Source organism: Tasmannia lanceolata, unplaced genomic scaffold (assembly GCF_043159265.1).
Source record: "Tasmannia lanceolata isolate RefF3 unplaced genomic scaffold, GAP_Taslan_0.1 ptg000012l, whole genome shotgun sequence".
Taxonomy (NCBI): Eukaryota; Viridiplantae; Streptophyta; class Magnoliopsida; order Canellales; family Winteraceae; genus Tasmannia; species Tasmannia lanceolata.
In genome coordinates, this window is record NW_027518689.1 from 21,372,871 (window position 1) to 21,517,049 (window position 144,179).

General features: G+C 39.0%; 6 protein-coding genes and 1 pseudogene across 8 annotated transcripts; 5 read left to right on the top strand and 2 right to left on the bottom strand.

Moving 5' to 3' along the window:
* The first annotated feature begins 7,934 nt into the window (after positions 1-7,934).
* On the top strand, positions 7,935-23,401 carry LOC143887709 (equilibrative nucleotide transporter 1-like). Its single transcript, XM_077391859.1, has 2 exons — positions 7,935-8,577; positions 22,346-23,401. Exons 1-2 carry the CDS (start codon positions 7,980-7,982, stop codon positions 23,074-23,076), a joined length of 1,329 nt encoding a protein of 442 aa, XP_077247974.1. The 5' UTR covers positions 7,935-7,979; the 3' UTR covers positions 23,077-23,401.
* LOC143887708 (endoribonuclease Dicer homolog 2-like) lies at positions 23,313-31,968 on the top strand. Of its 2 annotated transcripts, XM_077391858.1 has the most exons (8): positions 23,313-23,447; positions 23,643-23,843; positions 23,962-24,086; positions 26,245-26,441; positions 26,868-27,077; positions 29,222-29,635; positions 30,930-31,208; positions 31,313-31,968. In XM_077391858.1, exons 4-8 carry the CDS (start codon positions 26,295-26,297, stop codon positions 31,658-31,660), a joined length of 1,398 nt encoding a protein of 465 aa, XP_077247973.1. In that variant the 5' UTR covers positions 23,313-23,447; positions 23,643-23,843; positions 23,962-24,086; positions 26,245-26,294; the 3' UTR covers positions 31,661-31,968. The 2 variants fall into 2 exon arrangements, with proteins under 2 accessions (XP_077247973.1, XP_077247972.1); XM_077391857.1 differs by lacking the exon at positions 23,313-23,447 and having other exon boundaries at positions 23,545-23,843.
* A 2,238-nt stretch (positions 31,969-34,206) lies between these two features.
* LOC143887110 (FRIGIDA-like protein 1) lies at positions 34,207-38,209 on the top strand. Of its 2 annotated transcripts, none has more exons than XM_077391219.1 (3): positions 34,207-35,743; positions 37,100-37,275; positions 37,369-38,209. In XM_077391219.1, the coding sequence occupies exons 2-3, from the start codon at positions 37,129-37,131 to the stop codon at positions 37,879-37,881; spliced, it is 660 nt and encodes a 219-aa protein (XP_077247334.1). In that variant the 5' UTR covers positions 34,207-35,743; positions 37,100-37,128; the 3' UTR covers positions 37,882-38,209. The 2 variants fall into 2 exon arrangements, with proteins under 2 accessions (XP_077247334.1, XP_077247333.1); XM_077391218.1 differs by having other exon boundaries at positions 34,207-34,903.
* A 1,928-nt stretch (positions 38,210-40,137) lies between these two features.
* Positions 40,138-67,180, top strand: LOC143887710 (protein FRIGIDA-like). The gene is made up of 3 exons (XM_077391860.1): positions 40,138-41,078; positions 65,735-65,910; positions 66,021-67,180. The coding sequence occupies exons 1-3, from the start codon at positions 40,193-40,195 to the stop codon at positions 66,771-66,773; spliced, it is 1,815 nt and encodes a 604-aa protein (XP_077247975.1). The 5' UTR covers positions 40,138-40,192; the 3' UTR covers positions 66,774-67,180.
* A 1,025-nt stretch (positions 67,181-68,205) lies between these two features.
* Positions 68,206-69,148, bottom strand: LOC143888622 (C-type lectin receptor-like tyrosine-protein kinase At1g52310 pseudogene; annotated as a pseudogene).
* Positions 69,149-72,541: 3,393 nt separating this feature from the next.
* On the bottom strand, positions 72,542-109,703 carry LOC143888623 (uncharacterized). Its single transcript, XM_077393062.1, has 8 exons — positions 109,024-109,703; positions 106,622-108,981; positions 106,317-106,525; positions 104,817-105,029; positions 104,464-104,696; positions 104,077-104,235; positions 72,790-72,865; positions 72,542-72,697 (listed from the first exon to the last, which is right to left on the bottom strand). The coding sequence occupies exons 1-8, from the start codon at positions 109,701-109,703 to the stop codon at positions 72,542-72,544; spliced, it is 4,086 nt and encodes a 1,361-aa protein (XP_077249177.1).
* An 11,057-nt stretch (positions 109,704-120,760) lies between these two features.
* On the top strand, positions 120,761-121,324 carry LOC143888624 (uncharacterized). Its single transcript, XM_077393063.1, has one exon. The coding sequence runs from the start codon at positions 120,761-120,763 to the stop codon at positions 121,322-121,324; it is 564 nt and encodes a 187-aa protein (XP_077249178.1).
* The last annotated feature ends 22,855 nt before the right edge of the window (positions 121,325-144,179 follow it).

A 144,179-nucleotide genomic window follows, 5' to 3' on the forward strand; every position in this document is an offset into this window, starting at 1 on the left:
TGGATCAGCGGCGGCTGCTAGACCGGCGCCTACTGTGTGACTGACGCCTGCCTCTGGGTTCGTCGGGCGGGTGTTGGGCCTCGCGCGAGTTTTTGCCAGGGCTCCTGAGATATTGATTTAGGTGTCCTTCCTCGGCCAGCTTTTCTAGCTGGAGGCGGAGGTGGAAACAATGGTCAGTTTTGTGGCCGTGGTCCCCGTGGAATTCGCAGAACTTTCTTGCGGACCGCTTCTTCGGGTCCGTGGCCATTCTCTTGGGGGGTCAGGAGACCCTGATCTCTGATAGCTAGTAGGACATGGGAGAGGGGAACCTTCAGTGGGGCGCTTCCCAGTCTTTTGAAGACGGGGACGAGGTTCTAGCTCGGCTGTTTTTCCTCGGCCCGTGGCCCCATGGCCCTTCGGCCGTCGTTGCTTTTTCTTTCATCGGGGCCTGCCTGGCCCTGCTCTCGGGTGCAGGCTTCTTCTGCTCGTACAAAGTTGTCAGCCTTGGATTCAAGTTCCTGCAGGTCCCGTGGTGGCTTGAGGGTAAGATGCAGCTTGAGATTTGGGTCGGTGGTGGCATGCTTCAGTGTTGCGACCGCTATTTGGACGTCCATGTTAGAAAGCTGGGCCAATTCGGCGTTGAATTTTAACATGAAGTCTCTTAGGGTCTCGTTTCTCACTTGTCGAAGGGTTAGGAGGGCGTCCGTTGGATCGTGGCGGAGGCGGTTGTTGGCGAACCTTGCGCTGAACTTCCTTCCGAATTCGTGGAAGGATGCGATGGAGTCGGGCTCCAATCTCATGTACCAGTCGTTAGCGGTTTTTCTTAACAGGGAGGCGAAGGCTCTGCACATAAATCCATCCGACGCACCTCGGAACTTCATTACCCTTTTGAAAGTTTGGAGGAACTCGAGGGGATCTGTACTTCCATCGTACAGACCGAAACGGGAGAGGTCTATTCCTGCTTCTATTGGGGTCTTTAAGACCTCCGAGGTGAACGGGGATGACGTTTCCCTCTCCCATTCGTCGAGGATGCCGTGGGCGTAGGGCTTTTTCATTTTCAGTTTTACTTCTCGGATTTGCCTTTCCAGGTCGGCTATGGGATCCATACTGGGGGGTTGCGCTGAGGTTGCTACCTCCTCCGCCCGAGCTGGGGGCGGTTCCTGGAAACGAGCAGTCCGGGCAGGGGGAGCGCGGCTTAGCATAGCTTGCTTCCCGCTGTCTCGCTGGTGTCCCCTAGCTGTGGGGGGCAAAGGGCTATTTGTCGATGGGGACGGCGTCCGGCGGGTTGGTGCTTGCCTTCGCCGGGGATGATGCTCCCCCGGCTGCTCCTCGTCACCTTCGTCATAGGCTTCCGTCTGGTCCTGCGTTGTCAAGGGCCTCCCCGGGGCCGGAGGTTCCGGCGGAGGCAAGCGTTGGAGTAGTTCTCGGCGGAGTTCGTTGAACATTTTCATGGTGGGGACCATCTGCGGTGTGCTGGAGGAGGGCTGGTGTCGGCCCGAGAGCGGTGAGTTAGGCTCCCGGGAGCTTGAGGTGTGGGTTTGTGCGCGTTGAGCCTGGCTCCTGGTCATTACCCCTATTTCTTGCTGTTGGGTGTGGTTTCTCATCGCCATAAGGCATTCAGTACTCGACGAGTCCCACGGATGGCGCCAATATGATGGCGTCTGAATCCGGGTCTGCGATCGCACGGTCGGTAGAGGGCCTCCGCGGGGTCTGCAATCACAAACAAAGGGGGTCAGGGGGTCCAGGGTGGGTCCCGGACGACCACTTCGACACCCAAGTCAGATCCTTCGACCAATCAATATAAAGGACAGCGAGAAGAGGAGGGGGTTTGATCAGGGTTACCAGGACCAAGGCGCGGGTTCTTTTCTGGGTGTGCGGATGAGTGGGTCGAAGGGGACTAACAAGGAGAGTAGGATTAAGTTCCTAGTCTCCTCTGTTGTTGCCTCGCCTCTTTTTCTGGTTGTTGTGCGGGAGCTGAGAAAAGGAGAAGTCTTTCCCCTCTAAAAACCTTTCTCTCTTCTTCCCTTCCCTCCCTTTTAAAGGGAGGCGCGCGGACATTTTTCATCATTATGGAGAGAAAACCTTCTTTTGCAGGATTGGGCCGTTCTCCTGCTCCGCCGGCGTGCGTGGCTTTGCCGGATAATTCCTTCCATAACTTGTGATGATGAGGCCTAGACGGCGAGAGAGCGACACATGTCATGATCGTATGGTCTTGCCGTTTCCCCACGCCTTTCTTCATGATGGTTAGGCTTTATTGGTGCATGGATGACACGTGACGAGATCTGGGAGTAGCGCCGTATTTATGTCCCATCACTTTCCATTTTTAACTTTCTCCTTCAAGGGCAATTCGGTTTGAGGGCATTTTGGTCACTTTTTTATATGTGTTGATCAAACGAGGTCATTTGGGCAAAAATGATTTTTCCAAGGGGTGAATGAGGTTAGGCCATGTGTGTAGGACCCACCATGTGCATCACATGGTGTGGGCCCACCATGCGCATCACATGGTGTGGGCCCACCATTATAAATTTCGAATTATTCTTTGAAATGGGTTTGATTTCATAAAAAATGAGAAAGAGAAAAGGGCTAATATGATTAGGTTACTAAAATGGCCATAACTTTTTAACCACTCGTCCAAAAAATTCATGCTTTTACTTGTTAGAAACGTCTCAAAAAGCGCTATAATTTTCTAGTTTACAACTTCTCGTGATTATTCCACGAAATAAGTAAAAAACGAGCTTTAAAATCAGGCAGTTTCATTTGGATAGAAATTCTAGCCCACTAAAATTGTCATAACTCTTCAATCAATCTGCCAAATTTAAAGTGTAAATATGCGTTAGAAAGGTCTTTCAAAGGGTTACAACTTTGTAGTTTACGATTTGTCCTAATTCTGCCTCTAAATAGGTGAACAATGAGCTCCAACTTTGGATAATCCTTTTTAGACGGAAATATTTCATAAAAGGGTGTGTTTCCCATATGTGAAAGCTTCTAAAATAATCTTGAAAAATCTCTTTTGGTATAATCACAACTTTGAAAGCTTATAGAAAAAATGAGCTCCACAATGGAATTCTTGCTTAACAAGGAATCGTAATTAGAAAGCAACTCTATTTTAGAAACTAAAGGAAAGAAAGAAAGATGAAAATATTGAAAACTTACTAAATATGTAGTCCTGACAAAGGAAACTTCATATTCAATTCAAACTCTTGATTTTCTATATAAATAACACATCAAACCATAGATGGGGAGGAGGCAAAAACGTCCACCTTTGCTCCCTACCTTGAAAAATCGTCCCACCTTGGTTGGTCACTTTGGATCATCTTCCACACTTCATCTTCTCAAAAGTTCCATCATATTTCTTCTTTTCTTCTATATTCATCATATTGGAGATTATTGGATCGATCTTCGGAGTTTTTCTAGCGTTAATAAGGGTGTGTCAAAGCGTATATTTCGGATATACACACCCTAGAGACAAGGAAAGCTATCAACGGTCAGTATTCGTCTCTCATGTAAACTAGGAACTAGAAAAGCATGCTATATTAGATTTTTGGTTTTCTTTGGTTTCATGATGCATATGGATGTGTTTCTAATTGAATTTTTGATAAGATCTAATATTAATTATATTCTTTTTAAATCCAAATTATTGCTGGAAAATTAGTTTTTCTTGATTTAAAATCAATTTTCTTTCAAATCTCTTACGATATGGGTTTAAACTCGATTTTCATATAAAGTGGTATGAATCAATGGTTTTCTTCAAACCTAATTTTTTCTGAGATTAAAACAAATTAAAAACTTCTGAAAACCTAAATTTCCAGTCAAGTTTGATTCGTTTTGACGCTGATTTTGCTCTTCGAGCAACTACCTAGAAAATGAGGATTTTTCGAAGAGAAAAATATATAGCAAAACAAGTTGGAATTGGCTGAAATTTTGACTCCAGTAGATTTTTAATAATTTTAGATCACTCAGAAATTTTTGAGATTTTTCAATTTAATTTAATACCTTTAAAAATTATTTTAAAATTGAGTAAATTATTAAAAATACCAAACGAATTTGAAAAGAGACGAAACTTTCCAGATCAATATCTTAAAATATTTGGAGGTTTTTATGAAAAATCATTTCAAAAAATCACTTTTCTTCATGGTTTTTTATTCGAAGCATCATTCTACGTGCGGTTAGGGTTTTCCATGTAAAACTAAGATTTTTCAAAAAAATTCTTTTCAAACCAGTTACTTATGTTACTGGAATAATGTAGAATAATTTTAATTAATTTTCAAAAAGTTTTGATTTAAATTTTAAATTTTTATGGTGTTTTGAGTTTAAAGTCTCTAGGAAATAATTGATTTTTCATTGAAAATTGTGTTTTTGATTTTCAAAGGTTGAAATTTAGAGAAAAAATAATATGATTCATATTTGATCATCTGTAAATGTTTCATGATTTTAAGATTACATTAATTATTTGTTTTTGTTTTTTCTTTTAAAACAGCCAGATTTTGTTAGATTTTAAATTGGTATCAAATCATAGTAAAATTTGATGAAATGTTTATAGTAGGATTTTGATATTATTATTAAGTTACTATAAAATTTTGAACTAATTTTGTGCACGTTTGCCATGTGATGTTTTCTAATGTTAACAACCTGGCCTGATTTTGATTAAATCATTAAAAATTGAATTTAATTCCAAAAATCGTAAAAAAAATTTAAATATCTTAACTTTCCAGTATATATGTAATCCTTAAGCTATTTGAACAGAATTCATAAAAATCAATAACTTCCTTCACAAAGTGCTAATCTGGCCTAAATTTTTAGAAAATCATTTAAAATTGAATTTAATGCTAAATACCATGAAAATTTTCAGAATATCATAATTTTCCAGAAAGCATGGAATTCTTAAGTGGCTGAAATAGAAACCTTAGGAATCATTAGTCTCATTTGTAAACTTGATATTCTAGATGCAAAGATTGTATTCATAATCGTATCCTAATTGTAATCAATCCTTAACAGTTTAAGCATTTAAATTATAATATGTTGTTGGCTCCGAGGTCGTTGCCCACGAAAATTCTGAGAATATGGCAGGTAATAATATATTATAACTTATGTGCCAAATTGTACAAGGATGAAAAACACGATTCTCTTCCATGAATGCAATCTAAGCACGGATCTTGTCAACCCTTAGAGCCTTAGATGTTTTCCAAATTCTATGTATTAGGAACCCTTAAAGAACTGAAAAATTAGCAACTTAATGAATTGAGTTGAATTAATCCATGCTCAAGTTGTTTTTGGAACCGTTGGATTGCGGTATCACCTCGTATGAACCCTTAGAGCTGATTAGGAACACTTACGTCGTGTTATGTTCTAAGTTTTAGAGTGTCCTAGAGTTAGGAGTACAGCCTCATCACGGCCGGTTGCTATTGATAGCAACTGAGTTTTAGAGTAGTTTCACTACTTATAGGACAAGCCTACTTAACCTAGGACGTAGGGCCTACCTGCATTAGTCTAAGGAATGTTTGCACTTAGATAAGACCATATAACATCTTAGATGGAGTCATGCGATAATAAAATATAATCAACTTGAATTAAATAATTTCTCTAAAACCGTTGAAACAGTCTGTCCAGTCTAGATCGGTGTCCTAGATGAGTTAGGCATGTAGCTTAGTTTAGGCCATCGAACTACGTCGACTCTGATCTCAATGAGGCTTGGGTGCGTAGGCAGCTTGGATGTTTGGATGGCATTCCTTGCACGAGCCGACCCTACACACATTTTTGTAGGGTTTTAGGATTTTATTTTGTTTATATCTTTAGCATTATAAAACCCTAAATTAAATTGATTAAATTAAGTACGATTTTTCCCAAGATTAGATTTTACGAGAACTTTCACATAAATCGAATCAAATCAATTTAAGAGAATCAAATCAATTTAAGAGAATCAAAAAGCATATCTAGGAACCACATCAAGATTAGATTTTTAGGGTGCATGTCACATAGATCACATCGAGGGAGTTTAAACGAGCCTTCTAAAAGAAATTTAAATGAGTTATTCATTGGAATACAATGTTGCAACCAGTATTGATATCATTTCAACCAGTAATTACACAGCTTCAACCACAGTTCTAACAATCATCAACCACTAGTGGATGGAAGCCAATCCAATTACTCAACATGAAGTAGATGGAATCCAATCAATTAAATTTTTTTGGACAACCTTGCACCACTGCGGGAACAACACAACTCCTTAATGACATTGAGCAATATTGACAATGTTGCAACCACAATAGATACCATTTTAACCACTAATTACACAGCTTCAACCACCATTCCAACAATCCTCAACCACTAGTGGAGTGGATGGAATCCAATCCAATGAACAAATTCGACAACCCTACACCACTGCGGGACAGAGTTTGCACAACTCCTTAATGACATTGACCACTATTCACAATGTTGCAACCACTGATGATACCATTCCAACAATCCACAATCACTAGTGGAGTGGATGGAATCCAATCCAATCCAATTGAATGAACAAATTTGGACAACCAGTGTGGGTAGAGTTTCGACAACTCCTTCTGCACACTAATGACTACTCGCAGTGTTCCAACCACTATTGATACCATTTGAACAAGTAATTGCATAACTATTTCAACAATCCTCAACCACTAGTGGAGTAGATGGAATCCAATCTAATCACTTTATATGAACTAGATAGAATCCAAAGAGTTTGAACAAAATTTGGACAACCCTGAAAAAATTTCAACAAGAAAATTTGAAACATTTACCGGTATTGACAGTGTTGACACCTCTATATAAATACCCTACACACAGTTTCATCGCCACTATTAAAGTAGCTCAAATCCAACCCAATGACACAATCCAATCCAATTCAATCAAATCCAATCCAATGACACAATACACATTCCAATCCAATCCAATCCAATCCAATCCAACCCAATCCAATCCAACAATAACATTCGAACAACCCCGAACCAGTGTGGGAACAATTTGAACAACTACTAACACAGTTATCCACCACTATTCCAATAATCCTCAAAGACTATTAAATGATGGAATCCAATCCAATGAGACAATATCTACTACATGGAATCCAATCCAATGAACGACATTTTAAGAACTTTAATAGCATTTAACGATTGACTTTAACACATGTTTCAGGATTGAGTATTATAACATAAATCAAAACTCCATACACTCTACAAAAAACAAACCACAAAATTACACACTCTACAAAACTACATACACAATATACAAAACTAAATACACAATTTACCTATAGAGATTTACCTAGCTTCCAAACTCCAAACATAGCTTTAATGGGCCCCGCCCCGCATTAATGTCATTTTTTTGTATTTTTTTAAGTGTTTTTTTTTGTTGGGAAAACTACTAGAAACCCCTTGGATCGTAACATATATACAAGATTCCCCCAAAATTTTCATAATTACCATTAGTACAGTTTTGTCCCTGACATAACATTTTATATTTTCTTTTACCCATAACTCATTGGGCATTGGCCCTCATTATATTAGTATATTACTAGAAATCCCTAAAATCTCTCCATCGAACCATCACTGAAAGGTAACATTAAATCCTTTGAAAATCTCCTTCCCTCAAATAAAGGCAACATCTCTCTGATGAGTGATGAGATTTTTTATGGTGTACGCTCGTATAGTCCATTATTTTTCAAAAAGTAATGTTTGGGCTATGCCATAGGATGATCCAAACCGCAGTGGGGAGGGGAAGGGGAGGGAATGGGGATTAGATATTCCCCACGGGGAGGGGAGGGGGATTCCCCACCATCCCCGCAGTGGGGAGGGGAAGGGGAGGGGGGGAAATTCCCTGCAGAGGGGAAGGGGTAGCGGACCCCAACATCCTGCCCCGACCCGCCCCGTTGCCGGCCCTAAAAAAATCTATCAATATTCAAGAGTCGGTGGAAGGAGTTAGGGGGGCGACAACGTGCGAAAACGGCTATTATGGATGGTATAGCCGTATAAGTGATGTCAACGTCTCTACAGGTGGGAAAGATTCTCAACAACAACAACAGAATAACATCGGGAGAGATAATGGGGAGTTCAAGAGAAGGAGGAGGAAGAGGAGCAGAGGAAGACGAATTCCTCCTGCAAATACCAGAAGCTTCTGCGAAGGTCCCAAAAGACGCCTTCCATCTGGCCTACATCTTCTATTTCACCTTGGGCGCCGGTTTCCTCCTCCCATGGAACGCTTTCATCACAGCCGTCGATTACTTCACCTACCTCTACCCGGAAGTCAGCGTCGACCGCGTCTTTGCCGTCACTTATATGCTCGTCTGCTTGCTATTTCTCCTCTTCATCATTGGATGGGCTCACAAATCCAGCGCTTACCTCCGGATTAACATCGGCCTCGCTCTCTTCGTCCTCTCCCTCCTCATCGTCCCCCTCACCGATTTGCTCTATGTCAAGGGGACAAGGGGTTTGTATTCTGGGTATTACATCACCGTGGCTGCCGTCGCCCTCTCAGGTGTGGCTGACGCCTTGGTTCAGGGCGGAGTCATCGGCAGCGCCGGTGAGCTTCCAAAGAGATACATGCAGGCCACTGTTGCCGGAACGGCGGCTTCCGGTAATCGAATTTTCTTGTAATTTTTTTATTGCTTTCTTCACTTGTAGCAATTCAGTGTTTGGCTTCCTGGAAATGTTAGGATTTTTTGTTACTAAACTCATTTCACATCTTTCAAACAAAAGTTGAAATTTGGTTGTTCGATGCATGTTGCGGTTCAATCTGTTCACTCAATTTTGACCTAAATCACCAAACCAACTGTGCGATAGCTGACAGCCAAGGTTCGTCAGCTTGTCCTGATTACAGAGGTTTGGGGGTTTTCTTCCGATGGGCTGGCCTCCCTCCGGAGTACAGCTGCGTGCTCGAAGAGAGTGGATAGGTGGAGCACACTGTAATGTGCACAGAGGAATTTGCCAATTAGAGGTGACAATAACTCTTGTCAATTAGAGGAGACAATGACTCTTGATAACACGTTTCCTTGGGTTTATAATCAGATACTTTCTTTATTCAATTAATCTCCTTAAATGGGGATAATAAGCAACAACTAATCATAAAGTTACAGCTACAAACTTGGACTTATCTAATCCTAAGATCATGGAGATAAAGTAGCTAACAAGAGTCATGCTAACGGTACATGACTTATTCAAATACATGGCTTATTTAAATACTTAAAGTATTAATTCCTAACAAATAGGATCGGCAACATAATCCAATCAAATAGGATCAGCAACATATCATCCACCGCACACAACATTTCCCCTTCCTTCAAGCAACCTTGTCCACAAGGTTGAAGTTGGGATATTCCTTGCTCATGGTCCACTCATTGAGCCAAGTAGCTTCTGCAGGTGTGGTGCCTTCAAACTGGACCAGATATTTCTTGTAGAACCGTCTGCCACTCTTCCTTTTACGAACTTGAAGTACTGCTAGTGGCCTTGGTTGAAGCTGGCCTTGGTCATCTTCTTCAGGGAGCTCGATAAGGGCCACATTTCCATCTCCTAATCGTTTCTTAAGAAGAGATATGTGGAATACCGGGTGCACTTTAGAATGAATGGGAAGATCAAGTTTGTAAGCAACCAGCCCAATTCGTTCAAGAATTTTGTAAGGACCATAAAACCGGGGAGAAATTTTGGTGACCTTCTTAAGATGAACAGAACTTTGCCGATACGGTTGAAGTCGAAGATAGACCATATCGCCTACCACAAATTCCTTGTCAGTCCTCCCTTGGTCTGCTAATCGTTTCATTCGTTCTTGAGCCACTTGTAAGTTTTCCTTTAGCAATTGGAGAACTTCATCCCGAGAGAGCAAAGCTTCTTCTACATCCAAGTCTGAACTTGTACCTTTGACATAGGAGAGCAATCTTGGAGGATCAATACCATAGAAAACCCGAAAGGGAGTGAAGCCGGTTGATGAATGTGTGTTGGTGTTGTGCCAAAACTCGGCTAAGGAAAGCCAAAGAACCCAATTTCGCAGTTTAAGTCCAGCAAAACAACGCAAATAATTTTCAAAGCATTTGTTGACAATCTCGGTTTGACCGTCCGATTGTGGATGGTAAGCCGATGATAACTGTAAATGCACACCTTGAAGGTCAAATAACTCTTGCCAAAAGCAACTGATAAAGACTTTATCACGATCCGAAACGATTGATTTTGGTAGCCCATGAAGCTTAATAAAACTGTCAGCAAATGCTCTTGCGACTGAGGGAGCCGTGAAGGGGTGTTTGAGAGCTACAAAATGTGAATATTTAGATAATCTATCCACGATGACCATAATAGTATCCTTACCTTGGGATTTCGGCAGACCGTCATTAAAATCCATGCTAATGTCCTCAAAGATAACCTTAGGAATTGGCAATGGTTGCAAAGTCCCATATGGTTTGACATTTTGCGCCTTAACTCGCTGACATACGTCACATTTTCTGATAATATCTCGAACATATGAACGTTGTCCAGGCCATGAAAAATCTTTAGCAATCCTCCGGAATGTTTGGTGGAAGCCGGAATGGCCCCCCATCGAGCCCTCATGCATGGCTCGGGTAATGTCTTCCCTTGCTGCATTAGTCGCTGAAACTAGTATCCTGCCTTTGTGATACAAAATCCCATCACGAATAGTATAATAGTAATGATCAAGTGTACCTTCACTATATTGCTGGAGAAGGTCCTGTAAGTCTTGGTCCGATTGATAAGCAGCCTTCAAGGTTTGATACCACTGAGGAACAATGGTGGAAATGCCGAAGAGATCTTGTCGAGATAGTGCATCAGCCACTCGGTTGAGGGTCCCCTTTTTATATTCTACGACAAAATCATAACCAAACAATTTAGAGACCCATTCTTGTTGTTTTGGAGTACCAATTCTTTGTTCTAACAAGAATTTGAGGGACTTCTGATCTGTCCGAATGATAAACCGATTGTTGAGTAGATACGGTCTCCATTTTTTAATGGCCATCACCAAAGCCAATAGCTCCTTCTCATATGTGGATAAGTTGAGTTGTTTAGCTCCCAAAGCATGGCTTAAGAAAGCCAAAGGGTGTTGAGATTGCATTAGAACAGCCCCCACGCCTCTCTCACTAGCATCACATTCAATTATAAACGAGTTTGTGAGATCTGGAAGAGCTAGGACCGGCGGAGAAGACATAGCTTGCTTCAAATTATTGAAAGCCTCCTTGGATTCGGTTGTCCACACAAACTGATTTTTCTTCAACATTTGAGTGAGAGGTGCTGCTACTGTACCAAAGTCTCGTACAAACTTCCGATAATACCCGGCAAGTCTCAAGAAGCCTCGTAGTGCTTTCACAGTTTGTGGCAGTGGCCAATCAATTATGCACTTAATTTTCTCCTGGTCTACGGACACTCCCTGTTTGGAAATAACATGGCCAAGATAGTCTATGGCTTCACAAGCAAATCGGCATTTAGATTCCCTGGCATGTAAGTGATGATGCTCTAGAAGTGATAGTGTAACCTGTAAATGCTTCAAATGGTCATCAAGGTTATGACTATAAATCAAAATATCATCGAAAAAAACAAGAATGAATTTTCGTAAATATGGACGGAAAATTTCATTCATCACCGATTGGAAGGTTGAGGGAGCATTCGTGAGTCCAAACGGCATTACTAAAAATTCATAGTGTCCGTCATGAGTTCGGAAAGCCGTTTTATGGACATCATCCGTGGCCACTCGTATTTGGTGATAGCCGGAGCGAAGATCTATCTTTGAAAAAATTGTGGCTCCATGTAATTCGTCAAATAAATCATCTATCACCGGAATAGGATATCGGTCCTTCACCGTGATAGAATTTAGGACCCGATAATCCACACAAAGCCTCCATGAACCATCACTTTTTTTTACTAACAAGATAGGAGAGGAATACGGGCTGTGACTATGCCGAATGATACCATCCTTTAACATCTGTGTAACCTGAAGCTCAATCTCCGATTTTTGAAAATGGGCATACCTATAAGGACGAACACTTACAGGTTTATCATCGATTAAGGGAATTTGATGGTCCTGAGCCCGAGATGGAGGCAAGCCCTTGGGCTCACTAAATATATCCTTGTAACGCTGCAATAGCTTATGAACAGGATCTGATGAGCTGGAATTAATCGGTCCTAAACCTGCTGGAGTGATTTGGGTTGCACAAATGTGAAATAGAAGCCCACGTTGTGGAATTGGCTCCATTAGGTTTAGTACAACAACATCTTTTTGGCGATCTCCATAAAGAACACATGAACGACCTTCGTGCTTGAACTTCTTGAAGTCCCAAATGATTGGACCGAGTGTACATAACCAAAGAGCACCCAACACAGCATTGCACCCTGCTAGAGGAAGTAAGTGAAATTCGGTGGAGATAGAGGTACCTTGGAGGTTAAGCCGTACATCGGTGCACCGTCCTTCGCTATGTAGAGTCTCCCCATTGGCAACCATGACACTGACTGCTTGATTTTCTTGCCGCTGGATCCCAGTTTTCATTGCCACACTTAGGTCAAGGAAGTTATGGGTACTTCCTGAGTCTATTAAAACGCCAATGGTTTTGTGGCCAAGGTTTGCGGTGATTCTCATGGTATTAGGAGTTTGTGTGCCAGAGATGGCATGGAAAGATATGGTTAAGGGTGTTTCGTCATCCCCATCAGATAACTCCATATCAATAGAATTTGGGTTGTCTTCAGTGGCTTCTAAGAGAAAGAGGGTTTGGGTTTTACATCGATGGCCCGGGACGAATTTTTCGTCACAATTATAACATAGACCGCGCTCCCTACGGTCCTTCATCTCGGCATGGCTTATAGTTCGAACAGCTGGGTTTTTGTTCAGGCTAGGGTGTTTGGGGTGGTAAGTGTTTGGCACGGATTTGGAAGATATGAAGGAAGTCTTCTTCTTTTTTTTGTCTTTTATGCGGGCAAGGGCTATGGCTTCATCAATGGTGGATGGTCTAAGGAGTTGCACAATGTCCCTTATTTCTTCTTTGAGCCCACTTATGAAGTTTTTAAGACGGAAGCTCTCTGGTAATCCTTCCACACGATCTGACATTATCTCATATTCGTCAACATATGCAGCAACAGTAGTAGTTTGGTGTAGTTTGGCCAATGCACCTTCTGGATCTTCGTATTTCGTAGGTCCAAAGCGGCGGTCCAAAGCCTTGGTGAATGAGGCCCAATCCGAGATGAGACCTGCATTTTGAAGATACTTATAATATTGTAAGGCTTTGCCTTTAAGGGAGAAGGAAGCATACAATATTTTTTGGAGCGGAGGGATGTTGTATAGCAAGAAATATTGATCAGCTTGCATAATCCAACCGGTTGGATCCTCAGTTCCATCATATTTTAGGAGTTCAACTTTTGGCAGGTGAGGAAGGGGTGCAGGAGCCGTTTCTCCATTACCGGAAGAAGAAGCAGGGGGTGATCCACGAGGTCGGGTTGAAGGAGCGGTTGTTTGGGATAGGGACAGTTCACGCAAGTGCTGAATCTCTTTCTGCAATTCGTGAACCAATTGCTCAAGGGATGTTGTTCTCTGGTTTTGCTGCTCCTTTTACTGTTGCATCATCTCTGCAACCTCTCTAACTCTCATGTTAGCAGGAGGGTTGTCGGTCATGGTGTAGGAACGTAGGCTCTGATAACAGTTGTAATGTGCACAGAGGAATTTGCCAATTAGAGGTGACAATAACTCTTGTCAATTAGAGGAGACAATGACTCTAGATGGAAATGTGGCTCTTGTCGAGCTCCCTGAAGAAGATGACCAAGGCCAGCTTCAACCAAGGCCACTAGCAGTACTTCAAGTTCGTAAAAGGAAGCGTGGCAGACGGTTCTACAAGGAATATCTGGTCCAGTTTGAAGGCACCACACCTGCAGAAGCTACTTGGCTCAATGAGTGGACCATGCGCAAGGAATATCCCAACTTCAACCTTGTGGACAAGGTTGCTTGAAGGAAGGGGAAATGTTGTGTGCGGTGGATGATATATTGCTGATCCTATTTGATTGGATTATGTTGCCGGTCCTATTTGTTAGGAATTAATACTTTAAGTATTTGAATAAGCCATGTATTTGAATAAGTCATGTACCGTTAGCATGACTCTTGTTAGCTACTTTATCTCCATGATCTTAGGATTAGATAAGTCTAAGTTTGTAGCTGTAACTTTCTGATTAGTTGTTGCTTATTATCCCTATTTAAGGAGATTAATTGAATAAAGAAAGTATTTGATTATAAACCCAAGGAAACGTGTTATCAAGAGTCATTGTCTCCTCTAATTGACAAGAGTTATTGTCACCTCTAATTGGCAAATTCCTCTGTGCACATTACACACACCCGGCAGTGTATTCGGTCGGTCACCAAATACAGGTCCACTAGGCGGAGCGAGGCTATAGCTGAGAGGGAAAATGCAACAAAAATGAATTGCATTAAATGATTAGTGGCGGACAAGATACGTGGATACCTTGAATGCTCCAACTATAGCTACAGCTAAAATCTCCAGAGCTGCGGAGGCGTACAAGTAAAGATAAAAATAAAGATGATGATGTGTTTGGCGAAGGGCCAACCATTACCCACCTTTCAAGTTAAAGATCAAGGAATGGCAGAAAGCTTATGAAGAGGAAAAGAAATATAGGAAAGAAGAGACCATCCAATATATATATATATATGAGGAAACTGTTGGTGAGCTTAAGCTCACCAAACTTATGGTGAGCTAGCTTGCCCAATCACATGGGTCCCACATTTTGGGGAGTGATCCAAACCATTCATTTGCAAGGCCTTCTCATAGATAGGGGGTGTACCAAAAATCAGCTCCATAGGATCATCCTAACCCCTCCATTTGTGGAGGACAAAAATGGGCCCATCTATGTAAGGGACTTTCAAATGAATGCTTTGGATCATCCTAACAAAGTGGGCCCTCATGTGATTGGGCAAGCTAGCTCACCATAACTTTGGTGAGCTTAAGCTCACCAACAGTTTCCTCTATATATATATATATATATATGAGGAAACTGTTGGTGAGCTTAAGCTCACCAAACTTATGGTGAGCTAGCTTGCCCAATCACATGGGTCCCACATTTTGGGGAGTGATCCAAACCATTCATTTGCAAGGCCTTATCATAGATAGGGGGTGTACCAAAAATCAGCTCCATAGGATCATCCTAACCCCTCCATTTGTGGAGGACAAAAATGGGGCAGATTTGTGTCTGTTCATTTTTGTCCTCCACAAATGGAGGGGTTAGGATGATCCCATGGAGCTGATTTTTGGTACACCCCCCATCTATGTAAGGGACTTGCAAATGAATGGTTTGGATCATCCTAACAAAGTGGGCCCCCATGTGATTGGGCAAGCTAGCTCACCATAAGTTTGGTGAGCTTAAGCTCACCAACAGTTTCCTCTATATATATATATATATATATATATATATATATATATATATATATATATATATATACATATATAGGAAAGAAGAGGTCTCGCAGACGATTGAACTTTTTGACAGAAAGGAAGAGGAATCTTGTTTGGTGGATGAAGAAAAGAAGGAGAGAATATCTTCAAAGGTGGATTACGAGGAAATCCTAAGAAGGGAGGAAATAAGTTGGTGTCAAAAGTCTAGGGCCACTTGGCGTTCCGCTGATGCGGACCGGTTGGCTAGAATCGGAGTCGACTTATCAGAGATGAAGATTTTTGGATTTCTTCCTCCCAAACTTTGCTGCTTCTTTTGTATTTAATGTCCGATTTTGCGCTTTTGTATTTGACCATCTCGGCCCTCAGGTTTCATCCTTTTCAATTGAATAAATACTTTTAATCTTTCCAAAAAAAAAAAAAGGTCTAGGGCCACTTGGCTCAAAGAAGGGTACTAGAATTCCAAATTCTTTAGGGCTGAGAATGCAAGAATGATCAATGCTCTCAATTGCCTAGTAGAAGGGAAGGACCTGCTTGAAGAGAAAGATCACATCAAGAACCTAATTGTCCAGTATTTTTCAATCTTATAGTTGAAGGAATATGATTGGAGACCCTTGCTCAAGGGATTAACATTCAAGCAGCTCACTCAGGATTAAAGCAGCTGAAAGGGATTTCTTGGAAAAATCAGATCTTCAATCTTTAGCATGAAAAAAGACACCCCATGTGCCGATGGTTTTCCTATGGTGTTCTACCAGCCGTATTGGGAGGTGATTAAAGAGGCTGCTATGTGGCCTTCATATCAACATTTCACAAAAGAGGTAAGTTGGGCAAAGAATCGAATATTGTGTTTATAATTCTCATCCTGAAGAAAGAATGGGCCATCGAGCTAAAAGACTTTAGGCCTATCAGCTTAGTGCATAATGTGTATAAAATATTGGCTAAAGTTTTAGCTAGACGAGTAAAAGAACTGGGGAGAATTATATCGCAGTTTCAAGGGGCATTTGTAAATTACAGACTGATCCTGGATGGATATGGAATACCCATCGCAAATGAGGTAATTGATACCGGGAAAATGGGAGGCAAGAAAGGGATCATATACAGGTTAGATAGGACTGGAACACTGCACACTTCATCCAAGAAAAGATGGGCTTTGGGCTAAAATGAAGTTGGATAAAATGCATGTCCTCGCCTACATTCTCTATTATATAGTTAATGGGTTCCTAACTGGTTTCTTTGGCTGTTCGAGAGGCATAAGCAAGGTGTTCTCCTATCTCCATAAAGGACCACTCTCATAAAGGCGGCTGTGGAAAATCAGCCGGTTTTCATGACTCTCTATAAAATCCCAACGAAGGTGGCAAAGAGAATAGAAAAGTTACGAAGGAATTTTTTTATAGGGAGGGGAGACCAATAAAAAGTGTGAAATTGCCGTTTACTCCAAAAGCTTAAGCTGATGGAGAAGGTGTTATTTAATCTTTTATACTTACAAAAAGTTTAACCAACTTATGAAATGAGTGGAGGTTTTAAGCTGAAGAAACATCTTAGAACTGGAATTAACAAAATAAGAATGCTAATAAAGGCATAATTGGGAAATGGCTTTGGAGATATGGTGAAGAGAAAGATGTCTTGTGCCATAAATTTATTGGGGACCAATATGGACGGTGTTGCCGTCAATTATTGGTGAAGATTAAAACTGATGTTGCAGTCAGTTATCTCGGGTAGCCAGAGTACTTTTGCTAGTGAGTCAAATTCTTGATTGCCCTTTGGTATCCAACGAAGTGGTGGACTTGTATCACAAGCTAGGTAGAAGTGGGATAGTGTGCAAATTGGACATGGAGAAAGCCTATGACAGGGTGGAATGGAGTTGCTTGGATTACATCATGGAAAGGATGGGATTTGGCCGTAGATGGAGGGACTGGATCAGTAGATGTGTTTCCTCAGCCTAGTTCTCTGTCCTTATAAATGATCGCCAAAAGGTCTTTTCAAGTCGTCGAGGGGCCTAAGACAAGGAGATCTATTATCCCCTTTCTTCTTTGTCATGGTAGTGGAAATTCTTAGCAGGCTTATTGCCAAAGGCAAAAGCATGGGCTTAACTAAAGGTTTTCTTTATTGGGGAGGGTGGTTTGGAAGTATCACATATACAGTTTGTGGATGACACTCTCCTTTTTAGCTTGCCAGATGTTATTAGAATGATGAATTTGAGAGCTATCCTTAGATGCTATGAAGCGATCACTGGTCGGAGAAAGTCTGTATGTCCTTTAAAGGTGGATGTTTAAGAATTGGAAGGATTAAGGAGACTAATATAGCTTTGCTCGGTAAATGGTTGTGGAGGTTTGGTAAAGAGGAATCCCATTTATGGGTGAAAGTTATTGAAGGAAAATATGGGTCCGCCCTTGGGCGTTAGACATCCCTGGATTCCTTTAAGCATAAATGCCTCACACTGTGGAGAGAAATCCTAGGGTTTGGCACTTTGTTTGAAGGAGTGAGATTCCGAGTGTATACGTGTCATAGAATTCGCTTCTGACTTGATCTATGTTGTGGGGATCGCACTCTTATGCTCCGTTTGTTGTCAGTAAAATTTTTAGGGAGTTTTTAATCCAAACAGTGAAGTCAACGGGATTTGCTAGGTTTTTTTTTTCTACAATTCCTAAAATTCCTGCCAAAATTTAGGGGTGTCATTACCAAATATGGGAAGGGAGGAGAGAAAGAGAGAGGACATCATTCCCTAGGAAAGAAAAGGAGGGGACAAGGAGTCCATGTCACCACAGAAGCAATCATTACAAGAGTGGGATTAAAAAATTTCTAGTGCTAAAAGGCAACCAAACATGGAATGGGACGAAAATTTTACTAAAAACTTCCTAGGACAAAATTTTTACTGGCAACCAAACGGAGCATTAAAGATTTTTTACCTGATCTGTATGTGATTGCATCAATGAAAGATGGCTTGGTTAGTGACAACTTTGAGCGTAGAGATGTGAGTATTATTTGGAGCCTTCGCTTCAGGAGAAATTTGTTCGACTGTGAATTGGATTCTATTAGAAGGTTGTTGGAAATGTTTGATCATATGTATATAAAACGTGACGGGGTTGATAAAAGGTCTGGATATGGAACACACATGGTGATTTTTCTGTCAAATCCTATTATAGTCATCTTGTGACTAGCCCGGTGTCCTCCAAAACTGCATGAGTGTGGAAATTTCACTTTCCACCTCCGTTTACTACCTTTGAATGGGTGGCTCTGAGAAATCGCATTCAAACGGTGGATTTCCTACGGAAAAGGATGATTTTGATTGTCAATCATTGTTCTATGTGTATGGAGGATGATGATTCAGTGGACCATCTTCTAATCCATTGCAAATTAGCAAGGGGGATTTGGTGCAAGGTGATCTAAAGGTTTGGTATTTGTTGGGTTTTTCTGCAAAATTTACTGGATTTGTTTTTAGCGTGTTCCAAGGCACCTTGGAAAAGCATGGGTAGAATCCTGTGGAAGATGTGTTTCTTAGCAATCATTTGGGTAATATGGAAGGAAAGAAATGCAAGGATCTTTAAAGGAAGCGCCAAGAATGCACATTTCCTTTTCTTGAAAGTCATTGCTTTGGTGATTTCTTGGGCTAAGTTGCTTCCCACTTTCGCTTTTCTCCCCTCTTTCGACCTCTGGGAAAGATGGCGAGAGGTTTGTGGTGGTGGGGAGATCAAGCAGAAAGTGGTTCAAAGTGGATTCCTCCATTACCGGGTTTTGTAAAATTAAACTTTGATGGATCTATAGTTTTGGGAATCCGAGTCCTGCCAGTATTGGGGGTGTTCTTAGAGATGATGAGGGAAAGGTATTGTGGGCTTTTGGCAACCCGTTTGGCATAACCGATCCCACGGAAGCCGAGGTACGAGCTGGTGTATCAAGGCTTGAGTCTTGTAGCTCGAGATGATCGAGATAAGGTTGTAGACTTGTAGTAGAGGGAGATTCTTCCAATGTTAGTCGGTGGGTAAACAGACCGCAAAAGCCTCCATGGAGATTTGACAATTTTTTTGATGAAATGTTCGACATAGCTAAGTGTAGGTGGATTGAATTTCACTATGTTCCGCGTTCAACAAATGAGGTGGCGGATGGCTTGGCTAGAGCGGGTGTTGAGGCATTGGCTCTTTATGATGAACTCCCTCCTCGAGTTTCTTTATGCTTGTATTTTTTTTTCTCTTGTTTTTGTATCTTGGCGAGCCTTGGCGCAACGGTATGGTTGTTCCATTGTGACCTGGTGGTCATGGGTTCAAGTAACGGAAACAGTTTCTTTGCAAAGCAGGGGTAAGGCTGCGTACATCTAGCCCTCCCCAGACCCCGCAATGGCGGGAGCCTCGTGCACTGGGCCGCACTTTTTTTTCTTGTCTCTTGTTCGAACCATCTCGATCGTCTTCTTTATTCTTTAATAACATTTGGCTACCTTGTTAAAAAAAATCAATATGGGCAGCGTTGTGGCATTTGAGAGTAGGAGTTTTCTTTAGGAAAATGTTTGAGTGCATCGAAATTCATTTGTGTTTCTAGACCCCTGTAGGAGTCATTAGTTAGATTTAGAGGGGGAAAGGGAGAGGAGACAAGATTATAGGTAGATCTCTGAACAAGTGACTCTCAGGCAAGGTTTTAAATTTCGGTGTCTGTTTTGGTCACCACTGAAACCGAAACGTTTCGGTTTCGGGCCGAAATTTTGGCCGAAATCATGTAAAAATATGATTATGATTTCATTTTTTTTTAATTTCAACCGAAATGTCTAAAATTTTGTAGTAAATTTTGGCGATTTCAATGGAATTTTGGCTATTTCAGTGAATATTTCATAAATTTCGGTGGGAATTACAACATTTCAGTGGACTTTTTAAAATTTTCAGTGGATCTATTTAAAATTTCGGTGGAAATTTTGTAAAAAAGCTAAAAATGAAATGAAATTTCGATTAGGTGAAATTTTGCCGAAATCTTGTAAAGAAACGACTTCATGTAAATTTTGTTTCGGCCAAAATTTAAAACCATGCTCTCAAGTGTGCGATAGATTTTCAAACCTATGCTTGTTAGCGACTGGTTGAGGGACTAGAGTTTGTGACCATATGGAAAGGAGGAGGGTTGAGTCTGGATTGGGTTATTAGGCTTAGGTGAAACATTATGGAGAGTGAAATAGACTGCTTTTCCTCTTTATTAGGTCTCCTTAGCTCCTATTATTGCTCTCCCATCATGCCTGATCGTAGAGTGTGGACCCTGATGCTCAAGGTTCTTTTTCCGTCTGCTCTCTTTGCCACATATTGATCTCAGTGAACAAGAAGGCTCTTGTTTGGTAAGGATTTGGAAATCCGTTGCTCCTCCACAGGTAATGGTTTTTACTTGGACGGTTGCAAATAAAAAAATCAACACATGTGAGCGCCTTAGAAGAAGCTCCCCCTTGCCAGCTGGTGTGTTTTATGCAAGGAGGAGGCGTCTTTGGATCATCTAAAGGTGCATTGCTACTCTCACCGACCATGACAGGCTACTATCAAATGCTTCGGTATCTCATGGGTGCTCCAAAGATCAATCGAGAATATCATTATGCATTGGAGTAGTTATCCTTTTGGAGCAGCTGGATAGGTTCTTTGGAGGATGGTACAATATGCATTGATCTGACATATGGAAGGAGAGGAATTATCACATTTTCAAAGGAAAAAAAAGAGGCAGTTGGGGAAGGATATTATTAGAAGTCAAAATTGATCTCATTTCATTGGGAAGAAATAATAAGTTCTCTAACTACAGTCTGAGAGATATCCTTGGAAAGTGCAGAATGATCATTAATGAAATTGGAAAGGTACTCCTAGCGACGTCTTTTGTCCCTTGTTTGTACGCTGTAGTATTTTTCGTGATAAAATTGTTACCTTCCAAAAAAACAGGGTCCGTGCTCTCCTTACGGGACTTTGGTCGTTTATCACCCATCATTACGGTTGCCCACTCTTGTTGAGCGGAACTCCTTAGACGTAATCTCGTGGGCGAGGAATGAGTCCCTTGTTCCATGGAGATTTTCTAACTACGTACGTATGTGTGTTCGTACATGCTTGTGTAGGCAGTTGGGGAAGGATATTATTAGAAGTCAAAATTGATCTCATTTCATGGGGAAGAAAGAACAACATGAGAGATATCTTCAGAAAGTGCAAAATGATCATTAATGAAATTGGAATGGAGATTAAATTACTCCTAGGAACATCTTTTGTCCCTTGTTTGTACGTTGTAGTATGTTCCGTGCGCTTCTTACGGGACTTTGGTCGTTTATCACCCTTTATTGCAGTTGCCCACTCTCGCTGTTTTTTTTTTTTCAAATTGCAGTTGCCCACTCTTGTTGAGGGCAACTCCTTAAACGTAATCTTGTGGGCAAGGAATGAGTCCCTTGGTCCATGGAGATTTTCTAATATCATCGATGAGATTAGGGCTTATTTTTTTAATTTTTGAATGGTCAGGGTGATTTGCTTATTAATTTATATTCATTTTCTTTTTTTCACACCCCCTGTAATGGTAATGAGATGGCTGGTCTTTTTGCCAAAGGGGTGTTTCTAGATCTTTGTTGTGTATGGAGCAATCTCTGCCCCTGCTGTATTTTCTTTTTCTGTTCTCTTTTTTCTTAATAAAGTTTTGTTACCATTTCCAAAAAAAAAAATAAGAGAGCTAGAAAAAGAAAACTCTTGACAGAATTCCACTCAAGCTCGTGATGTACTTGTTTGCAGTTTAAATGATATTTTACTATCATTACTCATGGAAAGAAATTGCACAACATGCATGCGCAGCCCTTCCTGTAATTTCTTGTTCTGTTCTCTTTTTTCTTAACAAAGTTTTATTACCATTTAAAAAACAGACAATAAAAAGAAAACTCTTGACAGAATCCACTCAAGCTCTTGATGTACTTGTTTTTAGTTTAAATGACATGAAAAAAAATTGCACAACATGCATGTGCACTGTCCTTTTTGAACTTTGAATCTGTGGGTGCAGGGGTTCTTGTTTCGGTGATGAGGATTATAACCAAAGCTATCTACCCACAAACTGCCAATGGTTTAAGAAGCAGTGCAAACCTCTACTTCAGTGTCAGTATCGTAGTTATGGTCATATGCCTTGTTTGCTACAACATGGCAGACAGGCTTCCTGTTATTCAATACTACAGAGATTTGAAAATGCAGGCCATGAATGAGGAATCAAAAGAGAAAGGCCCCCTTAGTGGATCTGCATGGAGATCGACCTTGTGGGACATCGTAGGAAGAGTCAAATGGTTTGGCTTTGGAATCTTCCTCATCTATGTTGTAACGCTTTCCATATTTCCAGGATATATTACGGAAGATGTGCAGTCTCTGCTATTGAAGGACTGGTATCCTATTCTTCTCATTGCTGGATACAATGTGTTCGATCTGGTGGGTAAGTCTTTAACTGCGATTTATCTTGTCGATAATGCAAATGTTGCTGTTGCTGCCTGCATTGCGAGGCTGTTGTTCTATCCTCTCTTTCTCGGTTGCTTGCATGGTCCTACATTCTTCCGAACAGAGATTCCAGTCACAGTGCTGACATGTCTTCTCGGGTTAACCAATGGCTACCTTACAAGTGTGTTAATGATACTTGCTCCAAAAGTCGTTCCATTACAGTGTGCTGAGACTGCCGGGATTGTGATTGTCCTTTTTCTGATTCTTGGGTTGGCAGTTGGTTCAGTAGTAGCTTGGTTCTGGGTCATCTGATTCATCAGCCTATGGTTATTTGAGATGTTTGCATTTGTGCTGTCTGACAACCCTGGACTAAGGATTGGGTTGCTAAGTTGTTTCTGGCTGTAAAATTGTATAAGACCATGGTAATGTATTCCATTTGCATATGCTGGTGAAGCAACAGGGCAAACTAGGGGAAATGATTTGTGGTATGCCAGTAAATGTAACTTAAAATAAGTACTACTTCTCTCGTTTTTCTACAAGTAATACTGCTCTCATCTTTAACAAATTTGTTCCTACTCCCAATGAGCTCCAAGCTGATTTATTACACTAATGGAAAGTTTCAGCTATTTCTCTATTAGTTTTAGTGGTAATATCACAAACTTGGTCCAAGATGAATGGTACATGTAAGTATATATGGCATTTCTTTTTTCTTCTTATTCACATGTGGAGATCATGTATGTATTAATTATTCATTTTGTATATACTTAGAAGAATAGAAATGTCGGACAAAGATTCTGTCTACGTTTAAATTTTTTATATTATTAATGTCATTGTTTGGTTGGGAATAAATTGAGACATATTTGACTCGTTTGTTACAGGGAAGTTGTTTGCCATAAGTTTTCCTTTTCGTCGGCAGGAGTTCTATATGATCTAAGTTCATCGGCAGGGTCAAGGGACTGGCATTCGGTCATAGACAACGAAGAAAGTGCTCCAGATGAGCCTTTGCATCTGGATGGAGACACCGTTACATTACTTGTAAATGATGTCTGGAATTTCATATGCCTTCTATTTCCTTCTGGGTACTTTCCCATTGAATTTGTTCATCCCGATTCCCGACTGTCAATTTCTTCATTTACGTCTACCATTGCTTCTTGTTAGTTTGGCTGGTTCTGATGCAATGTGTGGTTGTTATTACAGGACACTTGCAGCCCCAGTGCTTCCAGGGTTTGGTGATGCGTTTTTGGTACTGAGAAGTCTTGGTGGGCTTGCAGGTCAACTGGAGATATTTATGCAGGCGCTAGTTTCTGGAATTTCGCTGTGAGGTATTTACTATTTATATGAATCCAATGCTTTGTACAGATTGAAATAAAGCAAAGGGAAGAAATGGGAGAGCAAGCTGATTAGAAAAGAAGTCTAAAAAGTTTGTACAAAAACTGTTCTTTTATGCTTCTACAAAAGTTTCTACAAAAACTTTCAACCGTTCAAAACCATTCTTTTAAGTTCTACAATACATATGCACCAGTCCTGGAGTATTTCAGTTTCAGCTGGCAGATCAATCTGTAGCAATGAAATCTAGTTTCTGTTTTGTGGATGATTTCAGAAAATTTACATTAGATGGACGGGTTTTTGTATTCATGAGATGTAATTTGAAGTTAAGAGGAATTCACCCAGGTCGGAAAAGATCAGAGGATTCTTAATTTCTCAATTAGCTCTGTTTTGCTCATAATAGGTACACAAAAAGTACATCAGACAAATGGATTTCTACGTCCCTTACACCCGACCTTTATCCTCTTTGAAATCTATCAGCTAACCTTGCGAGACTGTCGCAAATTTACTCCATCAGCCAACCATTTGTGACTGTCGCAGATTTACTCCATCATCTAACCATTTGTGACTGTCACATATTTACTGCACCCGTTATCTGTCACCCTCTGCCCTGAAATAACCTGAAGCAGTTCTAAAGAAACCTTAGCTATTCTCCCTTAATATCAGTCCATCTCAACCCCACCCCTCCTCCCCCCTTCTGCCAAATTGTCAACCCAGCAATCCACTCTTTGCACTATTCATTAGACCCTCCCTGCAAATTTACAGTTAAATTTCCCAACAATCTGACCTTATCCATGAACAAGAACCATGAACTTTGTTTCCTTCTAGACCTGTCATAAATCCTAGACTTTACCCTACACTTGTAACTCCCAGATCTCTCCTCAACCTGGCCTTGAAACCCATCCTATTCTGACTGCTCAGAAATTACAGACCTATTCGGTTATCTGGAAAAAAGTCCTATCTACCTTAAGCTGTTTTGTTTTTTCCCATTTTCCCTGCCCAAAATACCCATCCATTAGACACTGTGTAATAGGCTACCATTTCGAGCGGTTCGGGGGGCACTTGAGTCAGCCGCCGGCACCCGGCTGCGTCTTGACCCCTATCCCATTTTTGGGCCAATTCTCCCTTCGTACTACCAAAAAATGAGATTCTTGTCGAATCCGAGTTTGCTGCTCCAACCATTACAAAACTAATACCTATTCTATTTAGTACTTCTGGAAAAAAGTCCTATCTACCCTAAGCTGTTTTGTTTTTTCCCATTTTCCCTGCCCGAAATACCCATCCATTAGACACCGTGTAATAGGCTACATTTCGTGCGGTTCGTGGGGCACTTGAGTCAGCCGCAGGCGCCCGTCTGCGTCTTGACCCCTATCCCATATTTGGGCCAATTCCCCCTTCGTACTACCAAAAAATGAGATTCTTGCCGAATCCGAGTTTGCTGCTCCAACCATTACAAAACTAATACCTATTCTATTTAGTACTTCTGGTGCTTCTTCATACCTAGTGCTTTGTGCAATCAATCCTACATCAGTTGGTATTAGAGGTAGACTTATTAGTTGTCTTGTCTTTACGTCTTCCATCTCTCCACTTGCATGCATGTGGATGAGTAAATAAACATTTACACACAGAATTTGTGTAAATGTTTCTGTGCATAGTGTGGCTGTGGTTAGCATTGGTGTGTCAGTGTTTGCGTGCATGTGTTGGTTGGATATTGGGGTGGGGGTGGGGGTGCCTTCTCCTGAAAGAAAGAAAGTCTGTATCATGCCATAGAATATGGGGGCATGTCTTTACCTGGACCAAAGAAAGTGTATCATGCCATAGAATATGGGGGCATGTCTTTTTCTGGACCAAAGAATTTGTATGCATGCAGCAAATTTTTCTTACCACTATCTCCGCCTCTTAAAACTGATTATCTGTACAACTTCTTCCTTTCATGTTTATTTTGATGCATTTCCGTGATTTCTTATGTATATGCCTTGTAATATGTTGAAATAGTATTTAGTTATCATTTTGAATGTCAATTTAATAAATATTGCATTTTCATGCAGTGTTGTCCTAATTTTCATCTTTCTAGTTTTTCTGAAATACACTCGCATTTTAATATTTATCGTCTTCTTTACAATTTATAATTCTATTTTCCCTTCCATGTTGCAGCATTGAGCAATGCTGATGTCGAATTGCCACCTAAGCTTTGTGTGGTGCTTATGTGTCCCATCACCATTAGTACATTGCACTCTTTCTCATTTGTTCCATCTGTCATGCATCGCATCGAGTCTATGCTTCTCGCTGTCAGTTTGAAACAAATGCAAATGAATCACTGCACGCAAAATGTTGTTGTTCGAGCCATCAAGGTATGTCACTATTTTATCAGCTTCTGAAATGATGTTGGTGATATTGTAACATTGTCAAGGTTAATTTGAAGCAGTCATCTCACAGATTCCATTTTTTTTTGTTTGGTTTGCGTTACTTCAGCAAGGACTACAAGGTTTAAATTTTACATTTTTTTAATAGGTCCTATCGAATCTCCCTAGTGGGAGCCTTGCTACAATCTTTTTTTCTTCATTCTCTAGTATTGAAATACAGTCTTCTGTTGACTTTTTTGAATCTTCTCAACATTTGAGTTGCCATAAGTAATTCATGTTATAACATGAATGGATTTGTACTAAATATGCAAATAATTTTGTTTACACTTATCCCAAAATTGGAATATTAAAGATTCCAATGAAGACGGGGAAATTGTTCTTTCAGGTTTGCTGACTTCTATTTTTTCATAATAGGTTTTGGAAGCAATTACCACAAAGAAATGCCAGGAGGAATTTTCGTTGGAGTCATTGGAGACACTTGGAGACTCTTTTCTCAAATATGCGGCTTGTCAACAGCTATTCAGAGATAATAAGTATCATCATGAAGGTCTTCTTAGTTCGAAGAAGGATAGAATGATATCTAATACTGCACTTTACAGTCTTTGGTGTAAGCGCGAACTGCCGGTATTATATTAACCTATAATTACAATTTATTGTGCTGTGTTGGTGACGTGTGGCATCGTTATGGATAGATAGGAAAATGTGGCCAGGGAAGTGCAGTATTCGATATATAATTGATAGGATCATGCATGAAGAGAAATCTGGTAGTCCAATAAATGATACCAAGGAGAACCTCTTGAATTAGGCAGTTTCTCTTCTTGGATAGCTCTGTAATAGATGCTTGACATGGTTGAAAGATTGTGCACAAATTAGTTGTTTTACCTTTCGAATGCCATTTAAGTGAAGAGGTCAAATTTGTATGTGGTTCACCTTGAGGTCAACATTTTAAGTATGTGGTTCACCTTATTTTACCTTTCAAATGGTTGAAGCACACTGAGTATGTATGTGGTTCACCTTGAGGCTGAACAGAAGAGTGTGATTTTCGTGTTAGGATCAAAATAAGAAGCCTAGGTCACGTTGTTGACCAAGATATGTCTGACATCGAGACTTACAATCTTCATATGACATGTTTGAGTCCTTGACTTGTCTCTTGAGTTCTGCACTCGCAAATTGGGTTTTAAACTTGTTTGATTTGTTAGCATTTTTCTACTTGGTAGTTTCTAACCTTAAACTAATAATCAAATATTATGATTCGTTATCACCTTTTGAAAAGCCTAGTTTTTTACTTAATAGTTGGTCTCTTTGAGATTCATTCTTTAAAGAAATGGATTCACGTCATACTTTAATCTTTGTAAATTGTTTTTTTTTTCGACTTTTATCTTTTTTTTTCTCATGCTTATCTCTTTTTTAATAATTACCAAAACACATGCTCCTATTTGCCTCAAGTCTTACTCTTTGTTAATTGTTTTTTCCCAACTTTTATCCTTTTTTTATAATCATCTATTTTTTAATAATTATCAAAACATACGCTTCTATTTGCCTCAAGTCTTACTCTTTAGTCTTTACAATACGCCCAAACCAAACCATGTTTTTTATTCTCACAACTGGTTATTTTATCAGCCGAATTCCATCATTTATTCTTGCTGGTAAATCTCCGTACTCGATTATGTTTCCTGATATTTCCCCTTTTCTTTGCCTTGAGTTTTGAGGTGTACGCTTTGTACAATGTCTCAGTGTTGGTTTGGATAAAGTTCATCCTATAGTTATATAATATATTTTCTTAGGATATTCTTATACTCAAAATGGTTATCGATGGTAATTTTCACTCCTAAGTAACTTGTGTGTCTCGATGTTACTTTTTTTAACATACATCTACTTGAACTTTCCTACTAAACCACCCTACTTACCTTCAACTTTCCTAGTAAACAAATCAAAGGTCAACTCCACAGTTTGCTGTACCACAGCCATAATATGAGAAACGCACAACAATCTCCACCTTGGCTTGTATTCTACAAACACCTGAAGGTTAACTCCAATGTGTACTCTCTAGAACACAGCTCCACATATCGTGCACATGAGGTGCCCACCCCACTCCATGGGTTGCTTCGTCAATCATCAACAACTGTTGTTATTCGTCTAGTCCAAGCAATGCTTGATCTTGGTCCCTGTAACCGATTTTGTCAATATATCAATTGCATTGTCATCTGTATATATCGTTTTCAAGTCGATGCTTCCATCTGCCACCCACTCTCTTATCTTGTGATGTCTCACATGTATATGTTTCGTCCTGGCATTAAATACTTGATTCTTCTCCAAATGTATGACAGTTCGACTTTCACGGTGCAACAAGTCTTCTCTCTGCTTCAGCCCTATATCTTGAACCAATACAGCTAACTAAATAGTGTCCTTGGCATCACCTACTTCCACGTAATCTGTCGTAGAGTACATGGTTTCATCTACTCTCAACAATAATGCTCGTAGAACTTTGTCGTGCAGCTTCATGCTTTCATCTTTGGTTTTAATCGGTCTACCACATAGTCAATATATCAGTTAATTGTGCTTGATAAGTGATATTTTCCATGTCTTTGGGATCCTTGATATTGTCTTTTTCTGTTATATTTTTCGGAAGAGATTTCTTATGTAATTCATCAAATTCATGTAATTATTGAATACTATCATGCTATGTTGGAATCATTAAAAAAAATAAAATTATCATGCTATGTTGGCATGTAGGATTGTGCTGGCTATTACATATAACTCATTTGCAGGGTTATATTCGTAATGAGTGTTTTGATCCTAAATATTGGGTTATTCCTGGTGAATCTTCTGGATGTTTTGTAGAGGATGTCAAATTCTTTTCTACTTCAAAAAATATCTATAATAGGGGGACAAGGCATATAAAGAAAAAAACAGTTGCAGATGTTGTGGAGGCACTCATTGGAGCATACCTTAGCGAAGGAGGTGAATTGGCAGCTTTAGTTTTCATAGACTGGCTTGGTATGAAGGTTGATTTTGTCAAGGAATTTCCAGATGGGACGCCATTTTTAGCAAAACCTGAGATTTATATACATATCACACATCTGGAATCGGTATTGAACTACTCATTTCGTGATCCTTCTTTGTTGGTTGAAGCATTAACGCATGGGTCATATCAAGTTCCCGATATCCCAAGATGCTATCAGGTATTTTTTCTGAACTTTGATCATTGTGATGTTTTCACTGGTTATATACTAATAATATTGTTAATTTGATGCTTGTGGCTGACAAGTTACTTATCCCTTTTAAGGGTGCTTTCTTATGTCAAGAAGTGTTGCTCGCTCTCATTTTGAAGCCCCAATTATCCACTATTTATATGATGGGAGTTGGGGTGCACTTTGTTGATGTCCCAATTTATTAGAATTGTTGTGGGCTGTTTATTCTTGCCATTTTATTTTGTCAAGAATAATTTGTATTTATCATAAAATGAAAATAATAGTCGTAACATCTCCCTCCTCTTTTTCTGAAATGATCATCTTGTACTTGTTGCCGCCGCAAATGTCCATTTTTGAAGTGGGCCTCATTAGTTATATGGTTGGTTGTTTTTTCAGAGCAATTAATTATATGTTTGGTTCTCACCATCTACCTTATGGTTTGTTATATGTATCTATTTACTTGTGCCGTATCCAATGTATGAGTTTAATAATTTGTCCAAATTCATCAATGATCACATTTATTTTATGAAAATGGTCTTCCATAGCTGTGTTAATGTCCCATTGTATGATAACTTATGATAATCATATGTCATGGAGCATCTAGATTCTTTGTGCCTGAAAGAGTCATGGAGCATCTTACAAATGTGGTATAAAAAAGGAATGTCTTGCTTTGGTCATCTATTCGGTGGTGAACCTACGCTTTTCTTAAAGAGTTATGCTAAGGGGACGCATAACCTGGATGAAACCTTGGGATGATCGGTGATATTTGGCCATGTGTCCCAGTTGCTTGCATTCATGGTGAAAATACACTGGCTAATCCCTGGAGGGAGTGCTACTTCTGTGTCCCTCCTATTTTATCATCATCCATAGTCTTATTTATGAACTGATTTATTGGAATCCTTCTTCTCCCTTTTGTCAATATCTAAGCTAGCATTTATATTTTTAGCCAGATTTAATTGCACCCTAAGATAACGTAGCTGGGAATTGTCCTAATTGTATTCTGATTTTGAAATGTGTACATTTCACTAAGTGACTAGATTCTTTAAATGCCACACAATATACAAAGTGAACATACATTGACTTGAGAAATACATCGATATGCAATCATATACGATCACAGTTAAACAATACTAAAAATACTGCAGAAATGCCACCTCAAAGTGCAATATATTTACAACTTAATGGAAGTGAAATAGTCCCATATAGTAGTTTTTTCCTATAGTTGTGCATTGAATTGTTCATGCTTAAAATGTTGTTTGATGTGATATCTTTTGTTATGATGCAGCGCCTAGAGTTCCTTGGGGACTCTGTTTTAGACTATCTTATCACCGTACACTTTTACAGTAGATATCCTGGACGGCCCTCTGGACTTCTGACTGACCTTAGGTCTGCTTCTGTAAACAATGATTGCTATGCACATGCAGCAATAAAGGCTGGATTGAACAAAGACATTCTCCATGCATCATCTGTGCTTCATGGTCAGATTACTGCCTTTGTCCAAATTTTCGAGCAATCATTTGGAGGCTCATCGTTTGGTTGGGAATCTGGGTCAGCTGTACCCAAGGCAAGTCATCATTTTCAATCACTTTTAATTTTTTTTGTGGTTTTCCAAGTCATGTGAACAATTCTCAGTTTCAATTACTTTTAAGGATTTCCTATTTTAAACAGGTACTCGGAGATGTAATTGAATCCATTGCGGAGCCGATTCTCATTGATTCTGGATTTAACAAGGAGGCTGTTTGGGAGAGCATAAGGCCTCTTCTAGAGCCCTTGGTTACACCAGAGACAATGAAATGCCAACCAGTGAGAGAGCTTGAATTACTGTGCGGGAGTAAAGGATATGTGAAGAAATTCATCAAGACATCCAACAATGGCATTGCTGGCATCACAGCAGAAGTTGAAGCTGATGGAGTCATTTACAGGGAAACATGCACCGGTGAAAATAAGAAGACTGCAAAGAAGTTAGCTGCAAAAGCTGTATTAGAGACCTTGAAGAAATGCATTCCGGGAATCTGAGTTAGCAGTTGATGGGAGTCTCCAAAAGCATTGTCGACTCAGTTTTATCATGTTGTATTGCTCCAAAGTTCTGCCTGATGTTTGAAAGTTCTCAAAGAAGAAGAAAGTGAAGCATTTCTGTAAGCGGGACTTCAGAGGCTGTAAATTTCAATATTTAATAAAAGTATGTTTCCATCTTGAATGCTTGCTAGTGAGCTCGAAAGCATTTTTTTGGACAAGTTGACTGAGGGCCTATTATCAAAACATGGTTGTGCCTGTATCATTTGAATAGGTAGGGAAATAATATCTTGACTCTCTTTTTTTTTCAATAGGAGCACTCTCTTGTTTTTCAAAAGTAGCACTCCCCTCTTCAATTTATATTTTTCTAACTAGTAGAAATCTTTTTTTTTTTTTGTGAAAGATAAACTAGTAGAAAGCTATTTGCAAGGTCAATGACCCACACGGTTCGATGCATTCAAAGGATCCGTTAACTGGTAGGGTTTTGGCACAACAATTGAATCTGTACCTTGCTCATTGGATCTATATTCCAAGATCCGAAATTATTTTTGATCGCGACCAAGAAGTAACCATAAAATCTGGAAAAATATAGGAATTTCACTAAACTTCGATGCAATTGCAGAGAATCAATAGTGCTTATACATAACACTTATGTGATAAACATGGAATCAAATCTAATTATGGAAAGAAATTTTTGTAATCCAACCTGATTGCCTAATCTACCTAAATTACCTCATCTAACCGACGTGCATGCCCAATCTACCTCCAAGATGATCCAACGGTGAGATCTTAACCCAATCCGATAGTATCTCACATATTCTAACATGCCCCTTAGGACGTATATGGATAGGAAATTGATATACGTTTGATTACAATAAATATCGCCAAAAAGAAATATAAAAAATTGCCAATTTGATGCGCCCTGCTATGATTGATGGCCGCCTGATGTATGTTGCTGATATTGCTGAAGATGTTTGTCAATTGTTGTTGAAGAATGTGTTGCATGAAAGATGGGCCGTGAAGAGCTTCAATGAATTGGATTGGACTCAAGCCTTATAGTGCAAGTCTTTAGGCCGGGTTTGATACTGGAAATGAGTTACTATTGACTAACGCCACAATGGGCAAGAATGAAAGTTGGTGGGCAAGACATCATGGGCCGATCCTCATGGAATTAAACATCATAATCGATCCTCCTTGCCAGCCAGATCCGAGCCAATACAATCTCTCCTTTACGATTGAGATTTGAGCCGATACAATCTCTCCTTTACGGCCAAGATTAGACCCGATACTAGCTTACAAGTTCCAAGGGTTTTAATGGCTACCCTTTTGCCAAGTACAAAGAATGAAAGAAGAAACATAATGCCTTCTTTCAAGGTAATACAACAAGATAGTTCACTACAAACTCTCACAAAGATATACACGTTTGAATCCTATTGTAATCCTTCAAATGATAAACAATTGGAGGCACAAAGAGTTTAAAAACTCAAATATATGTCCAAGGGTATTCCAATAGTGTATCTTGAAGGTTTGAGGGTGTAGAACCCCTTTATATAGAGCAATTGAACCAAAACTAGCCTTTATAGTCTCTCAATGACTACTACGGATGATCCACGGTCGACCGTTCGGCTAGCCATTGCACCTTTGATATGCAACAGATCATCTCATGCAAAAATTTGTTTTTCCATATCTTGCCCGATTTGTATAGTTAACTTGTAAAATTCGTATTTCCCTCTTTTCTTATTTGATTTGGACGTTCTTGTGCTCTACGAAAATGTAACAGGGTCTACTTTCTGATAAAAATAATTAAAAAATTATTTGAAAATTCCTAAGAGCAATTATCCATAAGACGATGGCTTTAGGTTAACCGAGCATGTGCCAATTTTGACTTTTTCAATGTTTAAGCTCTTGTTGGCACTTGGGCTTTGATCCACCAGGTTCCTTTGATATATTTAACTTATTTTAGTCTCATTTAAGATCTATTGAATGCTTCTAATTAGGATTTTTTTAGATTAGATTTTTACAATCTAACACAAGACTTTGATTTTGAGTCTAGAATTTGATCTTCACTCTTCAAGGATTGATCTTCCCTTAACGGATTTTCATCACTTACCTTTGACTCATTTGATCTTTGTGATAGCTTCACGCATTGATCCATGCTTCCTTGACTTTGAACCTAGATGATTTTCAGCTTACACAACAAACATAATTAGGATATAAAATCACATGCATTTGGAATCATCAAAACAAGATAGAAGATTGCCATGGGTTGAACCACTGGGCTTGCAATCAGCAATAATTATCAACTCGAATAATTTGGACGGTGCATGAAATGTGTTCTCCTTTTCTTTGAAGGTGTATGGATCAAAAGGAGGGGTGCATCATGATAATATGGGTGTTGGGTAAGGAAGACAATGAAAGAAAAGGGGTGCACTTATCAAATATCAGGTATGAATATTTCAGAAAAGACGAAAGAGTAGTGTAGTGAAAACGGAAGATGCTAATATCCTCCCCCTCTCTCTCTCTCTCTCTCTCAAGTCATTATTGTCTACACCATCACTTTAAGGAAGCTTCCAAACCCCTTTGCATATTCATATTTTCACTCCATCTGATCTCTTTGTTGCACGGTCGACAGATAAATTTTTTTACTTCATCTCCTTCACATGTCTACTATGGGAGAGACATTGCATAGAACGATTGCCGCAGGTGAGAGTTAGGAACAAGGATTTCGAAAATGACGGTGCTTACATCCTTGCCAATTTGCCATTATGGAGTCAAGTGGAAAGAAGCCACGCGGCTAGATCGGACAGGTCCAACCCGGTAGCACTGACTTGGTTTCAGACTAAAGACATTTGTTTTGGTAAGAACTGGGGAATTGGCAACGAGTGGACATTTTGCAAAGCAGCTGTCTTCATCCTCTGGCATCTTGTATGACGGTATGAGAAGCCCACAAGCTATTTGTGGGCGGATCTAATAGAGAGATAGGCAGGGAAGTGGGTTTTGGTTTGAGAAGAAGGGACATAAGTTGAGAAAGTAGAAGATGACCAAGAGATTTGGATTTGTAAGGAAGAACGACGCAAGACGAAAGGCAACGGGGAGCTAGAAAACAGAATACAGGACATTTCTAAAAATAGAATGCTTTGAGTTCCTAAAGAGAGCATTGCAATAGCCATTGATGATGACGGATTGGGGCCGTCCGGACGGTTGCATCAGCTGTCGTCCGTGGAGAATAACTCTCTATGGGTTTTGGTCAGTAGTAGGCCGGATTGTTGATACCATGAAAAAATTTAAGAATTTCACTAAACTTGGATGCAATTACGGAGATTCAATAGTTCTTATATCGAGGACTTATGTTACAAGCATAGAAACAAATCTTGATAACTATGGAAAGATAGTATTCTAATCTAACCTAGTTGCCTAATCTACCTAGATTACCCAATCAACCTGACCAATCTAATCCAACCTAGTTGCCTAATCAACCAAAGCATCTAATAATATGACAAGCCAAGAAGGATCGCAAAAGGAATTGCAGAGCCCGTGCAAATCAGGTTTGTAACGGGCCACCAAGGACCACATTGAATAAATTCATAAATTGTAACATTGTACAGTCTATGCAACTCGTTTTGGTGAAAACACCACCATATATCACAGCAAAAAACCATATTAGTGACCAGTGTACCAGATGGATACAGGGACAGACACTTGCACAAACAGGAACTTGATTAAGGACTCTATCCGACTATTTTGATGTCGGTTTTCATGCTTTCAACGTTTTAACAGAACAGCTTAAGAGCCATAAGGTTAAATTCATTATTGACACCTTTTTTGGATCTAAGATAGCATAATTGTACTACACATTGGGGTGTCAAGTTCAGGGAGAATAGCACCTTGTGTCTTTTATGTTGAGTTCATTTTGATACTGTATTGTGTAATGCACCTTGTGTCTTTTATGTTGAAGTTAAATAATCCTTTTTCTTCTATTTTTCAAATCAACTAGGCCATTTTGATACAGAAAAGCTGAAGGAAACAACAAATGATATTCAACGTCTGTCTGCAAATGAGCTGAAAAATCGTCAGTTATAAATAAAGGTGAGAATTGTGTATGTATGTCCTGCATTAAGATAGTCTGTCTCATACCAATGCTCGTTGAATATTGTGAGTTTAGTAGCGCTAGTGGTACTATGATTATTGCATATTAAATATATTGATAACCGTTCAGTATTTCGGGAATAAAAAAGCTTTACCTCCATTGGAGGGGAATGCACTCTGTTCGTGTGTGTATTACATTAGACTTCCCTTGGAGAGTTCTACTTGTAATTGCTTCCCCAGTTAGATATCCATTTTCTCCTAGGTATGAGGTATCAAATGATGGTTTACTGTTGATATCAGTGGGATTTCTTAGAATATATTTTTCATCTGCTATTCTCCTTGAACTTGACACCCTAATGTGTAGTACAATTATGCTATCTTAGATCCAAAAAAGGTATCAATAATGAATTTAACCTTATGGCTCTTAAGCTCTTCTGTTAAACGTTGAAAGCATGAAAACCGACATCAAAATAGTCGGATAGAGTCCTTAATCAAGTTCCTGTTTGTGCGAGTGTCTGTCCCTGTATCCATCTGGTACACTGGTCACTAATATGGTTTTTTGCTGTGATATATGGTGGTGTTTTCACCAAAACGAGTTGCATAGACTGTACAATGTCACAATTTATGAATTTATTCAATGTGGTCCTTGGTGGCCCGTTACAAACCTGATTTGCATGGGCTCTGCAATTCCTTTAGCGTGATCCTTCCTGGGTTGTCATATTATTAGATGCTCTGCAATTCCTTTAATTCCTTTCGTTCCTCTCATGTTCGCATTACTATTGTAATAGTGGACTCTTCCGCCCAGGAAGGAGTTGGAGGGCTTCGTTATATGCGAGGTAATCTCTGGCTTGCCTTCTTTATAACATTCTCCTGCTTTTATAAAGTTCTATTTGCTGTCTAGAAAATATAAATAAAGGAATTGTATAATTTAACAAAAAATTGATACAAAATTTTAGGGTATGATTGGTTTGTTGGAAAATTTTAAGCATTCATCAAATTTCTCATTATTCTCTAGAAACTTTTAAAACACTCCTACGGTTTAAACTTTAAATTCTGATTTTAGGATTCAGTCTGTTCTGATCTTACCCTTCCATGTTCAACTTCAACTTTCAGAATGTTGGCTTGAGCATCACATCACAAAGAATCATTCTCTTTCTTTAATCCCTTGAGCATCAGTGTGTGTGTGTGTGTGTGGGGGGGGGGGGGGGGGGGGGGTGCGCTGCTTTTGTTGTTTTTTGAGTTTTGATACTGTTCTTTAGTATGCTGTATCCTCACTAAACGGTTATTCTACATGTATGTGGTAACTGCATGAAAATGACGTGAATGCCTATTTATGTTTTCAGTCTGATGTCACAGATATTATTCAGGGGTTGGTAGATAATGGGATGCATGTTGAGGCCGTTGGTCTTTCCTGTGCTTTCACGCTCGAGGACAAGTCCCCTCCTGTGTCTCTGCTGTCATCCTTTATACAGGGAGTCAACCAAACTACCAAAAAAATGAGTAGAGGAGGACAGGGTTCGCCTGTGGTTTTGGTATGGTTATCTTGTTAGAGTTTATAAATCCTAAATTTCGCATATCGGGCTTACCCTTTATTTATGTTGTTACACTGTGATGTTATGGCACAGAAAGAGGCAGATGAAAACCAGCTAGCTGCTTTAAAATCAGTTATCAGATGCGTGGAGGACCACCAGCTTGATCGTGCAAAGCTTTCCAGCTGGAAGATCGATGAGAAAATTGCCAATTTCGAGAATTTGAAGGCAGCTTCAAAGAGAAAAGCTGATGAACACGTGTCATTGGATAAACTGAAAACTCATAAAGCAAAACATCACCGGCCTACCACTGCGGCACAAAGGCACCCTCTTCCTCCTCCTCCTAAGGTTATCCCATCTCAGGAAAAGAGCTTGCTGCTGCATGATGGGTTGTCAGATGGTGGATACCCTGGCAATCTCAGTGGCTTCTCAGGAGGCACCTTGGCAGGACCCGTTGGTGCGCTATCTAAGAGAGGACTGCTACCTGCTGGAAATTTTCTTGGAGCTGGGCCATCAGCTGGAAGTGGGGTTGCTGGAAATGGTTCATTTCCTGGAAATGGTTCATTTCCTGGAATTGGCAACAACAACAGGATGGGAACATACAGTTAGACCAGGCAAAAGTGACCCGTGCCCACCCGCAAATTTGCGGGCACGGGTCTAAGTTTTCGTGACCCGTGAAAAATCAACCCGCGGGTGACCCAACCCGCAAAAACACGGGTCGGGTCGGGTCAACCCGCGGGCACCCGCATTTTTACAGTATGTTTAAATTTTTGTGAGAATGTTATCGTCACTCACGCTGTTTGTTTTTTTATGAGGGAACTCCTCACTTTATAAAAAGTACGGTATGTCCGGCACCCTAGGATTATCCAAACCGTCCATTAGATGTGCCGTACCCTAAATAGGTTATGCTCCAAAATTATTTCCATCGGTTGATTCTAATCCTCCGATCTATAGAGGGTTAGGATCAACCCTCTAACATCAAGATTGGAGGGATAGGATCGTCCTATGGAAATGATTTTTGGAGCATAACCTATTTAGGCTATGGCCCATCTAATGGACGGTTTGGATCATCCTATGGTGTGGGCCATACCATACTTTTAATAAAGTGAGAGTGCCCAGTAGTGTTGTTAACATTTCAATGTGATTTTTATTTTATTATAATTTGCTATCAAGCTTCTCTTTTGGTAATTTCTCGGCAAGTGGGCATTGTGGGTGCACATATACGCTCATCGAAAATGTCGGTAGCAAGTAAAAAAAAGTAATCATTACACCACAAAAAAGTAAAATAGCGAAACTATAAAGTGTTAAATGAAAAATTACGTAGAAATGGTGATAGATTGTAAAATTACCAAAAAAATACAACTAACCTGTAGAATGTTACGACAATTACAGGAAAATTATATGCTGTCAAATCAAAATAGTGATTTTGCAGGTGCCCGCGGGCCGCGCGGGTCACGAGAATTTTGACCCGCAAAAATGCGGGTCATGACCCGCACCCGCATCACCCGCGGGTTGACCTGGCCCGGCCCACCCGTTTGCCAGGTCTACATACAGTTGGCATGGGAACGGCAGCACAACGGGTGGACAGAGCTTCCCATCTTCCGCAATGCAAGGCTTTATGGACACTGTTGCTCATAAGTGAAGCCCATGATAGTTCTGCCCTCTATCCCTTCTGAGTTATGGGTGTTTGGTACAGGCGAACAAGTTTTTCTGGCTCTATGGGATTTTGACAGTTTGTTACCCCATAATGCAAGTATACAAGAAATCATTAGCAAAATTATTTGGAACCACCCTAATGCCTCCCAAAGGACATCAGGCCTCCAATGTTGAATTACAATTGGCTTCAACATTTGAGCGTTATGACGACTGTGCAGGTCTTCGAAATACTTGAAAATTAGTCTAATATCAATAAGGTGGCTTGTGAGGATTGTTTCTTACTCAAAGTATTTCATCAACGTATGCAATAGAAATTGAGAAAAATAATGATTTGTTGGGTACTAAATAGTTGCCCGTTCTAAGTTTATAGAGTTAAGTCACTAGGCTCATTGTGTGTGCATCTTATCTTGTTCTTACTAACAGTATCCAAGTTGATGAAAATAAGAAAAATGAATTGATGCATTTTGTCTTAAAGCCATCCGTCAGTAGGAAACTAGGAATGATTGAGCACATCATTTGATTGGTTTCGAATCATTTCCCCTTACAGATCTCCTTGTTTTCATGGTACAAACTCCAGCATACATTTGATAATAGAGAAAAATTCCATTGCTAACTGCAGTGAACACTACATCTGAGCATACTATTGAGGTTGCCCGTCTTGGGGTGTTCCTTTTATTCAGGTCTTCTCCCTCGTGCTTTTGCTCAACTTTGTTTCTCCCTAGTTCAATTTCTCTTGCCTAAGCAAAAAAAAAAACCAAAAGGGAGATGAGTGAGAGCTTGATATGTAATGTGAGTAGATTTGAATTTAATGTGGTTTTAAGTTGAGATTAATCCCATAATCTCAAAGTCGAGGCAAGTAGATTTGAATTCAATACTAGGATTGCGCCCCATCCATCTTTTTTCTTCCTCATCTTTCTGTTGAATAGTGTTACTGTGAAAGAGATGGTGGAGGCTCGAATTTCTCATGAGTATGGAATTAGAAAGTAATGTTAGAGTTGTTAATGATAATACCCCGTCTTTTATTAACAACTCTAGGTGGGGGTGGGGGTTTAATACTTTCTTTAGGAAAGCAAAAGAAGACAAGGTGAGTTGGTCCCATTATAAAATCAAGTGAAATCTGTGTCCATCGCTTTACCCTAAATCAACGCATGTGATGCGGCCAGGTGTTCTTCTAGTTTTTTTAATTCCCTCGTCCGGTCTTTGTATCGATCTACTTAGGGTTTTGCTCCCTCTGCATTAGGCTCTGTAGTGAGGGAGCGTGGGCATGTCTTCTACATCGATGATGATGGCTCGTGTGAAAGCAGAGCAAGTCCCAGTTTCACCTTGGCAAAATGCAGAGCAAATGTGTTGTATAAGTGTGAAATTAGAGCCATTTTCACCTTCGCAAAATGAAGAAGAAGAAGAAGCAGAACAAGTGGAGGCTCCTTCATCTTCTTCTTCTTCTTCTCTTGTTAAATCATGTGTAGGCGAGTTGAATGGCCTCTCCTCTGCTCTCTCCATTTTCACCAAACAATGGAACGCGTTGGAGCACCATCTCTGCTCTCTCCAGAATTCCATTGAGAAGCTCGACTCACCCGACGTTTCTGAGATCGAAAGAATCTGCGACACCATGAATAGCGGGAGCCTGCACCAATACGTGGCCACCCATCTTCACCACACCCCCGACACCGACAAGCTCCGTGACGAGGTTTCTAAGGCGCTGACAGGGGCTCCCAACCCACCAAGGCTTGTCTTGGATTGCATTGCTGCCTTTTATCTCCAAACAACAACAACAACACCTACTTGTGCTCCTATCGGCACACCCTGCTTACTCATCCTCGAATTCTTCCTCTATGCGGCGGCGGCCAGACCAGGCTTCTCCTCCTCCCAAGCCCAAGACATCATCGACCCTTTTGTCAAGGCAGAGGCTGAGACGGCTGCCATTGCTTGGCGCACCCGCCTCCTCCATGAAGAAGGTGGCATTCCCAATGCCAGACCTTCGGATGCCCTAGGCTTGCTGCTTTTTCTAGCCTCCTTCGGGATTCCGTCCGACTTTGCCAACGACCATCTCTACCAGCTCATTTGCTTGGCTGTATTACGGAAGAATTCCAAATTACGCAAGAAGGCCGACGTCCTTCGCCTTTCCCCTGTCCTTGTCGACAGGGTTCAAGGTTTAACAAATCCCTAATTAAATAATCTGCTTTCCTGCTTTTGAATTCTTATTTATATAACTTCATCTTAAATTGTTGTAGTAGGGCAAACTCTGAATTTAATTTGTAGAGTGTTGGATTCTCTCTTCTTCTTTTTCCCCCTTCTAGAAAACCGAATAAAAGGTCCAGAAATAATCATAATTTTCGAGAAATAAGATTGAGCAAATTGAATTCAGACTGAATGATAGGATTCCTTGTCGACTGTAGAGCATTGTGAGTATTCGGGCATCAAAACATAATATGTTTTTAGAATTTAACCTCCAACTTCATTTCAGTTTATCTTTTGATGAAGTAATTCCAACTTATCTCCCTTCATTTCCTTATTTAAACATTAAAAATAGTAAAACTCCATGCCATCTATTTCAAATGAATTTGTAATTTATATTTTGCTATATTTAATTGAATTACAAATGCAAATTTGTGTTTGGACTTGGCTTGATTTATAGGGTTTAAATTGGGATCAGATTTTGATAACTCTGCTCGGAGTAGTTTGCAGTGCTGAATGTTGATATTGTAAGTGCTCATTTCGATAGGAGCATGATCACGGATCTTGGGTGTTTAAACTTCGAAGATTACACGTATTCATTAGATTCTATTCATTTTGAAACTAATGGTCGTAAAGCGCTTACTAGAGTCCATGGGTGTCGGTTCCTTTGTGCGCGAGCGTCAACCAGAGATCATGATCATCAATAGAAGCTCGCAAATGTCTCTCCTCTCTGGTTTCTCCTTGCTTCACGACCAACAGTGATGGGGACCGGCTTTCATATGCTCTACTTGCCTTGGACTGCAAGGGGATGGAAGGCTTGAAGTCGTGTGCAAGTTGGGACGTGGAGGGGACTCTTATAGAGGTTGGGCTGAGGAGACTCCTCATCACATCTCTCTTGTCTCCAGCTTCCCCCTCTTTTTGTTCACGGGTTCTCAACCGATAATCATCACAAGAGTTTGTTTTCCATCAAACTTTATATGGTTTGTTATAACTTTAGGTGGTATTTATAAAAAGGAAATTGTGATTAAGGACTATGTTCGGGTATTTATAAATACCAATAAAAAATAGATCTCGACTGTTTATAAATAACTTACGGTTATATTACTTGCAATCTCACCAAAATGAATATACATTTTTTTTTTGAATTGTAATATATTATGAATAAAAGAAGAGGAACAATATACAAGGCCAAGCCGACCGAGAAGGTCAACCAAGATGGCAAGATACAAAGAAGATCAGAAAAGCAACACTACAAACAACACTACAAACACATCCATTAGGGAGACAAAAAATCAAATAGCTGATGCTCTTATTTTCCCACTCCAACTCTATCAAGCTTGTCTGCCCCAGCGTTGGTGAATCTCTTGACATGGTGAAAGACTACTTCCAAATCTCCCAACCGATCTCTAATCTCGTCGATCCACCTGGCAAATCTCCAAGGGGTGGGTATATTACCTTTCAACCACCGAATGACATTAAGAGAATCACCCTCCACAGTCACCTTTGCTAAATCAATGGACTCAACGAATCTGATACTCTGTAAGGCTGCTCTGATCTCTGCCTCATTTGAATATGCCACTCCTATCGGGCCAGAGAAAGCCCAAACTGTATTCCCCAGCTCGTCTCTAAGAAGGCCATCAATCCCAGACGGACCGGGGTTGCTTAAGCTATAGCCGTCAAAGTTAAGCTTTAGGCACCTCAGAGGAGGAGGGCTCCATTATGGGCCGCCAGAATCTTCACGTTCACTACTAGAACACACCTCTCTCCAACCAAACTGAAGATCATAAGCCGAGATGAATCTAAATTCGGGGAGAGCTGCCCACGAGATAGATAAAGCGACAACCATGGTGGATACGAAGAGAGGGCTTTTCTTCACACCTTTAAAAACTCTAGCATTTCTCTCCTTCCAGATAGACCAAATCGCAGCCAATAGAGATAACCTCAATAATATCTTACCTTTCTTACGCCAAGGGGAGAAATCCCAACAGTTGGCTAAGTCCACCAACTTGGCATGGGAAATCAAATCCAATCCAAACCTCTGAAGGATCCTACTCCAAACGGAACGCGCAAATTTGCAATGTAAGAGGAGGTGGTCCACCGACTCCCCGGCCTCTATGCACAATGCACAGTGATCCACTATGAACATATTCCGACTTCTAAGATGTTCTGCTATTAGAATCTTATCGAGGATCGCCGTCCAACCAAAAGCACACACCCTGGGAGGACCAGGAATGCTCCAAACTTTGGCTGACTGAAGAGATCCCGTGCAGGAAGTGACCTGAAGGTAGAATGACTTGACATTAAACTCCCCTGAAATGCACCAAATCCAAACCCTTTTGTCCGTCCCCGAATGGCTTATGTATTGCGACTCTAGCATCTCTAGGAGTTGAGTTATACTCTCTAACTCTCTATCAAAAAACTTTCTGCGAAAATTAAAATTCCAAGAAATACCATTTTCCCCAAGCAACATATAATCCGAAACCCATGCCTCCATGTTAATCGCAATCAAGAAAAGATCAGCAAACATGTTTTTAAAAGAAGTCTCACCACACCACTTGTTATGCCCGAACCTAACTCTTTCCCCTGAGTAAACCCTGAAGCGAATCCCATTGTTAAACTTAAACCTCAGTTTTAAGATATCTCTCCACATTGTCACCCCCCTTTTCTTGAATTTTTCGTCAGATATCCAATTTCCATGACCTACTCACTTATCTCCAATTAAGTGGACCCACAAATAAAGACTTTCCTCCCCAAATCTCCAAAGCCAGTTACTAAGGAGGGCCATGTTTACCTCCTTAAGCCTTCTAATTCCCAAGCCTCCCAACTTCAAAGGTTTGCAAACTTCCTTCCATTTCACTAATGCCATTTTCCTTTTATCATTCGCGCCCCCCCAAAGAAATCTTCTTTGAATATACTCGATATGTTTCACAATGGTAATCGGACATTTAAATACGGACAATTAATAAATCGGAATATTAGCCAAGACCGCCTTAATAAGTGTAATTCTCCCACCCAAGGATACCAAATTATGCTTCCACGTGTCGAGCCTTCTCTCTACTCTATCAACAATAGGGTCTCATTGTTTTTTTTTTGATTTGCCACGCCCCAACCGAAGACCCAAATAGGTAGTAGGGAAAACGCCAACACTGCAACTCAAAAGACTAGCCAACCCTTCGAACTCAGATTGGGCCACATGAATCCTAAGAATCTTGGATTTGGAGAAATTTGATCTCTGACCTTAGAAAATCTCATAACACCTTAAAATCGCTTTGAGCTTCAAAATCTTTTCTATAGAAGGAACACTAAACACTAAAGTGTCATCGGCAAACTGAAGATGAGAAATTTGTGGCCCCTCTTCGCTAAGCCTCAATCCTTCGATCAAACTCAGATCTTTACCCTTATCTAGCATTTTATTAAACATCTCCGCCATAATCATAAAGAGAAAAGGGGAAAGGGGGTCCCCTTGCCTCAAAGCCCATCTTATCCACCTCAGCGCGTTCCAAGAAATCGACGTCACCAATTTTTTTTTGAATGATTATAAATATCAACCTCACTATTGGTGGTCAATATGTGGTATGTGGTCCTAGGTCCCTATATGAATCCTGAGTTAGGTTTAGCGTGGGATGGGGAGGAGGGTGGGTGGTCTTTAGACGGGTGAATAGACTTGGAAAAAACCTTAAAGATAGTGACATTGATAGCCTCCCATCCTTAATAGGGCTCCTTAGTAAGTCTTACCTTTCTTTCCTTGAACTTGTCAAAAGAATTTGGTTACTATGCACCCAAGCTACTTTTTCATTCAATCTTTGTGTCATAGCTTGTTTGATTTGGGAGGAAATATCCTTCTGCAAGGCTTTGGAAGTCCATAGCACCACCACGAGTGATTGCCTTCTCTCCAAAGGAGATGGCATCTTATGCAAGTAGGATGAAAAGTCATTAGATCATCTAATGGTCCATTATCCGTTTTCATGCCGCCTTTGATGTGCCTGTCCTAAGGGCTTTGGAGTTTATTGGTGTTTCGGTGCTCAATTATGAATATCTTTCTCAATTGGGGATGTAGTCCTTTTGGAAGTGTCGGAAAAATCCTTTGGGAAATCGTCCCATGCATGTTATTTGGCAAATTTATGAGAGAAACAGCCGCATTTACACACACAATGTGGCTGGATGGAATTAAATTTTGATAAGTTGTTTAATGGAGAACCTGTAGCAAATTTGGGAGAACTTGATAACGCTTTTGATGATACAAATTGGAGGTTTGTTCGTAGAATCTGAACATCAGAGGTAAGAGTAGCTATGAAAAGTATGAAATTAGGTAACGCTAGGGGGCCTGACGATATTCCTATTGAGACTTGGAGATGCTTGGGTGATGTGGGTTTAGTTTGGTTAACTAGATTATTTAACAATATTTTGAAGACTAAGATAATGCCTGATGAGTGGAGGAAGAGTACATTAATACCTATTTATAAGAATAAAGGGGATATTCAGAGTTGCACCAATTATCGGGGAATTAAGCTAATGAGTCACACCATGAAGCTTTGGGAGAGGGTAAATGAGCATAGACTAGAAAAGAGACTAAGGTGTCAGAGAATCAATTTGGTTCCATGCCGGACGATCGACTATGGAGGCTATCTTCTTGATTAGGCGGTTAATGGAGAGATTTAGAGAAAATAAAAAGGACCTTCATATGGTTTTCATTGATTTAGAGAAAGCATATGATAGGCTTCCCAGGAGTGTTATGTGGTGGGTCCTTGAAAGAAAAAAAGTGCCTACTAAATATGTTGATGTGATTAAGGATATGTACGATGGAGCAATAACTAGTGTTAGAACCACGGATAGCACGTCTAGTGAGTTTTCAATTACAATAGGACTGCACCAAGGATCAGCTATAAGCCCTTATATTTTTACGCTAGTTATGGATGAGCTTACGGAGGGTATCCAGGATGAGGTGCCGTGGTGTATGTTATTTGCAGATGATATAGTATTAATCGACGAAACCATAGCAGGAGTAAATGCTAAATTAGAGTTATGGAGAACTACTTTGGAATATAAAGGTTTTAGACTGAGTAGGACTAAGACAGAATATATGGAATGCAACTTTAGTAATGTAAGGAGGCGGGACGAGGACAATGTAAATATGAGTGGACAGGAGGTACCTAAGAGGGATATATTTCGATATCTTGGTTCAATTCTACATAAGGAAGGAGAGATTGAAGAGGATGTTAACCATAGAATAAGAGCAGGTTGGTTGAAGTGGCCAGTCATGCTGTACGGCTCAGAATGTTTGGCCACCAAAAAGCAGCATGTGCATAAGATGAGTGTAGCGTAGATGCGAATGCTTAGATGGATGTGCGGCCACACAAGGTTAGATGGAATTAAAAATGAAGACATTCGTAAAAACGTGGGGGTGGCTCCAATCGAGGAGAAGATGAGAGCACCGCTTAAGATGGTTTGGACATATCCAACGTAGGCCTTTGGATGCTCCGGTGAGAAGAGGTGACTCGTGCCAAATTGAGGGAGTAAAAAGAGGTAGGAGTAGACCGAAAATAACATGGGTAGAAACAGTGAGGAAAGACTTGATAGCTAGGAACATAATAGAGAACATAACCTTGGATAGGATAGAATGGAAGAAAATGATCCACGTAGAAGAACCTAACTAGAACCAGGATTAGAGCCGCGTAGATCCCTTTTACCTTCTTCATGATTTTTTTTCTAAAGGATTCATTTAGCTGACCCCAACTAGCTTGGGACAAAGGCTTTGTTGTGTTGAGTTGAGTTGTTGTAAAGGCAAGCCGGGTGTTGCCCTTACTAATATAGGGGCAAAATTCTGCAGAAAAGCTCCGGATCCGCCCGTTTTAGCAATTGGCCAACAAACCTTCGGCTCCCCACACGGTTGTAAGTTGAACGAGTGTAGGTGACGTTTTTCGAGATTCGGATCGATATTTATTGGTGGCTTTTGCCGGACATGCGGGTGAGTGCGATGCTAATGAGGCGGAAGCATGAACACGGTTGTAAGTTGAACGAGTGTAGGTGACGTTTTTCGAGATTCGGATCGATATTTATTAGTGGCTTTTGCCGGACATGCGGGTGAGTGCGATGCTAATGAGGCGGAAGCATGAAGAGTAGCAGGTGTCATTGCTGAAATTCTTGACTTGCGCTTCAAACTCTATTCGGAAGTTCATCACAAGTTGAGATCATGAAATGAACTAGGGGACCAAATGGAAAAATAAGGGGGTGGATTGGGAGAATATAGTTATTGGCAGCTCCATACCAGTCTAGTGTCTGCTCAATTACCCAAAGTCTTGGTCTGTTGATTTTGTGCTTTGGGATTTTGAGATATTTTTTTTTCTTGGTGCCAGTTGTATCATTTTCTTTTTCTTACACATGGGACATCTGGTCCCTAGTAGTTCAGTTTGCCTTTTCTGTGCCGTGACTTCATTATTGCAATAAAGTTCTTGTTATTTAAAAAAAAAATTATGTTCCTCTTCTTATTCTTCTATGGAGTGTTAAACTTGAATCGTATCTGTGATTTCAATGACTTATGCTACCCAGATATCAAGTCGTAGATGCATGAGGCAGCATCACATTCTTTTTATTTTTTTTTGAAAGTTGACATATCTATTGATAATAACAAATATACAGAACTTTGGGACCAGTAGTCCCTCCGCATTACATCATAAAAACACAAAAGCAAAATAGCCCATATATGTACTACGCCAACAAAAACAATCCAAGATTTAAAAGACACAGATAAGGGAAGACTCGATAAGCGAAAGACCAAGGTCTCTCAAGCAAAACACGAGTACAACATTAATCGGGTCCAAATCCGCCATCATGTCTGAGGTCTTTCTTCCAGCATCACATTCTTTTCATCTGAATTTTGAGAACACTTCATTGCATATCACTTACTATATATGTATTGATTTTAGCAAGGATCGAGTACGATGGATCTTCTACCTGATTTCGTTGGGCACTGCAATGGCAAGGATATGATGTGCAAGTGACATCACTTCCTATGCGATATATTTTTGGGTGCTGTTATTGCCAACCCTAAAATTAAGTACCCCAATCATCTTTTCTATTATGTATCTAAATGGTGCTTTCTAAAATGACTAGAAGACCCTTGATTTTCTCACACGAAGCATAGAACATGGGAGAAGAGAAAGAAGGTAAAGGATGAAGAAGAGGGAAGAGAAGGTAAGGAAAAAAAGGAAGGAGAGAAGGAAGCTCTCCTCTCGCGCTGACCATCTCGTTCTACATTCAGTCCCCTTTTCAAAAAATCCAGCTTCCCTACGGAGTTGAGGTTATTTGGTGTGCGATAGCGCTTCGGCCAGCCAAATGTGGTTCTTCGTGGTTGTGTTCTTGGGCAATACAAGTGTCGTGGAGATTCTCATCACACCACCTGAGAGCTCCCATCCATCTCCAAGGTGGTACCAATCGCTTAATCTACCTCTCACTAATGATATACTAAATCAGATCATGCATTCTGATCATGTTAGCCAGGTTAGGTTTATCTCCTATGCAATCTAATGGATTTATTTTGGCTAGAGAAGGTAGTTATATTGCAAGTCTAGATGTTTACATTTTGTGTTTATCTCATTGAATTTGTGTTGTTTTTTAATTAATATTTTATTTTTTTGGGCCTCTGCAGTTTATAACTCTTCTATTTTCTTCATCTGCATGGATTGAATTTTATTTGTTCTAGGGTTCAAGGGAAAACCCTTGTTAGAGTTCTGCATTCATTCTGCAACTTATATCCAGGGATTGAAATGGTTTTTCAAGATTATGTATTTGAGCTGGGTTTTTCAGGCTTATGTATGTGCCAAGTTGATGGAGTAAAAAGAGGTGGGGGCAGACCGAAAACAACTTGGGTAGAAACAGTGAGGAAAGACTTGAGGGCTAGGAACATAACAAAGAACATGACCTTGGATAGGAGAGAATGGAAGCAAATGATCCATGTAGACGAATCCAACTAGTGTCAGGATTAGACTTATTCAATTTGAACCGGGTAGATACTTTCACCTTCTTCATGAAAGTTTTCTAAAGGATTCATTAGCCTACCCCAACTAGTTTGGGACAAAAGGCTTAGTTGAGTTGAGTTGAGTTGTATGTATTTGAGCTCAATATTTGGTTTTATACTTCTAGGGCTTCAGGAATTCCCCTTATTTTATCTTTGCAATGGTGGGAAGTGCTGTGCCAAATTTCACCAAACCTTTCATCCATTAGAGAGAAGTTTAAAAGTGTTTTTGGAAATCTCATACATTGAATTCCATCTGTTTTTAAGGTCTCAATAAACTGATTCCACCTATTTTTAATGCCTCTATACCTTGAATATCTGATCTTCTTAGTATCTTACATACCTTGAATTACATCCATGATCTATTTAGCGTTATGAAACTTCTCCCACTGCAAGTAGCTTTGTTTTAAAATGGGGCCCACCTTGTTATTTTGATACTCTATCTTCAATGGTTCCTTCTTGTCATTCTTCCTCTTCTTCATTATATCATAGCCAAATTCTGAGTAACCTCTGAAATTGTCTTTAACGAAACCTAGAGGCTCTACTTGATATATTCTAGCATCTTGTCTCTCTCTGGTTGTTGCAACTAAACAGAAGAAAATGAGTGCATATTCTTTTTAGAAAATTAGTTTTAGACTGGCGGAAGTGCCTAATTTGAGGGGTGGTACTACTAGCTTCTTAAACTTTTAGTACAGTATAAGTGTAATTCTAGTAGCTTAAATTTTTTTAACAATTGATTCATTTCAAAAACATAAATAAATAACAATTGATTAATTTCTGTAATGCTTATAAGATCCCGTGTTTGTAAACTAATGATTCTATGCATTTTTTAAGTTTCTGATTGTGTGTGAGTATTTTTTATGGTTTATTAATTAGTAGACATGTCACCGGACAGAAGTATTCTAGTGTTTAAAAAATACACAATTTTGAATCCTTGACCATCTCGGTTGAAGATTTTTTTTTCTCTTTGCTCTTTTAATAAATTTATCACAATTAAAAAAAAAAACACACAAAATGGGATTGTAGCGCAATAATTAGGTTCACTTTATTTTCAAGGAGAGTTAAAGGTTCAATTTTACAGAGGGGGTGGGAAGGGGAAAAACATCTGTGCACGTATGACCCCTTTCCTGTTCAAATGAACGGGAAATATTTCTCACATACAACCATTTGCCAGTCTAAAATAGGTATATATTGTCATTTGCCACCAATGCAGCTGCCAAACATTTGATATATGTGCCATGCATTAGGTCTTATCATGCAAATATACTCAAAAGTTTCCATAATGTACTTATTTCCCGTTGTCCCATTTGTTACCAATCCGGTGTCAACTGTTAAAATATGCCCCTCTGTTAATTGCCCTTTGCTTTTTCTTTGTTTCATTAAAAAATTCCCATGCTTCATACCATAGTTGCCACTTGCCAGTGCGGGAAGCGAAAGCGAGAGCGAAGCGGGAAGCGAAGGCTCATGGAAAAGTGGGAAGCATGAATTGTTAGATAATTTTTTTTAATGGTTAATTTTTTTAAATATCCAAAAAATCAAAATTACTAAAAATCATAAGAAATAATTATATGAACCAAATATTTAAAAACAACTTTTTATTACTTAAAACATTAAATTTATTGTAATCCATCAAAATAAATTATAAATCACATCTCATATTTCATCCCCAGACCCCGCAATGGTGGGAGCCTCGTGCACTGGGTCACCCTTTATTATCTCATATTTCATTGTTCTACTTTTAAATGTACTTATTTAGTTATCTCCTAAATCCTTCTAAGGGCGGTCATAAGCATAAGCAGAATCATCATATTCAATGGAGCAATACCCCTCGTCATCATCACCAACATCTTTAGGAACATCTCCAGGATTGGCGTCATCTACGTCTTCCGCAGCATCTACTCTAGCAAGATCTTCAACATTTTGCCAACGTAAATAATTTTTTGTTAAGACAATGGGGTCATCCTCTACAACCCAATCCATCATAACATCCAAGTTGTAAAGATCCAACATTTATTTAAAGGAAAATCACTATCAGCTGAAATGTCTGTGTTGACTGGTGCCTGACTAGACGAAAAAATTTTAGAGACCAAATTATGAGATTTTTTTACCGGAATTTTGGGATTTAATAATGTTTGGATAATATAGAATTTATGAATTTTTATTTGTACTTTGACAATCTTGGTCTCTTTTTAATGAAATTTTTGGCTATCATTCAAAAAAAAGAATTTATGAATTTTTAAAATTGGCAAATTACCTCATCGTTTGGAAGTTAAGATTTTGACCCGTCCCAAAATGACCGAAAAGGGTCGGATTTTGTACTAGAACTGGAAAGTCGACTTTTAACCCTTTTAGAATTGGGTATTGTAACTATTTTTAATAAATCCAAATGGGGGGTATTCTTCTATTTGTATGTAAATACTTAAATGACCTTACATGTAAATACCCAGTTCCCTGTACTCACACAATTTCCTATATTATTAGAGAACTAAGAAGAGCCAAAAGGAAGAGGAATGAAATGGGAAATGCGGATCCTCAGTGACCTGAAACACGCTTCCCCAAACATGGAAACGCATTTCACGGGAAGTGGGAAGCGCAAGTCCCACGTTTTAGAAATGTGCTTCACCACATTGGGAAGCGTGCAGTTTCCAGTTTCAAAAACGCGTTCTCGGGAAACGTGCTTCCCACTTCCCATAGGCTTCTGGCAACTCTGCTTCAGACTTCCTATGTAACGACCCGATTTCCATGACCGGATCGCTACAAGCAAAACCTGCTAAAATACCCATAAATATATATATATATTTTTTTTGGTTAACCAACCATGAAAATTAAATAGCCATCGCTCTTATTCCATTTCCAAAATGTCTCCTTACAATAACTTTAACTTAAAACCACTTTACTCAATTAAGTAAAGTCTTGAACTAGCCAATTTAAAATAAATTCAAAGGGTTTGACGAAGGGTATTGTCTTCCTTAATTATTTGCTCCCATCATCCTACCCTCCTAGACGTTCTCGTGCGCAAATGCACCCTCATTAGAATTCTCTAATCCTGGGGAGAAAATAAGGTCAGCAGAATGATAGAAACTGAACCAGTATAAGAATTCAATTTAAAACAACACATCAAGATCCATATTATAGATAAGACAATTGAAACTTTTCAAAATAATGGTTCACCAAAATCTTTTGCAACTGAATAGAAAAATCATTTAAGATGATCAAATGTACTAATAACTGAAAGAGAGTAGTTAGATAATCATTATGAACAATTATAAATCTACCACATTCTTATCATATCAATTTCATTTAAACCTAGGGCACTCCAGCTCCCACTAGCTTGTTGCCCTTGCCGACACGGTCGACTCTGCGTGGACTTATTACGATAGATCATACTGCCTAGGGACTCTTGGTCTCCGTAGGATTCCGACATCAACTAGGAGGTGCGCGTTTCCCCCAAGTTGTTTACCTTTGTTTACGGGGATAACTCAATGGTTTTCCATCACCCTTTCCCATTTCCTCTTTGGATATTTCTTATGTTTCCATACGACTTCCAAGTTATTTCGTGTAATAAAAACAATTAAACTGATAATTCCTTATTAGAAATCAGATTCATTTCCAACATGTAATACAAGAGACAAAATTTCATTTCCTCATAGAATAGTTTAGAAAACAAAAAGATTTAGATACTTCACCATTCTTGTTGCATAATTGAAAGCCATACGAGCAAAGTTTAGCTATCACCTGCCTTATCGAAAATGTTTTATTGAACCTGTGAGATGGATGCTCTGGAATGGCCTTGAGATAAGAGGGCGGTTTGACAGACCTGACATAAATTTAGATGCTAAGATACCCATCTAAATGTTATAGCATACATTAGAGGAGAATTGACAGTCAGAATCGTCTAACCTCCTTCTCCTAATAGCCCCTTTTTTTCTTAAATTAAAATTTATAAGATACATATATACCTGAACGAGAATAGCACACTTGTTTTCTTTTATTTATGAATTGAAATTTATTTTACTTCATATGTACTGGTTACACAGAATATTTTCATAAATCTTAGTGTTTGGAGTTAAAAATCATTTTGATGATGTGCGTTCTGATGAAAATAAATCTTGATATTTCATAACACATCGTATATATATATATATATATATATATATATATATATATATATATATATATATATGACATAACATAGAAAAATATCATTTGATCTAGGTGTGAAATCTTTTATGAGAAACTTTAAAGAAAGTCATTAAACCCATTTTAATGAATACAACTGTTGATACTTTCGTGGCCGAACACAGAAAAGTCGTTTTATCAATTTATATATTTATATATATATATATATATATATATATATATATATATATATATATATGTAAATACACGGTACTGTTGAAATATATCACATATATGTATTTAACAAGGAAGCTCTTTATTTATCTTATGCTCATAATATTGTTTAGTAGAGGTTCACATAACAAAGATCATTTTATCTACTATACATATCTTTGAACTATTTGAACAAAATAATATATATATATATGAAAAGTTGTTCTTATGTACTTTAGGTACCTATATCTGTAGGAAATTTAAAGTCTAGTTATATATAAAATTCTAGCATTTATTCTATATACAAATATTGTTAGGGAATAGAAGAATCATTTTATTTGACATATAACATAGGACTGTTGGATAAAACACATGTAATAAAATCACTCTACTTAAATTTGTTCCTAGATTAGTAGTAATAAAAAAATCATTTTTATTTAATTTATGTAACCTGTTCTTGAAATCAAACTGTCGAAATTCATTTAAAAGGCCTCCTTTAAAAATTTATTTTAACCATTTATCTGTTGAGGAAATTTTTTTTATCAATTTCTCTTTTTATAAATTAACTAATAATACCCACTCCCTTAACATTCCTTCAAATACAATGCTGATCATTCATAGAGGACATATTTATCCATGGAAATTCTAGTAAGTTAATATAAGGTCGTCAACTGATGACACTTATTTTCAAAGACGATTCTATGGAATATATACATATGGTGGTCATCAACTGATGACACATATTATGAAAGGAATTCTATTGAATTAATAGGAAATCCAAAGAAATCTCATTTCATTACATGGTGGCCATCAATTTTAATGATAAATCACCATAGTTGGAATGAAACAGGAATGAAAGGACACTTACTTGTGATGCTACAAGCTTGAAGATGACTAGGGTTCTTCTCCTTCCCATTTTTCTCTTCTCCCTTCTCTCTCTCTATTCTCACGTTTTTTTCTTTGGGCAAGAATGGGAGGAGTGCACCACTTGTCTTTTAATACTATTTTACTTTCCTTATTTTAAGATTGGAATTTATGGTGAGTGGTAAGAGGCTATGGTAAATTGCCATCAATCCAACCCCTTGATTTTATCTACAAGGCATAGTAGCTATCTTTAAGAGGTTTAAATTTCAAACGAAAATAAGAGAAAGGAAAGGAAAGACCTAAAGAGGGAAAGATGTGCACAATGAGTTGTGTGCACAATTCTTTCCTCATGGGGAATTGTGTAATTGCCCATAAAATTTGGAATCTTTCTATTTTATCTCTCATTCACTCATTTTTCATGGTTAGTAGATATTCCTAATTATATCTTACTATACCTACATTTTTAGATCATATCAAAAAGTCAAAGAATATAATTTATTTTTAGAATTAGAATAATTTGGAGGTGGCCCACTCTCTATTTAAGAGTATGCACATTTTCCCAAGCAAGGAAAAACGTGGCCCTCTTCCCACACATTAAACTTTCGGTTTTTTTTCATATTTTAAGTGACATTTTTCATGGAATTTATTTCTTTACAACAAGCCTTGATAACCTTTCAATAGCCATTGATCCAAAAGAGCAATGGATCTAAGATAATCAAGGGGAGAGAGCGATTAAATTTTTAAGATTAAGGGTTGATCAACGATGGATCATCGATCCCCACCCTTGAAATTTAGATCTACCGATCCAAAGGCCTAAATCTTAGGGTTATCAAAAAAAAGAAGTTAATCACAGTCATTACATCCTACTACCACCTTAGAAAAAAGCTCTATCCCATGCTCTGAATAGAGATTGTGTCCTTTGGGAACACCGACGTATTTGATGTTGAGGATATCATTAGCCATTCAGAGAACTGATTGTCTCATATTGTATAAACCAATAAAGTATCACAATTAGGCATGAGTCGGGAGTTGAGACAACTCACTTATATGACTCATGTGGGATGATTGAGATGGTTCTTGATTACTAGAGTGGGACTCCTCATTCACATATGATTCAGTTCCTTAGATTGCGTATTGCAATTAGTTTATTTTGTTCGACCCCAAAGTAAAAGTAAACGGACCTTGATATACACAATCTTTGATTAGCTAGATTAATAATTATGATTATCCTTGCTTTGAAAAGTCTCTTAAGTTGAGTCTCTAAATTCAGCAACCCCACCTCTTATTCTAAACCCCAAAGGCTTCTCTGTAAATAGGGGATAGGGGATCTATAGACCTCATAACTTACATATTACATTAGAGGTGGATACACTCTAGGTTAGAAGCTTGAGGCTTCCCGAGCGAATTATGGGAAGCTTCAAGGCTAGCACACTACCCACTGAAATTCCAATGTTGAAGTTTATGATCCAATGATCCATGGATTGCAAGACAACCCTTGAGAAAATCTATTTTCTCTATAAATAGTGAAGAGGGGACATATAGCCCTCATAACTGACCTATTGCATTAGTCATTAAAAAAAAAGCTTACATATTCCATTAGAGGTGGATAAAGCCTAGGGATAGGAATACCATGTGAGAAGCTCGAGTCTTCCCCAACAAATTATGGGAACCTTCAAGGCTGGCACACCTCCCTCTCAAATTCCAATGTTGAAGTTTATGACGTAATGATCCAACACTACACGGTTCACTATGCGATCACAAAGCCTGTTCTACACAGTTTCCCTTCTTATTACCTTGGTGGCTCTCATTTAGTCATTTCTAAACCCGAGGAGATTGGTATGATTGAAGGTTTTGAGACCATTAGTGGGTTGATTGTCTCCCACCTTCAATTTGCATATGATACTATCATCTTCTGTAGCAAATTCATTGGAGCAATTGTGCGGTTTGAGATGTTTTCGAAGGTGGTTTGAGGAGGTATTAGGATTGAAGATAAACAGAGGCAAAGTTTCTAGGCGGGTGTTAAATTAGAAGTTTAGAGTGATTGATCTTGCAAACTTTTTGGTTGCAAGGTGGATAATCTCCCTTTTGCCTATCTTAGTCTCCCTCTCGGATTTGGTGTCCCCTCTAAGTCATTATGGAACTCAATTATAGAGTGTATTGAGAGGAGGCTGGGTCATTGAAAAAGGATTTCTTGTTAGTTGTGGAGGAAGGGGGGCCACGCCTATAGAGGAGACCTTGATCAGCCTCACTACTTCGCCCCTTTTCAAATTTTCGATGCCAGTTGCTTATGCATTAAAAAGCTCCAATGTGACCTTTTTTGGGATGGGAAGGGAAAGAGAGGGGGGGGGGGGGAATGTTTGAAGTGGGATATTGTGTGCGGGCCTAGAGTGGAAGTGTAATGACTGTGATTAATTTTTTTTTTATCACCCTAAGATTTAGGCCTTTGGATCGGTAGATCTAAATTTCAAGGGTAGGGATCGAAGATCCATCGTGGATCAACCCTTAATCTTAAAAATTTAATCGCTCTCTCCCCTTGATTATCTTAGATCCATTGCCCCTTTAGATCAACGGCTATTGAAAGGTTATCAAGGCTTGTTGTAAGGGAATAAATTCCATGAAAAATGTCACTTAAAATATGAAAAAAACCGAAAGTTTAATGTGTGGGAAGAGGGCCACGTTTTTCCTTGCTTGGGGAAAAACGTGCATACTCTTAAATAGAGAGTGGCCCACCTCCAAATTATTCTAATTCTAAAAATAAATTATACTCCTTGATTTATTTAGATATGATCTAAAAATCTAGATATAGTAAGACATAATTAGGGATATCTACTAACTATGAAAAATGAGTAAATGAAAGATAAAATAGGAAGATTCCAAATTTATGAGCAATTACACGATTCCCCATGAGGAAAGAATTGTCCACACAACTCATTGTGCACATCTTTTTCCTCTTTTGGTCGTTTCTTTCCTTTATTTTATTTTCGTTTGAATTTTAAAACCCCTTAAAGATAGCTACTATGCCTTGTAGATAAAGTCAAGGGATTGGATTGATGGCAATCTACCATAGCCTCTTACCACTCACCATAAATTCCAATCTTAAAATAAGGAAAGTAAAATAGTATTAAAAGACAAGTGGTGCACTCCTCCCATTCTTGCCCAAAGAAAAAAACGTGAGAATAGAGAGGGAAGATCAAGTTTAAAAAAAAAAGAGAAGGGAGAAGAGAAAAAGGGGAAGGAGAAGAACCCTAGTCATCTTCAAGCTTGTAGCATCACAAGTAAGTGTCCTTTCATTCCTGTTTCATTCCAACTATGGTGATTTATCATTAAAATTGATGGCCACCCTGTAATGAAATGAGATTTCTTTGGATTTGTATCCTATTAATTCAATAGAAATTCCTTTCATTATATGTGTCATCAGTTGATGACCACTATACATATATTCCATAGAATCCTCTTTGAGAATAAGTGTCATCAGTTGACGACCTTATATTAACTTAATAGAATTTCAATGGATAAATATGTCCTCTGTGAATGATCAGCATTGTATTTGAAGGAATGTTAAGGGAGTGGGTATTATTAGTTAATTTATAAAAAGAGAAATTGATAAAAAAAATTTCCTCAACAGATAAATGGTTAAAATAAATTTTTAAAGGAGGCCTTTTAAATGAATTTCGACAGTTTGATTTCAAGAACAGGTTACATAAATTAAATAAAAATGATTTTTTTTATTACTACTAATCTAGGAACAAATTTAAGCAGAGTAATTTTATTACATGTGTTTTATCCAACAGTCCTATGTTATATGTCAAATAAAATGATTCTTCTATTACCAAACAATATTTGTATATAGAATAAATGCTAGAATTCTATATATAACTAGACTTATAATTTCCAACAGATATAGGTACCTAAAGTACATAAGAACAACTTTTCATATATATATTATTTTGTTCAAATAGTTCAAAGATATGTATAGTAGATAAAATGATCTTTGTTATGTGAACCTCTTCTAAACAGTATTATGAGCATAAGCTAAATAAAGAGCTTCCTTGTTAAATACATATATGTGCTATATTTCAACAGTACCGTGTATTTACATATATATATATATATATAAATATATAAATTGATAAAACGACTTTTCTGTGTTCGGCCACGAAAGTATCAACAGTTGTATTCATTAAAATGGGTTTAATGACTTTGTTTAAAATTTTCTCATAAATGATTTCACACCTAGATCAAATGATTTTTTTTTTCTATGTTATGTCAGTTCTATACATACATATATATATATATATATATATATATATATATATATATATATAATGTGTTATGAAATATCAAGATTTGTTTTCATCAGAACGCACATCATCAAAATGTTTAACTCCAAACACTAAGATTTATGAAAAATATTCTGTGTAACCAGTACATATGAAGTAAAATAAATTTCAATTCATAAATAAAAGAAAACAAGTGTGCAATTCTCGTTCGGGTATATATGTATCTTATAAATTTTAATTTAAGAAAAAGGGCTATTAGGAGTAGGAGGTTAGACGATTCTGACTGTCAATCCTCCTCTAATGTATGCTATAACATTTAGATGGGTATCTTAGCATCTAAATTTATGCCAGGTCTGTCAAACCGCCCTCTTATTTCAAGGCCGTTCCAGAGCATCCACCTCACAGGTTCAATAAAACATTTTTGATAATGCAGGTGATAGCTAAACTTTGCTCGTATGGCTTTCAATTTATACAACAAGAATGGTGAGGGTATCTAAATCTTTATGTTTTCTAAACTATTCTATGAGGAATGAAATTTTGTCTTTTGTATTATTACATGTTGGAAATGAATCTGATTTCTAATAAATGATTATCAGTTTAAATTGTTTTTTTCATATGAAATAACTTGGAAGTCGGATGGAAACATAAGAAATATTCAAAGAGGAAATGGGAAAAGGGTGATGGGAAACCATTGAGTTATCCCCGTAAATAAAAGGTATACAACTTGGGAGAACCGCGCAACTCCCAGTTGATGTCGGAATCCTACGGAGACCAAGAGTCCCTAGGCGGTATGATCTATCGTAATAAGTCCACGCGGAGTCGACCGTGTCGGCAAGGGCAACAAGCTAGTGGGAGCTGGAGTGCCCTGGGTTTAAATGAAATTGATATGATAAGAATGTGGTAGATTTATTATTGCTCCTATTTTTATTAAATGATTCTCTTTCAGTCATTATTACATTTGTTCATCCTAAATGATTTTTCTATTCAGTTACAGAAGATTTTGGTAAACCATTATTTTGGAAAATTACAATTGTCTTATCTATAATATATGGATCTTGATATATTTTAAATTGAATTCTTATACTGGTTCAGTTTCTATCATTCTCCTGACCTTATTTTCTCCCCAGGACTAGAGAATTCTAATGAGCGTGCGTTTGCGCACGAGGACGTCTAGGAGCGTAGGATGATGGGAGCAAATAATTATGGAAGACGATACCTTTCGTCAACCCCTTTGAATTTATTTTAAATTGGCTAGTTCGAGACTTTACTTAATTGAGTAAATTGGTTTTAAGTTAAAGTTATTGTAAGGAGACATTTTGGAAATGGAATAAGAGCGATGGCTATTTAATTTTCATATATGGTTAAACAAAAAAAATAAATTTTATGGGTATTTTGGCAGGTGTTTGCTTGTAGCGATCCGGTCATGGAAATCGGGTCGTTACAGGAAGGTGGTCTAGGGATTGGGAATATCCAGTTTTGGAATAGCCTGCTTCTTTAGAAATGGCTATGAAGGTTGGGGAGGAGTGGTACACCCTTTGGAGAACAATTATTATAGGGAAATATGGGGAAAGATTTGTAGGTGAGAGGGGAGATAGTTAGGTAGCAGTAAAGACTCAAGGGTATGACGGTCAGTTTGTGGTGTAAAAGTTGACATGTAATGTAGGTTTTTATGGAGAGGGGAGAGGCGATTAAATTTTAGGAGGTTATGGTTTGATAGTGTTCTAGTTTACCATGGCTGTCCAGGTCATTTAGGATAGTATGTGAGTAGGGTCTCCATGTTATAGATTGTTATGAGAGGCGGGATTCTTCAACGGAATTTGAAAGATGAGGAATTTTAAGTCGTTGGCCTCTCTTCTTGGTCATATTGAAGTGGTGTTTGTGTCTTCCTTCCCAAGGATAGGATGATATAGACCCCGAATCATGAAGGTATCTTCATGGTCCCTTTGTCTGAGTTTCACCAAGGGCAAGCACCTATCTTTCTATTCGGTTAACTAAAAAGTGTGGTGGTCCCATGATCCCTCAAAAATCCAAAGTTCTTGTTGGAACGTTATCAAAAAAAAAATTCAATGCTCTCAATATCCTAAAGAGAAAGAGTTGACAAATGGTGAATGGATGTGCTTTGCAAGTTTGTGGAAAATAATCATTTTTCTCTTGTTGCAAGGAAGGTGTGGTGTTGGCTTTTGTTCTTTTTGGTATTCTTTGGTTTTTGACTTGGTCTTTTCTCAGCCTTAATGGAAGAATGGTGCTGCCATCATCTTGGGGGGAAAAGATCGTATCGTTTGGCACCCAACACCATTCGCGGTTGCTTTGTCTATTTAGAATGTATGGAATAGATGGAATTTTGAGGATAAAGAGAAGCCAGCCAATCATGTATTTTTCACAAAAAAAAAAAAGGGAGAGAAGCCAATCGTGCAGATCCTTGGCGCAAACAGAGGAGAAGTGGGTGAGGGTGAGCAATGTAGGCCCTGTGTGAAGATCGGACGGATGCGGTGGTGCGACGTCGTTGCCCCGATGTGCAAGACTAAGAGATGAAGATCAATGCTTTGAAAAGAAATGGAGTATGAATACTACTTTTGTATTTGTGTAGAGAAAACTGTAGTAGAAATAACCATTCAAAAAAAAAAAAAAGTGTAGTAGAAATGTCTTGTAAAAATTAGAAGATAGAGTGAGTATATTGGATATAGAGCCTTTGTTCTTTTTCTTTTTTATTGGAAGAGCCTTTTTTCTTCTTGTAGAAGATGGGAGAAAAACAAAATGTTGTGAAAAGAGAGCTTTTTTCCCCCTTTGGAAGATGATGTGAATGTCTTGAGAAAAAAGCTTTTTGGTCTTTTTGTAGCGAGGGCAAGGAAGAGAGATGATGGGGATGGTGCATTAATCAAGGGAAAAGATTCCCTTTGTTTTGATTTCTATAGATTTTTGGAGAGAGAGAGAGAGAGAGCAGATATTTTCTAAAATGAGAGAGAGAGAGAGAGAGAGAGAGAGAGAGAGAGAGAGAGAGAGAGAGAGAGAGAGGATTTACCATTCCAAAACAATAGAAGAAAGAAAGGATTTCTTTTGTTAAATTTTTGGTAAATTTGAAATTAAATTATTTCTATATATGAGTATTTTTAAATTTAGGTGTTAACGGAAAGATCTGGATGGTAATCTTATTATGGAAGGTTGACTCAGCTAACATCATTTCTTGGTCTAAGAAGTCCTCCCTCATCTATTGACAATATGGTCCCAAGATGGTAATAAAGCTCCTGGTCCTGATGGGTTCACAGGTGACCTCTTCCATGCCTTTTGGTATCTTATCAAAGGAGATATTCTTGCGGCAATTGCAAATTTCTTCGAAAAAGAAACCCTTCTATCTGAAGTTAACGCTACCTTCATTTACCTTATTCCAAAAAGCCTCGACTCCAGATCAATTTCATCCTATTTCTCTTTGTAATTTTTTATACAAAATCATTTCCAAAATTTTGGCAGGGAGACTAAAGGAGTTCATGAACAAGCTTATTAATCCCTTGCAATATGCTTTTATTCGAGGCCGTTCAATTCAAGACAACATCCTCTTGACCCAGGACCTGTGCCACAATTTCCACAGACAGAGTCACAAACCAGCCATGTGCATTAAAATGGATTTGAGGAAGGCTTTCGGCAATGTAAGGCACTCCTCTCTTCTGCGATTTATGGAGAAAATGGGATTCAACCAGACATGGTGTAATTGGATTAAACAATGTATCACCACTCCCTCCTTTTCTGTCTTATTAAATGGTGTTCCCAGGGGATATTTCAGAAACTCTAATGGGCTTCGGCAGGGAGATCTGCTCTCCCCTCTCCTCTTCTGCATCTCGATGGAAATGCTATCTTGTATTCTAGAGGCAAACATTCAAAATACAAAAAAAATTTCCTCTCCCTTTCAAAGGGGAAATATCACCATTTCTCATCTATTTTTTGCAGATGATGTGATGCTTTTCAATTCTCCTACTCCTGAAGCTGCTGGTGGGATCGTCAGATGCATGGAAAGATTCAGAATCTGTTCTGGTCTAGAACCAAATCAGTCAAAAAGTGAAATCTTTTTCTCCGGTTCGAATATGGGCACAATAAACAGAATTATCTCCATCTTCAACTTCAGAACTGGAACGCTTCCAATAAGATACCTTGGTCTTCCTTTGATCTCTTCCAGACTTAAAAGACAGGATTGTCTTCCTCTTCTCGATAAATTGAAGAAAAGAATTGCTTGTTGGTCTAATAAATTCTTATCTAAAGCTGGAAGAATTGAGCTAGCAAAATCTGTGCTATCTTCCTTCCAAACCTATTGGTGTTCGGCTTTTAACCTCCCTGTTTCAATTCTCCATTCAATTGATAAGATTATCAGGGACTTTATCTGGACGGGTTCTCATCACAAGAGTTTTCACCCAATATCTTGGGAAACTCTTTGTTACCCTAAAAAAGAAGGAGGTATGGGAATCAGAAAGGCGCCTGACATTAATTGAGCTGCTCAATGGAGGCATATTAGGCACATTCTAGAGAAGTCTAACAACCCCTGGTCTATCTGGTTCCGATCCAAATACCTAAGAGGAAGAAACTTTTGGCAAATTCCAATGCCTCATACCCTTTCCTGGGGTGCAAGAAGCATTTTTAAGAACAGAGATGAATTCAAGGTCCGAATATGTTATCTGGTGGGTGAAGGAAGGGACCTGAATTTATGGACGGATCCATGGCACCCTGATGGGCCAGTGGATTCTCAAACATCTATAGGCACCATGCTATCAAACATTCCAAGGAATATATCTGTTCATGATATCCGTAGTGATCCCGACTGGAAAGAAGTCCTCAACTCTTGTCCATATGGAGAGCTCACTCAGATTGTTCATTCTTGTCTCTTCACAAAGGAGCTCCCAAGTTATCCCATCTGGAAGCCCACAACTGATGGCAAATTTTCTTTCAAAAGTGCCTGGGAAGTAATCAGAAACTGCAATCCGCTCGTACCTTGGTACTCTTCTCTTTGGTTTCCTGGCCATCTTCCTCGTCATTGCTCAGTAGTGTGGTAAGCTATTCAATCCAGACTGAGTACAAAAGACAGACTTTTCTTCTTGGGTTCTCAAAGAGACTCAACCTGTTCCCTGTGCAGATCTGAACCAGAAACTCACCAGCATCTTTTCTTTGCTTGTTCCTATTCCAGTTGGGTTTGGAGATTTATTCTCTCGAGGTTTGGGTATAGAAGAAAACCAAATAGTGGCCTCCAAAAAGAAGAAGAGTGGCTGAGAAACACCTTCAAAGGCAAGGGCCAGATTGCCAGAGCCATCAGAATTGCTTTTAGTGCTACTGTGTATCACCTGTGGAAAGAGAGAAACAGACGCGTATTCGAGGAAAAATCCACCCATAAGCCGCAAACTCTCAAAGATATTTTGGATATCATCAAATTCAGAATTCTGTACTTGAAGCTCCAAGATATCCCATCAGAAAAGAACATAAGGATCTCAAATATCCTTGATCTCCCTTGTTTTAGCAAAGAAAAGTAGTCAAGACATTGCATATGGGATCCTCCTCCAGAGGACATGGCTAAACTAAACTCTGATGACTCTTTAGCAAATGACCAGGGTAGTATTGGTGGCCTCATCCGAGGCAGTACTAGTAATATTCTGGTAATGTTTTCTTGGAATAAGGCCCCAGAAACTATTTCGGAGCTCGAACTTGAAGCCATCTTGGAAGGAGTGAAGCTAGCAAGGTCTATGGATATCAGAAAGTTATGGATTGAAACAGACTCAATGAATGCTCTTCAAATCATCACAGGAAAATGCAATTGTCCTTGGAGGAAGAAAGTCACCCTAGAGTTACTGCAAGATCTTCTCACTTCATTTGAAATGTGGAAAGTGTCGCACCAATGGAGAGAAGCAAACCAACCGGCGGACTATCTCTCTAAACATGACTGCCCTTTGAAAGGAATCAAAATTCTTCCCACCACAGCAGAGGTCTCTGAAATTCTGATGAACCTTGTTAAAAATGATGCCCTGGGAGTCAGTTACTGTAGAATGTAGTCTTTTCCCTCTGTGGCCAGTTTTGTCCCTTTGCTTCTGTTTGTCTGGCCTTGTGCTTGTGTTGCCCTTGGGGCCCCCTTGTATCCTATCTCTTTTTTAGTTAATACATCTGGTCGGGGTCCTGCCTAACCCCAGCTTGCCAAAAAAAAAAAAAAGAAGATTAGGGGGGCTTCATTGATGAGTTATTTTCAGATATGTAATTTTAATTCCTTTCGTTCCTGTAACAGCGGACGATGGAGTCGGGAAGGAAAAAAAGAAAGGTGGTTAGACTTGGTCCCCTCTTCCTCCTAATACCCTATACCCAAGTTCAACTTCGACGAGGCTTTTATTGGCAACCCCGGTCCACTGAGGCGGTGCTTTTAGGAACCATTTGGTGGGACTATGCTCTCCTTTTCCATGCCAATTGAAAGGATTCCAACGAAGCTGAGGCGAAAGCACTCTTGACTCAGCTAACATCATTTCTTGGTCTAAGAAGTCCTTTCCGAGCTATTGAAGATTACCCGGCATCATTGATGGGTGTTTTTTTTAAATGGATCATTGATGAGTTATTTTCAGATATGTAATTTTAATTACTTTCGTTCCTTTCATGTTCTTCGTAGTACTAATGTAATACTGGACTGGACTCTTTCACCCAGGGAGGAGTCGGAGGGCTTCGTTATATGCGGGGCAGTCTCTGCCCCGCCTTCTTTGTAACATTCTCTTGGTTTTATGAAGTTATATTTGCTGTCTAGAAAAAAAATAAAGGAATTTTTTAATTTAACTAAATTTTGATACAAAATGTTAGGGTATGTTGGTTTGGTCGCATGTTGGAAAATTTTAAGCAATCATCAATTTTCTCATTATTCTCTAGAAACTTTCGAAACAGATTTGGTCTGTTCAGATCTTACAGTTCTATGATCAAATTCGACTTTCAGAACATTGGCTTGAGCATCTCATTCTAAACATTCATTCTCTTTCTTTAATTGCTCGAGCATCAATGGGGGACAGTGGTCTTTTATTGTTATTGAGCTTCGATAGTGTTCTTTCGTATGCGGTATCCTCACTAAACGATTATTCTACATGTATATGATCATTGCATAAACATTACATGAATGCCTATTTATTTTTTCAGTCTTTTGTCACAGATATTATTCAGGGGATGGTGAATGATGGGATGCATGTTGCGGCTGTTAGTCTTTCCTGTGCTTTCGAGCTCAAGGCCAGGTTCTCTCCTTTGTCTCTGCTGTCATCCTTTATAATAGAAACCAACAGAACTACGAAAAAAATGAGGAGAGAAGGACAGGGTTCGCGTGTGGTATTGGTATGCTCAAGGCCAAGTTCTCTCCTTTGTCTCTGCTGTCATCCTAAATTTTGTGTATCGGGCTTACCCTTTATTTATGTTGTGTGTTATACTGTGATGTTATGGCACAGAAAGAGTCAAAAGAAAAGCAGCTAGCTGCTTTAAAATCAGTTGTCAGATGCGCGGAGGACCACCAGCTTGATCGTGCAAAGCTGCATTATCGTGGACAGCTTTCCAGCTCAAGCTGGGGCTTGAATATTGATGAGAAAATTGCCCTTTTGAAGAAAGATCTTTCAGAGATTAAGAAGGCAGAAGCAGTTTCAAAGAGAAAAGCTTCTGATGAAGAAGCTGTGTCATCGAAAAAACTGAAAAGTCTTAAAAAAAAACGTCACCTCTGGCCTACCACTGCGACACAAAGGCACTCTCGAATATCTCTGGAAAAGAGCTTGATGCTGCATGATGGGTTGTCGGATGGCGGCATTCTCAGTGGCATCTCATTGGCAGGAGGACCCATTGCTGAGCCTGAGAGAGGACCGCTGCCTGCTACTAATTTTCTTGGTGCGGCCGGAGCTGCTGGGCCAACATCAGCTGGAAGTGGTGTGGGGGTTGGAAATGGTGGTGTAGGAGGTTCATTTCCTGGAGTGGCGACCAGAGGAGATGGTGTACAAGTGGGGGAGCCATTAACAAACAACACGGTGGTGGGATCATACAACAGTTGGCATGGGAATGACATCACGGGTGGTGGGCAAAGTTTCCCATCTTCTTCAGCAATGCAAGTAGGCTTTATGGTATCAGAAACACAAGGGGGCACAGGAGGATCCAACCTTTATCAGTTCGCTGACACTGTTGCTCAAAGTGAAGCCCATCATCGCCTACCTTACTAATGAACTATTATGGGTGCTTTAGCTATTTTGGGTTTTTGGTACGGGGAAACAAGTTTTGCTGGCTACCCATAATGCAAAATATACATGGAATCATTAGCAAAATTATTTGGAAGCCCAACGCCTTTCAAAAGGCAGCTGGATTACAATCCCCTTCTACTACATGTAATTTGCAAATCATAGTAGTCAGACTGTTGACGACTGTGCAGGTCTTTGAAATACTTTTAACAGAGATTATTTTACTCAGCCTTTTCTGTATGGGAGATATGATATTTGCATCCCTTGCTTTTGGTAATGGCAGTGCATAACTAAACACCAGTTTGATTGCCTCGTCTGCATTTTGAGATTGTGGATGGACATAAAGAATGTGCTTTTGTTGATATTTGAACTATTTAAAGACCTTCTGCTTACATCTATGAATGTTTTCGGTCTTTGTATTTGGCACTTTCGTTGTGATCTAAGCCGTTGAGATGTGGGCCTCCCCTGGACTGGTCTAGCATTGCTAGAACCAAACTAATAGAAGATCCTAACCCACAATCCAAAACTGGTTCTTCTTAAGGTTTGATCCTAAACTCATACGTCTGAGGCCCTGCTCGTTTTGAGTTTTGAGAATTGATGATTTTGAAGCCAGAACTAACTATTGTACTCAATATTGTGTTTTAATTTTGAGTACAATAATCAGTACTGGAAATTTTCAAAATCCAATATGTGGGCTTTCAAATGGACAGCTATAAAATTCGGCCAACTTGCAGGGCCTTAAAACCGGCGGTTATAAAATAAAAAACCCACTATCTATGTTCAGCAGGAAAACCTTCAGAAGGAAAACCTCCACAAATTAGAGGCTTAGAACTGTCTGAAATCGTCCATTCATTTCAAGCCTAGCAGATAAAAGGCTTGGGTCATCCAACATAGGCCAATTGCACCTCTTCTGCCCACTCGTGATTATCCTTGGACAAAGGAAAAAGATGTGCATTGCATCATATTAAAAACTCCTTGTAATCCAAGAATAAACCGAAAGATTCATTGGGTTGTAACACGATTGGATTTTGGTGCAATTTGTGAGTAAAACTTCAATCTTTCACAGAAATTGCACCAAAAGGCAAGTTAAGGATCAACATTGGAGGCAGAGAGTGTCCAATACATCACCTGTTTGCTAGATAACAGTATCTTTTACCTCATTGCCTTGATCAATCAAATCAATAATGCCTGCCAACTTCCGGGGAATGACCCAACCAACTCTTCTTGGAAGTCCATATATGTACTTAAATTTGAAGGGGATGCTCTCCAACGGGTAAGAAGAAGCAAGCAGAAATGTAGTACTACTGAGTTCTATTTAAGAGCTTAATTAACAATACATAATACAACAATCTAATACATTTTTACCAGCTCTAAGTTGAAAAGGCCTACAATTAGTCATGAGCATTAAAAAAAGTTGTTAGAGAATGGATTCTACCTCCAATGGCGACATTCGAGAGGCAGCAGTCAAGCTTGCCCCACTCAGCTGCTGGGAGGCACTTCTCAATCCCAACTGTTGCAGCTGATGGACAACATGTGACATCCTTGGCCGCACGGAAGGAACATGCTGTGTGCAAGAATATACAAGGTCCACCACCTTCTGTATCACCGCATCCTCAGGGATATCAGAGATGATGAGTGGATCCAAAAGTTCAGGGTACCTGTGGGTCTGAACCAGGGGAGTCGCCCACTCAAATATGCTCTGCCAACCCACCGAATCAACTGCCCGTGCGGGCCTACGGCCACTAATAATTTCCAGTAGCAGAACCCCGAAACTGTAAACATCACTCTTTGTGGTGAGCTCATTTCTATACACAAATTCTGGAGCCAGGTATCCATGATTGCCTTCCATCGCCGTCCGTTCATGCATTACTTGTCACGGAACAAACTTTGAGAGACCCACACCCATTAAGTGTGCTCCGAACTCTTCCTCAAGAAGGACGTTGTTGGCACGGATATCCCGGTGCACCACATGTGGCTTCACCTTGTCATGGAGGAAGCTGATTTGGGAGATGAGGCAGAAATAATAAAACTATGAGATAAAGACGTACTGAGGGAACAAGTAACATACCCATACTTTAGTAGACGACTGGGAAATCAGTCAAAGTTTGATTCAGACATTATCTTTATAAAATTGTAGTCTCAACTTGGTACTAGCCTGGCCACTGGCTTCGCTAGTTCCAAGTCGATCAATGAGTTTTTCTTGATTTAGAATTCTCCAGAGCGACCCATCAAAAAAGATCAAAGCAGACATTAAGGAACATTTCATGTGATTTAAGATGTATGACAAATCCAATCATTTTTGCCTCATACCAGTCCACAATTAAATTGCATGTCAACGTAAGGAGAGGTTCATCAATCATTACCTACAACTTAATGCCGATAATTAACTGTATCAGCATACAACTCACGTGGTTTAGCATTTTTGTGTTGACAATGACTGAAAGTAGCTTAAGTAGACCCATCAAACAACAATATATGTATTGTCAGGGAATGATTGACACACTCAGCCTGTCTGCCATGATATATGATCTTGTTGAAGTAAAATATATCAAACATTGCTTCGAGTTATATTTCATCAGTTATAGAGGATGTGAGCAAGCCAGTGAAAGGAGGCAGAAGGTCAGACAGGGGTAAGGAACTAATACGGTAAACGTCCAGTAAGTCCTCCGGACTACTACGGTAAACGTCCGGTAAGTCCTCCGGACATATTCTATTTGGGAAGGAATATAGCGAACGGAACTTGCACTTGTGGTTATAGAATAGAAAGTCTCAAAGGTTTATATCAAGACATTATGGTGGCTGGCTATACGGTCTTTGAAGCGCTGCAGTGGCTGGAGATCGACAAAGATTGTTGTAGGAGAAACCTAATTCTCTCGGGCAATGGCCGCAGGCCATCATCTCCCCGATCAATGCCGAAAAGCCCTCGTGAACATGACTCATTTTCAGGTAGTAGAGGCGAAAAGTCACCAGAACTCCTCCCGAATCGTAGAAGACAAGCAGAAAATTGGAATCACTCAGCCAATTGGAACTGCGGATCCTGCGAATATTACAATTTTGGCACGCATAATAGATGCCGAAAGTGCTCAAAATACAGAGATCTCGAGCAGGAGAAGGAAGGAGATAAACCGAGGATGGATAAGAGAGTGTCCTCTGTTCTTTTTGACATGGGAACCCTGGCGAAATATCCAGAATTTGAAGTAGTAGGTAAAGAAGTGGAAGACCTAAAAAACGAGCTAAAAAAAATGCTTGATTGGGCGTATGAAAACTGGTTCCTGGGACCTTAATGAGATATGGCAGTGGGCTATTAAAGAACGGCATCTTCCACTTCTACCAAGGGTGTGTTTGGCATACCGTTTGAAATAGCGTTTGAAACGCCGTTTTGCAAAACGGCGTTTTTATGTTTGGTTGGCCAGATCAAAACGGTGTTTTAAACTGCAAACGGAGGTATTGTGTGTTTGCTTGCAAATGCTCCAAAATGGAGTTTTAGTGGTAAAATGACCAAAACGGGCATTGTTTGGTTGGCCTCAATGTAACTCAACTACTCTCTCATTAGGCCCAATATTAAAAGGTCATTAGGATCTCATTCAAACACAATTAAAATTAAACATCATTGCCATAAATAGTTATATTATTGTTCACAAAAAATAAATTTAAAAAGTGGCACAATGAGTAATTTAAATAGCATATAATTCATCACGAATGCGGTCCCGAACCGAACCCATGAAAGCATCATCATGTGCATAGTCAAATGTGTCATTCTGATCCATAGCATGATCATAACCCAAACCAACATCAACAGTAGGCATATATGTATCATCATGGTCAGCTTTATCGAACTCCTCATCACGACTTGCATGCTTTTTGATGTAGTTGTGCAGACATTGATGCTACAATTAGTTGTATCTGGGTCTTTAAATCGAATTTAGGCATTTGGGATAGCAAAGCCCATCTATTTTTCCATACACCAAATGTGCGCTCTATAATGTTCCTAAGAGAGGCGTGTGCTTGATTAAATTTCTCATTTGAACCACTTATTGGTTGAGTACCATGTCGAAAAGTTGGAACATGTGACCTTTCTCCCTTGTATGGGGCCAAGTATCCCTTCATATTGGGGTAGCCGGCATCAACCACATAATATTTATCTAAATCAAAATTTGAAAAAAAAATTATGTAAGATATTATATATTATAATATATTGAATTTACAGTATTATTTGTGTACTTACCTCCACTTGGGTGAGGAAAATTAAGATCGGGTGTACGCAGTGCCTCTGAAAAAATCCTTGTGTCACGAGCAGCACCTTCCCATCCTGCCCATGTAAAGGTGAAGCACATGTCAAAGTCACAGCATGCCATGACATTTGTTGAGGTGTAACCTTTCCTTCCTCGATATGGAATTTGCTCTGTTTGAGGCACAATCACTGGAATGTGGGTGCCATCAATAGCTCCAATACAATCTTTGAAGTATGGATAAAATTTTGCCCTATTTTGGATGTATGCAGGAATAATATCATTGTAATTAGGCTCTGGCTTAATCATATCAGACGAAAATCGCATTGCACAAGTTAAGATTTTATGAAATTGCCAGCTAAATGTCTCTCCAGAATGTTGGAACCGCTCCTGCATATACCTATTAGAAACGCCATGTCCTAATGTCATTAGAAACATTGCCATTATCTCCTCAATAGACATTGCTTTCGTTGGTGTTAACCCATATCTTGTTTTGAATAAATTGCACAAATTCCTAAATACATGTTTCTCCATACGAAGTTGCTCATAGCATCGATTTGGTGCACCATCTAATAGGTCCATGATAAATTTATGCCCAGTGTATTTACCTGTTCGGCATGGTGTCTTGCAAAAATATATAGAATAATACCTAATTGCATCTTGCACACCTTCAACAACCATGGCCATCAAATATTCATCATCATAATTTTCGTCACTGTCAATTGATTCAATTGATGCATCGGACCCATCTCCTAAATCCATATTCCCAGCAAATAAAAAACCAACAACTAGCATATTCAAATCCCGTATGGCACACCAAGGGAAGATGTTACTGGTATGCTCCAGGCCTCTGTAGTGTAAAAACAGTTCAAAATAAATTATCTACAAATGAAAATGGTATAGCCAAAAAGTTATTCAACTAACATATAAAAACCAACTAGTTCAAAATAAAAGTAACAACCAACAAGTTGCAATAGCCAAAAAACTATCAGAAGTTCACAACCATCAATCACAAGATAAAAAATAACTTCAATTATCAACATCCAAGTAACAAAAGTTCACAACCAACAGATAGAAAACTAATCAATGGGCTGGGGATAGTAAACATCATCATCATCGAATGACGGTTGCAATGGGACTCCCAACTCATAATGTAGCCAGCCAATCTTTGTTTTGTCATCTCCCATAGCCACGCACAATGCACGATTCTCTTTCACCTTGAACAATTTGCAAGCGGCATAAAAATTTAGTGACCCCCTCTCATAACTTGGCAACAAGGCTACTTGCCTCACGATTTCAGTCTTGTCAGCATCAAACTTCTCCATACGGACAAATGTAGTCGTGCTCCTGCTTTCCACTGCAGTCGCGAGACGCTCTAAGTTTTTTGAAATATGATTTGCAACCGATCTTCTTTTTGCAACCCCTTCTTTTACATTAGGCTCTCTCTTCCTTGCTACTACAACTGGTTCCATCTCATCTTCACCATAAACAGGCTCATTCGAAGATATTGGTGTGCCTATATCTTCATCTCCCCTCTTCCTCTATATGTTGTTTCTCAACTTGGCTTGTAGAAGGAGAAAATGCAAGTCTTCCAGTTGCAGAAACATCTAAGAACAACTCTTCAAGATCCCAGCACCTTTCCAAGGCTCGACTCCTAAAGCACGCATACTTTTTATTTCTCTACACAAAACAAAAAAAGAAACATTATCATTTTACTGAAATGAAAAAAAAACTTATAATAAAAATAAATTAAGTTTAAGTTTATTGATTACCTTAATTTGAGTATCCCACCAATTGTCTGATGCATCTATGCAATGCTTTGCATGATCAAAACCCAAACCAGTTGCACTGGTCAACAAAGAATGCCACAACTGCCACTCCTTTTTAGTCGAGTCCCAATGATTTTTCATTTGTTCCTTAGGGTCTGTTCAGTTGCGCATATGAAACGGAAACGGAAAGGAAAAGGGGTCCTGTTTCCGTGGAAAGGCGCTAAATGTTGTGTTTTGTTGCCGGGATAGAGAAAGCGCGCTGAAAACAAATGACCGATGTGGAATCCCACTAATCCAAAGTGTCTACCCCATTTTCCCCACTCCAAATCCGTCACTGACGCTTGGATTCGCGTTATGTTCAGTGGAATCGCACAACATCGTATTTGCCCCTCATAAAAATAAAATAAAAAACATTGTATCTGCCCTCAAAAACAAAAGACTACTTCACAAAAAAAGCCCTAACCTCTTCTCTCTCGCTCATGCATCGCCACAGCCCTGTGATATCCAGAGAGAGAGAAATTTCAGAGATAGAGAGACTTGAGTGAAATCTTCTTCCTATTTTTACCCATTTTCTTTATCCCTATCACCTCTCCCATCAACAACCATTAAAGCCCTAGCTACTTTCTTTTGGAGAAACCCTAGATTTACGTTCCATGGCCAGTTACCATTGCTAACCATCACCTTCTTCCATCAATATTTTTTTTATCAAAAAGATGTGTAGAGAGAGTTAGAAGAAAGGAATAAAAATTAGAATGGGGTTTGAGTATTTTCATTTCCAAGAATTCCACCATCAGCAGCTCTATTCCTTCACCATTTGAACCCGATCTTGCTATCAACAGATCAGTTGCATCACTACTCATTTAATTCCACAACCATCAACCGCACCTGCAATTTCATTGCCTGGGACAAGATCAATCTCATTCAATCTCAGATTTTCATCGCCCCATCTCCACTCCATCCCAGGTTCTCTCTCTCTCTCTCTCTCTCTCTCTCTCTCTCTCTGCCATTGTTAAATCTAGTTTTTAGGGTTTTTTTTTTGAAAGAAACCATAATCAATGTTTGGTTGGTTTCATTCAAATGTTGGTTTGGATTTATTGTTCCTCTTTTTTTTTTCCAGAAAACCCAGAACAAAAATTCGATTGGGTTAATTTTTTTCAACAAACCCTAATTAGGATTTGTTTTACAAATTAGGGGTTTTTAGATATTGTTTTCCAAATTAGTATTTTTAATGGTGATTTGGGTTCGGATATGAATCATGTTGTTGATATTATGTTGTTGGTTTAGGCATTTTGGTTTTATTTTATATTATACAAATGTTGTTCTATGTGTAATTTAGGTCTCTCTCTCTCTCTCTCTCTCTCTCTCTCTGTGTGCAGACTTGATAACCCCATTTTCATGGACTTGATAACCCATGTGTTGTTTCTTTTCCGTTGCCTGGGAACTGAATGCACATTCCTGCTGGTTTCTTATCTGTTTCTTTTCCGTTTCCTGACAACTAAATGCGTACTCCTGCTGCTTTCTTAGCTGTTTCTTTCCCTTTCCCTTTCCTATTGCCACGTCATTTTCGTTTCTTTTCCATTTTCGCTGCGCAACTGAACATACCCTTAGTGAATCCCTTGCTCGTCTTCTCATTAAAACCATCAGTTGCTAGCGCCCACCCTTCCTTACTCAAGTGTGAACCAGGTCTAAATCCCCTCCTAACTAAGTCCTTACATATGTCAATCCAAGCATAATGGCTAGCAGTGTCCCATTGAGCTTTCTTAATAATCACTTTTCCATTTGCCTCCCTTTTGTAGTCTGGGAAGATTTTTTTGCCTGATCACTTTCCATCTAAAAAATTCAAAGCGTAAGCAAGAAATTCTCTAGAAAACTCTACAAGGGGTCCTCACAAAATTAGAACTAAAGAGAAACTCATGCAATGGTAAATCATGCAATGGTAACATCAGAAATTTGCAAAGACAAACTCAATCGTGGATTCCTCACAAAATGACCCCCAAATAAGACCCTGTTTGTTTACTGAGAAAATGAACACTTCGTTGAACAATCTTTATTTCATGCAAATAAGACCTTGTTTGTTTTGGATTTTGGGAACCAATTGTGAGTCCAAAACCGATTATTGGGCCCAACAAAACCAATTGTTGGACTCAAATTTAGTTAAATTTTGAGATCAATAATCTGTTTTGGAAATTAGTTTTGTTGCGACAAAATGATGTAGGCAACCAAATGATCCCAGAATCTAATTCAAATGGTGTGGGCAACAAAATGATCCAAGAACCATCTTCAAAAACAACTTATTTCAATTCAACCAAATAAAAATTATAAAAGTAAAGAGCAAGTTTTAGAAAGAAACAAAAATATAGGCATGGTTTGTGTAACTCATTGCAAGATGCTTTTGGATTATATACATTGGTAGTTCACATTAAAGTCATAAATATGGGTTTTTAGGTGTTTCTTTTGCTATTTGAGGTTTCCTTTGCTGTTGCCTACTTCTCAAACATTGACTTGAAGTTCACTCAACAATCATATGATTACAATAATCACTTGCACAAGAAGAATCAATGTGGGGTTCCTTTTCTTTTTCATCTAAGATAGGGAATTTCAAAGAAGATGGTATTGATTCATGAAAAGGAAATTCAGAAAAAAACCACTACCACACAAACATTTTAATTTTGATCACAATAAGAGCATTCGTCATGCTGACAATTCTATATCAGAAGTAATGATTCATATTTTTTGGTTGCAATGATTCACAAGTTCTTTTTTAGATCTTTTGTACTTTTTCCAAGATTCATTCAATGAAGGATATTTGTTTACTATTTTATTGTAAGTCAAGTCAATAAAGCCAAAGACTTCAGTAGTATAATAGCATAAATCATGTGGCTCACCATATAAATAATAATCAACAAAGAAAGAAAAGAGAGATTTTATACGGTGTAAGCCCTTATCGCCCCTTATTTTTCAAAAAATACTTACGGACCAAACTATATGTGTGGGACCCGATCCCGCGAGAGGGGTGGGGCGCGAGCCACCACGCTCTCTCTTGGTCTCTCGTACCCACGCGATTGGCGTGTGCTCTTTTATTATTGACTTTAATTCATCTTTTATGTGAACTTGGGATCACTGTAGCAATCCGAATTCCACACAAAAGAGACTGATAGAGTCGCCACCTAGATGTGGGATCTAGGACCCGCAATTAACCAGAAATCTAGACTCGCTACCTGGTTACGAGAATTGAAGGTATGGGGAGTTATCCACCACATGCACCATTCCTGCCCGATAATCGGTCTTCGATTCCAAAAGCTAACTCTTTTAAATTTATTTTAAATGGCTCATTCAACTCTATGTTAATGTGCGAACTATGTGACATGCATCCTATGATCTAATTTCAATGTAGATCCTAAGTGTGTATCTTGATTACTTTATTTGTTTGAATTCAACCTAAGTGAAAGTTCTCCTAAAATTCTAATTTTATGGAAAATCCTAAGTGATTTGATTAAGCATTTACAAGAAAATTAATATACAAAACACCACAATTTGTTGTAGTGCCGACTCGCAGTTGGTATGCTATCATACATCCAAGCTGCCTACGTACCCAAGCCTCACTGGGATCAGAGTCGACGTAGTTCGGTGCACCTAAGCTAAGCTACATATGCCTAACTCAACTAAGACACCGATCTAGACTGATTTGACTGTTTCAACAGTTTTAAGAGGAGTTATTTAATTCAAGTTGAGGATTTTATTATCCTAGGATTTCATCTAAGATGCTATATGATTCTTATCTAAATGCAAGTTGTTCCTTAGACTAATGCAGGTTAGCCTACATCCTAGTTCACTAGGCTTGTCCTAGGAAAAGATTGGGTGACTAGTGTAACTAGACCTATGGCACGGTTGCTATCTATAGCAAACGTACGTGATGAGGCTGAACTCCTAACTCTAGGACTCCCTAAAACCTAAGACTCCCTAAAACCTAGGACACGACCTGACACCAGTGTTCCTAAATTGGGCTCTAATGGTTCTTACGACGGAAACCGTGATCCAACGGTTCCGAAAGACACAAGACAAATCGATTTAAATTCTCGAGGTTAATGAATTTCAGATTTCAAGGATTTTCAGTTTCTGGACATTCAAGGATTACCAATGGTTCTAGGGTTCACCAATTTCGGCCCAGAATAGCATCCAAGGAAGGGAATCGTGCGCTCTTTCCTTGCGCAATTTAATACTTAGGTTAAAGCACCTTATTGCCTGGCATATCTCAGGATTTCCGTGGACACTAACCTCGGAGCCAACAACGTGCTATAGCTTAAATATTCAAATTGTCAAAGATCGAGTGCAATAGGGATACGATTATGGATGCGCTGGCTATTTTTCCAGGAAAATCTAAAGATCCTAAGATTTCTGTTTCAATGGATTAAGGAGTTAATATGTGACAGAGATTTAAGGTTCTTTAGAGATTTTCAGATGATTTTCAATTAATTTCGGATTTTCAATGAATTTTATCAATTTTAAACATATGAGTGATTTTACAAGTGAAACTGTTGCAAACGAATTCGAAATGAGTTGAAACTTCTACAGCAGCAAGATATGATGAAATGTAGCTTACTGAAAGATTTTTACAGATTTTTACATTAATCTCATATTTAATTTTGATTTAACAATTAATTGATCAGATTGCAAAAATAACACAGAAACTACTAGAAATAGAAATATAAATTCAATGAAATTTCTACAGAAATAAGATATGAGTAAATATAGCGTGCGATGAGATTTTCATGAATTTTAGAAACTATTTACTATCAATTTCGGATTTTTCAATTTTCAGCCCAGATTATGAATTAACACTACATCCCATATGAAACAAGATCTAAATCACTTGAAACTTTTACAGCAACTAGAAATATGGAATATAAGACTACTGTAAAAATTTTGAGAATTTTATCTGTGATCTTATGTCAGTAAAAATTCTCCCAAAATCTGATAATTTTTAAAGAAAGCATAAAATAATATACCAAACAAATTCTAAAAATTCTCAAAAGTTCATGGTCGAATGTATCAGTATCATATTATTTTCCCACGAAATTTAATTAACTTTGGAATTCGTTTAGTATATATTTTATTTTTCTTCGTCAAAAAGATATTTTTGAAGAGTTTTCTATTTTTAAAACACAATTTTCGAGAAAATTACGACTCCGGAACACGTCATTCAACCTTGTTCTGATGTGATGAACACAAGAAAAATTTAAAATTCTAAAAAATAGATCATCCTGAGATGGCTATTTTTTCGAATTTTGTAATTACTCAGCCATTATGTTAAATAAAATATCACTCTTCACTCAAATTTTTGAAAACCTTTGATCCAATGTCCGATCCGATCTGATAGTTATCTTAGTCTATTTAAGTAGATCATTGTATTAAATTTTGGGACAAAACGGAATTGAAACACCCATGCAGATCATGAATTTAAGCACACACGTTTAATATTGAATTAAAATCATTTAAATACTTAAAAATCATGCAAAAATCTAAAAAAATACCAAATAATCCTGGAAAAATCCGAAAATTAAGCACCTACCTGTGATCGAGATCCTTGCCGAATCCAAAAGCCGTAGAGTCCGAAAAATCTGAAAATCCCGCTGACGCTGCGATCCGCTTCTGCTTTCTTTCTCTTTCTCTTTCTTTCTTTTTATTTATTTAAAAAAGAACTACTGTGAAGATGGAAAGGGGGATCGGGAGAGGGAATGTGGGAGTAAGAGAGTGGTAGAGAGAGGCCGAGAGAATGGGAGGGAGGCCGAGAGAGAGAGATTTGCAGAGAGTGAGAGAGAGAGAGAGAGAGAGAGAGGGGAAGGGAGAGATATAGAGAGTAACAGAGGGTAGGAGGAGGAGGCAAACTGAAAACAGAGAACCGTGGGGGGTATCCAAGATGCTCTGTTTTTATTTATATATATATTTTTATGGATCGAGAGAGATGAGAGTGAGAGAAATAGATGAGGGGAGTAGTTGAGAGAGAGATAGAGGGAGAGAAAAATAGATGAGGGGAAGAAGGGAATTAAAACAGAGAGTAAAAAAAAACAAGAGAGTGAGAGGAGATGGAAAACAGAGGGACCTAGGGAGGGAAACCAAGGGAGAGATGATAGGAGATAAAAAACAGAGGGACGTAGGTGGGTGGTGGAGAGAGAGACAGATTTGCAGAGAAAAAGAAAAAAAAAAAACAGAGAGTAAGAAAAACACGTAAATGCGTTACTCTGTTTTTACAGTTTTTCTTCTTTTCTTTTTTTTTACACGGGGTGTTGAGGGAAAGGGTATATGGGAGATGGACGTGGGCTGTGGGGAGTGTGGAGAGAGGAGAGTGAGAGATGGCCGAGAGATTTTAGAGGGTGAGAGAGTTGTGGTGAGATGAGGCTGCTGTGAGAGGGATCGTTGTTGGGAGAGAAGATGGTGGTGGGAGCGGAAAGAACAGAGAGTGAGAGAGAGCTTCTGATCCGGGAGAGATCGATAGATTGCTTCAGCAAGGAGAGGTTGAGGGAGATCGTGAGAGGGCTGCTGTTTGGGATCGATCGGGAGTCGAGAGAGATGAGAGGGATAAAAAAAACCGAGACAGAGAGTCGTTCTCCTTGGGGGAAGAGACCAGAGAGAGAACCGTTCAGTAGGCTTGAGAGATGGTGGAGTGACGGATGTGGGAGAGTGAAGGATGAGGAAGATGAGAGAGAAGCTGAGGAAACGATCCTCTGTTTTTCCGAAAATTCCCCTCTCCTCTGGTTTTCCCCATCAGGTTGTATATAGAATTCCCTTCCCAGCAATTTTTCGAAAGTTGCCTCCTCCAGAATAGAGAGATGCCAATTTGTTTGCCAAAACCAGCCATGGGGTTGCCTGTTTCACGCTTCATTCCCCCAAATAGAACGATCCCTATACTACCAGCTTATAGAAGGCACAGCCACATTAGCTGTCTTTTTTTTTTGTTTTTTTTTTAGAATTTTTATTAGGGAAACTCAATCCCAAACGGCTAGCTCTACATTAGATCCATTCTTAAATAAGGCCCACAGGCCCACACATGGTGGCCCATTTTAGGATGGAAATATGCCCAATAAGCAAGGCCCACACATGGTGGCCGAATTTGGGATGGAGTCCATTTGAAATGATCCTAGCTACCCAATTGTTGGGTCGCGGCATAAATCATGTCCATTAAATTTCAATGCTTTTAATCATGGTCCCCACATAAATTTGACAAAATGCTTTACAAATATGGTGGTGGGCCCACACCATGCTGAGCACATGGTGGGCCCCATCCCGTAGTTTAAAACACATGGGCACCTTCTCATAGAAATCAATGTTTTAATGATTATTCCAAATAAAGCCGAAATTCATTTTCCATGGAAAAATGTATGGTTTCATTGTTTGACCTAAATCCAACCAAGTGCTCAATGCGGGCCTACCAAACTGATCCAAATTCTCTCTTGCTTTAATTCTTGCGAACAACCCCTCTCAACAATTATCAGGACGACGCCAAACATGACGGAAATAACCGAAAAGACCAAGAAAACAAGAGGAGCGGACACGGGAATGTAAGACACTGAAAAAGACTGATAACAAGAACACTAACTTCTTTGTTGATTAAAGCAGAGCAAAATGGGGTGTCTACAATATGATGATCCAAACCGTCCATATTACCATAGCTTAAAATAGAGACTGGGGGGGGAGAGAGAGAGAGAGGTCAAATGGTGGGAAAAATAAAATAGAGCATTCGTCATGCTAAAAATAAAACAGAGATTGGGGAGAGAGAGAGAGAGTCCCATCTCCATATTCATAAAAAAAACCAGAGAGAGAGAGAGAGAGAGAGAGAGAGGTGCATACCTTGTCTCTTTTGGCGATGATTTGCTTTGCACAGACGGAGAGAAGAGGCAAGGAGACGAGAGAAAGGTAAGTTTGTGAGAGGAAAACCTAATTATGCACAGAAGCTAAAAATAGTATCTAGATTTCACGCATTTTATTTTCTTTCGTGATTATGGGAAAATGGGTTTTGGTGAGGGCAAACACGTAAAAACCCACAGCCCAAAAACTCCGTTCAAAACGGTGTTTTGCAAACGGACCTCCCCCCCTCCGTTTGCAAAACGCCGTTTTGAGGGTTCAAAACGGTGTTTCAAACGGCGTTTCAAACGGTGGCTGTGCACACAAACACTCTCAAATGGCCGTTTGGCCCCAAAACGGTGAGCTAGGCATGTAGCTTAGTTTAGGCCACCGAACTACGTCAACTCTGTCCCAGTGAGGCTTGGGTACGTAGCCAGCTTGGATGTTTGGATGGCATTCCTTGCACGAGTCGACCCGACACACATTTTAGTAGGATTTTAGGATTTTATTTTGTTTATATCTTTAAAATCTAACAAAATCTGGCTGTTTTGAAAGAAAAATAGAAAACAAGTAATTACTGTAATCCTAAAATCATGAAAAATTCACAGATGATCAAATATGAATCATATTATTTTTTTCTTAAAATTTCAGCCTTTGATGATAAGTAGATTTTGGAAGACTCAATTTTCAATGAATAATCAATGATTTCCTAGTAACTTTAAACTCAAAACACAATAAAAATTTGAAATTTAAATCAAAATTTTTTGAAAATTAATTAAAATTTTTCTACATCATCCTAGTAACATAAGTAACTGGTTTGAAAAGAATTTTTTTTTTAAATCTCACTTGTAAATAGAAAACCCTAATTGCACGTAGAACGATGCTTCGATTAGAAAACCATGAAGAAAAGTGATTTTTCAAATTTTTTTCCATAAAATCCTTCAAATATTTAAGATACTGATCTGGAAAGTTTCGTCGCTTTTCGAATTCGTTTGGTATATTTTATAATTTACTCAATTTTAAAATAATTTTTAAAGGTATTAAATTAAATAAAAAAATCTCGAAATTTTTTGAATGATCTTGAAATAATAAAAAACTACTAGAGTCAAAATTTTAGTCAATTCCAACTTGTTTTTCTATATATTTGATTTTTCTCTTCGAAAAATCTCCCCTTTCTGAGCAATTGCTCAAAAAGCAAAATCGGCGTCAAAACGAATCAAACTTGGCTTAAAATTTAGGTTTCCAGAAGTTTTTAATTTCAGAAAAAATCGAATTTGAAGAAAACCATTGATTCAAACCAGTTGCTTTGAAAATTGATTTTAAACCCATATCGAAAGAGATTTGAAAGAAAATTGATCTTAAATCAAGAAAAACTTTTTTTTCAGCAATAATTTGGATTTAAAAAGATTATGATTCATATTAGATCATATCAAAAATTCAATTATAAACACATCCATATGCATCATGAAAGCAACGAAAACCAAAAATCTAATCTAGCATGCTTTTCTAGTTCATACTTTACATGAGAGACGAATACTAACCGTTGATCGCTTTCCATGTCTCTAGAGTTTGTATATCCGGGATATTCGCTTTGTCACACCCTTATAAATCCTGAAAAAACCCCAAAGAACAATATAATAATCTCCAATATATTGAATTTAGAAGAAGGATGGAAGAAATAATATGGAACTTTGAAGAAGACGAAGTGTAGAAGATGATCTCCACACCCCGATCAAGATGGGACATTTTTCCAAGAAGAAGGCAAAGTTGGAAATTTTTGCCAGCTTTCCCTAGGGTTGTGTGTGTGTGTGTGTGTTTATATAGAAAAGTAAGAGTTCGAATTGGAAAATGAAGTTTCCATTGTGAAGACTCCCCATCTTTGGTTACTTTCTTATTTTGTTATTTTTCTTTCTTTCCTTTTACTTTTCAAATTAGAGTTGCTTCTAATTAAGATTCCTTACAAAGCAAGGATTCTAATCTTATTATGCTCAAGGGAGATCTTTCAAGATCCTTCTAGAAGCTCTCACATATGGTAAACACACCCTTTCATGAAAGATTCATGTCCAAAAAGGACTGCCCAACGTTGTAGCTCATTTTGACCTTTTTGGAAGCAGAATTAGAAAAAGTCGTAAACTACAAAGTTATAGCCCTTTGAAAGACATTTCCAACACATATTTACACTTTTAAATTTGGCCAATCAATTGAAGAGTTATGACAATTTTAGTGGGCTGGAATTTTCATCCAAATGGCACTGCCTGATTTTAATGCTCATTTTTTACTTGTTTCGTGGAAGAATCTCTGGAAGTTGTAAACTAAAAAGTTATAGCGCTTCTCGAGATGTTTCCAACAAGTATAGCTACGAATTTTTCAGACTAGTGGTTAAAAAGTTATGGCCGTTTTAGTAACCCGACCATATTAACCATTTTCTCTTTCTTATCTTTTATGAAATCAAACCCATTTCAAAGAATAATTTGAAATTTATAATGGTGGGCCCACACTATGTGTTGCACATGGTGGGTCCTACACACATGGCTTAACCTCATTCACCCCTTAGAAAAATCATTTTTGCCCAAATGACCTCGTTTGATTAACATATATAAAAAAGTGACCAAAATGCCATCAAACCGAATTGCCCTTGAAAGAGAAAGTTATAAATGGAAAGTCTTAATGGTCAAACTTCTAAAATAGAAATTTTTTATGTTGGCTCCCTTTAGTGGGTGATATCAAATAGGATCACTTGGAATCTCCTGAAAATGGCCAAAATGCCCTTATCTCACAAAATTTCCAAATCAAGTGAAACTCCTAAAAGTTCTAAATTTAGCAGGTTTTTTAAAATTCATATAATCACTCAAGATTTCCCAGACACAACTTGGGGTCAAATGGGACACACTGGAAATGACAAAAATACCCATGTAGTGCAAAAATTGATGAAAAATAGGAAAAACCCTGAGAAATTTCAAAAATAGCAGGTTTCCTTACTTGATCGAAAATTTGAATTTTCATCTTCCGGAGGCCAATGGACCCCCCTTAGAGACTTTTAGGATTGCGAATCAACATCAAAACTCCTTAAAAATACAAGAATACCTGATCTAATGCATATGACTGACATAGACCAAACAAACCTTTCACTTTTAAAAGCGTAGCAAAATTGGGTGTCTACATAAATTGACTTTGTGTATTTATCAAAACATTGATGTGCTAAAATCAGCAGCTCGTTATACCAAATAAGAAAAGACAAGTTGCTTTTGTGCGGTTATCAAAACATGAAATCATTAAAATCAATAGCTTGCTTTATGAGAAAAGACATGTTGCTATTGTACAGTTATCAAAACATGATGTGTTCGAGACCGGCAATGTCGTACGCTAAAAAAAATAGGAAAGGACGAGTTGTTGATGTGCAGTTATCAAAACATGATAATGTGCACATCAGTAGCCACCCCTTTATTTTTCTTTTTGGGAAATGATATATTAGTCCCTCTATAAATTTCCTAAGACAGCCCCTGTGGGACCCGATCTCGCGAGAGGGTCACGAGCGCGCGAGGCGCCATACTCTCTCTTGGTCTCTCGTACCCACGCGATTGGCGTGTGCCTTTTTTTTTATTGATTACCCAACCAAGCTGGCAATAACCAAGCCATAGGGTGCAAACAAACTTGCAACCCAGTACCCACAAGGGCAGGGCTAAGCCACCGAGCCTAGCAAGGTGTGATTTAATTCATCCTTTCCGTGAACTTGGGATCACTAAAAGAATCCGAATTTCACACAAAGGAGAATGACAGAGTCGCCACCTAGATGAGGGATCTAGGACCTATAAATAACCATAAATCTGGACTCGTTACCTGGTTACGAGAATGGAAGGTATGAGAAGTTACCACCACATGCACCATCCTCGTCCAATAATCCGGTCTTCAATTCCAAAAGTTAACTCTCTTGAATTTCTTTTAAATGGCTCATTTAACTCTACTAAAGTGCGAACTACGTGACATGCATCCTAAAATCTAATTTTAATGTAATTCCTAAATGTGTATCTTGATTTTCTTAATTTGTTTGAATTCAATCTAAGTGAAAGTTCTCCTAAAATTCTAATTTCATGAAAATTTCTAAGTGATTTAATTACTTTTAATTTAAGGATTAATATACAAAACTCCACCACTTATGTGTGGAGCCTACTCGGGCTTGGTATGCCACTCAAGTATCCAAGTTGCCTACGTATCCCATCCTCATTAGAATCAGAGTCGATCGTAGTTCGGTGCACCTGAACTAAGCTACTTATGCCTAACTCATCTAGGACACCGATCTAGACTGGATTGACTGTTTTAACAGTTTAAGAGAAATTATTTAATTCAAGTTGAAGATTTTATTATCCTAGGACTTCATCTAAGATCCTATATGGTCCTATCTAAGTGCAAGTCGTTCCTTAGACTAATGCAGGTTAACCTACATCCTAGGTAACTAGGTTTGTCCTAGGAAAAAATTGGGTGACTAGTGTAACTAGATTTATGGCACAGTTGCTATCCATAGCAAACGGCCGTGATGAGGCTGGACTCCTAACTCTAGAACTCCCTAAAACCTAGGACACAACGTGACGTAAGTGTTCCTAAGGGGCCATAAAAGGTTCCTACGATAAGAGATCGCAATCCAACGGCTCCTAAGACTTTGATTAAGTTCATTCAAATGTTGATATTTGTGATTTTTAGATTGAATGATTTTTTTATTTTCAAGGATTTTTTATTCCTAAATATCTAAGGGATACCAAAGGTTCTATGGTTTGCCCGTTTCGGCCTCGAATCGCAACCATGGATGGGAATCGTGCTCTCAACCCTTGTATAATTTAGAACGTAAGTTATAGTATCTTATTGCCTGGCATGTTTCTCAGGATTTTCGTGGATAGTGGACCTCAGAGCCAATATCATACTATAATTTACACACTCCAATTATGCAGGATTAATCGCAATTAGTATACGATTGTGGTTGCGATCTCGGCAGTTAGACTATCGCGGTATAGCGAATTTACATGGGAGATCTATGAATCCTAAGGTTTCTGTTTCAAAAAAGTTGAGGATTAAATTCATGATGTAAAGTTAAGATTTTTGGGAGGTTCTACTGACTTTTGTGTTGATTTGCTATTAAATTATGATTTATTAACATTAAGACCAGATTGCTATTATTACACAGAAACCCTAAGCAATTGAACTCCAAATCAGTTGAAATTTTTCCCGTAACAAGATATGGATGATTGTGGCTTACTAGAAAAATTTCATGAATTTTCATTCAGATTTGAAATCAATCTCCGATATTTTAAAATTCAAATGAGTTCACAGGTTAACACAGTAACTTATAGCATATCAATGTCAAATTAATCCAAACTTTCACAGAATATAAATATAGATGATTATAGGATACTGGAAATATTTCATGAATTTTCATTAAGATTTGATATCAATTTTTGATTTCTCAAAATTCAAATCAGTTCATAGATTAACACAGTAACTTATACCATAGCAATTTCAAATTAATCCAAACTTTCACATAATGAAGATATAGATGATTATAGCTTATGGGAAACTTTTCATGAATTATCATTAAGAGTTGATATCAATTTCTGATTTTTTAAAATTCAAAATTAGATTATAGATTAACACAGTAACCTATAGCATATCAATTTTAAATCGACTCAAACTCTTACAATATAAAGATAATCATGAGATTAGACTACTTTATGACTTTCATGGATTTTTATTACGATTTGATGCCAATTGCAATTCACACAAAAATTGGATGAAACCAAAGAATTACTTAAAAAGCAAACCTAATGTTATCCTAAAATCAAATACAAAATTCCAGTAGATATATAATAGATTATAAAATTTTCTATCAAAATTGCAAAACTTAAAAATTAAATCTCCTCCATAAAATCGATTTTTAAATAGAAAAGGGGAATTTGTTTCCTAAGAATTGAAACCCGTTTATTAAAATAAATTACAAAATCGTATTAAAACTTTGAAAAACCAATTGAAATTTTTTCTCTAACATTCTAGTAATCTACGTTACTGGTTTGTAAGGAAAAAATTTGAAAATTTACTAATTTAATATGAAAAAGAATTACGGCACGTAAACCGAAGAATCGATTAGAAAACAGTAAAGAAGACATTTTAAAAAAAATTTATTCCATGAAAGCTTAAATTTGTAATTAAACATGAGTTCTGGAATGTTTCATCAATTTTTAAGATCGTTTGATATTTATTAAAAATAACCCAAAATTAAAGATTAAAAAAAATTAAAAAATTCCAAAACTTTTATGGTGAACTGGAAATCCAAAAATCGGTTTGGAACCAAATGTTCATGAATTGTGAACTTGATTTGACCCATTTTCCATTTTATTCTTAAAAAAAAACCCTTTGCCGGGTTATCTTTCGAAAAATAAAACGAAAATCGAGGCGGTCAAACCGTGGTCAAAGATTTCACTTTTCAGTAATTTTAAAATTTTTATTAATCTAAAAAAAATTTGTTTTTTGAAAAAGATTATGTTTTCAAACACTTGCCATGAAAATTGAATTTAAACTCATATTGAAGAATAAAGAAAGAAAATTAATATTTATATGGAGGAAAACTAATTTTTTGTTGAAATTTTGAATTTTAAAAGCCTTTAATCTATACTATAACATACTGAAATTTCAAAAGAAAACTCATTGATTTGATATTTCAAAAATAAAACCCTAGCATGCTTGTTCCAATTCGCAAAGAAGAGAGATCCTTACCGTTGATTGCGATCGTTGTCTCTAGGGTTGGTAATCCGAGATTTACACTTTATCCAATCTTTTATACGCTCAAAAAGATCCAAAGAACACTCCAATGATCCTTGATTATATGATGCCTTGGAGAAGAAGAAGAAGTTCAAGAACCCATTTTGTGAAGAACACTTGAGAGAGAGATGAACAAACTTGAAGAGATGAATGGATTCCAAGGAGGAAGAGAGAGAGGGATGAATTTTCTAGAGCCAGGCCAAAGGTTGTGCTTGCTTTGTTTTTATAGAAAAAGTTAGGGTTAGATTAGATTTGGAAGTTTCCAATGTGAGGACTCCTACCTTTAGTTAGTTTCTAATTCTCACATATGGCTTGCTTTTTTCTTACATTCTAAATTATATTTACTTCTAATATTGATTCTTGCAAGCCAAGCAATGCTAAATTACACAATCGAGATCCTTCAAGATCAATCTAGAAGCCTTTTCACATAGGAAACTAGCTTTTATGAATGATTTTTGTCCAAAAAGGGCTGTCCGATGTTTGAGCTCATTTTTTACCAGTTTAGAGGCTGATTCAGGAAACGTTATAAACGGGAAAGTTGTAGATCGTTTTGAGACATTCGAAACAAGTATAATCGTAAATTTTTTGGATAAAAAGGATAAAAGTTATGACCATTTTAGTAACCTGACTATACAAGCCCTTCTAATTATAACTCTTCATTTTTTTATTATTTTTCTAAAACAAATATGATGTCACCAACCACCTCATCCCATGTTGGACGTTTTTGCATGTGGCCCCCTCATGTGGGGTGCCCACTTATGTGGCCGACCCACATGCGTGGGTCCACATGGACCCCCACCTTGTTGGCCTTTGCCCAATGGGCCTATGACATGTATTTTGGTTTTTTTTTCAATGAAAATTCAATAAAATCCTTTAAATTTAAATTTTTTATTGATGAACCCAACGCATATGAAATTTATGGTGTACCATCGAAATATGGTTGAACCATCCCCTTTAGAAAAAATAATTTTTCGGACCAAAATACCCCTATTCGACGATTACACATCCAAATACGACCAAAATACCCTCAAATTGGTTCACCCCTTAGAGGGGAAAGTTAAAAATGGAAAGTCTTTGTGGTTAAACTTTAAAAATAAAAACTTTTAAAATTGGGTCCTTTTGGTGGGTAATATTGGCTTCAGTGATTGCGGAGGTTTTGGATTCCCATGACAAAGGTAGGGATCTAAGGATTTTGGTCACTAAATCTCTATTTGAAAATTGCTTTCCAAGTCCCCTTAATCCATTTACAAGGTTCGTGAATCTAGTGTACATGTCGGCAATAGTTTCATCGGGTGTCATTTGAAAGAGTTCATATTGCCTAAATAAGTGATTCATTTTAGATTCTTTGACTTGGTTGGTTCCCTCATGGGTGTCTTATAAGGTGTCCCAAATTTCCTTAGCCGAATTCAAATTTGACACTCTATTGAATTCTCCGGTAAACAAAGCACAAATTAGGGAATTCATGGCTTTGGCGTTGTAGTTTAAGGCTTGTTGTTCGGCTTCGGTCCAATCATTTAGAGTTCTAGTGGGTAATATATATTCATTATTAATTGCTCTCCACATTTGGTAATCTCGGGTTAAAAAGATTTTCATTTTGGTTTTCCAAAATCCATAGTTTGTTCCATCAAAGTAGGGTGGCCTAGTGTTTGAGTAACCTTCATGGTGTTGAGGATGGTTTGCCATTTTTAGAATCTTTACTCTAGACCGGTTAGGATTTTAAAAATTAGAGACGAGGCTCTGATACCAATTGAAATTAATAAGAGGGGGGTGAATTGATTTTAACACTAAATTAGCCATTTTGAAAATTAATTATGAACCCTAATTTGAATTTTCTTCTCTAGATTAAATTTTTGGTTAGTTCAAATGAGATTAGAAACAAATGAAATTCCAAACCAAGAACAATAATGAAAGTGCTAGAAAAGGAAAGAACACACCGATATATAGTGGTTCGGGCAAAGCCCTACTCCACTCTTCTTAAGATCGTCCTTAAGGTTTTCCATTATGCGAGACCTTCATGATGCCCGGCTCCGAGGCGGTTACACTTCCAAGGGATATTAAATAAGGATGCCCTTACACCTTTACAACGACTCTCCTTCTTCGCTGAGTTCTACGCGATTGCTCTCTAGGGAATTAAGATACGATGCCATTACACCTTTACAAGAAATGGAAGTTGAATAGCTTAGCTTCTTCTTGAAAGCTTGATGCTCTTTGAAGTCCCTTGATTGCTCTTCAATGATGGTTGCAAGTGAAAGCTCTAAATCCCAACTCAAATAGATTTGCAAGTGCAAGGCAAGTTTGGGAAAAACAAATTCTTAAGCTCAAATGGGTTGCAAGTATGTTTGAAGGCTTAAGGAAAATTTTCAAATATTCAAGAGAAGAGGAAAAGTCCTCTTGATGTTGTATATATAACCTCTCATGAGAATATGACCGTTTGGGGGTGGTAATATCAAAAATCACAAATTTATTCAAATTCCAACGGCTATATTTTGGTCTGTCGCGAGGTTCTCGGAGCTCTGAGAAATATTCTCGGAGTTCCGAGAGGACGGCCAGAAGAAGAAAATATTCTACTGGACCATTTCTCGGAGTTCCGAGAAAATGGCCAGAAGCTACTGGAACATTTCTCAGAGTTCCGAGGGAACTCTCGGAGTTCCGAGCTCGGAGCTCCGAGAAAAATCTCGGAGTCTCGAGAAGCTCAAAAATCAGCAGTTTTATTATTTTTATTGCTTGTTTGAAACCAGATGAAACCAAAGAATTACTTAAAAAGCAAACCTAATGGTATCGTAAAATCAAATAAAAAATTCCAGTAGATATATAGTAGATTATAAATTTTTTTATCAAAATTTCAAAACTTGAAAATTAAATCTCTTCCTTAAAATTGGTTTTTAAATATAAGAGATCAATTTGTTTCCTAGGTGTTAAAACCCGTTTATTAAAATAAATTGTAAAACCTTATCAAATATTTGCAAAATCAATTGAAAATATTTCTCTAACATTCCAGTAACCTAAGTTACTGGTTTGTAAAGAAAAATTTTGAAAATTTATTAATTTAATAAGAAAAAGAATTACGGCACGTAAAACGGGGAAGCGATTAGAAAACAGTGAAAACCATATTGTTTTAAAAATATTTTCAATGTAAACTTTCATTTATTATTAAGCTTTAATTCTGGAAAGTTTCATCAATTTTGAAAACCATTTGGTATTTATTAAAAATGGCTGAAATTTAAAATAATTAATAATCCGATTAAATAAACTCTAAAAAATATGAAAATTTTTGGGTGATCTAAAAACCTTGTAAAACTACTGGAAACAAACTTTCACTAAATTTGGACATGATTTGATATACCTTTGGCTCCATTCACAAAGATGAGGAATCCTTACCGTTGATCGCGATCCTTGTCTCTAGGGTTGGTGATCCAAGATATACGCTTTGTCTAACCCTTTTATATGCTAAAAAAGATCCAAAGAACACTCCAATAATCCTTGATTGTGTGATGCCTTGGAGAAGAAGAAGGAATTCAAGAATTCCTTTTGTGAAGAACACTTGAGAGAGAGATGAACACACTTCAAGAGAGAGGAGGTTTTTTTCTCTTTTTGTTTTTTTTTTCTTGGGAGGAGAGAGAAAAAGGACGAATTTGGATTTTTTTTTTGGATTCCTCCTAGGATTGTTTGCTTTGATATTTATAGAAAAAAGCTAGGGTTAAGAGAGAAATAGTAGTTTCCAATGTGAGAGCTCCCTTTTTTGCTTGTTTCCAATTTTCCCCTCTTACTTTCTTTCTTTCATATTTTCAAATTTGATTTGATTCCAATCTTAATTTCTTGTCAATCAAGACATGCTATTCTCATTCCACATTGCTTTTTTGGAAGAAAACATTTTTAAGCAATCATTCCTCTTTTCCTTTTTCCTTCTTTTTTTTATTCTTTTTATTTTACTTTTAACAAATATGATGTCACCATTGTGACATCATCAAGGTTGGGTGCTCAACTCATGTGGGTCAGCCATGTGGGGTGCCCACCATGGTGGTCGACCCATATGGGTGAACCTACATGAGCTCCATCTTTGCGGGCATTAGCCCAATGGGCCATTTCACACGGGTTTCGGGTTTTTCCATAAAAATTCAATAAAATCTTTCTAAATTCAACATTCTATATATGGACCCAACCCATTTGACACATGATCGGACCATCTTTTTTGGAAAATAACTTTTCAGACCAAAATGCCCCTATTTGACTGTTAGACATCCAAATGCGACCAAAATACCATCAGATTGATTCACCCCTAAAGGGAAAAATTAAAAATAGAAAGTCTTTGTGGTCAAACTTAAAAAATAGGAACTTTTAAAATTGGGTCCTTTCGGTGAGCAATATTAAACAGGATCATTTGGTATCCCCTGAAAATACCCAAAATGCCCTCAACACTTCGAATTTCCAAATTAAGCGAAACCCCTGAGAAATTCTAAATTTAGCAGGTTTTCCAAAATTCAGGAAATCATTCATAATATCTCAGACATATTTTGGGGATCAAAAGAATTACACAGGAAAAGGCCAAATTACCCTGAGGTGCTAGAATTTGGCGAGACTAGGGAAAACCCTGAGAAATTTCAAAAATAGCAGATTTCTGAAAATTTATGAACGGACTCAAGATTTCTTAGACACAACTTAGGGACCAAATATGATATATTGGAAATGTCTAAAATACCCCCGAAGTGCAAGACTAAGAGAAAATATTGAGAGATCTAAATTTAGTAGGTTTCCCAAATCTTACGAAATTACACCTAATCCATCAGCCGTACCCTCAAGATGGTTTTGGATATATGAGAAATGATTGAAACATCCATAAGATGATGAAAATGTAGAAGCCCCATGAGTTTCTAAAAATAGCAGCTTTTTCAAAATTCATGTAATCGCTCAAGATCTCTCGGACACAGCTCGGGGTTCAAATGGGACACATCAGGAATGACCAAAATACCCCTGTAGTGCAAAATGGGCAAAAATGAGGGAAACCCTGAAAATTTTAAAAATAGCAGGTTTTTTCATTTGCTTGGAAACTTGATTTTACATCTTTCGGAGGCCAAAAGAACCCCCTAGAGACCTTCAGGATCACGAATCAACTTCAAAACTCACATAATGAGGTGAAATCTACCCTAAAATGCAGAATGCCTAATTTAATGCTGAATACGGACTCAAGACTCGATGATACTACCGAATCTTTTGCTTTTTAAAGCGTAGCAAAATGGGGGTGTCTACGTCCTTTCACTAGAAGATCTTAGAATCAGTGATCCTGGAACTTCAGAGGTAGGACATCTCACTAGGGGTGGTAGGAACTACAAACCCCCAGAACTCAGATCAGCCAAGCAGATTGACGTTGTCAAACGGAAGGTCGTTAACACAGAGGATGATCAAGAAGGTCTGAACATCATCAGGCAGCTCAGCAAGACTCTGGCAGACATCTCACTATGGGGGTTACTGATGGTATCCCTTAAACATGAAGAGGTTCTCCTCAAAAGTTTGCAGACTTCCCAAGTGTAGAAGGACCACTACACCCGAGCAGCTTACGAATCTAGCTGCAGCAGTCAGAGCCTCTACAGCCCTCTCATTCTCAGATCAAGATCTGAACTCTGAAGGAAAGAACCACTCCAAACCTCTCCTCTTTACCGTGTTATGTAATCAGAAGAAGGTACCAGCCGTACTTGTGGACAATGGTTATGCCTTGAACATCTGTCCACTGAGCACGACCACATCTCTCGGTTTTGGTCCCAATGACTTCACCCCGTCTGATCAAGGCATCATGGCCTACGATAACTCTCGACGAGATGTAGTCGGAACCCTATCTACTGCCGTCTTCATGGCAGGTGAAACCTTTGATGTTGAGTTCCAAGTACTTGACATCAAGTCATCCTTCAACTTGTTATTAGGACTACCCTGGATTCACAAAGTGGGAGATGTACCCGCTTCTTTGCATCAGAAGCTTAAATGCATGAAAGGTAACAAAGTTGTCACTGTTTGAGGCGATGAAGATTTAGAAGTAGGCGCCATTTTTTCAAATCCTCATGGGAAGTCTGCAGCAGACATCATTTACCTCAATGGTTTCCATCTCGATGTCACTCATGTCAGCTGGGAACTGTGGACCCCGATCCGGGAGAGAGGCGGGGAACGGGCCCCACACTAAGTCTCAGGATCATCCACGTGAATGGAGAGCTCTACCAAGGAACTCTCGAAAGAAGTGCCTCTCACAGCATGAGTGGCGATATGAAAGGTGAGATACCTCTCGATTCGGGGACTAGCCCAGATTCGAGGCGTACCTTAAACAAAGAAGAGTCGCCATCCAAGGAAAAGGCAAATGGGCCCTGGATCCCATACTATGCTCTGTTGCAACGGATAACCAGAGATATAAAATAAGGTTCGTGCCTGGTTACGAATTCGGAAGGTCTAAAGAGCACCTCATCCGCCCAAGTGCAAACACCTGGTCTCTTATGCCATTTACTTAATAATTTTGAAGAGCTTTGGGCGAAAATCATATGGAATGGGAATGAATATCTCCGAGAAGACGTCTATCTAATCATGCATGTCTCGGAGATGAAATCAAAGGCACACAAGATAAAATAAAAGAAACATGTGTCACCTAAGCATAGCTAGGTTATAAGTGACATGCCTAATGGGTGTCTAAGTTCTGATGAACAAACACATGCACGACACACCAAAAAGTATAAGGTCTGCGCAATAAAGTAAGAAAACACTGCAAAACATAGAAAAATGACTCGATACTATACAACCCTAAGACTCTAATCTATACCTAGGCCCGAGTCTTTAGATGATCTGATGTTCATCCAAAGAAGCCTACGTATCCCCGCCTCCACGAGAATCAAGGCAACGTAGTTCTTCGCACCTATTCTAAGCTATGATGCCTAAGACATCTAGACCTCTATCCTAGACTCGATCTAAAAGACCGGACTAGTTCTTAAAGCTTCTTATGTGATTATTTAAATTCCAATGGATTGTAGATTTTAGGACACCCTATATGCCTTAACTAAATGCAGGTTAGCCCTAAGCTAATGCAGGTGGTTCCTATAATCTATGTGTAGCTAGGCTGTATATCCTAAGGAAAACAGTAGGATCTATCGCATCTTAGACCTAGTCATCAATTGGCGATGTGGATCGCCAACTGACCGGACGGAGGCGCTCCTATAACTCTAGGACAAACTCCTAACTCTAACACAAACACAAACAAACCACACAACACATCAAAGACAAACTCAAAACTCTAAAACTCTTTATCTAGGACAAACTACTAACTCTAGAGGAAGATCTTGTTGAAAACAAGGTTTTGAAGATTTTTGGTATTTTTTCTTAAAATGGGTAAATGATTTATTTACAAAGGTTTGGCTGGACCTGAGATAAGAATCTCAAGCTGCACTACGTACCTCGTGGAAGAGGATCAAGCCAACGTAGTTCGAAACAGATTTCCTAACTACTCCTAATGACTCAAGATTTTTGAGATTTTTGGTTTTTCAGATGTTTTTGTTGTTTTTAAGTGTTTTTGACTCAAGGGAGACAAATCCTATCATCATAAGGGGAAGACAGACTCCTGATATCCCGCAAAGGTTGGACAGCATCCTATGCTTTGCGGAGGGAAAATGAACAGAATAACAACTCTGCAAGGGTTGGACAGCATCCTATACCTTACGAGAGCGGATAGAAAAAACACAAGATTTGATGAGAGGTTGGATAAAATCCTAACCCCTATGATGATAGGACTGACTCCTGAAAGAAAAACAGACTCTCTAGCTAAGGACAGACTCCTAGGCTAAGGACTGACTCTGAAAATAGGATTCTTAAGAAGGAGGTGCTAATGAGACAAAGCCTGTCTCCTAAAAGAAAAAGAGATAAAGAAGGGTGCTAGTGAGATTATCAAGCTGAGATAAAACTCACAAGTAATAAGGGAAGACCTTGTGCATATTTAGCAAAGGTAAAACATCCAGCCGGGCCGGACAGCTACCTAGCCCTAGGGTGCAACAAATGTGCAACTAGATACCCATATAGGATAGGGGTATGAAGCCAAGCCGAGTAGGATGTTCTCCCAAAACCAAATGATACACAAAGAGGAGGTTTAGCAAGAAAATGAGACTAGGTAAGTCTCTTAGACACAGAGGTAGGATAGAGAAAAATATTAACAAGGAAAAAAAAAAAACTTTGTGCATATTTGGCAAAGGTAAAACACCCAGCCGGGCCGGACAGCTACCTAGCCCTAGGGTGCAACAAATGTGCAACCAGATACCCATATAGGATAGGGGTATGAAGCCAAGCCGAGTAGGGTGTTCTCCCAAAACCAAACGACGCACAAAGAGGAGGGTTAGTAAGAGAATGAGACTAGGCAAGTCTCCTATATACAAAGGAGAGGTATGCAACTTGGACTGAGCAAGTCCCCTAAGGATGGGCTTGGGCTAGCGCCTTCATCGCCCTTGCAACGAGAGGGAATTCTAATATCTAAAGAATCTTAACAGAAATCTATAAGACTGTGTTAGTCTATCAAAAAGAGAAGAAAATGCTACCAGATAATCACAAATTCCATTCTATTCTTATAAAAATAAATCAAGTGCTAAGCAAAGAAGAATTTTCAAATAAAAACAATACATGATCTATAGCAATTATAAAATGATAAACAACATTAATTAGTCCAGACCAGCCGCTGGATAGCCTAATAAAGTAAAAACAATATCAAACACTTCAAAACCAACCACAAACCCCAATACGGGGACTCCAATGAAATCAGATGATGCCAAAGTAATCATCTGATATCAAATACACATGATAATATTTCTAATCCCGCCTTGAGATCAGACAGTACTCATGTCGATGATATCGAATAGAGTAGTCATCTGATCTCCTCCTTCCTATTAACAATTCATTTAAATAATAAGGAATGAATATAATAAGCTTTGAGATAATCTCACCTGAACAGTCCATTTATTACCGTATTCGAATCCTAACTCAAAGTTTAGTATGAAAGAGAAGTAGTAAATTTCCAACAGATTATAGAAACACATTAAATGATATTTTCAATTTGTACAAATTTTAATACATAACAGGGTATCAACTTGTGCAGATTCAAATGTAAAAACTGTGAGAGTGAAATATAAGCAGATTTGTGCAAATAGTGGGGCCGATGAGACAAAGCCTATCTCCAAAAAGGGGTTTGATTTTTCTGAGACATGGCTTGTCTCCTAAGAGAATGCTCTAGATAACTCTTTCATTGCCCTTGCAATGAAAGGACAAATTCTAAAGGTTTCCAAAGACTATGTAAGTCTATAGAGAGTGAAGAAGAAAAAAAAAAAAAAAAGTGTGGGCTGAACATATTCAATTTTCATATACTTGTGCTAATATCAGTAATCTCCAATTAATGCCTGCACTACTATGACTTGATACCAGCACTACCCGCCTCATTTTGTATTTTGGGAAATAAGCCTCAAACTAAAGACAACACAATTACTTTTTCTAATATTCACAACAACAGTAAAGAAATCTATGACCGAACATACATGTCACCTATGAGGGAATAACAAGTTGAGATCACATAATGTTGAGGACAGGGCAAAGATGAAATGATTTTCATGAATTTCAAAAGGTAAAATGGAGTCTATAATTCACACAATGTCATTAAAAATTAAAATCTGGAGTTGAGTACATTCTAAGGGTTGAAAATGCTCAAAATCTGCATAAGCTGGGCGGAAAATGATACTACTAAATATCTTTATATATATATATATATATATATATATATATATATATATATTCTCAGCTATGCTATTCTCTCAAAGGTAGACAATTTAAGAGAATTTAAAGGAAGTTCCTGAAGAATTCAAAGCTAACACTTTTGAGTATTTTGACCACAACTAAATAGAGGAACCTTATTTACGAGATTGATTCTAACTAAAATACTATTTTTGCCTTGGTACCTGCCAACAGGTCAAACCTTTTATTAATGACCCAAATTGACTTGTTCTATATGAAATGAAACCACTTCAGCTCAAATAAAAGAGGGGACAAACTTCACACGCTGAATGAAACAATCGACATCACTCATTATAAGAAATAAGAGGGAAATATTGATTCTACACATAAGGAATAAATGTTCATGAGGAACACCAGAGAGCTCATGGTATAATGTCAAACCAAATATAGCCAGTGATCTTCAATTTATGGGTGCAAATATCAAGGGCAGCAAAGCCAAAGACTGAACTCAATAGTTTCTCCTAAAAATAACGATTTACACTTTCCAATATTTAAGTACATGAGTCACAAGCAGATAAAAAAAAAATCTATTATGAAACTTTATGTCCTGATGTACTAGATTCGAACATATAGGTCCATGAAATTATGCCAAAAGCTATGAAGGTGAGGCATTCTTGATAAAAAAAATCAAAAAGAATAAATGGGTTCCTACATGATGAAAAATAATTTCCTACTGTTTATGCTCAAGAGATTGGTAAAGAGAATGGTAATGTAATAAGGTCAAGCCTTATCTTTACTTTGTTCACACAAACACATCAAAAATCATAAATGTTCAAGCATTGAGTTTGCACAGAGATCAGTTTATACAAAGCTAAATGACATTCAATCCAAAAACCAATTCTATCACAAATTGTCAATAACATTCCTCAAAACACTATAATTTTATAAAATGTCCAACTTGCTATAGGCCTGCTACACGGAAAAGTAGAGTATGCTATATTACCCTGGCAGAATATATTTTCAATTAAAATCATACTTTATTCCTAATCAGTTTAAACTCACAAAGATATCTACCTGATTAGGCCACATAATCATTCAATTTTTAGAAATATAATGGCCTCAGCAAACTCATAATGACCTTAACCTTTTCACATTCAAATGTTCAAAATCTCAAATCAAAACACAAAAAACTGAAACATAAGCAATTAAGTCCAAATAATAGCAAAGCAAGAACAAAAAAATAAATAAATAAATAAAATAAAATAAAAAAATAAAAATAAAAATAAAAAACCGCATAACTCCTTAAATTTTCTGAAATTTTCTGAATATTTCGACTAAATAAACAAGATCCGAGCACAAGACACTGAGAAGAATTTATAAACTATATTTATGCCTCTACCTCTTACCTTTTCCTCAGAGATTCAAGCTCTAATCTAGTATGCTCCTTCTTGAAATGATTCTTGTGAAGAAATTCAAATGCTTAGGAAAGATTGCCATGGAAAATAGAGATCAACGATCTCTTTATCTCTCTTAAGAGAACCTCTTCGTATTCTTCAGATCTAGGGTTCTATGGCGGCCAAAGATCAATCTTGCCGAAAAAATGCCGGATCTGGCCGGAGAAAAAAGAAGAAGCAAGAGGTAAGGTTTCGATGCTAGGATTTGGGGATTTTAGGAATTTTCTTCTCTAATCTCTCTCTAAGCCCTAATTTCCTTTTTTTTTCTCTCTTTCTACAAGATCGAGGTAATGATATAGCCTGAGTTTAGACGGAGATCGCCGGAGAAGAGAAGCAGATCTGGCCGGAGGAGAGATGATTCCGATCGGAAAAAGGGTTAGGGGAAAAGAAAAAAGGGTTTTCTTATTCTCTCGTTCTCGGTTTCTCTCCTCTGCAAAAATTTTTTTTTTTTTTTTTTTAATGAGCTTAGATTTGTATTTATAGAAAAAAAAAAAAAGAGTTGATATCTGCACCACCATTTTGATGAGCGCACAAACGCGCGAATCTGCCCGGATAATGCACCCCTCATTTTTGATATCTGCACAAACTTGCCTTGTCTTTTCCGAATTTTTTTGTCGGATTTTTCTGAAACTCTGCCGGGGCATTTCTAAGGTTTTAAGGCTTCTAAAAATGTATTCATGGGTATTTAGGGGCTTGATTTAACTTGGATTTTTCTTAAAATACAAGGATTTTAAGGGAAAATGAAAATTTAGTGGGCCACCCTTCATTGCACTATACACACTCTCTCAGCCTTTTTGCTAGGCAAATGAGCTCCGATCTTAATGAAATTTTGCAGGGGGTTAGGAGAGACCCTAATCCAGACTAGGGTGAAGCTTGGGACCCTATTGGTTTGATTTGGTCGGGTTCTGCTCAAAATTGAAGGGCTTAGGGTACGGTCAAAATGGGGTGTCTACAGATGCCCCTCTTTGGCAGAGCGTGCTTGTCGCGCGATTGCCAAAGCTGAACAGACAACACATTTTGGCCGACCCGAAAGCAAAGTAAAGCAAATTTTTGGGTTTTTATTTTAAAATGATATTCAGAAAGTTAAAACAACAAAATGATCTTGCAACAAGGCTCAAAATCTTCAAACATTGGGAGATGGCCTCTCACCGACTCTCGACTTCTAAAAAAAAAATGAGATAGTCATTCTCCAATCCTGAACTCGATAAACCATATCGGTCAACAAAGACCCTTTTGAGAACAAATGAGCACAAAACACTTCTCTCTTTTCTTTTCTTTTTTTTTTAAACTAAAATTTTGGTAAAACACAAAACGAATCATTCAAACAATAGAATTGTACTGCGAACACATACTTGTATCGATGAATAAAGATTTTTTTGCTGACAATCAGACCAAATATCGCTCAGTCAACGGCCAAAATGGTATCATTAAAAAGAAATGAGCAAGTCTTAACGACCAGACCAAATATTGCTTGGTCAGTTGTCAAAACTAGCTCAAAACAGAAGGGCGATAACTACACAGACCATTGCTGAAAATTCGTCTGTTTAGCCATCCAGATAATCCTGACTCCTCTCTTTCAAGGTAGCGGGTCATCCAAGATTGATATGGTCCGGCGAAAAGGGTTCCATATAAATCCACGCAGATATACCTGACTCCTAACTCGTTAGGTAGCGGTACATTGCGAAGTGACAATTAGACAGGCCAAAATTTGGCATTTCACTGCTAAATGTCACGGGCGAAGAAGAAAAGACCAGACTCCAAATATACGGAGCTCAATTTCACTGGTAGTTTCTTACTTCTAAAAAACTCTTCATGAGTAAAGAAAATCCCAGACTCCAAACATACGGAGCTGCTTCACTGGAAATTCCTTTAAGAAGAAATCATTTTCAAATGATGAGAGAAATTACCAGACTCCAAATCATAGAGCCATTGGAGAAAATATATACAACATGATGAAAGAAAATACCAAACTCCAAAACACGGAGCCATTGGCGATTTCCTTTTGAAACTTTCTCAAATGGTGAGAGAAAAGAACCAAACTCCAAATCACGGAGCCATTGGCAAAAATATATTTTTTTTTTTTTAAACCTTTCAAATAGTGAAAGAAACTACCAATCTCCAAATCACGGAGCCATTGGCAAAGACATTTTTTTAAACCTTTCAAATGGTGAAAGAAAAGACCAATCGCCAAATCACGGAGCCATTGGTGAAAATATTTTTTAAACTTTTCAAATTGTGAAAGAAAAGACCAATCTCCAAATCACGGAGCCATTGGCGAAAACATTTACAAAATGATATAAGAAAATGCCAAACTCCAAATCACGGAGCCATTGGCGAAAACACATTTTTAAATCTTTCAAATGATAAAAGAAAAGACCAATCTCCAAATTACGGAGCCATTGGCAAACATTTATAAGATGATAAAAGAAAAAAATGTCAAACTCCATTGGCAAAAATAAAATTCATTGAAATGATTGAAGAAACGACCAACTTTGATCGATTTTACCAGATGAATAAATCATTTCTGCCTGAGAATGATTGAAAATGCACGATCTGTGCTGAAGAGAAAACTCAAGCAAGGATGAAGAAATTTTCGAGTATTGATCCTTAAAATAATGGAAAAGAAGTCTGTTGGAATTTTGAAAATTGCAGGAATGAATTCTAGACTCCGCTGGGAGTAAAGATTTTCTGAAAACTTGACTCAGAAAGAAAACAATTTGATTGAAGAGCTTGAACCAGAAGAATGTATTCAAGTTCCTCTATTCTTTATTTGATGAGAATTGCCATCTCAAATATCATTGTTTGATTGATATCTTTTATGACGCAAGTCATAAAAGATGCCCCTAGTATGATTATTTCCATGACAAAATTCATTGGAGAGCAACAATAAAGGGATCAAAAGGATAAGCAGAAAGCTTTCATTAATAAACTCTTGGGATTACAAAGTTTTTCTCATGAACACTTGGATTTACAAAATTTTCTCATGTACAAGAAACTGGTTTTGCTCATAAACTTTCTTCATCTCTGCCAACCACTGATACTTCAGACGGGTTTTAAGAGCCTGCCACATTCTGAATTCTGCTTTGCTTTACATTATAAACAAGAGGCACGGATTCTCTTCTTTCTCTCCCTTTTACCACCCCGGCTTTGGGAGGACATTGACTAAACAAGACCTCAAAACTTGACCTCTACTCGACAAAATAAAGACTTTGACAAGCGACAAACGAGGACTTTGACAAAAACACAAGACATGAACACTAAGAGAGACCGAATCTGCTTCTTAGCCTGATAAAATATTTCAAGATGGTAAAAGTCTACCACTCTTAGATTCTTTTGGTTACCGTGTTTAAAGGTGTTTCATTCATTTTTTCGGTATTTCTGTCATGGTTATTATCCCTTTAGATTGCTTAGTTTCAATCTCCTTAACTCAAAAAGTACCAAAGGAAGCTTTGCTGGTGCTTACTCAAACATTAGAATGATGCCAAAGAAAATGAAAGTCTAACTAGCTCTTCAAAGCTCTGTCCTCTCTGCATGAAGTCACTGCCATGACCAAATCGCCTTTCTAGGTTTTCGATTTGGCGGACCGTATGCCTTATATTTTGCCCGGACTGTCTGCCCTTGCAGATTTTCCATCTAGCAGGCTCAGCACCTTGATTTTTGCCTAAGCCGCCCTTTCGGGTTTTCAACTTAGCGAGTGAATGACCCTAACTTTTGCCTAGACTGCCCTTGCGGGTTTTCAGTCTAGCGGGTCTAAGACTCCATCATTTTTTTCTTTTTTTCTGTTTCTCTACAAACCTGGGCCTAAAATACACCAGAAAGACTTTAAGGTTGGCTTAGGTTCAAGCAGGATAAACTTTGATCGCATGTATTTTAAACCGAATCTGGACCCTCCAGACTGCCTACGTATCCCTGAAGAAATGGGAATCAGGTTTGCGTAGTTCGCCCATTTGGGGTTTCAAAAAAATTTTTATTTTCAAAATGCTACGAAAGATATGACCGATCCTGAATTAATCAGGCTACCTACGTATCCTTAAAAAGGGATCAGGTCATAATGTAGTTCAAGTTCAATATCTTTTATGACGCAAGTCATAAAAGATGCCCCTGATTTGAGTTTGTCAAAGAAATGGAGTATTATTTTTTATTGGCCCAAAGGGTTTGCAAATGGTTTTAAACATATAGGTTGTTGGCTCAAAGCTCAAATCGATCAAAGATGGCTTTCTGGTGTACTTAAGCGTAATACTTCTTTAATTGATCCAGGTTTGTAGGTTCATTTAATTTTTCTCCACTTTCATCGAGGAGTCTTACGGCTTTTCCAGGCAGGACTTCATCAACAATGTAAGGACCAGACCAATTTGGCCTGAATTTCCCTCGAGGATCAAATACTGGTGCCCTATAGGACTTTAAGACGATATCTCCTGGCTTCAAATCTCGAACCTTGACCTTCTTGTTAAAGGCTCTTTCGATTCTCCTTTGATACCCTTGGATGTGATACAAGGCTCTCAACCTCTTTTCGTCAATCATCTGCAATTCCTGATGTCTAGCTCTTGCCCACTCAGACTCTGACAGATTCGCTTCCATCATAACTCTTAGGGACGGGATTCTCACTTCAACAGGGAGGACTGCTTCCATTCCATACACTAGAGAATATGGAGTTACACCTGTAGAGGATCTGATCGATGTCCGATAAGCCCACAAGGCATAAGGGAGTTTATTCGACCAGTCTTTATAAGTCTCAGTCATCTTACTGATAATGACTTTGATATTCTTGTTCGCTGCCTCTACAGCACCATTTGTTTGAGGTCTGTAAGGAGATGACTTGTGATGTCTTATCTTGAATTCTTCACACAGGTGCAACACCTCTTTCTTGAATTGCGACCCATTATCTGAAATCAACTCATGAGGTATTCCGTATCTGCAAATAATGTTGGTGCGGATAAACTTCGCAACTGTATTCGAAGTGATGGAAGCGTACGAAGCAGCTTCAATCCATTTCGTAAAATAGTCAATCGCGACTAGAATGTACTCGTGCCCGCTTGAAGACCTCGGATAAACTTTTCCAATGATATCAATCCCCCATACTGAAAATGGCCACGGCGAAGTCAAAGAATGCAATTCTGACGGAGGAACATGAATAAGATTCGCATAAACTTGGCACTTATGGCATTTCTTCACAAAGGCAAAGCAATCTGCTTCCATTGTGAGCCAATAAAATCCAAGTCTTAAAATTTTTCTAGATAACATCTTGCCATTCATATGCGGTCCACAAACTCCCTCATGAGTCTGTTCAATAAGCTCCACAGCTTTGTCTTCATCAACACATAAGAGTTGGATTCCGTCAAAAGATCGCCTATACAGCTCTTCACCACAAATGATGAAGTTGGTAGCTAGCCTCTGAAGAGTTTTCCTCTCTTTGCTTGAAGCGTCAGGAGGGTGACCCTTGCCAGAAATGAAGTTCTTGATATCCGTATACCAGGGTTTCCCATCCGGACATCTTGCCAATATTTCTATCGCATTCACATGCGCAGGAGCCCACTGCAATCTGACAGCTAACGGCTGAACCTCCATAGTTGCAGAGATGTCTAGCATCGAAGCCAAAGTTGCTAAAGCATCAGCAAAATGGTTCCTGGTTCTAGACAAGTGAGTAAAAGTGATATTCTTGAATTTTTTAACCAGAGATTCCAAATATGCGTTATAAGGGATCAATTTATCCTCCCGAGTTTTCCATTGCCCATTGGTTTGACAAATAATGAGCATTGAATCCCCAAACACATCTATATCTTGAACTTGAAGAGCTAAAGCTGCCTCGAGTCCTGCTATACAAGCTTCATATTCTGCCATGTTGTTCGTGCACTCAAACTGCAACTTAATGGATAAAGGGATATACTCTTTCTTTGGAGATATCAACACTGCACCCACTCCTCGACCTTGGTTATTGACTGCTCCGTCAAAATACATCAACCATTTGGTACCTGGAGTTTCTTCTTCAATATCCATTATTTCTTCATCAGGAAACTCAGTTTTCAGGAAAACATTCTCCTCTGTAGGAGAATCAGCCAGCTGCTCAGCTATAACCCGTCCTTTGATGGACTTCTGAGTGACATAAATGATGTCAAACTCAGATAACAATAACAACCACCTTGCGGTTCTTCCAGTAAGGGCGGGTTTCTCAAACAAGTACTTCAACGGATCCATCCGTGAAAGTAAAAGAACCTTGTTTGACAACAAATAGTGTCTAAGCCTTTGAGTAGCCCAAACCAATGCTAGACAAGTTTTCTCCAAAACAGAGTACTTTATCTCATATTCCAACATCTTCTTACTGATATAATAGATAGGCTTTTCTCGCTTAGACTCCGGATCTTTCTGAGCAAGCATACAACCCATTGCAGTGTTTGTAATCGACAAATACATCAACAAAGGTTGGCCCTGAATGACGGGTGATAGAACAGGAGGCAAAGATAAACATTGCTTAACCTTTTCAAACGCTTCCTGACATTCATCATTCCACTTCTTCGAAGAATTCTTCTTCAAAAGCTTGAAAATTGGTTCACATGTCATAGTCAAATGAGATATGAACCTTCTCAAGTATTGAACTTTCCCAAGAAAACCTCTGATCTGCTTTTCTGTCTTAGGCGGTTCCATTTCCTGGATTGCCTTGATCTTTTGAGGATCCACCTCAATTCCCCTTTCACTGACCATGAATCCAAGGAGTTTTCCTGATGTAACTCCAAATACACACTTGTTTGGATTCAGGCGAAGCTGATATTTCCTGATTCTCTCAAAGAATTTTCTCAAGGCAACTGTATGTTCTGGTCTAGTCTTTGCTTTAACGATCATGTCATCTACATAGACTTCGACTTCTTTGTGAATCATATCATGAAGAAGAGTAGTTGCAGCTCTCTGGTAAGTGGCACCAGCATTCTTTAAACCAAACGGCATTACTCTGTAGCAGTATGTACCCCACTGAGTAATGAATGCTGTTTTCATCATGTCCTCAGGTGCCATCTTGATCTGGTTATATCCCGAGAACCCATCCATAAAGGATAAGAGAGCATGCCCAGCAGTATTGTCTACCAAGAGATCAATGTTTGGCAATGGGAAATCATCTTTTGGACTTGCTTTGTTCAGGTCCCGAAAATCAACGCACATTCGAACCTTCCCATCCTTTTTGGGCACTGGTACTACATTAGCGAGCCACTCGGGGTATTCAACCACTTGGATGAATTTCACCTCTAGAAGTTTCTTGACTTCTTCATAAACTTTCAACTCCCATTCTGTCTTGAGTTTTCGGAGTTTCTGCTTCTTTGGCTTGATGCCAGGGATTAATGGTAATCGATGCTGAACAATCTCCTCATTCAATCCCGGCATGTCATCGTAAGACCAAGCGAAAACCTCCTTGAACTCTTTAAGTAAGGCGATTAATTCTTCGCGCTCTTCAGGAGATAAAGTTTTGCCAATCTTTATTTCCCGAATCAAGGTTTCATCACCTATATTCACGGTTTCAACTTCCTCTTCGAGTGGTTTTGCTCGGCGACTCCCCTCCTGTTGAATCAGATGTTTGATTTCAGGGGGAGGTTCGTCGGCATCATCATCAGAGGGGGAGTCTTGATTATTATTTTTATTATCAGGTTTTAAAGCAGATTCAGTAGAAGAAATTGAAACAGGAAAGTACAATGAAGAGTCATTTATTTCATTGAAAGTTGAATTGAATACATCAGCTGATGAATAGCCCACATCAGGCTTTACAGACTCTGGAATTGTATTTACAAACTTAGAAACAGACATGTTGACATCAGTGTCAACATAATCAGAAATATGTACATGAGAAGCATCAAGTACATCAGTAGAAATATCTTCAAACTCGACCTCACTAGCAAGAGACACATCACCTACTCCAAGGGTTGACTTGACCTCTACAGTACCTGCATCAAAAGAAGAGTTAGAAATGACAGACTCTGTATCTGACTCGGAAACAGACTCATACTTAGACCTTACTAACTCTTTTGAAGAAGTATGACCATACTGAAAGGTAACCTGAGGTAGGACCTGAGAGGTCCAGTTAGTCAAAGGTCCCTCTGCCGAGGTGATAAGATGTGTCGGGTTCAGAATTACTGTGTTCCTGTCAATAACAGCTACCATCTGTGACCCGTCCTCAAAAAGTGAGTTCAGAAATTCTGGCACCATACAGTCAGCCCAATCTGTATCTGACTCTATCTCTGCGATCTGTACACTTACTAACTCATTTTTTGGTAGCTCGAGGTTAAAGAAAATTTCAAACCCTGGCAACCTTTGCCCAGTCGACTCATCAACCCAAGCCTCAGCGAAACCACAGAATGGAACATCTGCTCCCTCCTTGCGAAAATGACCATTCATTGTCAAATTCAGAGGTCCCATAGGCAAGTCTAAGCCACGGCGACGACACTCGGCCCACTTCAGCATGTATCGCTTCATCTCTATGATCTCCTTCTTGGTGGGTTCGTATCCTAACCCAAACAGGCCATTGAAGGTCTTGAGCATCGGGAACTCAATCATACCTTGATGATATTTGCCCAACCCGGCACCAGGCATATATCCTTGCTTGCGAATTATCTTGACAACTTTGGAATTGGTACTACTTAGGAAGAAGATCTCTTCATTCATCGCCTCTTCCATAGTGATAGCGGTCACCTCCAGAGAAAAGCCAGTTAAGCTTATATCGTCTGTTTTGTCAACAACCAACTCCTGAGAAATCTGGCCTATTTCCAAATCAGGGTCGCCTTTCACAGTAACCACCCTGTTATTTCGAACAAATTTTAACTTTTGATGCAATGTGGATGGTATGACCCCAACTCTGTGCAACCATGGGCGACCAAGCAGCAACAAGAAAGATGCCTTGATATCGAGGACTTGGAATTCTATTTCAAATTCCTCACCCCCTATTTGGATTTCGGTGACCAAAGTCCCAATGACATCACGACGGGTTCCATCGTATGCTAGAATGCCTTGCTCAGAAGGGACAAAATTCTCCGGTCCGAATCCAAGGGTAGTTGCCGTGCTCAATGGGCAAACATTCAGAGCAGACCCATTGTCTACTAATACCTCAGGAACTTTCCTCTTATTGCAAATTAAAGTGATTTTGAGAGGTTTAGTATGGTCTTTACCCTCAGGAGGAAGGTCTTCATCTGTGAAGGATAAAACCTTAGATGTTCTGGCCGGAGTGACCAGGCTCACCAACTCATCAGGTGTAACATCAATAGATACTTGTGCAGCATTTAACTCCTTGAGTATTACTTTCCTGTGCTTGGAAGAAGACATAAGCAGGCCCCATATGGAAATATTCGCTTGGGTCTTCCTCAACTGTTTTAACAGATTATCATCTTCCTCTTCTGTAACGGGCCTATTCAACCTCGGATTTCCTGTAGCCCTTGCTATTTCTGCTGGATTCTCTGCACTCAACTCTGGAGGCTTGAATACACGACCACCCCTTGTGACGTGCTGAAGCTCATCACATTGGTCATCAAGGAACAACAAATCATCATCCTCGATTCTCAGTACATATGGTGATTTGTTCATCTGCTCTTCTTCAACATCTTCACAATGAAGTATATAAGATCGAGAAGAAGACTCTGCAAAATTACCATCAGCCAGGGAAATGACATAAGGCTTTTCCCTCGTCAAATCTTCGATCTCCTCATCATCCAACCTCAGCACATAGGGTTTATCGGATGTTATAGCACAAATGAGATTTGAAGGGTCAAGAATAGGTTCATTGACAAAAATAGCATTGATTACAGGCGGAGGAACAGCACGATGATTTGGGAGGGGGTTTTGAGTAGTACTAGGTCGCTCCACTTCCAAATCTTTATTATCTATCATCTTCTGAATAGCATACTTCAGAGCTAGGCATCTTTCTGTCAGATGGCCCGAATTCCGATGATATTCGCAGTATTGGTCTAATCTCCAATATTTAGGCAATGGATCTGGTACGGGCCTGATATCAGGAAGCTTTATCTTCTTATCCCTAATTAGTTTCTTCAAAATAACAGGGTAGGGATAAGGAAGCGGATCAAATTGCTTAGGCGCCTGTCTCTCTGCCGGTCTTGACACCTCAGTTACTGCTCTTGCCACTGGTCTGACATAGTTCACACTATTCACCTCTTTCTGTATAACCATTGGCCGCTTGCCCTCTCTGACTTCGGATGACGATGGTCTAGCCCTTAGACCTTTGCCGATGGCATCCTCAGTTTGGGTTCCCGTCTGAATCAAATGATCGAAATTAGGATAGTGCTGGGGCGCCATGAAATGGAAATATTGAGTGGACAGACTCTTGACCACCAACTTTATCTGATCCTTTTCTGATAACCTTTGATTTAACTGAGCAGATTTGCGCCTCCAGCGCCTGATAAATGAGGTAAAGGTCTCTTGAGGACCTTGCTTCAACTGTTTGAGGTCCCTCTTTGTGACCTCTATCCCCTCCTCCATTGAAAATTGTTCAATAAGCTGGTCAGAGATATCTTCCATGGTCCTGACCTCATCTGGTTTCAGTCTTAGGAACCATTTCTTTGCTATCCCTATCAGAGAAATAGGAAATAGCTGGGCCATCTGTTCATGATTCAGGCCATATTGCTGTGAGAGGATAATAAACCACCTTACATGGTTCCGAGGACATCCAGTCCCGTCATACTTATCGTAATCTGGGACTTTGAAATTATGTGGTAAAACCACTGCAGAGGACATCATCAATTCGGAGACGTCAAATTTTTTCGGTCCCTGGACTTTCATGTGCTCCATCTCTTGAGCCAACTTCCCGAACTTCTTAGACATCTCTCTCTCAAATTTCTCATACATTTCTTTCTCCTTATTGATCCTAGGGATACAATACTCTTCAGCGTATTGTCCATCATCCATATCAACTTCTAATGGCGAGATAGTGGGTCTATTCAACTCTGGAGATGCAACACGAGGAGGTTGATGAAACGTTGGTCCTCCTTTTGAAGCAGAAGCCTTATCACTAATCTGGGTCTTCATGTGAGTCATTTCTTCCTTCATACTTGCCATGTCACGAGTAAGGCCTATTAACATCTCTTGGATAGCTATCATAGGATTAGCGGGATCTGCCATTGAGACTGGGGTGGGTTGGATGGGCGAGAGTATTTCTTGAAAATGAGACACAGGTAATGCTGGAGAAGTAAATGAAACAGGCGACAAAGATTGTCTACTCAGCCTGGAATCAGAAGACTGACGGGACCAGGTTGGTTTTGGAAAGGTAATTTTCTTTGGAGCAATGGTTGCTCAGTCAAGAATCCTGAGAAGAAATATGAACACTACATTAAAAATTTGATAATTGAGATAAACTATTCTCACCAAATAATGACAAGAGAAACAGAAAACACACTTTCATTGATAAGAAATTTGGGATTACAATTGATGAAAACATCAGTCTTTGATTTCAATTAGATAAACAAATGGTAATTGAAGAAATCAATACGACAAAAAATATGATAGGGTCTTCAAGGTCTTTCGATACGGGCTCTCTTTCCCTCAGGTTCTTCTGAAAAATCATTCCGCTCGATCTTAGACGATAGAGCAAATCTTTGACTGATGACTTTGTTTCTCCAGGCAGTTACAATAGATTGGATGAGATCAGGAGTAAGTTTCTCGCAAAGAGGAGGAGTTACGATTCTGGGAGGATATGGCTTTCCCGTAATCTGGTAAAGCAAACGCATGGGTGCGTAGAAGGTTGATTTTTCCAAACCCATAAGATATACAAAGGAATATGGGTAAGTACTAGTAATGACCTGAAGGCATGAATGACTCACCATGTGAAGTTGGTCATGGTCTACATGCTGCAACCAATGGTGCCATTCGTCAATGGATTGGGGTTGGTTGGCCATTGATTGCCATGATGAATGATCCCTAAGGGTATACTTAATGGAGTTTTGTGGCTTAAGAATAGTAAGCTTTTCACAAAGCCACAAATAAAGCAGTTTAGCACACCCATAGAAACTATTTTGGACTTTTGAAGGATCAATACGATCTAATCCTAAGATAGTTTCTGCTAACATAGTAGGAATAGGATTTCTTCCTTTATTAATCTGGTCTACTATGCCCAGCAAAGCCAATGGGGCAACACGGGGGTCGCCACGAATGATATGGCGAGCAAAAACTCCAAAGATTAAGGCACTACGCCGACAGCTTTGGAAACGGGAGTTAGTAGGGTCAGTGTTTTTAGAAAAAATTTCAATAAGGATATGGACCTCTACATGCGTGCCTTTGAAGCAAGGTAAGGCATCAACGATATCATTTTTGAATAACCCGCAAAAAAGGGAATTAGAAGAGTTTATGTTTGCAGGTTGAATCCAGAGTCCTTCAGATGTGATCTCTAGCAAGGCGCACCAATCTTCAAAGATTGGGCAAAGTTCAAAGGAACCGAATCGAAACACATGAAGAATGGGATCCCAAAGCTTTGCAACTGCCTGAAGAAATTTCCAATTTATACCAGATACGCTCAAGTAATTGAACGTGCTTATGAACCGATCGATCATGCTTCGCTCATGCTCACGCGGAAGGGTTCTGATGACTTCACTTATCCAAATCTTCAACATATTATTCGACATGATTGAACCTGACATTCAGATAAGATAGAGATTATGAAGGAATAAGAAGGACCTTGCAAATGATAAGAATAATTTGACAATCATTTATATAGGAAGGATACGATTGGTGACAATGGATTTTTCATCTATGATCAGAATGATCAACAGATCAGAAAATAGAACACAGTCATGGAATGACAGAAGTAGGTCATAGGCTGGATCTAAATCTGGCGATGAATATTAACTTTACGATCAAGGAGATCAAGATGATAGATCATGGTCATGAGGATAACAAGGAAGCCATCGGCCAGATCTCAAAACGAAACAAGTAGACAACAAATATATGCACAAATTGAATCTATGATACAACACAAGAATGGTTATCCTCCAAAAAAGGATAATAAAATAGATTATGACCAACAATGACATGTATGGGTCACTGACGAAAGAACGCGAACGCAATTGATCAAATCAGAGATTCCCATTAAGAGTGAACTTTTAAGCTAACTGATACTGAAAATGGGAATCGAAACAATGCAAACCGACTCTAAGGACTAGCAGTCATGCTCAAAATGATTTGGATAAAATCCGGCAGCATAACGGCTATACCGGGAGGTCAGGGTAAAGTAAACTCATGAGGCAATGATAAGATAAGCTCATGGTTATCTAACTCTATCCACAAAAGGTTCTAGGTAAAATTTGACAGCATGACAGTGCTACAAAGGGTATATGGGTAAGAAGAAATAGTAATGTAGCACTCTGAACAAGAATACTAAGCATCTCAAAATGACATTGTTATGAGAAGAAGGTAATTGGATAAAACTTGACCAAAGTTGAGTCTATGTGACACAGGGTCTAATCCAATAGCTGAAAGATCGAATGACAGATCATGACTATGGTAAGGCAAGTAAGAGTCATAGATTAGATCTGAAACTGGATAATGAGTGGATGTAACCCACTGAATTGAATAAGGAACTCTAATTAAAGAGAGAAAGGGAGAACCCTAATCTAAAAATCAATACATATATATATAGATATATATATATACATATATATCCTAACCAGGGGCACCAGCCCTAAATATATCCAAACAGAGTCAAGATACTTGACTCAAGACAGACATGTGGGTGTACTAGGACCGCATTGTAACCACATAAGGTGAGTTACAATAATCTATACACAGGACAAGGTTCATAAATCTAGGTTCCAACATGTGTAAGTAACACATGTTCGCTCCTATATGAACAAAATACATATATAGGTACAAGCAAGTCCTAATTGGGTTTTTACTAGGTTAGCAAATACTCATGTACATAATATATGTAAAAGGAAAGTAGAGCTCCGGACTCAATCAGGTACTATGCATATGATCCATACTTAGTATGTATAACACAAGTGCACCGAGTGCTATACATAGTATGCTTCATTGCTCATCGGCTGCTGTAAACACAAGTGCCACAAGTGCACCGAGTGTTTACGGGTGCAGCACGAGCGCATAGCTTGGAAATAGATACAACAGCACCAACAGGGTAATGACATCCCATGTGGCACGCATTGTTTCTATCCCGTGGAGCCAATTATAATAAAATCAATAAAAGAAAATAAAGAACAAAATGATGTATGCTGTGCAGTGTGTGAATCCCTTGTTTTAAACACCTATTTGGTGCCCCTGGATTCTAAGCGATTGAATTCCAATTTATAATGATTTTAGCTCAAAATTCTTCAAAATTAATAACAAATAGCATTTTAACAGAGTTAGGCAATGTTCCAAGAACTCCCCAGCAGAGTCGCCAGCCTGTGGACCCCGATCCGGGAGAGAGGCGGGGAACGGGCCCCACACTAAGTCTCAGGATCATCCACGTGAATGGAGAGCTCTACCAAGGAACTCTCGAAAGAAGTGCCTCTCACAGCATGAGTGGCGATATGAAAGGTGAGATACCTCTCGATTCGGGGACTAGCCCAGATTCGAGGCGTACCTTAAACAAAGAAGAGTCGCCATCCAAGGAAAAGGCAAATGGGCCCTGGATCCCATACTATGCTCTGTTGCAACGGATAACCAGAGATATAAAATAAGGTTCGTGCCTGGTTACGAATTCGGAAGGTCTAAAGAGCACCTCATCCGCCCAAGTGCAAACACCTGGTCTCTTATGCCATTTACTTAATAATTTTGAAGAGCTTTGGGCGAAAATCATATGGAATGGGAATGAATATCTCCGAGAAGACGTCTATCTAATCATGCATGTCTCGGAGATGAAATCAAAGGCACACAAGATAAAATAAAAGAAACATGTGTCACCTAAGCATAGCTAGGTTATAAGTGACATGCCTAATGGGTGTCTAAGTTCTGATGAACAAACACATGCACGACACACCAAAAAGTATAAGGTCTGCGCAATAAAGTAAGAAAACACTGCAAAACATAGAAAAATGACTCGATACTATACAACCCTAAGACTCTAATCTATACCTAGGCCCGAGTCTTTAGATGATCTGATGTTCATCCAAAGAAGCCTACGTATCCCCGCCTCCACGAGAATCAAGGCAACGTAGTTCTTCGCACCTATTCTAAGCTATGATGCCTAAGACATCTAGACCTCTATCCTAGACTCGATCTAAAAGACCGGACTAGTTCTTAAAGCTTCTTATGTGATTATTTAAATTCCAATGGATTGTAGATTTTAGGACACCCTATATGCCTTAACTAAATGCAGGTTAGCCCTAAGCTAATGCAGGTGGTTCCTATAATCTATGTGTAGCTAGGCTGTATATCCTAAGGAAAACAGTAGGATCTATCGCATCTTAGACCTAGTCATCAATTGGCGATGTGGATCGCCAACTGACCGGACGGAGGCGCTCCTATAACTCTAGGACAAACTCCTAACTCTAACACAAACACAAACAAACCACACAACACATCAAAGACAAACTCAAAACTCTAAAACTCTTTATCTAGGACAAACTACTAACTCTAGAGGAAGATCTTGTTGAAAACAAGGTTTTGAAGATTTTTGGTATTTTTTCTTAAAATGGGTAAATGATTTATTTACAAAGGTTTGGCTGGACCTGAGATAAGAATCTCAAGCTGCACTACGTACCTCGTGGAAGAGGATCAAGCCAACGTAGTTCGAAACAGATTTCCTAACTACTCCTAATGACTCAAGATTTTTGAGATTTTTGGTTTTTCAGATGTTTTTGTTGTTTTTAAGTGTTTTTGACTCAAGGGAGACAAATCCTATCATCATAAGGGGAAGACAGACTCCTGATATCCCGCAAAGGTTGGACAGCATCCTATGCTTTGCGGAGGGAAAATGAACAGAATAACAACTCTGCAAGGGTTGGACAGCATCCTATACCTTACGAGAGCGGATAGAAAAAACACAAGATTTGATGAGAGGTTGGATAAAATCCTAACCCCTATGATGATAGGACTGACTCCTGAAAGAAAAACAGACTCTCTAGCTAAGGACAGACTCCTAGGCTAAGGACTGACTCTGAAAATAGGATTCTTAAGAAGGAGGTGCTAATGAGACAAAGCCTGTCTCCTAAAAGAAAAAGAGATAAAGAAGGGTGCTAGTGAGATTATCAAGCTGAGATAAAACTCACAAGTAATAAGGGAAGACCTTGTGCATATTTAGCAAAGGTAAAACATCCAGCCGGGCCGGACAGCTACCTAGCCCTAGGGTGCAACAAATGTGCAACTAGATACCCATATAGGATGGGGTATGAAGCCAAGCCGAGTAGGATGTTCTCCCAAAACCAAATGATACACAAAGAGGAGGTTTAGCAAGAAAATGAGACTAGGTAAGTCTCTTAGACACAGAGGTAGGATAGAGAAAAATATTAACAAGGAAAAAAAAAAAACTTTGTGCATATTTGGCAAAGGTAAAACACCCAGCCGGGCCGGACAGCTACCTAGCCCTAGGGTGCAACAAATGTGCAACCAGATACCCATATAGGATAGGGGTATGAAGCCAAGCCGAGTAGGGTGTTCTCCCAAAACCAAACGACGCACAAAGAGGAGGGTTAGTAAGAGAATGAGACTAGGCAAGTCTCCTATATACAAAGGAGAGGTATGCAACTTGGACTGAGCAAGTCCCCTAAGGATGGGCTTGGGCTAGCGCCTTCATCGCCCTTGCAACGAGAGGGAATTCTAATATCTAAAGAATCTTAACAGAAATCTATAAGACTGTGTTAGTCTATCAAAAAGAGAAGAAAATGCTACCAGATAATCACAAATTCCATTCTATTCTTATAAAAATAAATCAAGTGCTAAGCAAAGAAGAATTTTCAAATAAAAACAATACATGATCTATAGCAATTATAAAATGATAAACAACATTAATTAGTCCAGACCAGCCGCTGGATAGCCTAATAAAGTAAAAACAATATCAAACACTTCAAAACCAACCACAAACCCCAATACGGGGACTCCAATGAAATCAGATGATGCCAAAGTAATCATCTGATATCAAATACACATGATAATATTTCTAATCCCGCCTTGAGATCAGATAGTACTCATGTCGATGATATCGAATAGAGTAGTCATCTGATCTCCTCCTTCCTATTAACAATTCATTTAAATAATAAGGAATGAATATAATAAGCTTTGAGATAATCTCACCTGAACAGTCCATTTATTACCGTCTTCGAATCCTAACTCAAAGTTTAGTATGAAAGAGAAGTAGTAAATTTCCAACAGATTATAGAAACACATTAAATGATATTTTCAATTTGTACAAATTTTAATACATAACAGGGTATCAACTTGTGCAGATTCAAATGTAAAAACTGTGAGAGTGGAATATAAGCAGATTTGTGCAAATAGTGGGGCCGATGAGACAAAGCCTATCTCCAAAAAGGGGTTTGATTTTTCTGAGACATGGCTTGTCTCCTAAGAGAATGCTCTAGATAACTCTTTCATTGCCCTTGCAATGAAAGGACAAATTCTAAAGGTTTCCAAAGACTATGTAAGTCTATAGAGAGTGAAGAAGAAAAAAAAAAAAAAAAGTGTGGGCTGAACATATTCAATTTTCATATACTTGTGCTAATATCAGTAATCTCCAATTAATGCCTGCACTACTATGACTTGATACCAGCACTACCCGCCTCATTTTGTATTTTGGGAAATAAGCCTCAAACTAAAGACAACACAATTACTTTTTCTAATATTCACAACAACAGTAAAGAAATCTATGACCGAACATACATGTCACCTATGAGGGAATAACAAGTTGAGATCACATAATGTTGAGGACAGGGCAAAGATGAAATGATTTTCATGAATTTCAAAAGGTAAAATGGAGTCTATAATTCACACAATGTCATTAAAAATTAAAATCTGGAGTTGAGTACATTCTAAGGGTTGAAAATGCTCAAAATCTGCATAAGCTGGGCGGAAAATGATACTACTAAATATCTTTATATATATATATATATATATATATATATATATATATATATATTCTCAGCTATGCTATTCTCTCAAAGGTAGACAATTTAAGAGAATTTAAAGGAAGTTCCTGAAGAATTCAAAGCTAACACTTTTGAGTATTTTGACCACAACTAAATAGAGGAACCTTATTTACGAGATTGATTCTAACTAAAATACTATTTTTGCCTTGGTACCTGCCAACAGGTCAAACCTTTTATTAATGACCCAAATTGACTTGTTCTATATGAAATGAAACCACTTCAGCTCAAATAAAAGAGGGGACAAACTTCACACGCTGAATGAAACAATCGACATCACTCATTATAAGAAATAAGAGGGAAATATTGATTCTACACATAAGGAATAAATGTTCATGAGGAACACCAGAGAGCTCATGGTATAATGTCAAACCAAATATAGCCAGTGATCTTCAATTTATGGGTGCAAATATCAAGGGCAGCAAAGCCAAAGACTGAACTCAATAGTTTCTCCTAAAAATAACGATTTACACTTTCCAATATTTAAGTACATGAGTCACAAGCAGATAAAAAAAAATCTATTATGAAACTTTATGTCCTGATGTACTAGATTCGAACATATAGGTCCATGAAATTATGCCAAAAGCTATGAAGGTGAGGCATTCTTGATAAAAAAAATCAAAAAGAATAAATGGGTTCCTACATGATGAAAAATAATTTCCTACTGTTTATGCTCAAGAGATTGGTAAAGAGAATGGTAATGTAATAAGGTCAAGCCTTATCTTTACTTTGTTCACACAAACACATCAAAAATCATAAATGTTCAAGCATTGAGTTTGCACAGAGATCAGTTTATACAAAGCTAAATGACATTCAATCCAAAAACCAATTCTATCACAAATTGTCAATAACATTCCTCAAAACACTATAATTTTATAAAATGTCCAACTTGCTATAGGCCTGCTACACGGAAAAGTAGAGTATGCTATATTACCCTGGCAGAATATATTTTCAATTAAAATCATACTTTATTCCTAATCAGTTTAAACTCACAAAGATATCTACCTGATTAGGCCACATAATCATTCAATTTTTAGAAATATAATGGCCTCAGCAAACTCATAATGACCTTAACCTTTTCACATTCAAATGTTCAAAATCTCAAATCAAAACACAAAAAACTGAAACATAAGCAATTAAGTCCAAATAATAGCAAAGCAAGAACAAAAAAATAAATAAATAAATAAAATAAAATAAAAAAATAAAAATAAAAATAAAAAACCGCATAACTCCTTAAATTTTCTGAAATTTTCTGAATATTTCGACTAAATAAACAAGATCCGAGCACAAGACACTGAGAAGAATTTATAAACTATATTTATGCCTCTACCTCTTACCTTTTCCTCAGAGATTCAAGCTCTAATCTAGTATGCTCCTTCTTGAAATGATTCTTGTGAAGAAATTCAAATGCTTAGGAAAGATTGCCATGGAAAATAGAGATCAACGATCTCTTTATCTCTCTTAAGAGAACCTCTTCGTATTCTTCAGATCTAGGGTTCTATGGCGGCCAAAGATCAATCTTGCCGAAAAAATGCCGGATCTGGCCGGAGAAAAAAGAAGAAGCAAGAGGTAAGGTTTCGATGCTAGGATTTGGGGATTTTAGGAATTTTCTTCTCTAATCTCTCTCTAAGCCCTAATTTCCTTTTTTTTTCTCTCTTTCTACAAGATCGAGGTAATGATATAGCCTGAGTTTAGACGGAGATCGCCGGAGAAGAGAAGCAGATCTGGCCGGAGGAGAGATGATTCCGATCGGAAAAAGGGTTAGGGGAAAAGAAAAAAGGGTTTTCTTATTCTCTCGTTCTCGGTTTCTCTCCTCTGCAAAAATTTTTTTTTTTTTTTTTTTAATGAGCTTAGATTTGTATTTATAGAAAAAAAAAAAAAGAGTTGATATCTGCACCACCATTTTGATGAGCGCACAAACGCGCGAATCTGCCCGGATAATGCACCCCTCATTTTTGATATCTGCACAAACTTGCCTTGTCTTTTCCGAATTTTTTTGTCGGATTTTTCTGAAACTCTGCCGGGGCATTTCTAAGGTTTTAAGGCTTCTAAAAATGTATTCATGGGTATTTAGGGGCTTGATTTAACTTGGATTTTTCTTAAAATACAAGGATTTTAAGGGAAAATGAAAATTTAGTGGGCCACCCTTCATTGCACTATACACACTCTCTCAGCCTTTTTGCTAGGCAAATGAGCTCCGATCTTAATGAAATTTTGCAGGGGGTTAGGAGAGACCCTAATCCAGACTAGGGTGAAGCTTGGGACCCTATTGGTTTGATTTGGTCGGGTTCTGCTCAAAATTGAAGGGCTTAGGGTACGGTCAAAATGGGGTGTCTACAGGAACAAGTCGAGAAGGAAGAAGGCCTTTTGACAGTTTGTATGATGAAGGAATCTGTTCCAATGTTCTCCCATTAGAGTATGATTACCAATGCTGGCAACTCAGAACTCTCTAACTGAACAGATACCTTTGTACCCCTGCTTACTATAGCTATCCCTTCGGATAATACTTCTCGTCCTCTGAGTCAGACTCCTTGTCCGATTTTGACTCGTTTTCTGAAAAAGAGTCAAATGTAATTGAGCCTGAAGAAGGCGCGTCAGTCAGTTCTTACTATGTATCTTGCGAATCAATCAAAGAACTTTCTCTGTACTCGCCTTTGTCTCTCGATGCTTCTGAAACTAATGCTTTAAATAACATCGAACAAATCTCCTCATATGAGGATACAGACGAAACTCCCCTCGAGATTAAAAACTTAATTGAACATAAGGAGTAGCGTCGAGCGAAACCATTAGAAGATGAGTTTGAAACTATTAACATCGGCACTAAATCCCTGCTTCAGGAGATAAAGATTGCCAAAACCTTATCCCCTGGAGAGCGTGCAGAATTAATCAAATTGTTAAAAGAATTCAAAGAAGTCTTTGCCTGGTCATGTAAAGATATGCCAAGATTAAGTGACAAAATTATCTAGCATCATATCCCTCTCTATCCAAAAGCTAAGCCGAAGAAGTAGAAACTCAGAAAGATGAAGCCTGAGTAGGTCCTCAAGATCAAGGATGAAGTGATAAACCAACTGAAAGTTGGTTTTCTAGAGGTTGTCACGTATCCTGAATGGTTGGCAAACATCATTCCAATGCCTAAGAAGGATGGAAGAGTATGATGCTGTGTCGATTTCTGAGATATGAACAAAGCCAGTCCAAAGGATGATTTTCCTTCGCCTCACATCGACATCCGCGTCGATAACACAGCAGGTCATGCCTTGCTCTCATTCATGGATGGTTTTTCTCTGGATACAATCAGATAAAGATGACTCCAGAAGACAAGACCAAGACATCATTTACTACACAGTGGGGAACTTACTGCTAGGGGTGATGCCATTCAGCCTCAAGAATGCGTGTGCAACTTATCAAAGGTTTGCAACTACCTTCCTACATGACTTGATCCACAAGGAAGTAGAAGTGTACGTTGATGACATGATTGTCAAAGCCAAAGATTGAGCAGATCAAGTCCAAATTCTGAGAAGATTCTTTGAAAGGATCGCAAAATACAAGCTCCGACTTAATCCAAACAAGTGCATGTTCGGAGTTGTTTCCGAAAAGTTGCTTGGTTTCCTGGTCAGCCACAGAGGAATCAAGGTAGACCCTGCCAAGGTCAAGGCTATTCAGGAGATGCCGTCTCCGCAAATAGAAAAAGAAATCTGAGGATTCTTGGAAAAAGTTCAGTACTTAAGCCGTTTCATAACTCAGCTTACCAGTACAAGCGAGCCTACTTTCAAGCTTCTAAAGAAAAATGCTTCCAAACAGTGGAACCTCAAATGTCAGCAAGCTTTTGAGAAAATCAAAGAATGTTTGTCATCACCGCCAGTGTTATCGCTTGCAGTCGCCGGACGACCATTCCTTCTGTATCTTTCAACTACGGACACGTCTCTCGGATGTATGTTGGCACAAGAAGATCTAGAAACGAGGAAAGAAATGCCAGTTTATTATCTCAACAAGAAGATGTTGGAATATGAACCGAATTACACTCAGCTGGAGAAAACCTGTCTAGCTTTAGTGTGGGCCACCCAAAGGCTCAGGCACTATTTGCTATCATAAAGGATCTTCCTTATATCTCGTATGGATTCGATGAAGTATCAGTTCGAGAAACCAACCCTGATTGGCAGAACCACTCTTTGGTTGTTGATGTTGACAGAGTTTGACATCACGTATGTCACCCAGAAGTCTGTCAAAGGCAGAATCATCGCAGAACAGTTAGTTGATGCACCTACTGAAGATATAAAGCTGAGCCATGAATTTTTAGATGAAGGGATCATGACGATCAGAGTTGCACCCAGTGACACTACGTGGACTATGTACTTTGACAGAGCGTCAAACTTAAGAGGCAAAGGAATTGGTATTGTCCTTGTCTCACCTCGGGATGAGCACATTCCAATTTCTATCAAATTAGAATTCGACTGCACCAACAATATGGCTGAGTACGAAGCTTGCATAGCCAGTCTGGAAGCAGCCCTATCGCTAGATGTACAAGACCTCGATGTGTACGGAGATTCCTTGTTAATTCTTTGCCAAACAAATGGAAAATGGTTCACCAAAGAAGATAGGTTGATTTCGTATCACACCTACCTTACAAGCCTAATGAAGAGTTCCACAATATCAGTTTCACTTACATCTCCAGATTAAGAAACGGATTCGCTGATGCTCTGACCACTCTTGCATCCATGGTCGACATCCCGGTTAGGGTTAAGGTCCGTCCTTTGGCAATAAAGCGACATGTCATCCCAGCGCACGTACACATGGTTCAGATAGCAACCAGATGTCCAGATGGGAAACCTTGGTATTTCGATATCAAAAATCTTATCTCCAGCAAGAGACACCCCCTAGAGGCCTCTTTAAAGGGGAGAAGAGCATTACAGAAACTGGCATCCAGGTATGTCATTTGTGGAGGAGACCTCTACCGCAGATTGTTTGGCGGAGTCCAACTCCTTTGTGTCGATGAAGATAGAGCCGCAGAAATCTTAGAAGATGTTCACTCTTGTGTCTGTGGTCCTCATATGAACAGGAAGATGTTAGAACGGAAGATCCTTCGTCTTGGTTACTTTTGGACTACCCTCGAAGCAGACTGCTTCTCTTTTGTCAAGACATGTCACTTATGTCAGATTCACGCTAACCTGATACATATACCACCATCAGAGCTTCACTCACTCACATCTCCGTGGCCTTTCTCAGTTTGGGGTATTGATATCATTGGCAAGATCTCCCCTAAGTCCTCCAGTGGGCACGCGTATATACTTGTTGCAATTGATTACTTCACCAAATGGATCAAAGCCCAGTCGTATTCTTCGATATCATTAGTTGCCAAGTTTATCAGGGCCAACATCATCTGTAGATATGGAGTCCCTCACGAGTTGATATCAGACAATGGTTCCCACTTCAAGAAAGAAGTAGCCTCATGGTGTGAAGAATTCAAAATCAAGCACCATAAGTTGTTGTGGGAGCCCATTTTTTTCCGTATTTGCACAGGACAACAGGGGATCACCACAATCGGGTTTTAGGGGGTGTTATTTGATCTATGCTACTAGCGGACTCAAGATCGTAGTCCTAACTCCGCAAGTTAGAGAAACTCAGAGTCACCACCTAGATCAGGGACTTGGACCCGTGTCTGTTCTTCTAAGGAAATAAGCAACAGGGCTTGAATTTCATTAAGAGAACAGTACTGAAAGGGTTCTTTTGCTCTGGGCCTTTGAACCTTATATTTTGCTCTGTTTTTAAGGCGTGGTCCTTACAGATATCTGGGTAAGGGTTGTGGTTACAATTGGGGAAGGTGTTAGGCACCCCTCTTGCACGGATATACCCAGTCTCCTAACTTAGATTGGCATTTTGAAAGGATTTGAAATGAAATAATTTTATTTTATTTCCCTTGTTAGGTTACGCTTAATTCCGAATGTAAATGAAATGGATTTACAGAAAAAAGGCACAGTTTGGTTCAATCCTGTTTGAGACCATGTCAAAGAATCCAAAGGAACTCTACAACTGATCCCAAGTAGGCCCCCTCTCCGTAAATCAAACGGAAAATGACAGTACAGAAAGTAAAACAAAAGAAAGATAGCGGAGTTTATATAAATTCGACGTGGGCCGAGGAACTTATTCACCACCACATTCCTTACTTTTGTAAAGCAGTAAAGTGCAAAAAGTAAAAAGCAAGTCGGAGGGATTTTTGTCTTGAACGCTCAGCCGTAGCGGAACAAGTCTTTTTGACACTCAACCTTGTACCTTACTTGTGTAGAAAGCTGTAAATTGCAGAAAGTAAAAGCAAGTCGGAGAGATTTTATTCTCGAACGCTCGGCCGTAGCAGAACAAGTCTGTTTGACATATCAACCTCGTACCTTACTGTGCAGAAAGCTGTAAATTACAGAAAGTAGAAAAGTGGCAGGTAGAGGGGATTGACATCAACGAATATGATGAAACCCACCCATACCCGTTTGGTAAATACACAACTGGAAAAGTAAAAGGAATTACATCATTCTTCTTTTTATTTACATTGTTTTAGGGTTTTATCTTACCACTGGAGAGTTGGGCAGAGTAACCGTGCTTGGAGGGAGAGGAGGCTTCAAGTATTGCCGAAATCTCGGCAGAACCACGACTCTATATTGAAAATAAGGTGTTGGATTCTTCGAAATTCGGCAGCTCTACCGCGCTGTGATGGAAAGGAGCTTATGAGGTTGTGGAGAAATCGGCGGCGTAACGGCACTGTATAGCCAAAAAAGACTCCGAGTTTGTCGAGATTTTGGCAGAACAACGGTGCTACTATGCAAAAGCAGCTCGTAGTTCTGTGAAATTCGGTAGAACAACAGCGTAAAAAAGAAAAGACGCTCTGAACCTTCGAAAATTCGGCGGAGTGCCGACGTCCGAAAATAGCTACCTAGTGTTTCTCTACTTTCTCTCTTCTAAAGCAAGCTAACTAGGATTTCTTCTTAATTTTCTGCAGTGGTTCGAGGTTTGAATTTCACCAAAAAAGGGGAAGAAATACACTGAAAGGTGTATACACCAAGGGAGAGAGAGGGAGAGAAGAGGTGTAAAAAACTTTACCCTGACCAGAATTCGTCCCAGACGATTTGGAATTCGTCTGGGATGAATTTACATTTGTCTGGGATGAATTCTGGGATCACATCATCCCCATAAAGGTGGATGATGTCGTCCCCGATTCTCGCGATAGATCGTCTCTTCTCCGTTTTGTTTTGTAGTGTTTTCATCTCTTATCGATAACTTCGATCGTCCATATCTCTTTCGATTGGACTCTGATTCGCACGCGGTCAGGTCCGTTGGATTCCTTGTGTCCAGGGGTTTCCAATGAATCAGATATCTGGTGCTTTCGGGAGACAGGGTGTCTTCTAGGTGTGAAAAGATAGTTTCGGACCCAAAGTTAACCTACCGATTGGGAATGCCGTGTGCAGACGGGCCTACTAGTTTATGCCGTAAAAGGCGGGTGCAGTGTAAACAGGCTTTTTGGTTTCCCAAAAAAGGCGTTTGCTGTGTGAAAACAGGCTTTTTGGTGGTTTACAACGACTTTCGAAAATTGTTTGGTACCCTAAAGAGAGACTAAGAGAAATACAACTGGTGCTCTGGAACTCGTCATGAGGTTCTTCCTCTCGTCTCCTATCATTAATACTACCTTGACAAAATTGGGTGTCTACAGATGCCCCTCTTTGGTAGAGGGTGCAAGGCACCTGAATGCCAAAGTAAGAAGACATCAAAATTTTGTCATTGGAGACTAATGATAAGCCTGCAAGATTCATATCGGATCCTCAGGGGTACAACGTTTATCGAGGAGTCATGCTGTCAGGTCATTGAGTGGAAACCTCTCGCCGATAGTTTGGGGTTTTTTTAAATACGACCGTTAGAACGAAACTTGGAATAGACGTTGTACTAACAGCCGGGAGGGACATCGAAAGTCAGGTTAAGGACACCTGACTAGAGGAGGGACCTCTGGGTCAGGTTAAGGACACCTGATTAGGGGAGGGACCTCGGAGGATGTCTTTTTTGTCATCCAGTGCCAGAACTGACAACAGAAATGTTAAAATGACACATGTTGATTGATACGACGGATCGTACGTAAGATTTTGATATGACACTGTGTTTTTAAACAGTGTCTGATCTCGACGAGTTACCGTGTATAAACAGACTTACTCGGGCTTTGATTTGATTTGCAAGATCATGGCAGGAGTGAAACGCTTTTGGTTCGGAAAGTTTATTGTAAAAAACAAACGTTTCCTAGAGAGCTACTGTGTGATAACAGGTTTGCTCGGATTTGGATACTGTGTGGAAACAGGCTTACATTGGAAGGTTAACACGTCAGAACGAGTTTAACCTTGGAGAGCTAACACGTCAGAACGGGTTTGCTCAGATTGTATACCGTGTGGAAACGGGTTTACACTGGGTTGGAAAGCTAACACGTCAGAACGGGTTTCCTCTGAAAAGAGCTAACGTGTGATAACAGGTTGGATCGGTTTGGATACAGTGTGAGAACGGGTTTATTCTGGTTTGAAAGGGCTATCGTGTTCAGACGGACTTACCCTGGAGAGCTAACACGTCATGACGGGTTAGCTCATATTAGATACCGTGCGAAAACGAGTTTATTCTAGTTTGAAAAATGGTTAACGTGTTCAGACGGACTTACCCTGGAGAGCTAACACATCGTAACGAGTTAGCTCATATTAGATACCGTGTGGAAATGGGTTTATTCAGGTTTGAAAGGGTTACCATGTTCAGACGAACTTACCCTGGAGAGCTAACGCGTCATAACAGATTAGCTCATATTAGATACCATGTGGAAATGGGTTTATTATGGTTTGAAAGGGTTACAGTGTTCAGACAGACTTACCCTGGAGAGCTAACACGTCATAACGGGTTAGGTCAGATTAGATACCATGTGGAAATGGGTTTATTATGGTTTGAAAAGGTTACCGTGTTCAGACGGAATTACCCTGGAGAGGTAACGCGTCATAACGGGTTAGCTCAGATTAGATACCATGTGGAAACGGGTTTATTTTGGTTTTGAAAAGGGTTACCGTGTTCAAATGGACTTACCTTGGAGAGCTAACGCGTCATAACGGGTTAGCTCAAATTTAGATACCATGTGGAAATAGGTTTATTCTGGTTTGAAAGGGTTACCGTGTTCAGACGAACTTACCCTGGAGAGCTAACACGTCATAACGGGTTCGCTCAGATTAGATACGGCGTAGAAACGGGTTGATTCTGGTTTGAAAGGGTTACCGTGTTCAAACAGACTTACCCTGGAGAGCTAACACATCATAACGGGTTAGCTCATATTAGATACTGAAATCCCAATAGGCAACCCAAGAAGGGGGTGAATTAGGTAATTAAAATTTTTGCCCTAATTAAGTGTAATGTTATAACAATTTTAACAATTAGCAATTATAAGTTTAGTTAGGATTTTGAAAAGCATTACAATTTTAAATCTAACTCTTGTTCAAATGATTATAAGCATAAAGAAATGTTAGATATTACTAAACACCCAAAAGAGGCAAAAAGGAGAGCAGGGAGACCACATAAAGATTTATAGTGGTTCGGTCACAAACGGACCTACTCCACTACCCAAGTACTTTGTCTTTCCTTGGGATTTTCCTTCACTATGATGGGATTCTTCAAATGCCGAATCCCCAAGCTTTACAATGAACACGGCCTCTAAGAGAATAAACCCTCTTCACACAACCGCCTCGAAGGAGATTAACCGTCTTCGTAAAACGCCTCCAAGGAAATCACTCATCTTCGCAAACCACCTCGAAGGTAGTGACCCCTCTTTGCAAACCGTCTCAAAGGAAAAAGCTCCTCTTCGCGCCAGATTCACCTTTATTGTTGGGCCAAATCGAAGACCCCGATTACAATGAATAGGGAAGAAGATAAAGCTCACTCAATGCCTCTTGATAGGCTAATACAAACAATCAATAGCTCACAATCTCTCCAAAATATTACACCAATAAAGCCCTATGGAGATCTTCAAGTATGAAAAATGCAAGTTCAAAGCTCTTGAAGAAAACTAATGGATTTGAAGGTTTAAGCTCAAATAAGATTTTCAATGGGTGCAAAACTCTTTTAATCCATGAGAAAATAATGTATTTATAGCCCACTATGATTCACGACCGTTTGGGGTAGTTTTGGGTCAGAAAAGTACAAAAACGGATAAAAAAAGCAACTAGCCGTTAAGCCCCAATGGCTAGTTTCTCGCGCAGTGCTGGTCGACCGGGGTAGGGCGGTCGCCGGGGGGGGGAGAGCTGCTGGAATTTTAAAAAACGGTAATTTTTTTTGTCGTGATCTTATAAAATTCATATCTCACTCGTTTCTCGTCGGATTTTAAAGTTCTTATACTCTACGGATATTAGAAAAATGAGAGCTATCTGTTAAAAGTATTTTCAAAAATATTTGAAAATGTTTTGGACCAATTAAAGCAGAAATAAGATGTTGTCCACTATTCAAGTGCTAATTTTTATGTCATTCACTTTTCAACTTAACTTAGCACTTGAAATTTAAATCCTTGGGCTATGACCTTTTATTTTAAGAATGTTTAGGACCTTTGAAAATTATTTTCCATGAAATATAATTTGGTCTCAATGGTGGTTTTGAAAAACATATGAAAAACTCTTTGAAATGCAAAACCAGAAAAAGATCTCCAATACAATCTAGAAATGTAAAACTACTTAGCACCTTTATCGTATTGACTTCAAAGGTCTTCCTTGGGCTTTTGGGCTTGGAAGTGAACACTTGATTTGCTTTGGTCCATGTGACTTTCTCTCTCTCTTGACTGGATCTTCACTCTGAATGCATGAGTAGGTCACCAATGCTTGTTCATCTTCAAGCTCCTCTTGGCATATGCTAGGCTTGCTTGTGGGATCCTCAACTTGAGCTATATGCTTGTACATCTACCAATGATGATACCTCCAATATGTGCAAGCTCACTTAGTTCCTTCGTGCATGTTGATCCTCAAGCCATGTGTTGTGTTGTATTGTGTAATGGCGATATGACATGTAAAGTTCATGTCTAAGGCACAACACTACAAAGCAACACATTAGTTCATAAAAACTAATCAATTTAGGTTTGCTAGCATTAAAACAATAAGAAAAATGTGATTAGTTGAACCCATGGGAACCCTTGGGCTAATAGATACCGTGTGGAAAAGGATTTATTTTGGTTTGAAAGGGTTACCGTGTTCAGACAGACTTACTTTGGAGAGCTAACGCGCCATAACGAGTTAGCTCAGATTTAGATACAGTGTGGAAACGGGTTTATTCTGGTTTGAAAGGGCTACCGTGTTCAGACGGACTTACCCTGGAGAGCTAACACGTCATAACGGGTTAGCTCAAATTAGATACCGTGTGGAAACGGGTTCATTCTGGTTTGAAAGGGTTACCGTGTTCAGACGGACCTACCCTAGAGAGTTAACACGTTATAACGGGTTAGCTCAGATTGGATATCGTGTGAAAACAGATTTACTCTGGTTTGAAAGGGTTACCGTGGTCAGACAGACTTACCCTAGAGAGCTAACGCACAATAACGGGTTAGCTCAGATTTAGATACTATGTGGAAACGAGTTTATTCTGGTTAGAAAGGGTTACCGTGTTCATACGGACTTGCCCTGGAGAGCTAACACGTCGTAACGGGTTAGCTAAGATTAGATACCATGTGGAAACGGGTTCATTCTGGTTTGAAAGGGTTACCCTGTTCTGACGGACTTACCATGGAGAGCTAACGTGTCGTAACGGGTTTGCTCAGATTTAGATACTGTGTGGAAACAGGTTTATTCTTGTTTGAAAATATTTTGAGAGACTCTTGTTGGGGTAAATGCCTCATGGGGCTTTTGCTGGTTTTGAATGTTTGATTTGGTCACACTCTGTTGTGGACGTAGGCACAAACTTTGCTGGGGATTTGGTTGCAAAATCCATTGGGGATCTGGTTGCAAACTCCATTGGGGATCCAAATATTTTGGAAGGAAAAGGTCGACGTCTTGTCGATGGATTGAAGAATTGATTCTGAAGGGGATGTAAACATCTGCTAATAGTATCGAGATTAATCTTATTTGACCAAGTTTTGATGAATTCGTTATCAGGTGGTTCACAATCGAAAAGATTTTTAAAGCTCCCTAACTTCGCAAGGTGATTGATTGATCCGCCGGGTGAGAGATGCCCTGACATACGACTTTGACTCTACTAGTAAGGATGATTGCTCTGTAAGGGAGGATTTGAGTGGTATAAGATTGCCTTAGAATTTTTTCCAATAGTGGGCAGACATCGGCATACTCAGCTGAGGAGAAAACGAGACGTTCACGTGTCCCAGATTGAATTTGACACGGCGCGAGACTTGTTAGAAGTGTTTGGACTTCGCCAGGGATGATTTTAGGATGGTCTGGATTGTCTCCAAGGATTCCAGAATCCCAAAGCAGAGGTTTGAGAGGCGATTGATGCCTAAAGGATGCCATACGTGGACTTTGTAAAGAAGGATGTGCGAATCCTTGATTTATTCGGAGGTATGGGAGGCCTTACTCTGCTGAGTACACTCTGAATAAACGCAATTGAAAGATCTAGGGACTGCCTAGAGAACTGACTTGATCCATAGCTAAAAGATTGGTGAAATCTGGGGAGGAAATGCGAGTAAAACGAGTGCAAAATGGCGAAAATGAACAAATTAGGGGCAATATTTTCGAAATTGGGGGAATATTCCCCCAAATGCTTCTAAGATGAATTGGGAATTTGTCCCAACGAATCCCAATTCGTCTGGGACAAAAATGGGAGGGTTGTACGGGTTTAAATACCCGTATAACCTTCATTTTCTATTGAGTTAAGTTGGTTTCTCTCTGAGGTTTTTGAGTTTTCTTCGCGTTCTTCGTGAGGTTTCTGAGTTTTCTTTAGCTTTCAGCAGATATGGTGCGTCGGCCTCATATTTGGGGGAGATACATTGGGCGGGAGTCCTCAGGGGACGAGGAGCGGGATTGCGCTCCATGGTACCAAGGTACTCTTCTGAGAGATACGGCCGGACACATCGCGTGGTTATTTCGCGGCGGAGAGGTATGCTCTTTGAACTTAGCTTTTTATAATTCCTAGAAGTATGAATATATTTAGCTTTCGGTGTTCGCTCTCTTTTCAGTAGTATAGCTCCTTAGTCGTTTCTCGTCGCCTTTGACACAGGCTCTTCCTCATATGGTTACGAGAGGGTCTGTGAGAGACACTAGGACTAGATGGGAGACGGATTTAGACAGATTTATCTATACCGATTCTGAGGGGGTGGGTACAGGTTTTGTGTTTGCTCTTGCTGACCGATGGTGAGAGACGACCCACACCTTTCTCTTCCCGATTGGGGAATTTATGATGACTCCCATGGGTTTTTCTGCGCTGACGAGACTCCGGATGGGAGGGATCCCCATTCTGATGACCGATGTTACAGAGGCAGATGCCAGAGAGCTTTTAGGAGTGCCAGAGCACGATCCTCTGGACCAGGATGGTAGACCTCCTCATGCTTCCTTGCCGAGGCTCCAGATGAACCGATTAGATCACTGGTGAGGAGCTTTGTTATGGGCCTTCTGGGCGGCACCCTGTTTAGCAACACAGGGAACATTGTTCGAAGAGAGTTCTTGAGTATCATCCGTGACATTGACAGGCTCACAGAGTATGACTTGGGAGGAGCGGCTTATGCTTATCTGATCCGTGAGATGGATGCTTTGTCACGAGACGGATCACACTCTGTGTGTGGTCTCTGGTACATTTGGGCGGTACACTTCTATCCCTTGTCTCTTTAAATTTGAAAATATTCTAGCTGCTTCTTTTTAATTCATTGTTTATGATATGAACTGTTTAAGCAACTAAACTATTTTCTGATGACTTTGAACAGGCATGGGTCTACGAGTGTTTGGGCCTTCTCACTCCTGTACCAAGGGTGCCAATGAGAGTTTTCTTTCCAGCCCAGAGACGCTGGACAGTTGATGAGACAGGATCACGTCCCCTATATTCGGCAGATCAGGTTCGTCGAGCGATGAACCGAATTCAGCTGGATACTATGAGTACTTTAAATTGCTTTTATTTCTAGTACCTGATGAGGATGCTCACATGCATTTTTTCCAATACCTTTGGTTGAAAAAGAAGGCTGAATGGTAGCCGAGAAACATTTAGAAAGCCACAAAAGATTTGGTGTTGAAGGGGACCACCAAGTTGAGAATGAAGATCACTCCTGTTTCATCAATGACAATGGATTCAAGATATAATCTGATTTTATTCTCATCAAAAAATGAAGACAAGCAAAAGCATACACTAAGGAGCCATTTGGATACACGGATTTTAGAATCTTGGATTTCCTCAAAAACGTGGATGGAAGATGAGAGAAGGAGGAGACCGTCCGTCATTTTCTGATTTCTCGTCCTTCTTTCCGTCGAGTGAGAGAGTAGGAGATCGCCCCTATTTTCAGGTTTTAGAAAATCTCAGGATGGGGAAGAGATTTCTAAAACCTGGATTTCTTACTGAAACCCTTCATCTGCAACCTACTTCCCCCACATCTGCAACCTACTTCCATTGTAAAATCCAGAATTTTGCACTGCTTTCAAACTAAAACCTGGATTCTGAAATCCACGTATCCAAACAGGTTGTAAAAGATGGGGAAAATGAAAACATAGTAAATACTTCCATTACCACCAAATCACATCTCACAAACATATGCTACCTGGATATGGGTGCGGATGTTTGAAACTGTGAGGATCTAGTACCGGAATCCTTCAAGTTCCAAACTCAATACACAGATATGGTAACTGATATGTAAATGTGGAATATGGGTAATGATAAGAAAATGTTAAAACAGTTTAGACCAAATTTGGCTTGAATTCTGAAAAGCACACATCTCCTCTTGTGCAACTAATCAACACCTCCTTTCCTAGCGACCTCTCTCTCTAGTTAGGATTTTAGTTCCTTTATAATGTGAAGACTTATGCTCAAAGGTCATCTTTTTTGTTCATATATTAGTAACCAACTCTTAAACAATACAGCAAAAGCCAAAGCCAAAGACGGGTACATGAATCAGACATATCCAACACGTATCCCATGCCCTTATCACTATCCTATCATGTTTGAGTCAGGTACTCCACCCATTTTGAAGGATCCTGGTTTTATAGACAAACACATGCATGGTTTTTTGTGGACTACCTTATTATCTAAGTGAAAATAGATCATTTATCCCAACCCAAACACATGCGTGATTGTTTGTGATTTACCCTATTATCTAATTAGATCATTTACACCAACCCAAACAAAGAAAACATATCCCTCACCTGATACTTCAAATCATGGTTATCTTATTGCTGACATCGAACCATGATCTGCCTCAAACCTCGGCCTGATTTTTTCTTTTTTTGAGAAAATTAGTGTCTTCCCTTATAAGATGCCAGTTACTTGGCTTGGACTGGTGTCTCTTGGTGTTGGGAAGGTTGTCTTATTTCCCAAGCAACTTTCTTATTTGTGGAGGGGGGTGAAATTAGAAAGTAATTTTATTTAGGTTTTTGGAAACCTAGTGTATAAAGGCTCATGTTTGGAACAGCCATAAAAGTGGTGCGGCTAGGACTTTTGAGGCTTGGGGTGTGTCTGCTACCTCAAGGGGGAGAGAGAGAGAGAGAGGAGAGGATTTTTCTTATTGGGTCTTTTCTCTGGATCCTCTTGGGTATTTTCTTGTGGATTGTTCTCAGGTTTCTCTTGTACGGTATTGATTCAGAGAGCAAGGAAAGGGTTGCGGGTTTGGGGGTTTGGGGTTAATCCATTGCAATCCTTGTATATTGTTTCTCTCATAGTGGAAGATCGTGTTCTTGCCCATGGATATAGGCCTTTGTGCCGAACCACGTAAAAATCTTGGTGTTCATCTTGTGGCTTGTGTTTATATTTACTTTTCCGTTAATATGTGCATGATCGGATCAGATTTGCTCTGATCGGAATTGCCTGGCGGATTTTCCCACCACTTGGTATTAGGACCAAAGCCAAGGTGTCTCAAAAAGCTGACTTGTTAGTAGCATGTGCAGTTATAAGCATAGTATAAGATCTATCATTGCGTTCATTCAAGTTGAAAGATGTAATGTACCTATTTGAATATAGATAAAATGGTAAGTTGCGCCTCCAGTACTCATCCCTTAGATGACCAATCGTTTTTTGCCACTTGTCCCGGTTGCTTTAATGATCGACCAGGATGCATCGCGAAAAATGATTTGCTGTCACACTACATAATCATTTTATAAATAGGGGACGATGCATGGCTTGAGGGAGCTGTATAGTGGGGGCCCATGCACAACCAAACAAAACAGTTGATGTCGTCTATTTTTGTCCCAACAGTCCTGTCAACGTATCCAACATGGGTAATGAGTGAAAAGAGTTATAGTTGAGTGGAAAATAGCTTCAGGTACGAGTTTAAATGACACAGTAGAAATCATCCAGAGTAGCTGTCCTTGTAACTGCGACCTTCCTAACTGTTTTTTTTTTTATCTAATGTGTTGTTCTCAGCATTTGTAGCCAAGTTCATGAGCATCTACAAGGGATTTCTGATCGCAACGTTCGGCTGATGATCTCCAGCAGTTCAATCAGCTTCTACATGTGAAACCCAAATTCCAAGGTACCATAATCTGCTACTGCATCGATTAGACTTTGTTATTATAAGGTATGGACCTGGGCTAACTTGCATGAGTCGTGATGGTTTTGACTCTCTACTCTTTAAATATTCCCTTTTTATGGTGCAGAATTATCAGTACAGAATGTATAAAGAACCACTCTGTTTTGCTCGTGCTGTGAATCAGTTTACTATTTGATTATCAATTATTGTTTCTCTGCAGACGTAGTGCACTATCTTCTCCTGTTAGTTATCAGAATGCAATTCACATCAGTATTTCCGTCATAATTTCTCAAATTGATTCAATTGTTCAGTTGCCTGTTGTCAACCTCCCATTGATTTATTGCGTTTCTTTAAGTTTCCAATTATCAAAATGATTAGGCGTTAACTGTTAGTCATAGATCATGTGTCGCGGAAATATGGGAAAGCACTCCTTCACTAAGATTTTTTTTTTTTAATGGTTCTTTCACTATGATTTTGCACTGGAAATATACCTGCTTTCCTCATGAATGGTTCTGAAATGATAAAAGGACCACAGTATAAATAAAAAGGCAACTAATTTTGGCACTACCATGTTTTGATAATTGCGCTAACTAGCCCTGTCTTTTATTTTTTAAGCAGCTGTCAAAGGCTATTACACTTCCCCAAAAAAAATTCTCATAAGCCAATTAAAAAAGAAAAGACAAGCTGAGTCTCTGCAATTATCAAAAGTTGGTAGTGCCAATATCAGCGGCCAGTAAAAATGCTAAAAAATACCAACTTCTCTAGGTTATTTCCTACAGTGAAGTTTTGGGCCCCACATGTTATGTGGACGTGAATGTTTCCATTGATCTAACCGGTGAACACAAGTCTGGCCCATTGTTATTGCCCTTCTAATGATGCAATCTTAGGGTTGAACCTCTACCTGACTTGGACAAGGCTTTGTGCCTCAAAAATTGAGGTTTTATGTTCAATTGCAGCTTTACCTACCACAAAGTAATTGTGGTGAGGCCTCCCAAAGATGGTAAGAGAGGGCTGATATCTTTTAGTAACAATCCTAGGGAGCGAAGATTATAATACATGTGGAGGAAGTCCTTAGGAATTTTTTCAGAAGCTGCCAGAATATCCCTCCGGTGGGTCTTGACCCTGGTTTCCCGTCGGATAATCTCATTTGCAATTGCGGTTTCAACCTCGAGCTATTAGCGGGGCATTTTCTCAACTTTATATATTCTGGTTACTCTGCACTAGAAGTGTTCGAATCCCTTGGGGTTTTCAATATTTGTTGTTGAAGGTCCTTAATCTTGTTTGGACAAGGAGACAGTCTGGTCAGACCCCAATGCGCCCCCCCCCCCCCCCCCCCCCCAAATCCCAGTCTGGATCTTTGAGGAGCACTGAGGATAGGGATACTAGAGTGAGAAGACTGGAGTTTGGGGCCATAAAGTTTCCTGGTCGCAGAGCGCCACTGAGTTTAATCGACGCGTGCCTCTGAATGGCAACGACTGGATGTGCCCGAATTGCCACTACAAAAACTTTGACTCGCACAAGCCTATAGGAAATGTTCTGGACCAAAGAATAAGCTGGCTCCATCCATGGTTTGGAGGCCTAAGGCTTGTCCCCCTCAGGTTTCTGTACATGACGAACATCCTGTGATTGATATCCCAGTTGGTCTGGTGGAGGAAAGAAAAAGAACCTCATAAAAGTTGCCTCATTGGGAGTTTGAAGTCTGGTTCATGGTATCCCTCTTCATGCGTGGTCCACGTCAACTGTGGAGATCCTTGGTCAGCACTTGGGTCAGGTGCTTCAGACTGACCTATATGGTAACCAGGACCATTGCATGGCTTTTGCCTCCGCCTTGGTCATGACACCTCTTTGGAAATCTCTCCCTTCTTTTATAGATTCCAGCATTTATTCAATGGGAGTTAAGGAGGTCTCCGAGGATAGTATTAATATCCTGGCCTTGTCGGTGGTGGGGGAATCAAGCGGTAAAGATAATTCGGTCTTTTTTTAGGGTCCCGGAATGCAGTCCTCGGACAAGGCATCGCCGATGATGGCTACCCCACCAGAAAAGGTTATAGATGCTAATCCCGAGGGTAATGATAGTGGCAGGGAGCCGTTGATGGGTCCCTCTTTGAATTTTGAATTGCCTAGTGTCTCGCCTAGCTCACCAAACAACAAATCGCCTAGATTGTCAGACAGCATAAATGCTTCTGTGCGTGGAAAGTGGGGTCAACCTAGAAAAGGAGCAACACAGAAATCCTTAAATGTGGCAGCACGTGGCGAGAGGGGGAAGGCTCTTCGAAAAGACCTTGCTGATAGCTTTACACTGAAGTCGGCAAAAGAGAAAAAAGCTAAAAAGATAAAAAAAACAGATTCTATAAGGAGAATAAAAGTAACAAAGATAAGTGTCTACATATTGGGAAAGAAAATACATCGCGTAGAGATACAAAACCGGAGGCACAGTTGTTAGCTACTAGAGGCGGACTCTCTGTTTTTAAAACACGACTCAGAGGCTTTTTTAGGAAAGAGGATTTTAGGAAGAGGAAATTCATATCCTATTCGCAACATATTCTTCAAGATTTTGATAATATTTCTGATCCACCCATGTGTTAGATTGGTTGTAAAACCCCAAGCAAAATATCCACACGTTGCGGAAGAATAAACTGTGTAGAACAAAAATTTTGCTCTAACCCAGGATTTCTATGGACTAATTAATTTTATTTTGACTCAATAAACATAAATATAAATACCTTTGTATAGAAAAGAACTCATCCGCTTGATCTACTCCTCGAAAATTTGCCGACGATCTAATCGACGCGAAACCGCAAGTTGAATCGATGGATTCCTTTTGTTGCGTAAATGATCTTGTGTACAACTTTTTGTTCACTTCATAACCTAATCTAAATCCGATTATATTGTGGGAATATGTGTTTAGATCAATGGAGCTTGATTGGATGTTTGTATTTGATCTAGAAAAGACAAAATTAGTTGATGGAATTGAAGAAGAAGAAGAAGAGAAAGACTTCGGGGTGTCTCTACCAATTTTCAGCATATGGAATTATGGGAGAGCTCTTGAAAACTCTAGCCATGTCTTATATTTATAGAGTTCTCAATTTCCATATGCACAATCCAAAGTTTCTGGAGAAATCTCACGAACAATGGAAACTAACCACAATTGGTAGCTCAATTGGGCAAAGCAAGCTCCAATTGGGCAAGCAAGCCACTTCCTATTATGGAACCCATATGGGACGTCCAAGGGAGCTTGGCTTTCTGCCCAAGCAACTCTTGGTTGCCCCATGTGGTTCCAAGTTTCCAAATTTTTGTTGTTGCCTCTTTCTCTCTCTCTCTCTCTCTCTCTCTCTCTCTCTCTCTCTCTCTCTCTTTCCAATTTCACATGTGTTGCTTTAATTTGAGAAAACAAATCAAGCAATAATATTCTAAATATTATTTGAATTCCAAATTGATAATGGCACACCACATGGGGCGTGTGGCAATAGGTCTCACCCAAATTCGTCCCATGTGGGTCCACTTATCCAATTCAAATTCCCATTGCATTTCACATTTAATTCCAAATTAAAGCTCCAATATAATTTTATAATATTCCCAAAATACCCTTATGGTTGATACTTAACCATTTTGGTATTCCCAATTGTAAGCCCAAAGGTACATCCCTCTCTTATTTTGATGATCAACAATCCCAAATTGATGGTAGTTTGCTAATGGTTTCTCTAGTATTGTGATTCAGACAGGTTTCATTCATGTCAACACTTGAAGCTAGAAGAACAAGGGTTAGTCTTGGAGAAAGTCAAGTCTTGGTGGTCATCCTTCAAACCGCATGGTGTATTGAAGAATCAAGGAAGCCACAAGTACAAGAATGTATTTGAAGACTATCTCAAGACAAAGGAAGACTCATGCAAGCACCCAAGAAGCTTGAAGATCAAGAAGACTCAAGGTTCATATGTTTAGAATGCATAGGAGTCCTCTTGGCATTTAATGTTTGCATGTTTTGATATTTTCAAATCATATTTAAATACTATTTTTCTAAGTGTATTAATGTATTTGAAAACATGTTTAAAGCCCAAAGACCAAGGCTCTAAGTCCCTCTCACAAATATTTTAAAACACGGTTTTAAAGTAGGGCCAGCTAGGCCGGTCGACCGCGGGATGCTACCTGGAATTCCAGGGCATCTCGAAATTTATCGGGCCGGTAGACCGGGACAACTCGGTCGACCGCTGGATGATTTCTCAAAGGTCTCCTCGGACGACCGCGATACCCTCGGTCGACCGCAATATTGTTTTCGAGCCAAAATATTTTTTCGAACAGGTAGCCCTCGGCTGGCGACCGCGGTGGCTCGGTCAACAGCGCCGATACGGCGAAAGAGCCGTTTGAACTTGCCAGTGGTAGGTGCAACTACCCCACCTACCCAGTTTTAGTACAATTTTGCCATTGAGGTTTTCTAACATCAACTATGGGTATTTAAACAAGTAGAAAACCCTCATTTCTCACCTTTTGAGCATTTTATCAAACCCTAGAGCTTTACTCTTTGAAATCAAAAGGATTCTTCTTCAAATCTCTTGAGCATTCAAACTTACATTCATTTCTTGCCAAGAGGTTCTCCCTAAGCTTTTAGTTTCAATCATTGGGAGTTGTGTCAGCTTTGAGAGTTGTATACACCTACAAGAGACTTGAGTGTTTTTCATTTTTCTTCATCCTTCTTTCATTTGTTGTTGAGATTGTAAAGAGGAGTTTCTTGCTTCAAGGCCGGAGTGCAACGAAGAAGAACATCCTTGGAGGTGGATTTGTAATACAAGGGTGTGTCCCCTTGTTGAGGTGGTGAATGTTGTATACTCTTTGTGAGGCGGCGTCAAGGAGTCTCATCATAGTGGAGAAAATTCCAAGAAAAGGCGAAGTACTTGGGTAGTGGAGTAGGTCAAGTTGTGACCGAACCACTATAAATCATTGTGTGGTCTCCTTACTCTTTCTCCTCTCTCTTGTGGTGTTGGTAATCTATTTCCCTTCTATTTTGAATATAACTTGAACAAGGATTAGAACTAATTAGGCTAATCTCACTTTCCCTAGCTTTTCAAATAGAAAAATTTTAAAATACCAATTCACCCCCCTCTTGGTTGTTGCCCTTTGGGATTTCACCAATGTATCCCATAGTGCAAATACACTATATACATTGTGTATATCCTTTCAATGAATCCAATGCCACAAAACTAGTTCATGTAAGCAACCAAATAAATGTGTGACCTCTATCTAATAGATAATAACAGGTCAATCAAGTAGTGGGTGGGATTGTAGCTGGGATTCAACTGTAGATCCTGCAGAACCCACAAGTGGGCCCCACTGTGATTATTGCTCCATAGCCAATGCTGCAATCTCATTGAGTCAGTGGCCTCCATCGAGACGTAACCCTGAAGATAACCGTCAAATCATTATACCCCTAATCACATCAAATGTGCAAGTCCTTTCTTCAAGTCCACATCTACTGAGTTGAGTCCTACTGAGGGTTGACATCAACTATCCCTTGGGCTCACTCACGGTATACCTTACAGTCAAGCAGTGTTGGCCCGCAAATGCATTTGCTAAAACCATTTCAAAACTTATTTTGTGAAATCTTTTTTATCTACACTTTATCAAATCCGCCTGGCCAGGTATTTTTCTAGGCCTACTGTTCTAACCAAAACCATAAATGTTATCCTATAAAATAGGTAGAGAATTCTACGTCGGGTATCACTATTGACCACGAAGGTTTGTCCAACACTCCAGTACTACCCTCTAGTGACTCCAAGACAATCACGGTTAGATAGACCAAGAATGAGAGACTCTCCAACAAACCAATATGACTCCTTAGGTCAAAGGACATGTAAAGGGTCCTGTCTCGTAGAATAGCTCAATTGTCTCCTATCCACAAGCTATTCTAATGTGATAATGTTCAGTACGCAATCTCATTGTCCTACCAATTCTATCTTGCTTAGAGTCCACTACCCTTGTGATTGAGATAAGTCACTCTACATCTCGTGCATGTTGTCAAGATAGATGCTAGTTGTATACAGGAGGAGATGTCCAACCTCAACCCCAACTAGGAACTATTAAGGTCTGCAAAGAACCGGAATCCCATATCTCCTTGCTCCCTAGGATCTGTGAATCCATGAGCATGGGTTTCCTACTTTGCTATCTAAGGAAATATTTGTCAATAACAAGTAGCATGTCACACATATTTAATCTTTTAGTTACCCAATAATTGTCATGAAAAGAAACTTTTATTGATTAACATGCGAAATATACTGGGTTTTAGGACACCAACTCTAACACCATGTCGGGAGAAGAAGGGAGCAAGATTAGGAACAAAAGAAATGCTTAGGAATTTACATTTGAAGTTGGTTAGACCTCCTGAAAGACTTGAATTACAATGAGAAGCTGGCGAGGAAGGAACTCCCCCACTCCATGTGAGATTTCTCTGGATCCGCTAAAAAAGCAATGGGCTCAGATGATGGTTGAATCCAGAAGCAGTGAAGGGAGTCGCCATAGTTCATCCAAAAAAGACAAATGATAAGAAATTGCATGTCCCCCTCCTAAAACTCCCTATTTTAGTAAAATTTTAGAGAAGGAAAGGCGCTTCTGTAGACGTCGGTGGGAGGAGGAAAAGATGGCGGTAATCAGGAACCTGGAGCAGCTACAGGCCAGCCCGGTTGATGAGCCTATTATGTCCCGCAATTCGTTGGGGTTGGAAGTAAGTCAGCTAGTTCGGGAGTACTTGGGGCCAGTCGTGGATACTAAAGGTAAAGGTAAATTGGTGGAAGATAATTCAGGAAAATTCGAGGATCGAGGGTACTTCTCGGAGGAATTTGATGATTTGCTATCAATGGGGGATGTGTTCGGGATCGGATATGAAGAGGACTTGGGAGCCACAAAAGAAATGTTCCTGGCTCTGGCGGCAAGGGATCTGGAAGAAAAAAAGAAAGAGGCTGAAAAGAAGTCTCGGGATGGGGTCCTTGACAAGTAACGGGTTCCCATTTTTTATTCGTCCTGACGACTTAAGTCCCTTCAAAATTAGGTCTTTCTGTATCCTTACACAGTAAACCTTTTTCCAACTCTTCGGTGTCTTAATTTCTGGGGATCTAGAAGCATCGATATATTAGGGGAGATTACCTCAGGCGCCATGCCATAAGTAGATTGTAATCCCTTGAAAAAAGTCATGTTTTGAAATTGATTGCGTGCTTGAGGAATCATCGGGGAAGGCAGGTGAATTTTAGGACGGAGAAGAGGTTTCTTTGGGAGTCCTCAGTTTCCAGTATTTTAATTTCAAAATCTGCGTCGATCTTTAGCATGAGTTGAGTTTAGCAACAACAGAAGTAAGTGTTTTATCGGGTTGGTATCCAGATGAACTACATAATATCTATTTAAGGTTGGAGAGACTATGGTCAATGGCCTCTAATCTGGACCTTCCCATTCTCCTATAGTAAGATTTGAGGTGAATATTTCAATAGGGTTGATGTTCTTTGATAGGCTATGGAGGGGAGTTCAACCAGTAAAGGTAGGTATGATGTATGAGGAAAGTTTCATGGAACCTCCATGGATCGCACTTGGTATTCTTATTGCCTTGGTAGAATGGAGACCATAAGGTTTTGGGTGTTACACTAACATTTGATATTTAGCCTCCTGGTTCAGGGTATGTCCTGACCAATATTTCTAATACTTTGTCTTATAGGATGGGACTCCTGGTCCCCATTGTAACTCTAGTATTAATGAAAACTAATGAAAAATTGTCAAAAAAAATTGCAGCTTTACCTACCAAGTGAAGAACTCGATATAATCTTCAATAATTCCTAATGCAATTTAGGTATGAGTTTTTATACAGTGAATGTGCATATATTACCTACCAAAGAACTGGATATAATCTTCAATAATGCATGATGCAATTTAGGTGTGAGTTTTTATTCAGTGGATGTGCATATATTTATTTGGAAAAAAAAAGAAAAGAACACAGATACACCCCCTCAAGTATGGCCAAATTCCACTTCTAACCCCGTGGTATCGAAGGTACCAAAGACACCCCCTTAGTTTTCAATAATGCTTGTTACGTGACAAGGTGGATAGGAACGAAGAAATTGTCACAAGGTGTCTTTGATGAATTTTGAACTATAGGGTGTAAAGTCAGGGTGTCTACTTAAAAATGTCAGAAAGTTGAGGGGGGTGTCTTTGGTACCTTCAATACTGCGGGGTTAGAAGTGGAATTTAGCCATAGTTGAGTGGGTGTATCTATATTTTTCCCAAAAAAAAAAATAGTATGGCCGGAAGAAGCACAAAGGAGAGGCTGAGGCTACTTCTTCAATAATCAAACTCATTTATCTCATCTGCTACGCTACTTTTTAAGGATGATGAAACGTCCCTTTTTTTCTTTTTATAATAATTATACACGTCCATGTGATCGGGGAGAGGGCGTTTTTGTCCCAAGTTGAAATTTGACAAGAGTCTTTATTTAAAGAAAGTCTTATATCAGAAAACTTGATAGATGGAAAAACTTCCTAGTCCAATAGGATTAGGATGCATGAAATTTAGGAATTGTGGGACTCTTAAAGGAAATCCATAAACTCACGTTAAACACAAAATGTTCAAAACTCTACCCTAAAGAAGAAAACTTAGGTACGTGGAGTTTGAAAGAGAGAAAAATTGTTCTTCCCTGAAAGGTATGTGAATTAAATCTATAGCTATGATTAAATAAATAAATAAAAACAAGATTTATTCTTAGATCGTCATTAGACTGGGAGAAATCATGTATTTTCGAAAGACCTAATGTTAGTTTACATTAATCTGCCTAAAATCTGGGTCTGATCTCTATTACGACTTAAAAACGAAGGTCCTATGATCTGATTTAGGTTTTGATGTCTTCTGTAAAATTTTAGATTTTTGAGTCTTCTTTCAAATGGCTTTGGTTTCAAAAATTTTGGATTTCAAATGATTATTTTATGAATATTCCCGTACAGTGTGTCTAATCTGCCTGGAATCTAGGTCCGAGTTCGGTTACAACTCAAAAACGAAGGTCTTATTATTTGATTTAGGTTTTGACGTGTTTTATGAAATTATAGATTTTTAAGTCTTATTTCAAATGTCTCTGGTTTCAAAAAATTTGGATTTCATATGAATATTATATGAATATTTTCTGCCGAGTGTCTAGTATGTCCAAAAAACGTGTTTGGAAATCAGGCACCACCTTTGTAGCGGGATTAAACCTAAAGAAAAATATATTCTAAAAGTTTACAAACCTTCTAAATTATATATTACTTATATTATAGGTGATTTGGAAGATTGAACTTGGAGATTTGCAAGGGAATTGGTTGTTCGACCTGTTGGTACGTAACTTGTGAGTTTGTGTAGGAGTTTTGCCTGCATATAAAATCTATTTTAAAAGCCATGTTTCTGAACTGAAGTTATGTATTTGGAGCTGATATCTTTTGGTTATTTAAAGCATAACTTTAGCATCATTAAATACATGAAAATCGGTTCAAGTACGCCGTTGTTTGAATGTTTTAATTGCACAAAAATCCACAAGTTATTGTATGGTTTTAAAGATGTTGGATTTTATTGCATGCAAAATCTCTAAACATTTGATCTCTTGTATGATTATTATTACTCTATGGAACGTTTATGATTGGGTCCGAGTGGGCCAATTGGTGCCTTGTGCACGGTGATTGATGATTGGGTCCTAGTGGGCCGGTTGGTGCCTTGTGCACGGTGACTGATGATTGGGTCTGAGTGCGCCGGTTGGTGCCTTGTTTATGGTGACTAGCGTAGCTATCAATTGGTATCCCGACCTTAACCAGTTGAAGGGTGATAACTGGTGTGTAGTCACGTAAAGATCGGTCTTTTGCCTCCATAGTGAGTGCATGATAGTGGGAGAATTCCCAATTTGTTACCTATGCTAGGTAGGAGCTGTAAAACTTGGCTGTGACTACGTGGGGCCAATCGACAACCATGCCAATATGGGATGTGAAGCTAGCATGTTGTGATAGCTCGTCACTTTGGGAGGTGATCGAGGCCATAGCTATGTCTACTGTGGAATTGTGGATGAATTGGATTATTTGTATCATGAAACCTGTCTGTATTGTTCCAAACTATTACTTATGTTGTTTTCACGTTCTACCTCATGATACAAACTTGTTTTCCAATAAAAAGTGCATTTATTTTATCAAATGCTTTCGTTCGTATATTGTTTTGTGTACTTGATCCAACCTATGCAGATTCCTTATTATGTATTGAGCGTAAAACCTCATCCCACGTTGTTTATCATTTCTTAGATAATGAGGAGTAGCTAGCAGCTCGTCGGGATTGGGAGTGAGGAAAGATTTGCTGACGTAGGAGATTCCGCTTCCATGACACTAATTAGTAGCTAGTAGGAGTTTATTTTAAATAAGCTGACATTTATTAGCAGTTTATAAGGATTTATTTGGGTAGTGAACATTTATTTAGATTGGTAATTTAAGTTTTATTTAAATTCAGTAAGGATGTGAGCAATGTTTGGCCTTGGATTTGAGATCAAATAATCTGAAGCTTTGGTTTAATAAATCTTGTTTCCTCTAGTAGCTCTGTTTATCTTTGTTTGTGTGGTGTTATTGATCTTGCCTTGCACGTTATTGCGGTTGATGGAATGGGACGTGCGGCACTGTCACAGAGACCCCAGTTTGGGGCGTGACAGATGATGGGACACACCAAAATTCTCTGCATCAAACTATTTTAACCCTTTTGATTTGTGGAGTTCTCTTGATCCACTGTTGTCTTTTTATATTCTCAAAGAGCACAAATTGGAGGCATAGAATCGTAAGATGAGGCAAATATGTGATGCATGGTGCTTTGATAGCAACACCCATCAAATAAATGGTCGGGATCATTGAACAAATGGGCTCCCCTGGAATCTATCATATT

Coding starts and splice junctions, on each gene's coding strand:
- LOC143887709 (XM_077391859.1), top strand. CDS start 7,980: ATGTCAACGTCTCTACAGGTGGGAAAGATTCTCAACAACAACAACAGA. Junction 8,578..22,345: donor TGCCGGAACGGCGGCTTCCG/GTAATCGAATTT, acceptor CTGTGGGTGCAG/GGGTTCTTGTTTCGGTGATG.
- LOC143887708 (XM_077391858.1), top strand. CDS start 26,295: ATGTGTCCCATCACCATTAGTACATTGCACTCTTTCTCATTTGTTCCA. Junction 27,078..29,221: donor GGTGTAAGCGCGAACTGCCG/GTATTATATTAA, acceptor ACTCATTTGCAG/GGTTATATTCGTAATGAGTG. Junction 29,636..30,929: donor ATATCCCAAGATGCTATCAG/GTATTTTTTCTG, acceptor GTTATGATGCAG/CGCCTAGAGTTCCTTGGGGA.
- LOC143887110 (XM_077391218.1), top strand. Junction 37,276..37,368: donor AGGGTTCGCCTGTGGTTTTG/GTATGGTTATCT, acceptor GTTATGGCACAG/AAAGAGGCAGATGAAAACCA.
- LOC143887710 (XM_077391860.1), top strand. CDS start 40,193: ATGTCTTCTACATCGATGATGATGGCTCGTGTGAAAGCAGAGCAAGTC. Junction 41,079..65,734: donor CCTTGTCGACAGGGTTCAAG/GTTTAACAAATC, acceptor CTTTTGTCACAG/ATATTATTCAGGGGATGGTG. Junction 65,911..66,020: donor AGGGTTCGCGTGTGGTATTG/GTATGCTCAAGG, acceptor GTTATGGCACAG/AAAGAGTCAAAAGAAAAGCA.
- LOC143888623 (XM_077393062.1), bottom strand. CDS start 109,703: ATGGCAGATCCCGCTAATCCTATGATAGCTATCCAAGAGATGTTAATA. Junction 108,982..109,023: donor ACAAAGAGGGACCTCAAACA/GTTGAAGCAAGG, acceptor CTCATTTATCAG/GCGCTGGAGGCGCAAATCTG. Junction 105,030..106,316: donor TGGGCTATTCATCAGCTGAT/GTATTCAATTCA, acceptor CCCGTCATTCAG/GGCCAACCTTTGTTGATGTA.
- LOC143888624 (XM_077393063.1), top strand. CDS start 120,761: ATGGATTCGATGAAGTATCAGTTCGAGAAACCAACCCTGATTGGCAGA.